The 144,179-nt window shown below is 37.2% G+C and overlaps 5 protein-coding genes and 1 non-coding gene across 9 annotated transcripts; 2 read left to right on the top strand and 4 right to left on the bottom strand.

Annotated features, from left to right (window-relative positions):
• Positions 1–4,346: 4,346 nt before the first annotated feature.
• Positions 4,347–47,063, bottom strand: LOC127811575 (peptidyl-prolyl cis-trans isomerase CYP37, chloroplastic). 3 transcript variants are annotated; one of them, XM_052351558.1, is made up of 12 exons: positions 46,839–47,063; positions 45,225–45,301; positions 45,044–45,133; positions 44,230–44,325; positions 43,421–43,528; positions 43,120–43,169; positions 40,380–40,482; positions 6,691–6,744; positions 5,448–5,606; positions 5,201–5,323; positions 5,019–5,068; positions 4,347–4,877 (listed from the first exon to the last, which is right to left on the bottom strand). In XM_052351558.1, the coding sequence occupies exons 2-12, from the start codon at positions 45,237–45,239 to the stop codon at positions 4,766–4,768; spliced, it is 960 nt and encodes a 319-aa protein (XP_052207518.1). In that variant the 5' UTR covers positions 45,240–45,301; positions 46,839–47,063; the 3' UTR covers positions 4,347–4,765. The 3 variants fall into 3 exon arrangements, with proteins under 3 accessions (XP_052207518.1, XP_052207516.1, XP_052207517.1); XM_052351556.1 differs by having other exon boundaries at positions 45,225–45,491; XM_052351557.1 differs by lacking the exons at positions 4,347–4,877; positions 5,019–5,068 and having other exon boundaries at positions 5,207–5,351; positions 45,225–45,491.
• A 6,187-nt stretch (positions 47,064–53,250) lies between these two features.
• Positions 53,251–53,322, bottom strand: TRNAQ-CUG (transfer RNA glutamine (anticodon CUG)). Its single transcript has one exon. It is a non-coding gene; the product is annotated as a tRNA-Gln (tRNA).
• Positions 53,323–54,945: 1,623 nt separating this feature from the next.
• Positions 54,946–56,827, bottom strand: LOC127812227 (uncharacterized). 2 transcript variants are annotated; one of them, XM_052352608.1, is made up of 3 exons: positions 56,493–56,827; positions 56,017–56,217; positions 54,946–55,922 (listed from the first exon to the last, which is right to left on the bottom strand). In XM_052352608.1, the coding sequence occupies exon 3, from the start codon at positions 55,864–55,866 to the stop codon at positions 54,979–54,981; it is 888 nt and encodes a 295-aa protein (XP_052208568.1). In that variant the 5' UTR covers positions 55,867–55,922; positions 56,017–56,217; positions 56,493–56,827; the 3' UTR covers positions 54,946–54,978. The 2 variants fall into 2 exon arrangements, with proteins under 2 accessions (XP_052208568.1, XP_052208569.1); XM_052352609.1 differs by having other exon boundaries at positions 54,946–55,889; positions 56,017–56,827.
• A 13,750-nt stretch (positions 56,828–70,577) lies between these two features.
• On the bottom strand, positions 70,578–91,166 carry LOC127812077 (PAP-specific phosphatase HAL2-like). The gene is made up of 3 exons (XM_052352390.1): positions 90,615–91,166; positions 72,428–73,115; positions 70,578–71,478 (listed from the first exon to the last, which is right to left on the bottom strand). The coding sequence occupies exons 1-3, from the start codon at positions 90,766–90,768 to the stop codon at positions 71,175–71,177; spliced, it is 1,146 nt and encodes a 381-aa protein (XP_052208350.1). The 5' UTR covers positions 90,769–91,166; the 3' UTR covers positions 70,578–71,174.
• Positions 91,167–96,156: 4,990 nt separating this feature from the next.
• On the top strand, positions 96,157–100,307 carry LOC127811159 (uncharacterized). Its single transcript, XM_052350867.1, has 2 exons — positions 96,157–96,207; positions 98,334–100,307. The coding sequence occupies exons 1-2, from the start codon at positions 96,157–96,159 to the stop codon at positions 100,305–100,307; spliced, it is 2,025 nt and encodes a 674-aa protein (XP_052206827.1).
• A 35,217-nt stretch (positions 100,308–135,524) lies between these two features.
• On the top strand, positions 135,525–139,356 carry LOC127810885 (receptor-like protein kinase THESEUS 1). The gene is made up of 2 exons (XM_052350470.1): positions 135,525–136,074; positions 136,437–139,356. The coding sequence occupies exon 2, from the start codon at positions 136,504–136,506 to the stop codon at positions 139,027–139,029; it is 2,526 nt and encodes an 841-aa protein (XP_052206430.1). The 5' UTR covers positions 135,525–136,074; positions 136,437–136,503; the 3' UTR covers positions 139,030–139,356.
• Positions 139,357–144,179: the final 4,823 nt, after the last annotated feature.

The raw sequence follows: 144,179 nt of genomic DNA on the forward strand, positions 1-144,179 counted from the left end.
TTGAAGGCCAAAACCTCAAATCTTAACGTAATGGCCGGCCATCACTACTATAAGCTTGCAAGTCAAAACACAACCACAAGCTTTTTGGTTAACTGAAAATCTTGTCAATGATTTGGGACTTGTAAGGTGCAGGTGAGTGAAAGCATTGTGAGGATCTTAAGCAGTGAGGGCCCATGCATTACCCCACCTCCGGTGGTGCCAGCCATAGCCATGGCCGAGAGTTGTGTGAATCTTATTCTTCTGGTGCAAGTCAAAAGAAAGACAAAATGTGTATGAAAACAACTTCTCGCAATCCATCTGGGGGCCCCACAATGATCCGAAACTGCTGTTGCTGGCCATTGCTAGTCCACAGAATATATGGGTGACCAATCAAACAGCCTCACTCATATCCTTGCCAAGTTTGAAAGTCGAAAATAATATTGCTGAAATGTCTCTTTCTGGTTATACCCATTCTACACAATCATGTGGCCTTGAACTTGTTGCATGGTTTCAAAGCCAGTGAACACCATCTACCACTCTTTCTTTGTTGGGACGAGCAATAGGCTCCGACACTTCTAACACTTAGACTGCAATAGGTTCTGACACTTCTAACACTTAGACTTAAAATAAATTTGAAAATAAATATTCAAAAGCTGAAAGCGCACGCATATACATAAAAACAGTAAGTCAAAAAAAAAATTATAGTAAGATTTTACCGTATTTCACTCTCAAAAATTGAGCTACATCCACATTGAGTTTCGACGAGAAAAGATTATTGTACTAGTCGAAAAAAAGTTTACACCCTTACTGTACACTCATTGATCCTCTAACAAACAAGCCTAAAAATCACAAACAAATTAAGAGACATATCTAAGGAACCAAAGAAAATAAATAAGAAGAACATGTATAGAGAAAAAACGAGAGGAAACCCTTAAGCAAAAAACAACCCGACTGATGCTCAAATACTGAGGAATAGAGATATAAATAGGTAGGGTATGAGGCAAAGCAATGACAAACATAAGCCTAATGATTAGATCAACAATATTCACAATAGCAAGCAACATGACAAAATGCAACGGGAGAATCAAACGTGCCACAAACTGGAACGACAAGGGAGGTTGTCATTTTGGTTGTCCAAGCACACGGGCTCCAAAACAACAGTGTTTTGGAGCAGCCAGTGTGTGGTTTCCACCTAACCTTTCATCCCTAGTTCCAAAACAACGGCATTTTTGTGTTGATGCTTTACGATACTCAACAATCTCCACCTTGAAGTTTCAACACTTCGAGGTCACGCTTTCCAACAATAGTGCAGCATGTTTTAATCCTTGCGATCATCACTCTTGTTGGTCTACCCTTCAACTAAGTTCGACATGCAGCAAGTCCAAACAATGTTTAAACTTGGTTGCAGTCATTATTTTTGTTCCCATGTTAGCTGGATTATTTTCAGTGGGCACTTTCTAAATCCTCACAGCATCATTAGCCACCTGATCTCTCACATAATGGTATATATCTCACATCCACATGCTTGATTCTTTCATGATACACTGGGTTTTTGCATAAATGGATAGCATTCTAGCTATCTAAAAACACCACAACTTTGTTTTGCAATAGATGGATCTCCTTTAGTAGGCCTTGAAGCCATATAGCCTCTTTGAATGCATCTGTCACTACTACATATTCTGCTTCAGTGGAAAACAGTGCAACCAGAGGCTACAACTATGACTTCTAATTGATCCAGTTACCACCTAAGGCGAAAAAGAAAGTAGTGGTAGATTTTCTAGAGTCCCAATCCCTTACAAAGTTAGAGTCTACAAAACCCACAAGATCAAGTGCATCACACATTTTTTTATAACTTAAGCCAACATTTACATAACCACTAATATATCTCAACAAATATTTCAAAGCATCTCAATGAGGTTTCCCAGGATTAGACATAAACCTATTGAGTAATGAAATTGAATATGCAAGGTCTGGTCTGATACTAATCATTGAGTATATGATAGTTCCAATCACATTTGCATATGGAATATTTTCCATCTTAATGAGCTCAAAATCAGATGAAGGACACTGTGACTTTGATAAAATAAAATAACAAGCCAAAGAAACATTTACAGGTTTACATTCAGACATGCCAAATTTATATATGGTTTTCAATAAACAGTCATGATAATGTATCTTTAAACAAAATCTACTTCTATCTCTCTCAATCACCATTCTCAAAATTTTCTTCGTAGGTCCTAAGTCTTTTATGTCAAAATTTGTATTTAACAAAGATTTCAATTCATAGATTTTAGATTTAGACTTACTAATCAATAAAATATCATCTACATATAAAATCAAGTAAACATGAATATCAAAGAGTATGAAGTAAAAACAACTATCATATTTACTTCTAAGAAAACCAATCCCTATAGCAAAATTATCAAATTTTGCATACCATTGTTTAGGGGATTGTTTTAAACCACACAAAGATTTTTTAAGCAGACAAACATGTTCAAGATGAAGAGAATTAATATACCCAACAGGTTGTATCATATATATTTGCTCATCAAAATCACCATGTAGAAAATGAGTTTTGACATCTAATTGTTTCAATTCTAAGTCAAAATGCACAACTATAACAAGCACCATGCGAATAGTTTTAAACTTAACTACAGGTAAGAAATTTTATTATAATCTATGCCCTCCCTTTGGGTAAATCTCTTTACTGCTAGTCTAGCTTTACATCTAATTGGGTCAGAGGGAGTCATACATTTCTAGAGCTTAAATAACCACTTACATTGAACCAACTTCTACTTCTCTGGTTTTGGAACCAATTTCTAAGTTCCATTGGCCATCAAAGAAGCCATCTCCTCATCCATAGCTTGCTGCCACTTGGTGTAGTCATGGGAGCTGACAGATTCCTCATAACTGGATGGCCCACTACTCCTTATTTTCATTTCTGCAATCAAGACACAAAAAACTAAATCTGTATATACATATCTTGCAGGAGATCTTACAGCCTTCCTACTTTTGTCTCGGGCTAATTGATAGTCCCTAAGATTTTGCTGAAGGGAGTCATGCTGCTCCACCTTAATCTCAAGATCATTATCATGCTTTTTCTAATCAATTTCATGATTAGAAGTTTGATCTAGGTTGGATACTAGTAAGGGATCATCTCCTGTACACAGGTTCTTGAGAGGCAGGAGCAACTAGCCGATCATCAACTCTTGCTAGTTGCTCCACCTTAATTTGATTACCACATGTTATGACATAATCATCTGGGGTTCTGAGTTTGGTACATGCATCCATATTTGTTAATTTGTAAGGAAAAAAGACATCACCTAAATGCCTATCCCATAGCCTATAACCCTTCATCCCTTCTTAATAGCCAACAAACACACATTTCATGGACCTAGGCTCTAGTTTTCCCTCAGATTGGTATGCATAGGCTTCACAACTAAACACTTTAAGGTAGTTTAGGTTAGGTTCAACTTCCTACCTGTCCATTTTTCTTCAAGGCATCTGAGGTTTAAGACTGTTGAAAAGTTTCTATTTACTAAGGTAACTCTAGATTTGAACAACCCAGATTCAGATTGGACCTAACCCTAAGACATGAACACCAAAATTGTGCTCTGATACCATTGTTGGGACGAGCAATAGGCTCGGCCACCTCCAACACTTAGACCCAAACAAATCTGAAAACAAATATTCAAAGGCTAGAAGTACACACATGCACATACACAAAAACAGTAAGCCAAAAAAGAAAAAAACACAGTAATATTTTATCATGGTTCACCCTAAAAAATAGGGCTAAATCCACGTTGAGCTCCGATGAAAAGAGCTCACTGCACTAGTCAAAAAATGTTTACACCCTCACTGTACAAAACTTGCACCCTTACTGTACACTCACTAGTCCTCTAACAAAAACGCTTCAAGATCACAAATAAATTAGATGGCATACCTAAGGATCCAAAGAAAATGAAGAAGAAGAACATGGATAGAGAGAAAACGAGAGGAAACCCTTAAGCAAAAAACAACCCGACTGATGCTCAAATTTCAAGGAATAGAAGGATATAAATAGGTAGAGTATAAAGCAAAGCAACGAGGGAGATGCGCCTAATGATCAGATCAACGGTATCCACAGTTGCAAGCGACACAACAAAATGCAACAGGAGAATCAAACGTGCCACAAACTGGAACGACAAGGGAGGTTGACGTTTTGGCTATCCAAGCACACAAGCTCCAAAACAGTAGCATTTTGGAGCAGCCAGTGTGTGGTTGCCACCTGGTTCCAAAACGGCAACGCTTTGTGTTGATGCTCCATGATACTCAACATTCTTGTTTGTACCTGGCAATGCAATGGGATGCACAAATTTTGATCAATATCTCTCATCCACCAAATTCATTTGCCTTTTTTTTTTTTTTTGTGTGTGTGACTAAAATGAGTTGATTTTGCCACCAAAAGTATCAAAAACTCGCGGAAAATACATAGGTCATTGAATAAATTCAAAGGCATAGAAGGTTAAATAACAATAGAGACACTAACACAATTGAGATGGTATTGTAGAAATCTAGAAAACAGTTTCAGTTTCTTATGAGAGGGGAGAAGAAAAAGATGAAACTCTTAGTTGTACACTTGGATGGGGTTCCACTCATTTTTGAAGGAAATTAGCAACCTTCTTTTGGCAAGGAAAAAATCAGCAACTTTACAGCAAAGCCTGCATGGAAGCCAGGGTGATGACATCCGAAGTTGGCAATGAACTCAAGGGAATGCGAAGAAGCTCCAGTCAGAAATGACAGCAGATTAACTTTCTTCTGGCATTATGAGACGATCTTGACCTTCTATTAGCTTTGCAGACCGAATCACATCGCCAGTTTTAATTTGAGGAAGAACTTCTCTCCCAACAGTTGTGTATCTATATACACCAGCAAATAAATATTGCGTAAACAAACAATGCAATTGGCTTGAACCAACCAAAGCAAATCAAAACTCAAAAAGAAACAGATAGGGTAAATATATAAACAGGTTACTGCTACAAAAGTTGCAAGGACATTACCCAAAGACAGAAAATTGACCCTCATCAAAAGATAATCCCCCTAAGCCAGCCTGTCATATATTTAACATAGGAAACTCAGATTTATAATCTTATTTGAAATATATTATCTTGGCTGCACTGTATTCTAGACTAAACAATTAAAGACATTCACACCCAGAAAAGGCACTAGTAATGCTACTTACACTCCTCTTATCATAAAGATAAAAGAAGAACTGATTTGGTGAAGAGTACTCCTCAGAGACATCACTGTGTGCCATAGCAACTGCACCATATACAGATAGTGGAAGCACAGGCAGCTCCCCATCCTTCATTATAGAAAATTGGGAAATGTTACTGGAAATATGGTAAGATAGATATCTGTTAAGTCTTTTAAGAATGAAAAAATGTCAACAAAGCTTCTTATCTGGAAAAGAAAAAATTGTGTACAACCTGCACACTTAATGTTGTCCTGTACAGTGGCTCAAATTGTCCAGATGGCTTTATCTCCAAGGGAACGCTGTAACCACTGTTATTTCCGAGACTGCTTTTTGATAGAATAGCTTGTTCAGTACAGCTGACTTTCACTCCATTGTATGCCCCATCAACCACCTAAACCACAGTTTTACCACTTTTTACTGAGTTGTATTGTGCAAGTAAATATTGTTTTAAGATTTAAACGTATATGATAAATGGAAAGACTTCTGCAAGTACAAGGCTTAATGAAGTTGCAAGGCATCTCATGTTGAGACTTCATTAGAACTAACATGTTGAGAAAAGAGAATGGTCCCTCACTCCATAGGGGATTTTGTATTTAATCTCAAATTTCCAAGTGTTTTCTAAAACTTAAAACACGTTGATTTGGATTATCTTCTGAACTTTTGGAGCTATTTTACAAAAACAGAACAGGAGAGAAGATGAAAATCTGGATGTTGTGTTATCTTTTGGCCTGCTGCTTTTGACGTCCATTTGAAATCAAACCTTCACTATTTTTCATCTTTTTCAATTCTTCTTGCTTTATTTCATTTGGACATGTATGTCTATAAAACAACCAATGAAATTAAACCTCAACCTGGCATAATAATACTTAGTGAAACTAAAATTTTTCTGGATTGCATAACAGGCAGCAGATGACACTTAAAAACTGCCACAAGACTGGAAGAACAAACAAACATTTGGAAAGGAACAAGAAGAAGAAAAAGGAAACCTTTGAGGAATCTCTTTAGTGCTGGCATCAGCAGTATTAGTAGGTTTTGACTCTTTCCATGAATAAGCATTTGACTGTTTGCTATGGCAGCTGCTCCAGGAAAGTCAAAGGTTGGCTTGGAAAGTTGTTTTTGTATTAATTTGGTGCTTTTGCAAGAAACAAATAGGAGATTCTTAGAGGTAGCTCAGATACTTAATTTAGAGGAAATATTTTTGTGCATTTATTGGAGGGAGTTCTATATCCTTGTACATGCATAGGTTCTTCAAATTTTTGCTTATATAAGCAGAGTTTATTTGAGCCTTTTTGCCAATAACCTAACCAATCAAAAATTATGAATCCCCTAACCTAGTCATCATGAAGAATTCTAAATCCACCAACCAAACCAATCAAAAAATGTATAAAAGGAAGATAGAGAGTAACCATGCAGTTCTCTACTGTATTTATCTTCAATAAAAATTTCAAGGGTAAAGTGAGATTCCACTACCTTACCAGTTTTGCAAAATTTCCAGCTGTTAGTGGTGCTGAATATCCATCTATAACGACCTGAACAGATGTTCAATTATCAGTGAAGTAGAAGCAAAACACACTATGGCCAGTGAATTGACAATCACAATGTCCTGAACTGTAACCTCAAAAACCTGACAATCATAAGTTAATCTGATATACCTAAGGAACCAGGCATCTACTTGATTTTTCAAATATCTTACACTGGTTGTTTTTGTATAATCACAAGATCAAATTTAAAAGATGACCCTATCTTTGCAATATCATATGCAAAATTACAACAATAAAAAGATGTCCTAACCTAATTTCAGTCCGGGGAACATTAAAACAATAAGGACCATACTTTGCAAGTAATAACAAGGCCATGAAGAATTGCGATTGCACTTTTAGAGATGCTAAAGACCATAAAACAAATGAAATGCAACAAATGGAAAATTGATATGCTCTAACTTCAAACAAACATCAAGATGATTGACATTGACATTCTATGTACAACTTTTCCCTTGGTACTTATCAGTAGTCTATAATTGGGTGTGTTACTACATTACATAGCTTGTAAACATTGCCTTTAAGTTAGTAATTTCAAACCTGGAAATTTGACTGGTAATGTCAAAAGATTATCATCTGAAGTGAGAATCAGTGGTTTTTATGTTCTTGTAAGCACCAGCAAATGGACTGAGAGTCCAGCCTGTTTTAGGTGTAATACTGAGGAATCATAGTTATTTTTAACTCACATGCATCATCATAAATCATAAGGAAAAGAACAAGAAATAAAATAACCAAAGACAATGGCAATGGTTATTGCTACCAGGATTATCAGCTTCATATTACCAAGATGAACATAGATTTAAAATTTCAAAGCATTTTTTACATTAGAAAATATCACTCATAAAAGATAACGGCAACAATCAACCAGGCTTTAATCTCACTAAGTAACATCTAGCACAAGGATTCTAGCTCACCAATCATCTTTATCTATGACCTTATATTGTATAAGGCCCTCATATCCCATGTCATGTCTAAGACCATGACATTTTTCACTCCATCCACTCTCCTCATAGAAGCAACCATTGGGTCTTATTCTCACATGACCAAATCATATTAACCGTGTCTCACACATCTTATTCTCAATAACCCTCACTCAAACCTTATTTTTAATGTCTTCTTTTTTTATTATGGCCTCATCTCATTACATTCATATTTTGCAGATCTTGAAGCTTTACTACCTAAAATTTCATGCCATACCACAAAGTTGGTCTTATAACCATATGATAAGACTCTCCTTTTAGCTTTAAAAGGATTTTTCAATCACAAATTGTGAAGTACTTATCCATTTTAACCATTTTTCCTTAATCTATTAACATTTTCAATAATATTTCCATCTCTTTGAACAATTTATCCAAAATATTCTAAGCTACCTTTTTCAGAATAACTTAATCTTCAAGTCTCACCATAATAATCATCTAGTTTTCCTAAATTTAGATTCTATATATTCAATTTTTTATCTGCTCTGGTGACACCTCCAGATTCTAATGTGCCCCTCCTACCTTGAGTTTAGGATGCCTTCTTTTGCATCATGACTCTCACCCACCAATATAATGGCATTTGCAATAGCATACATTGAGGCATCTCTTCTTGGACGTGCTTAGTAATTTCATCCATTACTAGAAGAAAGAGATAATGAAAACATAGATCCTTAATGTAATTCAATTATAATTAAAATGGTATCAGTATCTATTCCACAAATTCTAACAAATATTTCTATTTCATGACACATGTCTTTAGTAACTAGGTTGTATAAAAATGGAAACGGGAAATGGATACGATATGAAATAGAAACAGGGAAACAACATTTTCCAAAAAAGTAGGAAATAAAATCACAGGGGAACATGTAAGTAAAAAAAAATATAGGGGCCTTTTATTAAATATAATTTTTAATATAAAAATTATAAAAATAATTATTCAATCAAACATAAACATAAATTTCATTATCCATTTAAGAAAACATAAATACAAGTTGTTTCTGTCTCTAACGTAGTCGCCTGGACAGTAAAGACAGAATTGCTTCCGTCTCTAATGTGGTTGCAAAACAAAAATGCATTTCCAATATTGCAAAATAGCCCTGAAACATTTCAAGATTACAAAAACGGCTTAGAAACGTTTTTTTGGTGTTTCTTGGCATTTCAAGGTAGGAAACATTTTGAAAATACCGAAACGGCACCCTTTTGATGTTTCCATGCATTAGTGTTTGGTAACTTAGAGATGGTTCCCAGGGGAAACCTCTTTGGGCAAATATGGATCATCACATAGTCTTTGTTGAACTCCAGAAATCTCTCCAATATTTTCCTAATTTCTTTCCTTATTTTTCTGATTTGTTTCCTAATGTATATCCGTATATTTAGCTGATTTGTTTCCTTATTTTATCCTTTGTAAATCAGGATATGATCTCTATATAAGATATATCCCTTTACAGCACATATAGCTATATATACTGTAACTTCTTTATAAGGAATACCGAGAAGAATCCAAACATTCACATGGTATCAGAGCAACCTGTTCTGGACTGCTCTCTCTGGTAACAAGTCGCTGCCTTCAGCCACTGGGTCTTTGTCTTTGGTTGTTATTGGGTCTTCATTGCCCATCTCAAGGCCTTCATTGTCTAACCAAGTTGTTCCTCACTTCTGATTTCTTTTTAGCCTTCATTACTACTGTTCCTTTCTTTGTTCAAGCCTCACCGTTATTTACACCCTTTGGTCATTATGTCTGACATCTCAAATGCCACTTTCCCCAACCCGGTTGTTGTTGTTTTCAATTCATCCTCAAATGGATCTCGTGGTGAACTCCAAAGCATGAAGTCTTCTTGTCGCCTTAATGGGAAGATATGTTTGCAATGGAGTTAGATTGTTAGGACCTTAAGGGGCGAGGAAAGATAAGCCATTTGAATGACACTAGTATGAGTACAGGAGATCCAAAATTTGATGCCTGGGATGAAGAGGATTCCATGATTATGTCATGGTTATGGAATTCCATGCAACCAGAAATTTGCCAGAATGTTATGTTTCTCACTGCAGCAAAGGCTACTTAGGACACGCTTACTCCAACAGACAAGACATTGCAGTCATCTATGAATTGAAGACGAAAGCTTCATCCATGAAGCAAGGTACCATGTCCGTGACTGATTACTACAATGTCATGACTGGTCTTTGGCTGGAGATATACCACTATCAATATCTCAAGATGAAATGCAGTGATGATGTGAAGACATTGCAGGAATTTGTTAAATGTGAGTATTTGATTTTCTGGCTTTTTTGAATATGGAGTATGATCAGGTTAGAGTGCAGGTCCTTGGAAGGGATCAGTTACCATCTATAACTGAAGCTTTTGCAATCATCCAGGCAAAAGAAAGCCGAAGGAGTATTATGCTGGAACCACATTCAGCTGAAGGATCTGCACTGATTTAAAAGAGGTACAGTGAAGGAGGAAACAAGGCTGGAGAGTTCGGACAAGGTAGAATGATAGTTTGCGGCAGGATTCTATAAAACAGTCCAATAAAGACGGGTTGTGATGCACTTACTGCAAGAAACCACACCACACAAGAGAGAACTGCTTTAAGTTGCATGGTAAGCCCAAGTTCTTGTTCACAATGGTGGATTTAAGGGTCTGCAACGTGGACAAGCTAATTTAACAAATAAAGAAGGCCCTACTCATGAGAAGCCGATTACCAACAATGAGGAGTTACAAGGAATTCAATTGGGAGGAGGTTGAAAAACTGCGTAGTCTTTTGGAGACTCTCAACAAGTCTTTGGGTTCTTGCTCTCTAGCCCAAGTTGGTATGTGTCTCTTAACTGAACCTTCTAAAGTTTCAAATAGTTTACAGTCAAATCCATGGGTTATTGATTCTGGTGCAACAAATCATATGACCAATAATCTTGTCAAAGTCGAAACCTATCAGTCCTCTAGTGGGAACCCAAAGATCACTATGGCTGATGGGTCTCCTATTTCTATCTCAGGCCACGACAGTATCTGATTAAACCCTCAATTTTGTTGAATAATGTCTTACACGTGCTGAATCTATCTGCTAACCTTATTTCCATTCACAAAATCAGCAAACACCTAAACTGCAAAATCAGGGCCGGCCTTGAAATTTTATGGGCCTTAAGCGAAATTTTTCATGGGGCCCTTTACGACTATATTTAAAAATAAAATTAATATGAATACATTTTTTTTATTATATAAAATTCACAATATTTCACTTTAAATTTACTCTTTTAGCTTTTTTAGATGAAAAATCAACAATTAAACTATTACAATTAATTTGTTCCAACATATGTTTTTCAATAGACACCATCGCCAATCCATTAATGTAGATTCACTAATAATAAAGGGATCACAAATATTGAAATATATACACAAAATTAATTGATAATTTAAGGACTAATAAAAAAAATCAAAAGATATATCTGATAAGTCACACAACGGGATGATGAGAACGAAAATGGAATCGCTGAAGAGAAGGCGTAGTTGTGAAATCGGTTGGATTGAAGACCTACGCAGATTGATGGTAGATGCCAGTGACAATGGATGGATAAAAAATTAAGAAGAAAAGGAACTGAGGAAGACGATGGAGTCGCAACCACTGCCAGGCGCATGGAAATAGTTGTGATACAATCATACAATGGGGAGATTGAGATTAATTAAAAATACATGGAATAGTTGTGAGGGGATGAGTGCCACTGCCAGACACATGGGAATGGGTTGATTATTAATAAAGGAATGTGAGATATTGAGATTAATTAAAAATTGTAGTGAAGCTCATGGGATTAATTATTGATAAAAGAAAGGTGAGAGATTGAGATTAAATAAAAATTTACAATGGTTTGAAATGGGCATGGGCCCCCCTAACGTCTCTTCAATTTTTAAATTTACTATTTTTAATGAATTTTATTTTTTTAATTAATTTAAAATCTAGAAATTGAAATGGGCATGGGTCCCTTTAGTGGCTTAAAATGGGCATGGGCCCTAGGTGGCTGCCTAGACAGCCTATGCCCAAGGCCGGCCCTGTGCAAAATCACCTTTTTTATTCTCATTATGTGCAAAATCACCTTTTTTATTCTCATTATGTTTTTCAGGATCTAACGTTGGGGAGGATGATTGGATTTGCTAAAGAGCAGAATGGGCTGCACTATCTTGAAGACCAAAATGAAGATTCAGAGAACAGAACTCAACATATGTTGTCCTACTCTTCTCAATGCCCCTCCTGTTCAAACAAAACTGAGATTTGGATTCATCACCTTCTCCTTGGCCATCCTCCTTTTCCTTTGTTAAAACATATGTTTCATGTTTCCAGTTGAGAGTTTCCATTGTGATATTTGTCAATTAGACAAAACATCATCGTGCATTTTTTCTTGCAAGTAGTTTGAAAATTAATAAACCTTTCTCTTTAATCCATACGGACATCTAGGGACCTTCTCCAATTCCCAATGTGAATGGTTCTAGGTGGTTTGTTTCATTTATAAATGATTGTACCCGAACAATGCGGCTTTATCTCATGAAAGAAAAATTTGAGGTTAGCACAATTTTTCTTCATTCCCACCTAATTATTAATACTCAATTTGGGGAGAGAATATAAAGGGTCCAATCTGACAATGCAAGGGATTATTTCAATCAAACCCTTACTCCTTTCTTTCAGCAGGAGGGAATAATACATGAATCTTCTTGCTTTGACACACTTCAACAAAATGGGATTGCAGAATGCAAGAATAGGCATCTCCTAGAAGTTACTCTAACACTCTTGTCTTGTCCAATGTACCAAAATATCTATGGGGTGAGGCAGTCTTGACAGCAGCACACCTAATCAATCAGCTTCCCTCTAGAGTTTTGAACAATAAGAGTATTATCCATACCTTGTTTGATTTCTTTCCAAACTCAGTCTTCATAAAAAGTCTCCACCTAAGGTTTTTGGCTGTGCTGCATATGTTCATATTCATAGGAAACATTGGTCAAAACTAGATCCTCGAGCCCACAAATGTGTCTTCATTAGGTACTCAAACACTCAGAAAGGGTACAAATGTTACAATCCTACCAGCAGAAAAATTATTGTCACCATAGATGTGATATTTCCTGAAACCGAATCCTTTTTCTCTACTCCATACTCTCACCTTCAGGGGGAGAAATATTCTAAAGAAGGTGAGATTTGTTATAGGGGCTGTTCAGGATCCAGTCATTTCTTGAAGGTCTTGATGTTCTTCCTTCCGTGTCCCAGTCACAATTTAAATCAGCACCATCATCTGATAATTCTGAACCTGAACCTGAAACAGATTTTTTCCCTCAACCAACCAATCCAACTGAGGTAGTAATAGAGGTTCAGCCATTGGACCTACTGCCTAAACCTTCCCAACATTCTCAGCCCCATTCAGATATTCCTCAAGAACCAGAAAAACAAATGTTGTCCCAGCAGCTGAAGCAGTATTTAAGAAGAGTACAGTCCACATCCACTATGAGGTAGGCACAAGAGTCCAACCCAAGTTCAGGTATTGAACCATCTCTTTCTCCTTCTATTGTTAATCAATCTGATTCCTCTAAAGATTTGGATCCTACCCTTGATCTTCCCATAGCTAAGATAAAGGGAACTAGGAAGTGTACCTAGCACCCCATATCCAATTTTGTATCCTTCTATAGACTATCTCCACAACATAAAGCTTCCTCACTACCCTGAATTCGATTGAGATACCTAAAACTGTTCTTGAAGCTTTAAGGGACAGAAATTGGACACATGCGATGAGGGAAGAGATGAGTGCAACAACAACAACAACATATCCAGCCTTTATCCCACTATGTGGGGTCGGCTACATGAATTCTAGACTTCCATGTATTTCTGTCTTTTGTCATATCCTCATTTAGATCCATATATTTCATATCAAATTTTAATGCCTCTCCCAAAGTCTTCTTGGGTCTACCTCTACCTCTTTTTGTGACTAATTGTTCCATTTCATCAACTCTCATCACAGGAGCGTCTCTTAGTCTCCTTCTCACATGACCAAACCATCTTAGTCTAGTCTCTCTCATCTTCTCCTCGATTGGCACTACTCTTACCTTATTACGAATAACTTCATTTCTAATTTTATCCTTTCTTGTATGTCTGCACATCCATCTTAACATCCTCATCTCCGCTACACTCGTCTTTTGCTCATGCTGGTATTTGACTGCCCAACATTCTGAGCCATACAACAGGACTGGTCTTATAGCTGTCCTATAAAATTTTCCTTTCAATTTTAATGGGATTTTACCATCACATAACACCCCCGATGCATTTCTCCATTTTAGCCAACCTGCCTTAATTCTATGTGCGACATCCTCGTGGATTTCTCCATCTTTTTGAATCACTGATCCCAAATATCGAAAATGGTCTTTTCTTTGTAAGATTTGGTCTTCTAATTTTATTATAACATCATCCACTTTTGTATTTTTACTAAATTTGCATTCCATATATTCTGTTTTCTTTCTACTTAATTTAAATCCTTTAGATTCTAAATTGTTTCTCCACAACTCAAGCTTAGTGTTCACTCCGTCTTTTGTTTCATCCACCAACACTATGTCGTCTGCAAATAGCATACACCATGGCACATCTGTCTGAATATCTTTAGTGAGTTCATCCATTACTAGGGAAAATAAGTATAGGCTTAGTGCAGAACCTTGATGCAGTCCTATTGTAGTTGTAAATGGTTCAGTATCCCCTCCGCATGTTCTAACCCTTGTCTCTACACCATGATACATGTCCTTAAGGGCTTGTATATAGGCTATTTTGACTCCTTTCTTCTCTAAAACCCTCCATAATACTTCTCTAGGGACCCTATCATAGGCCTTTTCTAGATCTATAAACACCATATGTAGGTCTTTCTGATGATCTCGATACCTTTCATTAGACACCTCAGTAAATATATAGCTTCCATTGTTGACCTACCAGGCATGAAACCAAACTGATTTTCTGACACCTTTGTTTCCTTTCTGAGCCTCTGCTCTATTACTCTCTCCCAGAGTTTCATAGGTATGACTCATTAACTTAATTCCTCTATAATTTTCACAGTTTTGAACATCTCCTTTATTCTTGTATATAGGAACCAAAGTACTCTTCCTCCACTCATCTGGCATCTTTTTTGATTTAAGGATGGCGTTAAATAGTTGCGTTAGCCAGGAGATGCCCTCTTCTCCCATGCATTTCCATGCTTCTATTGGTATATTATCTAGTCCCACTGCCTTATGATTTTTCATCTTTTTTAATGCTTGCCTTATTTCATTTGAACTTATGCGTCGATAAAATGTATAGCTCACATTCCCTTCGGAGTTACTAAGATGTCCCAACCTAACTCTTGTGTCACCACCATCATTGAATAATTTTGTGAAATACTCCTTCCATCTCTCCTTAATCGCTCCCTCATTTACTAAAACATTTTGATTGTCATCTTTTATGCATTTCACTTGATTTAAATCTCGTGTTTTTCTTTCTCTTGCTTTAGCTAATTTATATATATCCCTTTCTCCATCTTTTGTATCAAGTCGTTTATATAGATTCTCATATGCTTTTGACCTTGCTTCACTAACAACTCTTTTTGCTGCCTTTTTTGCTTCTTTATAATTTTTTTGATTTTCTTCATTGTTGCATTGATATACCACCTTGTAGCAAGTTTTCTTATTTTTAATTTTCAATTGTACCTCTTCATTCCACCACCAAGACTCCTTAAGGTTAGGGGCTCTACCATTTGTCTCTCCAAGGACTACCTTTGTCGTGCTTCTCAGAGCATTAGCCATTTCTTTCCACATTTGGTTTGTTTGTCTTTCTCCATTCTATTCCCTTCTACCCCTTAATTTTTCTTTGAAGATTAGTTGTTTCTCCCCTTTTAAATTCCACCACCTGATTCTTGGATTTTGTTTTATGTGATTTTTTCTCTTCCAATTTCTTACTTGAACGTCAAGTACTAGAAGTCTATGTTGAGTAGTCAAACACTCTCCTGGTATCACCTTACAATTCCTACAACATAACCGATCCTCTTGTCTCATGAGGAAGTAATCTATTTGGGTGCTTGAGGTGATATTTTTATATGTGATTAAGTGTTCGTCCCGTTTTTTGAACCTAGTATTGGTTATAATGAGCCCATATGCCATAGCAAAATCTAGGATAGATTTACCCTCATTATTAATTTCCCCGAATCCATACCCTCCATGTACCTCTCTATATCCGTTTCCGTCTCTACCCACGTGCCCATTTAAGTCACCTCCTATAATCACTTTCTCTCCTCTTGGTATCATTTGTATGAATCCCTTTAGGTCCTCCCAGAATTTTGCTTTTATCTCATCACCTAACTCCGCTTGTGGTGCATATGTACTAAAGATATTCATAGTCATTCTTCCTAGACTAATCTTCACCATAATAATCCTATCCCCTATTCTCTTTACATCCACTACCTCATCTATTAAGCTTTTATCCATAATAATCCCCACTCCATTTTTCGCTCGATCAGTTCCTGTGTACCATATTTTATATCCAGCTTCTGATAAAGTTTTTGCTTTTTTCCCTACCCATCTCGTCAAGGCACATAATATTAATTTTTCTCCTAATCATCACATCCACCACTTCCATAGCTTTGCCTGTTAATGTTCCTATGTTCCATGACCCAATCCTTAATCTATGATTTTGTTTTTGGCCTTGACTTTGGATTTGATTTTGTTTTTGGCCTTGACTTTGAATTTGATTTTGTTTTTGATTTTGGTTTTGGTTTTGATTTTGATTTTGGTTTTGATTTTGATTTTGATTTTGGACTAGCTTCTTTACCCACATCCGTCCAAGCAAATGCGGGAACCCTTGCTCATTTATCACTACATCCGGGCGCCGATGCAGCGGCCCTAGCTCACTTGTCACTGCACGGGGGCAGTGTAGCGCGTCGCTATGAAAGGTTACGCCCACGCCCAAACGATTTTTCATAATTTGTCTAGAGTTCATGTTTTGGATCCGACTAAGTTTTACGTTGGCTGTCGGCTACCTAACACAACCCTCCTCCTTTATCCGGGCTTGGGACCGGCAGTGGATAACATCCCCAGGCGGAGTTGTTACTGACCCAAAGATAAGAAGGTAGTTGGGTGTAAATGGGTTTATCCTAAAGTTCAAAGCTGAATTGCGTCCATATAAGACGAGATTGGTTGCAAAAGGTTATACACAAACCTATAGTGTTGATTACCAGGAAACATTTGCTCCGATGGAAAAAATGAATATGGTCAGGATTCTTTTATCTCTAGCAGCATATTTTGGTTGGGATCTTCAGCAATATGATGTGAAGAATGCATTTCTTCACTAAGAGTTGGAGGAAGAAGTTCTCATGGAGCCACCACCGGGATTTGATAAAGGGTTCAAACCTAACAAGGTTTGTAAGCTGAAAAAGGCTCTATATGGATTGAAGCAATCACCAAGGGCTTGGTTTGGGAGATTTGCTAAAGGCAATGCTATGAATTGGCTATAAACAAATCCAAGGTGACCATATTGTCTTTATTAAACACTCAGGTAAGGATAAAGTTATTGCCTTACAGGCATATGTAGATGTTGATTTCCAAAGGATTCACGAAGGAAAGGATATGGAAGGTTGAATAGTTATCCACCTTAAGTTTGGAAGCTGATCTAATCTTTAGTTGTTTAGAAATTGCTAAATCAAGTTAGGATACTTTCTTAATTCTAGTTTAGGATACTTTCCTAAACCTTGTATAGACAATCTTTCCTACTTTTAGCTATTGTAATCTTTCCTATATTGCAATTCCTCCACCCTATAACTAGGGCTGTATTGTTGTGTAAATGAATGAATGAATGAAATTAATCCATTCTCACATGGTATCAGAGCCATTGTGACCTTGATTGGACACTTACACAATTGATTGAATTTTAGCTCTCATAGTAGGAACTCCTCAATTACAGTAGCTTACAGCAATGAATATTAGCAAATGCAAGGAAAGAAAACAAAAAGAAAAGAGGCCTATTCATTTGGGCCTCACTCTCCAACAATTTCTTCAACAATTTTCAGATCCCTTCTCTCTCCTCCTCCCTCCCCTTTTATACCTATCTCTCATTTTGTTTCAGCCACGTGAATGAATATTCCCCTCTAACCAACTTCTGACTCTCTTGCCCCTAACTCAATTCCCTTAGTTGCCCTTATTGTTCCTCTCCTTTTATGCCTTTGATAGGTGAGACTAATGGGAGTCCTAATAGATCTGTCCTTGTTATCCTCTCGGTTTGATCTAATCATTGTGAGCCTTTATTGCCATGGTATTGTTTTTCCTTTCCACCCTACTTGTTTAGCCATTAATCCATCCAAAAAATGTCAAAAATCTCTAAGACCACCCCTTCTATGGCAACGGGAGAGGTTGTCCTGTTTGATCAACCAACCGAGAACCCTACTACTAGTGAGCTATCGGTAATGCATCATTCCTATCACCTAGATGGAAGAAAATACTTTTAGTGGTCACAACTTGTAAGGACTTTCCTAAAAGTTCGAGGGAAGATAGCCCATTTAACTGAACCAACCCCCAAGACCTCAAATCCTCCGTTCACAACATGGGATATTAAGGATTCAATGATCATATCCTGGCTTTGGAGTTCTATGCAGCTTGAGGTAAGCAGAAATTACATGTTCTTATCTTCTGCCAAGGATATTTGGGAAATTGTTAAACATACTTATTTATTCTAAAGTACAAGATGCCTCGGTAATATTTGAGATTAAGACAATAATAAGTGGTACTAAGCAAGGGTCATTGACTATAACTAATTATTATAATAAGATGAATGGATATTGGCTTGAGTTAGATCACTACCAGGATATTAAGATGGTGTGTAGCAAGGATGCAGCCACCCTTATTGCCATACTTGAACGAGATAGAATTGTAGAATTATTGAATGGCCTTAATGCCGACTATGATCAAGTAAGAGTACAAGTTCTTGGAAGAGAGAAACTTCCATCTCTCAATGAAGTTTTTTCTATGATCCGGAGTGAGAAGTATCGAAGGATAGCTATGCTCAATGAGTCCAATTCTGAGGGCTCAGCCATGGTGACCAGTAAGGTGGATGGATCCAGATTCAAGTCTCAGTAGGGGAAGACTAACTTACACCATAGATCACAAAACTGAGAAGGATTGCAGTGCACCTATTGCAAGAAGTCAAAGAACACTCGAAAAACATGCTTTAAGTTGCATGGGAAAGGGATAGTTCTAAGTAAGATAGGAAGTTTCGAAGTTTAACATCTAGAAACCATAGACAAACCTATCTCACAAACAAGGAGCAAGAGGAAGCCACCATAGATAAGGTAGATTCCACTACAACTTCTGACCTAAGTCAATTGAATGCGGATGAAATCAGTAAACTTAAGAGCTCCTTGAAAACCATTCAGGATGGGACTTGTTCTCTAGCACAAGCAGGTAATTGCTTCCACTCTAAATCTTTTACTACCTCACAAACCAATAGGAATGATTTGTGGATTCTAGACTCAATGGCTACTGCCCATATGTCCTATTGACTTAAATGTATTTGAAACCTATAAACCAATGGGAACTTCCAAAGAATTACCATAACCAATGGAAATTCAATTCCTATAGCAGGTTAGGGAAGAGTAACCCTTAGTTCTATACTTCCTATCCAACAGGTTTTGCATGTTCCTAACCTATCTACCAATCTAATCTTTGTCCACCAACTCACTAAAGATCTTAATTACTATGTTATTTTTTCTCCTCATGCATGTGAATTTCAGGCACTGGACACTAGGAAGATGATTGGTGCTACTGAGGAGAAAAATGGGTTGTATTACTTGAAGAGCGATAGTGTGTTGACTAAAGGGGATCAACCTATGCTTGCCTATTCATCTCAGTTACTTCTACCCTCACTGACATATGGCTTCAGCATTATCGTCTAGGCCATCCTACTTTTACCTTGTTAAAAACTACGTTTCCTTCTTTATTCAGGGATTTAAGTGTTAGTAATCTTCATTGTGACGTGTGTGAAGTCTCTAAGCATCACCAAGTGTCTTATCCCATTAGTAATAATTTGTCCTCTATTCCTTTTTCATTGATACACTCTAATGTTTAGGGACTATCTAGAATTCCTAACCGTTCTAGGGCTAAATGGTTCATATCTTTCATTGATGATCGTACATGGATGACTTGGGTACACCTTTTGAAGGATAAGGCTACTATTGGTATTGTTTTACCACTCTTTCATAAGATGATTTCTACTCAATTTGGCTCTCAAATTAGAAAATTTCATACTGATAATGCAAGGGATTATTTTAATCGACACATGCATCAGTTTTTTCAGCAAGCAGGAATTATTCATGAGTCCTCCTGCATTGATACCCCTCAACAAAATGAGGCGGCCGAAAGAAAAATGAGGCATCTCCTCAATATTACTTGTTGGGAAAAAGGAACCGGTATTCCTTATGATTTTATTGATGTCAATAATCAAATTTATACAAGAGGTTTCTAAGAATTCTCCTATATTTTAGGACTAGATTACATTCCTACTTTATAGGACTGGATTACTTATCTTCTATCTAGGATTAGATTACATCAATTTAAATACAATACAAAGATAAAACATAAGAATAAATACAAAAGATAAAAGAAACAACCTATCTCTATCTTGATCTCGGCTGCAACCTATCTATATCTTCGGATATTTTAACACTCCCCCTCAAGCTGGTGAGTGGATATCTTCCATTCCTAGCTTGCTTACTAGTTCCTTAAATTTCCTAATAAGCAATCCTTTAGTGAGAAGATTTGTCACTTGTTGATTAGTTGAAACATAGGAGATTTGCAGCAGCCTGGATTCCAGTTTTTCTTTAATGAAATGCTTGTCAATCTCAATGTGCTTGGTTCGGTCGTGTTGTATCAGATTATGAGCAATATTGATTGCTGATTGATTGTCGGATAGAAGCTCAAGAGGATATTGTATTTGAATCTTCAAATCTTCTAGGATAATTTTCAGCCACAAGAGTTCACACACACCAAGAGCCATAGCTCTGAATTCAGCCTCAACACTTGACCGTGCTACTACTCCTTGTTTCTTACTCCTCCAAGACACCAAATTTCCTCCTAGGAACATGCAGTACCCAGTTGTGGAACATCTATCAACTAAAGAGCCTCCATAATCAGCATTTGTGTACCCTTGAACTTTTAGAATAGCTCCTAGTGCAAAAAGAATGCCTTTGCCTGGTGTAGCTATTAAATAATGAAGAATTTTACTTACTACTTGCATGTGTTCCTCATTGGGGCTATGCATGAATTGACTTACTAGGCTTACTCCAAATGCTATGTCCGGCCTAGTATGTGAGAGATATATCAGTTTCCTTACCAAACTTTGGAACTGCCCTTTATCTATTGCTTCTCCAAAGTAATTTTCTCGTAACTTCTTGTTTGGATCTACTGGAATTTGAGCTCCCTTTCCTCCTAGCAGTCCAGTCTCAGTCAATAAGTCAAAAGTGTACTTACGCTAAGATAAGTAGATTCCCTTTTGAGAATAGGCCACCTCAATGCCTAAGAAATACTTTAGTCTTCCAAGGTCTTTAATATCAAATTCCTTAGCAAGATTTTGTTTTAGGCCTTCTTGCTCAGCTTCATCATTTCCTGTCACAACAATGTCATCAACATAAACTAATAGAGCAGTTACCTTATCTTTTGTGTGTTTGATGAAGAGGGTGTGGTCCCCTTGGCTTTGCTGGTATCCTATTTTATGCATTATTGTAGAAAATCGCCCAAACCATGCTCGTGGAGACTATTTAAGTCCATATAATTCCTTCTTCAATCTGCACACTCGCCTTTCTTTGTTATGAGAAAATCCAGGAGGTAATTCCATGAATACTTCTTCTTCTAAATCCCCATGCAAGAATGCATTTTTAACATCTAGTTGTTGTAGTTTCCACCCCAAATTTGCTGCCAATGATATGAGAACTCGAAATGTTGTCATCTTTGCTACTGGGGCAAAGGTCTCAAGATAATCAATCCCATAGGATTGAGTGTAACCCTTGGCCACTAGCTTTGCCTTATATCTCTCAAGAGTACCATCAGCTTTGTATTTTGAATTAAAGACCCATCCACAACCCACTGGTTTAATTCCCTTGGGTTGAGTCACTTCCTCCCAAGTTTGATTCTTGTGCAAGGCCCTCATCTCTTCTAACATGGCTTCTTTCGAATTTGGATCCTTTAGTGCCTCTTCCACTGATTTTGGAATAACACTAGCATCTAGGGTTGTTAGGAAGCTTCTGTAGATAGGAGAAAGGCGATGATAGGATAGGAAATTTGCTACGGGATGTTTGGTGCATGTTTAGACCCCTTTCCAGATGGCAATAGGAATGTCCAGATCTGGGAATTCTGATTCTGTTTGGCTGGTATTTTGTTCTTCAGATATGTGTTCTTCCACTCTTGAATTAGGGGCTGCAATTGGTGTAGGTTGTAGATCATCATTAGGCTGTCGTTTCTTGTACACATAGGGTGAGCCTTTGTATCGGTTGGTAGAAATCAGCTGTTGGTTTGTTGATTCAGTGTTATTTGATGGGGAAGGCTTAGGGAAATGGTGGACAGAATCACTGGTTGAGGCAGGGGGTTCTGGAAAGAAATTATCCATAGTTTCCGGTTGAGTATGCTCCCCCTTAGGCTGAGAATCAAAAAAGGATTGGGACTCAATGAAGGTGACATCCTTAGAAATATAGACTTTCCGAGAGATAGGATCATAACACTTGTATCTTTTTTGGATTGGAGAATACCCTATGAAGACATATCTTTTTGCTCTAGGATCTAGCTTGTCTCGGTGGACCTTGGGTATGTGAACAATACATACACATCCAAAAACTTTGAGAGGCAATGGAGAATGTAGTTTCAGGTCTGGGAAGAACTTGGTTAGACTTTGGAAAGGACTTTGATTGTTAAGAATCTTGGATGGTACCCTATTAATGACATAAGTGGCTGTCAAGACTGCCTCCCCCCATAGATATTTAGGAATATTATGATAGTGAAGAAGGGTTCGAGTGACATTAAGAAGATGCCTCATCTTCCTCTCGGCCACTCCATTTTATTGTGGAGTGTCGATGCATGAAGATTCATGGACAATTCCTTCGTTTTGGAAGAAGAGATGTAAGTGAGCATTGAAATAATCCCTTGCATTATCTGTCCTAAATTTTTGAATTTGAGTTCCAAATTGTGTGCGAATCATTTTGCAAAAATAAGGGAGAACAATCCCAATACTAGCCTTATCCTTTAATAAGAAAACCCAACACATTCTAGTGCAATCATCTATGAATGAGATGAACCACTTGGCTCCCGACTGATTTGAAATTCTTGAAGGACCCCAAACATCTGAATGAATCAAAGCAAAAGGTCTAGATGATAGTTTATTGCTAATTGAATAAAAGGTTCTACGATGTTTGGCCATAACACACACATCACACTGAAAAATACTAGGATCAAGAGTTTTAAACAAAGTAGGAAACATTTCCTTCACTAAACTAAAAGGAGGATGACCTAGGCAAAGATCATAAAGCCAAATGGCAGCTCGGTCAGAGGCTGTTTTCTGGGTTGAGTAGGCTGCCTGCAGCTGATCTTTAGGCTTAGTGCTCCTCCCTTGTAAGATATACAGCCCATGTTGCTCTTTAGCCACACCAATCATCCTCCCCGTATCCATGTCCTGAAATTTACACACATATGGAGAGAAAACAGCATTGCAATTGAGGTCTTAAGTGAGTTGTTTTATGGAGATAAGGCTAAGGGTTAAATCTGGTACATAAAGTACCGGATTTATTGACAAATTTGGACCAAAGTTAACTTTGCCTTTTCCTTTAATGGGAATTGTGGTCCCATTGGCAATAGTGATTTGTTTGGATGATGTAAAAGGCTCATAAGTATCAAAAAAATGGAAATTGGGTATCGTATGGTTAGTAGCCCCGGAATCCAAGATCCATGTGTTATTCCTACTAGTTTTGGAGGCTAAAAAAGGAGTAAAACATATTTGTTTACCTTGTTGAGACATAGAGCAAGATGCTCCTCCATCTTGAATGGTCTTTAGGAACTCCTTCAGCTTATTAATCTCCTCTTTATTGAGTAGGTTGAAGTCCATTCCAGCACCAATACCAGTTCCAGCACCCGGCCTTTCTTCCTTTTCTGCTTCTCCCTCTTGTTCTTTGTTTGAAAGGTAGCTTTGAGGGTAGTTTTGTGGAGGACCTTGAGTCCTTATATTCTTGAATCCACCAAGTATGTTGAGGACTGCTTCCTTCCCATGCAACTTGAAGCATGTCTCCTTAGTGTGCCTCGGCTTATTACAGAAGGTGCACCACTGCCCTTCTCGTCCGGACTTATTCCGATTTGTTGACTGCTTCCATGATTTGTTGCTGGAAAGGAGTGCTGATCCTTCCATATTGGATCCACCAAGCATGGCTCCTCTCCTATTTTCTTCGCTTCTAACACTAGCAAACACCCCATTTAGGCTAGGTAATTTATCCTTACCGAGAATTTGAACCCATACCTAATCAAACTCGGGATTTAAGCCTGCTAGGAACTTTACTATCCGATCTCTTTCAAGAATCTGATTGAGGGTAGCAGTATCTACTTGGCACACCATCTTTATAGCTTGGTATTGACCAAGCTCTAACCATAGGCTTAGCATCAGATTATAGTATCTGAGACTGTTAATTGGCCTTGCTTTGAACCATTGATCTTTGTTTTGACATCAAAGATTACGGATGCATCCTTGGCCTTTGAGTAAGTCTGATAAATAGTCCCCCAAACTTCTCAAGCAGTACTAAGGAACATAAAGTTACTACTGATATTTGGTTGTATTGTGCTCCATAGCCATGACATGATGCGGGAGTCTTCCACATTCCATGTACTGAAGCCAGGGTCAATTTCTGGTGGAGGATTCCCAGTTAGGTGAGTGCCCTTTCCTCAGCCCTTAAGGAGGGTTTTGATCAGCTGCGACCATTGAAGAAAATTCCTACCATCTAGCCGATAGGATTGGTGAACACTTGGTAGTTCGCCGGTAAGAGGAGGTTGATCCACTGGAACTGTTTCTCCAGTGATGATAGTTGGTGAAGAAGACGGATTTGCTAATGTTTCTGACATGGTTATGAAGGAAGAATAGAAGGATGAATGGTTTAGATGGCTGGAACCCAAAAAACGGGTGCTATTAAAGCACGAGCAATGAAGGCACCAAAAAACGGATTGTGCAATGAAGGCACTGGCTACTAGAAGAGAAGGCTTCGATCAGCAAGCTCTGATACCATGTTGGGAAAAAGGAATCGGTATTCCTTATGATTTTATGATGTCAATAATCAAATTTATACAAGAGGTTACTCAGAATTCTCCTATATTTTAAGACTAGATTACATTCCTACTTTATAGGACTAGATTACTTATCTTCTATCTAGGATTAAATTACATCAATTTAAATACAATAAGAAGATAAAACATAAGAATAAATACAAAAGATAAAAGAAACAACCTATCTCTATCTTGATCTTGGCTGCAACCTATCTATATCTTCCGATATTTTAACATTACTAGAGCTCTTCTCCATTATCATCATGTTCCTAAACATTTTTGGGGAGGAGCAGTATTAACAGCAGCTTACTTAATTAATCGAGTTCCCTCTAAACTCCTCCACAATCAGAGTCCATTTTAATGTTTATCCTCCTATTTTCCTGATGTTGGTCTTCATACTCCTCTTCCTCTTAAAGTCTTTGGTTGTGTGTCATTTGTCCATATTCCAAGGCATCACACGAATAAACTTGATCCTAGGGCCCTTAAGTGTATCTTTCTTGGCTATTCTCCTACCTAGAAGGGCTATAAATGCTATCACCCTTCCTCTCGCAAATTCTATGTGTCTAAGGATGTTACCTTTGTTGAATCTCAATCCTTTTTTGGGTCCTCTAGTCTTGGTCACTAGGGGGAAAATGTCCAATATGGTGACCAAGGTGTTTTTCCCAGCTTAGATTTGGCTCCTGTGAGATCTCTTGGGACATAAATAAGTACCCAATCTGAATCACTTGCTCACTCACCTAGCTCAGGCGAGTAGGACTCATCTGAACAAGAAGAGCAACCATTGACAGTGTTGCTGTAGCATCCCAAAAATTTGGAGACAAGTAAAAATAATTAATTTGGGTGTTTGAGGATATTTTAGAATATTTGGAGATTTTTGAGAAAATACTTATTTATGATATTTTGAAGAAATGGGAAATTAAGGTGATTAATTAAATTAATTAGATGTATTTATAAAAATAATAAAATATAATATAATAAAAATAATAACAATAATAATATAAATCATAATAATAATAATAAAAAAAGAGTTAATCAAATTAAATTAAATTAAACTAATTAGTTAATATATATATATATATACTTGTTTGTGGGTGTGTGCGTGGCCGTTTCATGGCCTTTCTTTTGTATGGCTTAAAAGCCACTCAAATGTGATATAAATTGATGAGGCTTGGGCAGCAAGCATGGGGGGCCTTTAAAGGCCTCAAACGAGAGCACTCTGGGGGCCATTTTGCAAGCAAAACAGAGAGGAAAAGAGGGAGAGAAAGAGAGAAATTGATGGAGAAGAGCAGCAGGCGCACGGCGGCTAAAAAGGAAAGGAAAAAGCGAGGAAAATCAAGGGATTTTAGTGATTAATTGGTGTTTAAAATATCCAGGTAAGTGGGTAACATTAATATAAGTGTTATATGTTTAAATCATGGATTTTATACGGTTAGATTATACAGTTTACGCTTTAGAATTAACTAATTTAAGTCACAGTTGTATTATTTGATAGGAAACGTTTTACTTTGCATCAGGAGCACAAGAGAGGCTGAAATCAGCCGTTTTCAGGCAAGCTCCTAACCCTCTCCTTGCGCTATTTATTTTCTGTGAAAGTCTTTGAGATTTCTTGTACTCTAAACCCTCCCTCACCGTGACTCGGTTCTACGCATAAATAATAATAATCCACGTAGTAACCACTTTATGACTTTTATTTTATTAATGAGTTTATTGTTAATGGGATAAGCTAAGTAAGGATGTCATAGCGTCTTTTATTTCAACCGTCACGAGCTTTGTATCGCTCCGCTTTCCTTGGGAATGATGCCGAACCCACGGGGGCTAGGTTCTTAGAAAATAATATGATATTATGGAAAGATGTTAAAAGTCTATTATGTAAGTTGAGATGGTTTTCTGCGAATGAGAAGGAAATGAGAATGGTATCAAGATGCTATATGGTTATGTACATGAAAGGTTATGGAGAGATGTTGTGTGATGTTAAGTTTAGAGAATATAAAGTTAATAGTGTCAGTAAGTGTGTCTAAGGGTATGGGTACAAAGCCACTGACTGTCGACCGTGGGTCGTGGCAATTGATAGCTGGATGTATGGGCGCCAGTCATCGGTTGTTACAATAAACGCTAGACGGCCAGAAGAGCTGGTACTCCAGATTCCCGCCTTGGTTTGTGCATATCATGATGTGTGTGCTACAAGGGGCTGCGATGCATTCACGTGGGGACATGCTTTGTGTGTGATAGGATATATGAGCATTTGCATGACCCGGTTGGTCTAAGAGCCAATTTGGGTATCCTAGGTGAGCATAAGCATTTAGAGCATGCTGCATGTGTGTATTCCTATGTGAGGCGTAGCAGGGCCTGATGCTTGGTTTATGGGGGCCTTGTCATCACGTTTATGCTACAACGGCCATTACATTTCTTATGTGTTGCATTACATGTTTTATTGTTATTGTTATTCTGGACGGGAGTACCGTGCCAGGTGTCGGGAGTACCGACTCATGTCAGGATGTAACTATTATTCTGGGCGGGAGTACCGTGCCAGGTGTCGGGAGTACCGACTCATGTCAGGATGTAACAAGTATCAGGAAAAATCAAATGTTGAATGTCAGGAAAAGCCGACCATGTCAGGAAAATGCGGGTCTTTATGGATAATGAAATAGTAGCCTATGTTAGGCTACAACAGGTTTGTATGTGGGACCCGGGTGCCAATGTGTGACTTATGTGGGCCCCTGGTTCCTTATGTGCAGTTAATTGTATGTTATGCATGTAGAAGTAAGGTACGTATAGCTCATGACATGGCGTGATTGCATTGGCATGAATTGCATGGGGTGTTATGGGAAGAGTCCTATCCTAAACCCTCAGCCTTTCTTTCATGAGCTTGCTGAGTCTCGTGACTCATGTTGTTTTACATCATTCCAGGTACATTCATCGGGGTTTGGGTCCAAACCGACGTGTCATGATAGCAAGTGCAGAGCTCTCCCAAACCTAGATCCTGGGTGTCGTGTGTCTGGATGAAAGTAATGCTTTATGTTTGTGAGATGGAGGCATGTTATGTAAGCCCAGGTGGGCCCAAGTGATGAAAGGTTTGTAAAGACGATTATGAGATGTATAATTAAAGAAAAATTATGATTTCTAAAAGGGTTGTGAGTGCGTTGTAGTTGTGTCATTGTTCGATATCATTTAAATAATGACCTTCTCACGGATCCTCTATGCTAGCGGGGGATCCGGGAGGCGGGCCGTTACAGTTGCCATCCCCAGTCAAATTTAAAGACTCTCCCTATGTGTTCAAGAGAAGATCACGGCCTATCATCCATCCTCAACCTGGATCAACATATGTTTTCAGCCCAAGAACTGAAGTCACTCATCCCTTTATTCCTTCTAACCCTATTCCTAATGACTTGGATCTTCCTATTGCAGTTCTAAAAGGGGATAGGAGTTGTACTCAGCTTCCATTGACTAACTATATTTCTTATCATCATCTTTCCCAATAGCACAAAAGCTTTCTGACCTCTCTAGATACCATTGTCATTCCTAACACAGTTAACGAGTCTTTAAAAGATCAAAATTGGAAGCAAGCTATGCAGGAGGAGATGAGGGCTTTGAAGAAGAATTAGACTTGGGAAATAGTGTCTAGACCAAAGAGGGTCAAACTAGTGGGTTGTAGGTGGATTTTTAATTTGAAATACAATGCAGATGGTACATTAGAGAGATACAAGGCTCGGGTAGTGGCTAAAGAGTACACTCAAACCTATGGGATTGATTATCTAGAGACCTTTGCACCTATGACAAAGATGACAACAGCTCAGATACTCTTATCTCTAGCAGCATGTTGTGGGTGGCAGTTATAACAATTTGATGTGAAGAATGCTTTTCTTCATGGGAATTTAGAGGAAGAAGTGTTTATGGAACCACTACCAGGATTCAATAAAGAAGATTCAAGCAAAGTATGCAGGCTTAAAAAGGCAGTCTATGGCCTTAAGCAGTCACCAAGGGCAAGGTTTAGCAGATTCTCTAGGGCAATGAGACACATGGGATATCACCAAAGCCGGGGAGATCATACATTATTCATTAAGCACTCAATAAAGGAGAAGGTGACAACTTTATTGGTTTATGTAGATGATATAATTGTTACAGGTAATGATATTGAGGAACAGAAAACCTTGAAAGAAAGTCTGGCCAGAACTTTTTGAGATTAAGGATTTTGGTATACTTAAGTATTTTCTGGAAATAGAAGTGGCATATTCTAAGGCAGGTATTTTTGTGTCCCAACAAAAGTATATCCTGGATTTGTTAAAGGAAACAACCTGCTAGGAGGCAAAGGAGTTGGCACCCCTATAGAGCCTAACATTAAGTTTGGAGAAAATCCTAATTATCAGTCGGTGGACAGTCGATGGACAAGGGAAGATATTAGAGATTGGTAGGTCATTTGATCTATCTCTCGCATACCAAACCAAACATTGCATTTGCTATCAGCCTGGTAAGCCAATTCATGCATAGTCCAACCACGAAACACGTGCAAGCAGTTGAGAAGGATCCTATGCTTTCTGAAAACAACACCGAGCAAGGGAATTTTGTTCAGATCAAGGAAATGACTTGGATATTAAAGGGTATACAGATGCAGATTATGCAAGTTCCCTACTTGAAAGATGATCTACAACTAGTTATTGTGTGTTCCTATGAGGGAATTTGGTATCCTGGCAAAGTAAGAAGCAGAGTATTGTGGCTAGGCCTAGTGTTGAAGCAGAATTCAACGCCATAGCACTCAGTCTATGTGAATTGTGGTGGCTAAGGATTGTTCTAGAAGATCTAAGAGTTACTAGCAATGGACCAATCAAGTTATTTTGTGATAAAAAATCAGCCATTAATATTGCACATAATCCTATGCAACATGATAGGACAAAACATATAGAGATAAACCGGCATTTTATAAAGGAAAAGTTGGAAGCATGTCTGATTCACATACCCTATATTCCCTCTAAAAAACAATTGGCTGATCTACTGACGAAGGGATGGCTGCTAAAAGGTTTGAAGACTTGGTATGCAAGCTAGGAATGATAGATATTCATTCACCAGCTTGAGGGAAAGTGTTGATTTCCGAAGGATTCACGAAGGAAAAGATATGAAAGGTTGAATAATTATCCACCCTAAGTTTGGAAGCTGATATAATCTTTAGTTGTTTAGAAATTGCTAAATCAAGTTAGGATACTTTCTTAATTCCATTTTAGGATACTTTCCTAAACCTTGTATAGACAATCTTTCCTACTTTTAGCTATTGTAATCTTTCCTATGTTGTAATTCCCCAACCCTATAACTAGGGCCGTATTGTTTTGTGTAAATGAATGAATGAAATTATTCCATTCTCACAGTAGACAATATTATTGTTATTAGAAATGATGTAAAAGAGTAATAACAAGACTAAGAGATCATCTGGCCTGGGATTTCGAAATAAAAGTACTGAGCAAGTTAAAGTACTTCCTTGGTATTGAAGTGGCATACTCTAAATAGGGAATATTTGTGTCTCAAAGAAAATATGTTCTGAATCTTCTAAAAGAAACTGAGAAACTAGGAAGTAAGGCCTTTAGTACACCTATCGACCCAAATCACAGAATTGGTGGAAATAGAGAAAGGTGTGTGGGGTTGACAAAGGAATGCATTAGAGACTAGTTGGGAGGTTAATCTAACTCTCTCATACCAGACCAAACATTGCCTATGCAATGAGCGTTGTTAGTCAATTTATGCATGAGCCAACAAAAGAACATTTATATGCAGTTTAAAGAATTTTCCAATATTTGAAGGCTACCCCAAGGAGAGGCATTCTATTTCAGAGAGGTGGAGATTTAACCATAGAGGGTTACATTGATACTGATTATGTTGAGTCCTTAACAGATAAAAGGTCCATAATAGGTTATTGCATGTTCATAGCAGGAAATCTAGTTACATGGAGAATAAGAAGTAGAATGTGGTGGCAAGATCAAGTGTTGAAGCAGAATTTCAGGTGATGATACATGGGATTTGTGAGCTCCTATGGATAAAAATCATTTTGAATGATCTAAAGATAAAAGGAAGTGAACCGATGAAGTTGTATTGTGATAGCATGTCAACTATCAACATCACCCATAATCCCGTGAAACATGATAGGACCAAGCATATAGAAATTAACATGCATTTCAGAAAGGAGAAGTTGGAAAGTGGATACCGTATGTATCATCAAGAGATTCAGCTAGCTGATGTCCTCACCAAAGGGCTTCCTACTGCAAGATTTCAGGATATTACAAACAAGCTGGGAATGAAAGATATCCACTCACCAACTTGAGGGGACTGTTGGAGAATTCCTGAAATCTCTCCAACAATATGTCACGACTTGGCAGTGACAATTATGCAACCTTCTAATTCGATACGAATGAGAAGGGCAGAAGGGATTCTTAGGGAGAAATTCAACAACGAGAAAGAGAGATTCAAGAGGGAGAGAGAGAGAACAGAAAGGAGAATGATATTCTTCTGATTTTCATGCCTTAACAGGCGGGTACTAGAAGATATATATACATCCTCTGGTCTAGGTGCTGCCTCAGCAGATTACACCCCTCCTAACTAACTATTTTGTCTTTTCCTAGGCCCCCTTTACACGTAGGATATTCCCTTAGGACATCCCTCAGCATACAGCTGCCCTCACCCAACAAGTACGAAAGCTTTAAGTAAATGAAAACATAAAAGCATAACACAAAATGCAAAGAACGTTAAAACAAAAAAATAGCCAGTGTCACGCCATGGCCTATGTGTGTGACACAATATTTTCCTGATTTCTTTCCTTATTTTTCCTGATTTTATCCTAATGTATAACCGTATATTTAGCTGATTTGTTTCCTTATTTTATCCTCTGAAAATTGAGATATGATCTCTAAAGATCTATCCCTTTGTTGCATGTATAGCTATAAATACTGTAACTTCTTTACAAGGAATAACAAAAAGAATCCAAACATCCACAGTCTCCAATTTGGAATTCAACAGGATGTCGATGCATGTTAGCTCGAAGTTTGTATGAAGCATTACTTGCTTTGAGTTTGTTAATGATCTCTACATGTAAGTCACGAATGTGTTGAGCAAATGACTCAACAGATTGACACTAAGGTATGAGGGGACATAAGAAGCAGGTTTAAAGGCTTCCTAGGGTGGTAGCCGTGGATGACTTAAAAGGGGCTCATGCCAGTAGACCTATCAACAGAGCTACTGTAGCCAAATTGTGCGGTAGACAAAATTAAATCCCAATTGTGTGGAGTACTTTGCACCAAGTACTGAAACAAATTTCCTAGATTGTGATTGACAACCTTAGTTTGGCCATTTGTTTGGGGGTGATAGGTAGTAGAGAATTTCAACTTAATGCCAACCAAATGCCATAGGGTTTTCCAAAAGTAACTAGTGAATCTAACATCTTAATTAGAAACTATGGTCTTGGGGAGGCCATATATATAGTTTTATCATTTCACTGAAGTAGATTTTGGCAACGTTAAAGGCATCAAAAATCTTGTTGCATGAGATAAAATGTGCCATTTTTGAAAAATGATCCACAACTACAAAGATCAAGTCATGCCTTTTTGGGGGTACAAGGGAGACCAAAAACAAAATTCATACTAACATCCTACCATGGGCAATTAGGAACTAGTAGAGGAGTGTACAAACAGGTGTTTTGCTTCCTATGCTTTGCTAACTGACATGTCCGACACTGACTAACGATCTTGGCCACATCTCTTTTCAAACTAAGCTAATAAAATTGACACTCAACTTCTTCAATTGTTTTGTTACATCCAAAATGCCCATAAAGTCCACTTGCATGAGTTTCACACACTAGGAAATCCCTACAGTGGCACTTGCATGAGGGATTTCTCGGTTGAGTACCTGTCATGCCACTTTAGTTTTGAAACCTCTTTAAGCACTAAAGCAAGTGCACTAGATTGATTTGTTTATCCCATACTAGGCCGGATATAGCTTATGGTGTAAGCATAGTAAGTCAATTCATGGAAAGATACCTACAAGCTATCCACAGGATTCTACACTACCTTAAAGCCATTCCAGGAAGAGAGATCTTGTTCAAGAAGAATAAAGAGCTTAATCTAGAAGTTTATACAGATGTTGACTATGCAAGGTCGGCTTAAGGCATATGCCACTAAGGCCTATGCCTAGGGCCCCCAAAAAAATGGCCCGCCAGGAGAAGGAATAGAGACGCTAGAGAAGATGCCGAAGGGAGGAGACGTCAGAGGAAGGAGACCGCGGATGCCGACGGAAGGAGATGTCGACGAAAGGAGACCGCGGACGCCAACTGGAGCCACGAGACCAAAAGAAGTGGTTAATGGCAAGAGGAAGGAGACCAAGAGCAAGAGACGACAAACACGCAGTCGCCAGTTAAGCGGCGATAACGCGGCTCAGTCCTCGTGCAGGATGGAGAGAGAGAGTTGAGCTATTGTCGACCATGTCACTGCCGCCTACGGCGCGACTGTTGATTCCAACGAACCCAACCAAGCCTAGCTTGGAAGACGAAGGGTTGCTGATTTGCAACGTGTAGCCACTACAAATAATGTTTCCGTCCGACCTATCGCACAGGTTGTTGAAGAAGATATATATATATATTTTATTTATTTATTTAACACTATAGATGAGAATTTCATGAAGAATAAGAAAAACATTTTTCGTAGAAAACCACTCCCGCCATAATTGTTAAATCGAAAATCAAAATCCTTATTTTATAAATGGAGAATCGAATCAAATCGTAAGATTCGGTTCATATTTTTAATTTCAAATATAAATAATATATATCCATAGAAAATAAATAAAATATATTAAAATTATACCAAAAATATATTCATGTTACGTTTAAATTCAAATTGCACCAAATCAAACCACTTTCAAAATAACAAACTAGAAAAAAACAACTATTGGCTACTAATAAACTTCATTGTCTATAATCTTCACTAACTATCAATCATCTTCATCTTCAAGCTGAAGAGCATCATCATCTTCATCATTTTCATCATCTCCTTTGTCTTCAAACGTAGCCAAATCCACTTGCTCTCCATCCTCTACATCTTCCTCACCATCAACCATTTCTAAATCCAATTCTTCTTCCACTTTGTCTTCCACTTTGTCTTCAACAACATTTCCTTTTCCTTTTCCTTTTCCTTTTCCTTTTCCTTTTCCTTTTCTATCTAGCTTCAACTTCCTTGCCCTATATTATACAATATAACATATTAGAATTCAACTCAAACTTACACAAACGCATTAACTTAGTTTTAGAAAGTAGGAAACTATAAAGTATAGAATATAGATATATACCTCTTCTATTATTACTTGGCTGAATACCTCCATCATCTTCAAATCATTCATTAGCATCCATCCATGAATTATCCTCGGGTAAACAAGGGTTTTCTTGTTCGGTGATCCATTCATCATCGGACTCCATATCACTCAAACAAATAGGATCATAATTTTGATCTCTTTTCTCCTTGTTGGCTTGCCTCATTTCAAGTTGAATGTTATACTTCGCAAAGACAAGAGCATTTAATCTTTGTTGTTCCAAACGATTTCTCTTTTTGGAATGGACATGCTCAAATGTGCTCTAATTTCTTTCACATCCCATAGCACTACATGCACTACATGTGAGACTCAAGACTCATATGAAAGGTTTTGTAACTCTTTGCATTCTTCCCCATATCTTTCCCACCATAAAGCTAAGATAGAAAAATAGAAAACTAATTAGTCTAATTAGTTTGAAAGAGCTAGCAATTGAAATTTGAAAATAAAAATTTAAATCAAAATAATACCCAGTTGCTTCTTGTCTCTTGTTAAAGTAGCCATGCTCATGCCAAACAATCCTTCTCATTTTTTAAACTTTTCTAATTGCTCATCCATTTTGAGTCTTGTTTCAATATCCGGATACATCTTTTCTATTGTCTTGAACAAACCAACTTTAACTTCCATATCCGCATTAAAAGATTCATCATATTGAAACCTTGAAAAAATGCATACAAGTAAGAAACAATAAAGCATATACAAGGAATTGTTGGTTATAGGAAATTGGAAATATGATTTTAGAAACTCACTTGGGATTAAGAAAATATCCTACTACATGGAGTGGCCTATAAAGTTGCAAATCTCATCTTGTATCAATAATGTTCCAAATGCGCTCATACTTTATCTTTTGATGGTTGAAATTTTGTGCAATTTGCTCCTTTGCCCTATCCATCGCTTCATATATGTATCACATTGTCGGTTTCACATCTCCATCAACAAGTCTTAAAACTTTAACAAGTGGACTTACACACTTCAAGCAATACTTGACCGAATTCCAAAACTTGTCATCGGATAACAAGATTGCTCCCACTATAATTGATCCACCTTAGAAGCATAATGACTTTTAGCCCACTCTTCTGATGCAAACATAGCACTAAGAGGAATCTTGTTTTCCTCAAAGCTCCTCAATGTAAGAAATGATGTGGCAAACCTTGTAACTCCCGACCTCTTCAACTCTCTCTTCTTAGAGAACTTCCTAAACATGGTAAGGACCCAAGCATGTCTATAAATATATACACAGACTTTTTTGGCCTTCTTTATTGTATCTGTGAAAATAGGCAACCCACCTATATCATGCGAGATCAAATCAATGCAATGTGCTGCACAAGGAGACCAAAATAATTTTTTCCTTTTCTCCATCAACAAGTCACTCGTAGCTACATAGGCTAAAGCACTATCAGTCACCACTTGAACAACATTTTCCTCCCCAATTTCTTTCACCAATGAATCAAGCAACTCAAATAACTTTTGTGCATCTTGTATAACATCTGAAGTGTCAATAGATTTAAGAAAAACTATTCCACTTGGATGATTCACCAAAAATTTTGTAAGAGACTGTCACAGCCCTAGGGTTTGGCTAGGGTTGTGATAAGAATTTGGAGGGATTTAGGAAAGAAAAAGCAGAAAGGGAGGGAGATTTAGAACTGAAACAGAGAGAAATGGGGAGGAAAGAGAAGAAGAACCGAGAGAGAGAATTAAGAGAGAGAATAGAGTTTGAAATTCATTCTTCAATTCAAGCATACCACAAACTCCTAACAGCAGCCTTATATAGGCGTCATTGCCTTCTAATAGCCTAACCACTTGCTAACAATATATCCTAACAGTTATTATAAACCTATTACAAGATTACCCCCTTTATTATATTCTTATTACAGCATTGACCCTCCTATACTCCTAGGTACATGACAGAGACCTACTTTTCCTATCCGTTCACCCATTCGACATAAAAGTACAACCGGTCCTTTTCCACTCCTTTTTATACTTCTCTAGCATTGAGTTTACATTGTCAACTTCCTTCTTCAAAAATGTAACTCTAGCCTCATGATAACTAGGAAGTTTTAAACCCTTGCCATAGTCACCAACGGCTTCCATCATTGAAGCAAAAAGGGAACTTTTGACTAAAACAAAAGGCATTGCATGTCCATACAAAAATCTATAAATGCTATGAACAACGGGCTCCCTTTTCTTAACCACTGCATTTAAAGTTTGTTGTTTTTCTTTCCCTTTACCTTTAGTGACAAAGGCATCCATACTAGTTTTTCTTTTTCCTCCTACCATTTGAACTTCTTTCTCTTCTTCTTGGAAACATTCTTTTTCATTCACCTTTTGTCTTTCTAACTCTCCTAAGATCTGAATACAAAGTTCCCTCACATTATCCGGGCATTGTGTACAAGGAGCCACATTATCATGATCACTCGCAAAATGGTGTTTCATTCGATTTATCCTTCCCCATATTTCAAGTCCACAATAATTACACTTTAAGTTCATTCTATTTCCATTAATCCGAGAGAAATATTCCCAAATAGGATCATTACTCTCTGTTGTTGTAGATCCCTTGTTTGATCTTAACGCCATGAGAAAGAAAGCAATATTCTTCTTCTAACATTGAAAAACAACATAAGGTCAAACTTTTGAAATAGAAAATAGTAAAACACCATAAAAGAAAATAAAACTGGAGATAATATAAACTAGTTGAAAACTAAAAGTTTCACCATATAAAAAGAAATAAAATTGAAAATATATAAATTAGTTGAAAATTAAAAGAAACAGAACAAATTTGAAGATAAATTGGATTAGGAAACTGAAACAAAACATAACAGAAATAGAAAAAATCAAAGGAAACAAGAGACGTAGCACTGCAGAGCAAGGAAAAATCGAAAAAAACAAAATAAAACAATAAGAAATACAATAGGTTGCCAGAGGTTAGTCACCAAAAGTAGCTGGTAGGTAGTAAGCTTGCTTCTGCTTCACGGGTGACAACCCCACAGTCAACAAAAGCAACTACCAGCTGGTAGCTTGGTAGTAAGCTTGCTTTTAACCAGTGGCAGTGACAACCCAAAGTCAATAAAAGCAGCTGGTAGTAAGCAACACCCACACCTGAGTCTCAACTGGTTTTAAGCAAAGCAATCTTCTTCTTTAAGACTCGTATAGTCGTATGATCTTGGATAAAGAAAAGAAGAAGAAGAAAGCAATGCAGTGAATGCACCTTGAAGGCTTGAACAGAAGTTACAGAGCTTGAAGTCTCGCAGTCACGGCTCTTGCCTTTGCTTCTTCTAACGTTTCAACTAATGGCATCATGTTCGTATGCAACAACAACGTTTTATCCTTCTCTGTTTGGTTTTCAGCTCCCGACGTTTCAGGTTCTAATGTTTCATAGCTCATCTTTGTTATGCAATCAAGGAAGCCACATAGTCGGAAGGTTTGTATAATGAATTTAGCTTGGATAGTCAGGTCACTACAAGCAGTCTTGTGATTCGTCCGATTAGCCCGATTCTTTGCCAATTCTTTCAATTCATGGTCGATTCTAAGGGATTATTGATTCACCCTATAGATTCGACTCGATTTCTCATTGAATCAAGTCGAATTGTGCGATTCACATCACAAATCACACGATTCTAACAATAGTGACTCCCACATAGATAATATAGTTAAAAAATAATCATAAAACCTTTTCAAGAATTAGGTACAAGTAAGATGGTTTTGATAACAATATAAATAATGTTAGATATACATTGTGAAAATATATATTATTTACATATCTTAATAGATTCAGGATCAAGATTGTATCACACATTTTTGGACGTTCCAAAATAAAAAATCTTCAATACTCACAATATATGGTTATTAACAAAATAACCACTAACATGCATGGTGTAAATTTCACATAACGTGACTCTTGAATAGGATGTGAAGAGAGAAAATTTTGTATTTTTAAAAATATTTAAATTTATAAAAGGAGGTACTTATTTACAGTAATCAATGATATTAATAACTTACTTTCTTCTTTATTTCAGATAATAATTCTATTTTTAATTGGATGAAATAACCGTAGACATCTAATTTGAAATAAATCATAGAATATCAGATTCCATGACTTCTCTGAAATCGAATTCTGCTGGTTTCTAATTGATCTAGGGGCTCCAACAGGCAACAGTGTACATAGCCAAATATTTTAGGGCAAAGATTTTGTGAAGATTGAAGAACAAGGAGATGCAGTCGTTGGCAAGAGGAAGGAGACCAAGAGCAAGAGACGACAAACGCACGATCATTGGTCAGGCGGTGGTGACGCTACTTAGTGCTCGCGCAAGACGACGAGAGAGAGAACTACAGTCAGTTGCACTGCTACCGCCTGCCACCTAGGGCCCCACCAACCCTTAAGCCAGCTCTGAGACTATGTCGGGTCTATGGTAGATAGAAGATTCACATCAGGCTACTCTACCTTCCTTGGAGGCAATCTAGTGATATGGAGGAGTAAGAAACAGATAATGTTTACAAGATCAAGTGTTGAGGCTGAAAGAGCTATAGAACATGGAGTTTGTGAACTTCTGTGGCTGAAGATAATCCTTGATGATCTCAAAGTCAGAAAGGAATGACCTATGAACTCTATTGTGATAATAAATTTGCCATTAATATTGCACATAATCTAGTGCAACATGATCACACTAAACACATCGAAGTGATAGGCACTTCGTAAAATAAATAAATAAATAAGTAACACTAGACAGTGACTAGATCAGCACTCCTTACATGCCATCAAGTGATCAGCTAGTAGATGTTCTAACTAAGGGACTACCTACCTCAAGATTTCAAGAGATTACAAGTGTTAGAATTATTAGTATATATTATAATTATTATATGTGTGTTTTATTTGTAATTAGATTAAGCACATAAGTTTAAGACTCATTATACTTATTATAAATAACAAGCTAAGAGAGGCAGGTCTCTTAGGTTTTTTCTCTCCTAATTATTTTCTCACAATAAGCAAACAGAAAATGAAAAACATATATTCACCAGCTTGAGGAAGAGCGTTGTAGATCAGTAAATTTATTTTTTATTTATAGAATAGCTATGTAGAGTTAGGAAATTGTATATTTACTATTTATGATTCTTGATTCATAGGAATCTCAGATTTTTAGGAATTGATAGAGAGGTGGAATCTCCTTAATTAGGTAGACCTATGTGTATAAATATTGTCTATGTACACATTCAAACAATAAGAAAGATTTTGTTTTTTGCCACAAAAAGATAACACTAATCTCTCAAATATAACTGCAAATAAAATTCAAATATCTAACCAACTAAAGATAAATCAAAACAGGACAAGATAACACAAGATGAAACCTAATCTAAATCTTATTTTAAAATCAAATTCAAAATAAAATATCCCTATCACATAATCGCCTGTAACTTTGACAGCTTTGAGTATCTTCCCTATTCTTGCAAATAGGCACTAGAGTACTCTTTCTTTATTTATCAAGCATCTTCTTTGATATAAGGATCACATTGAATAGTTTTGTTAAGCATAAAATGCTTTATTCTCCTATACATTTTCATTTTTCTATCAGCATATTATCCAGTCAAACTGCTTTTATCATTTTTTATCATTGCCATGCTCTGTCGTGGTGCCTAGGTGAGCATCTTAAGAATCTTGTTAAGAAGTATTCGATAAGTATCTTAAATAAGATTATTTTGCATCATAAAAAGACAAAGGATTATTTTGAGAAAGTCTAGTTGTTTAAGGATTTTTAGCTTATGAATTTGGCTGATGGGTGTAATCCATAAAACAAGATTGAGCTTGAATAAAATTGATTTTCTTTTCCCCAATTCCTTTTCCATCCAGCTCCATTGGTCCCACATAGCATGCCTAAGTGCGCCATGTGCTGAGAAAACTAGGAAATGCCAAAATGATAGCGCTTAATGTATAAGTATCTACAAGAAAAAACTTCCTTGACAAACACCTGGACCACCTTCACAAAACGATGGAATGAGTTTGACATAAAAGAACAGAAGCTTAGCAATACCTGAATTGTGGCAATTTTTCTTGGTTCACCACCAGCTTCTGGAGAGAACATTGAACCATCACCTTTCTCAACTGCAAATTCTACCATTCCTCTCCCTGTGAGCCTAAGGAGTTTAGTAAAACATTAATATGTCCTGTATATGAAAGAGGGAGTGCCTGTGTTAAATGCAAAATGTTAATCAAAATGAGAGATATCCCATATATTATGTCTCTCCAAAAATTGAAGTATGGTTACAAAGCCAAGTATTGAAGTATTATGACTTTGTTGCTCAAAGAAGAGATAAATCTGTTTTAACTCTTATAGAAATACAAAGGAATAATTCCAAGTCCCATTAAGACATAACAAACTTTTCAATCTTCATAAACAATTAGAGACACACCATATATGAATACATATAGAACCATTAAAGGCATCCCCAGTGCACGAAAAGTGATTCTGTAGCTTATATCACCATAGTTTTTGCTCTCAGGTAACCTAGAAATAGACAAACTATATATGCAAGGATGGCAATAAAGTGCCGCCCAAATTGGGACATCTTCAATTCTTGTTGATAATTTGGGGCATATATTGGGGATTCCCAGGCCAATTTAATTGGGGATGGGCGGAATTGGTACCTGTATGCTCTGCAGTGCCCTGACTCAATCCCCACCTCACCCCAACTCATCTATATAATACTTAATTACATTAATGTCCTTCCCAAAACCGACACCCACAACCCAATTATCTGCTTAGCTCACTGTACATAGTTCATTACCCAATAGCCAAACCCAAATAATAGAAGCTGGACAACTCACTACATCTTGCTAAATCTCAAATCAATTCTCAATTCTCACTTCTCACGTGAGTTAAAGCTCAAATCAATTCTCACTTCTCACTTTCTCAGGCAATCTATAAATCAAAGGCAGCAAAATTATCCAGGGCTCAAAGTTGAAACTCATGTAGGACTTCTTGCTTCAGTAAATTAGTGCTTCCATTCTTGGCTTCTTGTGTGTGCTACAATGTCTATGTTTTCAGCCTTCCATTCCATTACAAAAACATCTATGGCTCTTATCTAAGAACTAAAATCACACTGCTGATACACCTCACACAACTCGCTGACGGTCAGTCTACTCCATCTTTCAGTTTTTTAGTTAAGCCTTTCCAATCCTTTCCCTCCATTAGAATTTAATAACATTTGAGATTGGTTTTCTCTCTTTTTCTTATTTCAGTAAATATGGCTTGCAGTTTGATACCAATCTTCCATCCCTAAAGCCTTAGAGATTGGTTTTCAACTTCAGAAAACATTAGAGTTTGGTTTTCTATTCCAATCAACATGTTTGATACAACTTATTTTTCCCTAAAGCCTTTCCGGAAACATGGCTGCAAATCTTTTTGGCAATACAATGAAGCTGATGGTCTTTACCTCTTTTTCTTATTTCACTTTATCTTTTAAAAAAAAATTAAATTGAGCTTGCTAACCAAATGTGGACTGAAATGGCTACTTGATGTGGGACAACAGGGGAAAATTGCAGAAAGTAGAGAGAAAAGAAAGAAATGGGGAAGAAGAATAAGAAGAAGAAAAGAAGAAGCTGATGAAGAGAAACAAAGAGAAAATGTAAAAGAAAAGAAGAGCCAAGAGAGAAGAGAAAGCTCGAAGAGGGGAAACCAAAACCATTTAATCATCAAAAGCTGAATTTCTCAATACATTATGTTGCCTATTTATAGGCAATGAAAAGATAAACCTACCCAAAAAGATAGCAGTCAAATAAAACTATGATTCAAATATCTAAATCAAATACAACTCTATCCTATTCCTAAATAAAATATAATTGTATTATCTAAACAACTATGATAAATTAAAATAAAACAAGATAAAACCTAATCTAAATCTAATCTCTAAAATTAAAAAAGGAAATATATCCCTATTACCACTGCTATGCGAAATATGGCAAAAATGGTTCTGGACCATCAAAAGAAAAAAGTCTAAACCAAAAAAAAAGTTCAGAAGGCAGAGAGCAACAAAAGTGATGCTGCTTTGGCTTTTTTCCACATAACTAATGAGACAAGAAATATTCCAAAATTTATTTATATTCGTTCCATATGACAACATTTTTGTTTCTAGAAATATTGTTATCATTTTTTTATGATGTGATGCTGCAAGATAGCTAAGAAAAAGCTGGTTTCTTTTAAGCAGTTACCAAGCACTCCTGTGTTTTCTTAAAGTCCAATTTTTTTCCTGTTATTTTAAGTTATGTTTTTGCAAGATTTTTTCGGCAGAAACTGGTCCCAAAAGGAACCTAATTCAAAAGTTCTTTCTACATTTACAGCCCTAATATAAAAAAAAATGATATTACCAGTAAAAAGAATACACACATATATATGAGCTGTTTCTTGAAGCATTCTTCTAGCATACAAATAAAAAGTGTTTAATAGAAAACATAATACCAATAATAATAACCATTGCCTGGCTTGCTCTCATGCATGTGCACACACACACATGTACACATTATCCTCTGTGTCATCAACCATAAATGTGTGGTCAAGGTATCAAGTCCCTTATAACTTCTTACAATCACATAAATGGGGTACTCTGTGGGCAAAACACCCATACACTATTACATTAATGCCTTGTCAATTGTCATCTAAAAGAATTTAAAAACATATAAAACAGAAGGAACCGTAGGTTTAACTATTGCAGAGAATCTAATCCCTTCATTATTTTTGAATTTAAGTATTTGTGGGAACTAATGAGAATCCTTACCTTGGATATTTTAGGTATTGTTGTGGAAGCAAAAATGACAATCCTGGGGCCTGTTGAGATAAAACCGTCAATTTCATCCTTGTCCATTTGTATCCTTGTAACTCATTTAGCCATGAAAACAAAAAAACATAAACTAAATATTCATCTATGTAAAGTTTACCACTTTGTTAATATTTTTTAGTCTTAATTAGAGAAACTGTAAGAGAAGCAGTGATTCGGTCCCCTCATGCAATTCTTTCAGTCATGTTTCACAAATCACATTGCTGCAATTATGCAATTGTCAGTGGGTAATTACAGTAACCTGTAATAGCTCCAGTTGTGCAACAGTATCAAGTGAAGATGCCAGACCTACTGATACTTTGTCTGGATCCTTATCCTTTATACAATCAAGAAGGGTTCGCAATCCACCCTGGCCAACCAAAAAAGAAATCTATTGTCACTCTGGTAGCTTCATGACCAAAGAAACTCCTCAATTAACTTCACTGAAAATGAGCAAATTGTGGAAGTGGAATTCCTATATAGAAGATGTTACCAACAGCATGATATGACATTTTATATTGCCATTTATTAGATAAAACCAATGTGTGCTAAAACTGAGCTGTATCTTATCTTTTGATGAATATTAACAGGAAAAATATGGTTTTATGCTCTAATTTAAACTTTGTCTCCATATGGTTATAAAAATAGCAAGCTATATCTTTTAAGAATTTGACTTACTTTGGAAAAATTAAGGTTGGTCTGCTTCCTAATTCCCAGGTAGTGGCTCCAAAAAGCTAAAAAGGGTATCTAAATTTAATGACCTTGATTTTGGAAATGTCACAACAGATTCTCCCAACTCTTTTTCTTTGAAACACCACTGGATGGTAAAATTCATTAGTTGATCTACTTATCCAGAAAAGCAATTGGATTTGGATAATGAAATTAGTGTCTACAAGTTCAGGAAGTCAGGCTGGATATAAAATCCAAGCTAATATCCTTTCTTTTTCTTTTCTTTTTTTTCTTTTTTTGGGGGGGGGGGGGGGGGGGGGGGGGGGGGAGGAGATGGGGGGAGGTGTAAACAAGCTACTATCCTTTTTAGCACAAAAGAGTTAAATCTCTTTTGCAAATTACCTGCCCATCTATAAGAGATGCATACAACTCTGAACCCTTTTCCTTAAAATCAGCTGGTATGCTAGCTAAGATGGATTCTTTGTCATCCATCACAATCTGAAAGGGAAACAGAGAGAGATGAAACAAATAATTCAGAACTAATATTTCAATTGATTTGTATAGCATAAGGGAAGAACAAAAAAGAATGGACAAACATGAAGACATGGTATAAAAGAATGTGGCCACTGCATTGCACAAATAATCTAGAAACTAAGGAACTGAACATAATCAGGATAACTGCTGAATATAAATTTCCTTTTCTATCCTTTCGGATCATGACTGACTAAATGATACAGTACCATGAACTTTCCACACATTCTAATCACGATATCTTCTTCCAGTAAGTCAAAAATAAAACAGCAGACTTATTGATAATATTATATTGATTAAATGAAAAACAAAAATTAACAATATATATTATAATTACCAATATCAAATTAATTAAACACATTAATTTAGCCTACTATGGTGAGTAGAACAGGATATAATATGACAGCAACTAGAAAAAATACACTGTTCACCTAACTCTACAAAAAGGACTAAGACATAAGAACCAGGGACACATTTAAACTTTAGAATTACAAATTCAGCTGCCAAGGCTTTGAAATGGAACCAATAATATACATTTGAATAAATTAAAAAAATAATGATATATATTTGACTAATTTCAAGTAATGCTAATGTCCCAAGACTCCCAGTTCAGTTAGATTAATTTGTTCATTAGTCTTCAACCAGCTTCCCCACCCTGTGCTACAAATTAGGAGTAAAGAGATACCTTTAGGGCTTTCTTCACATTACCCTCCATTGTCCCGTAGGGTTTTCTCTGTGGAATCCTCAGCAAGTATGAGATGTCCTCTAGAGAATCCTAAAACAAAGTATGCAAAATCATTACTCTCCTAACACTGGAATGAAATAAATAATATTTTCTGCTAAATAAAAATAGTTTCATCAAGGACCTGTATAGCTTTCATATTTGAGTTTGCAGGGATAGCCCGTCTCAAAGCTAGTTCCCCTGTTCTAGGAACTTTTGTATCTGGGGAATAAAGCACTGCTTCAGCGGGAGAAATAGACCAAGAACTCCAAGCAGCTAAGCCTAAAGGTAACGGAGATGCTATTTGAACAAAAACAAGAATAGCAGCAACTATGCTCTCAAGTCTTTTTGTTCCTTGATCAAAAGTGGATTTGTGTAAGTCAGTCAGAATTGCATGCTTGTTTTTTACTTCCTGCATGAGTAAAAACCCATTTCAGGAGCAGGACCACCTTAGCAAAGGCAACACAAATTCATTCACTTTTTTGGGTCAAGCGTCAGTGAAAGGCAAGGGGGGAGAGGTAGAAATTATTATCATTCTCAACTCAGCAAGCTGCAGATGATGAGCCAATGCGAAAACATTTTTTTTTTAATTGGCACCCGATAGGTAGACTAAACAATTGAGTCAAAAGCCTACCAACACATAAAAGTTCCGATTCGAGTGAGAGCCCAAACGGGGTTAAAGTTACCAAAATGATTCTCCCTGTTAAAGCCGGTAAGATTAACTCCAACAAGACATGAGGAAACCATTAGCATGGCTAAGAAAGCAGATTACTGTAGTAGAGCAACTGTACGATAAACAAACAGAAGGATTTACTTTGTCTTCATATTACATCTGTCAGTGCATATTATAATCTTTGTGTCTGTATTGCCAAATATTATCATCTAACAAGCAACTTATTCTAGGACTGGACAAAAAATGAAATCACATGTAAAAATGGAAGTAACAATGCGTTTTCACATTCCACAGTTGATATCATCTTCTTCTTCTTCTTTTTTAAGCAAGTACTATCCTTATTGGCTGTTACCATTTACTACCAAAATGACATATAGAAATCATTCTGAGTTCAAGCAACGACCAAGAAAACTGCAGACAAAAGTGCAGCAGCAGACAAAAGAGAGTCCTGAAACGGAAAAATCATAAAGCTGCTATAAACAATATATGAAAAACTAGCGAAATTCAGTTCCCAGACCACCAATGTTAAAGGGTGGACCGTCATTCCATATTAAATTGATAGAGGTACAAAGACAGCAGATAATGCTATTGCTATGCTTGGAACTAGGATGTCGAATTGTAAGAAAGCCTTGTGGAAATCAAGTTATAGCCAGTGTTCACATATATACAACCAAATAGAAAAATGATTTTCCTGACAAGCATGAATCACTTCTTAACTTCTCCCTCAAACCAGAATATAAATAAATTTACATTCAATCCCTTTATTGTATTTTCCTGTCTTTTCCCTTCCCCTTAACAAATCCCAGTTCCAGGCACAGCCTTAGGGTTTTACCGCTTTGCAATAACCTAATTTCATTATCCTTAGAACTCAACAGGCATATTAGCCAGGTTAACGACATTGTGTTTCGCAATTCACAAGCGGAAAGATCCCCTTAGCCGAATTAAACACTTAAACAAGTTGCAATTCAAAAACAGCACTGCGCATCATAATCTGTGAGCATTTCCAATTGTGTAGCGATGAGGAAGTGTTAAAGGAATGATTTTCAGAGTTCATCAGTAGTGAGAGCTAGGCATAAATCGAGTTACCGGTGAAGGAATTGTAGCGAAAATGCGGTGAAGTGTGGCCGTGGGACGAAGGGGACTCAGGGCGTACTTCCTAAAAGAAGTTTTGGAGAGAAAGAAGCCAGGCGTAGAAAGAGAATAACGGTTGGGAGTGAAGGGAGAGATGAGTGGGGAAGACAGAGAGAAAGCCATGGATGCGGATACGCTGCTGGCACGCCTCATCCAAATCCTAATCTGTGAATACATCAACTCGTGTCTAGTTGCTTTGCGGGCTTTTGTACGGTTGTGACTCGTGGGACTTTACGGTCGCACCACCCAATGCAGTCCAGAATTATGATAGATAGTACACAATTTTTGTATATTTTAGATTACATAAAAAGGTATTATGATCAAAATATCCTTCACCTCCATGCATCTCATGTGTCTCTATGCGCCTCATAAAAGACATTTTTGTTATTGATATACCTTTATGTAGCTCAAGATATACACAAAAGTGTACCAATAACATTATTCATCCCAATCAAATCGTGGTTTTTCTTGAATTAGCATTAGTTTACTTCTTGCCTTGATGCATTAATTAGAGGGGAAATTTGGAAAAATAGGACTGCAAAAATAGGACACTTTAAAAATCTTTGTAAAAGTAGGACTTTGGAATATGTATTAAACAAAAATACTCTTACTTTTCAATTTACTCTTTTCGTGTTCTTTTTTTCTTTTTCACCATGTCTTTCTTTCTCTCTCTATTACTCTATATATAAAATATATATATATATATTCATCTATCATTTTTTTTTTCTTTTATTACTCTCTGTAACCTAAATACATGTGTATATATTGTTCATGTTCAACGATTAGATTCAAGAGATATGGGTCTTTCTCATTCTCTCTCTATTGTGTATATATGTATTATACATGTATTATATGTATTTGCGTTGATAGAAGAGGAGAAGAGACAGATGGCGGCCGTGTACAGGAAAAAGAGAAAAGCGATCGCAACGGCGGCCATAACGTGGCTGATTGTGGTCGTGATCGATATTTCACCTCAATCGTTTCATTTTCTTGCCGTGACCATAACAGATATCGGTTAATCGATATCCGTAACAGATGTCTATTAAAGATATCTGCTAAAATATCAAATATTTATCAAAATATTTTATTTTTTATTAATGGTTAATCGATATCTATTAAAGATATCTATTAAACATATATCTATTAAAATATCAAAATTTTTAATTTGAATTGAATTAATATTAATTAATTTGATTCAATTTTTTTTTAATCTTTAGTTCAATTTAATTTGGATATTCTAAAAGTTTGATTTTTTAATTTGATTTGAAGACTAATATTCTATAAATGAGAATTTAAGAAAACAGTACCTGTGAATGGAGTAGTTATTAAGGTACCATTTACTTAGAACAAACTTAGTTACTTACGTTCAATTCGATTATTTTGATAAGAAATAAGACAAAGGGTTTATATACAAGAATATTTCGATAATTTATTTTATATTTTAACAAATATTTGTTACATATGTCAATTAACGTATATCTGATAAAGATATCTGTTAAGGGGGCGTTTGTTAAAATGAGCAAGATAATGTGGTATCAAGATAAGATTGTGATGCTTTTCGGATCAAAATATGGAATGATCAAGATAAGGCCAGGAAGCATTCCAAGATTTCTATCAGACTGTTTGTTAAATTTTTTAGAATCACTGATAATTGTATTTTTTCTTTCCATGTGTTTGTTAATACATATGATAAGCACCAAGATAAGGGTTTTTTTTACCAAAATATCCTTATTATCAAATTTATGATTAAAATAGTATTTTATGATTAATATGAATTGTCAAAAAAATTAAGATTAAAATTAAAAATAATATTTTATTTTTCAAATTCATGTCCAAAAATAAATTTAAAAAGAGTTGAAAAGAGTTAAATAAAAATATATATAGAGAGAGAGAAATTTAAATTTTAAAAATCAATAAAATGAATAATGTCATTTAAATTTTAAAAATTGTCAAAACATATAATAATTTAAAAATATATTAAAAAATATTAATTATAAGAGTTAAATAAATAAGACTTTTTAATAAATTTAAATCTTTAAAATGCACTAAATGGCATTAATTATCTTACAAGGGGCAGATAAGTAATTCAGCCTTATCTTGAAAGAGCAAGATAAATTTATCCGAGGGGGGAGATCGGATAAATTTATCTTGAAATGGGGAGATAAGAGGTCACGTGAGGTATTTTTCGAAAATTGTCAAATAAGATTAACAAACACGTTGCAAATATCAAACATTCGGAATACTTCCCATATCTAACATTTTCTCCCTCTTATCTTGGTTAACAAACACCCCCTAAGGATATCAATTAACATATATTGATTGTTAATAAATATCGATTAACTTATATCTGATAAAGATATCTGTTAAGAATATTAGTTAACATATATTAGTTGTTAATAGATACTGATTAACAGATATTGATTAATAACCGATATCGATTAACAGATATCCTTAAAAATGATATCCTTAAATATCGATTATCTTTTAATCGATATCCTTAAAAAATATCTGTTAATCGATATATGTTAAAAATATCTATTAAAATATCAAAATTTTGAATTTGAATTGAATTAACATTAATTAATTTGATTTTTTTTTTATCTTCAATTCATTTTAATTTGGGTATTCTAAAAGTTTGAATTTTTCATTTGGTTTGAAAACTAATATTCTATAAATGAGAATTAGAGAAAATAATAATTGTGAATGGATTGATTATTAAGGCACCATTTACTTAGAACAACTTCAGTTAATTCTGTTAAATTGGATAATTTTGATAAGAAAGAAGACAGGAGAATGGTTTATATACAAGAATATTTTGATAAATTTTTAATGCATAACTGGACTTAACCATTAATAAAAAATAAAATATTTTGATATTTTTTTTTATATTTAGCTTATATCTTTAACAGATATCTGTTACGGATATCGATTAACCGATATCTGTTAAAGATATCTACCATGGCCACAGTAAGAAAATGAAACGATCGTGGTGAAATATTGATCACGACCGCAATCAACGACGCTATGGCCGCTGTTGTGATCGCTTTTCTCATTTTCCTGTACATGGCCGCCATCTGCCTCTTCTCCTCTCCCATCAACGCAAATATACACAATACATGTATAATACATATATATATAGTGGAGAGAGATTCACATCTCTTGAGCCCAATGGTTGAACATGAACAATATCTACACATATATTTAGGTTACTGAGAGTGGTAAAAGAAAATAAATGGTAGGTAGATAAAGATCTATTGGAAAAGAAGGAAGAAGAACACGGAGACAGGAAACTAAAAAGTGAAGGCATTTTTGTCCAATGCACGTTCAAAAGTCTTACTTTTACAAAGATTTTTAAAATGTCATATTTTTGCAAAGTTTCGTACCGAGAGCCCTATTTTTCCAAATTTCCCTAATTAGAGGCTTTGTTGCTATAAATATTTAAAAAATCAATTAAATTGTATAATAATAATAATACTATTGATACGTATAACAATAGCAGACTTGGTCTAAGTCTATTTTGTTGGTCCCTTAGGGTATGACTATTCAAGAGGAGGGTGAATTGAGTGATTAAACTTTTTCTCAATTTTAATAAATATTATTGATTAATGATTTTATTGAAAAATATATATTTGATAAATATAATAAATTATATTTGAAATTAATAATAAATGTAAGCCACAAGATATAAGAAAATAAATAATATGAGGCACAACAAAATTTATAGTTGTTCGGTGTTTCCACACACACATAATTCACTCTTCCAAGGTCTAACCACCCTTGGGATTCCACTATATCAAAATCACCAAGGTTTCCACACTAACTCACATTGGAAACTAGATACCCACCTAGATTACAATGAGTTCTAGGCAACCACTACACCAAGGTTTTCTCCCTACCTTATCTTAAAAACTAGATTCACTTAGATTTTAACAGATCTAGGAAACCTATACAATATTCAATAATAATTTAAATGTTACAAATAATTTGTACACACTTGGACACAAATAAGCAATTAAAAACAAATTATACAAGACAATAATATTTAAATAAATAAATAAACAGTGACCTCAGTTTGAATTGAGAAGATTGGATTCGGCTTTGCGATATCCTTTTTCTCCTCTTACCTTATGGCTTTTTGGGAGATGAACAATGAATCTTTGAGAGTTTTGGAATGCTTGAAAATTAGCTTAAGAGCTTTTGGGAGTTTTGGATGTGTAATATGTGCAATGGGGGGGTATTTATAAGCATTTTAGCCACTAAAAAAATGGTTAATATGAAGTTTGAAATTCAAAAAATGTTTAGACTTTTTCCAATAACAAGAAAACATGTTTCACATTTAATTTAAAATAAATTTACTTTTTGCATGAGTAAGAGAAAACATGTTTAAAACCAATTATTCTTAATTCAAAATAAATTTACTTTATGTATGAGAAAGAGAAAACATATTTAAAAGTAATTCTCTTTTAATTTAAAATAAATATACTTTTTGTAGAAGTAATAAAAGTATTTATCAATAAATGAAAATTCAAACATAAACTTTTGAAACATAAATGATCAAAAGAAAAAAAACATGTTTAAAAATAATCCACCTTTAATTCAAAATAAATTTATTTATTTTATATGAAAAAGAAATACATTTATATCATAAAAATATTTTTGTTAATTATCAAAAGTTAATTAATATGAGTAAGTTGGCTCAACATATTTAATTGTTTCAATAAATGTTTAGACTGCGTTCTTTTTGTTGTTTTCAAGTAATTTTTAGTTTTTAGTTCTCTACAACAATAAAAATGCGTTTAAAAAAATTATTCTTAAATTTTAAAAATAAGATTATATATTTATTTAAATTTTAAAAATATAATATATCTATATTATAATTAAAAATATAGGACAACATATAGTATATTATTAAGTATATTACACATATTATGTATAATAATATTTAACATAAATTATCACTATAATTTATTAATTAAATTTATTATTTTATTTTAATAGTAAAATTTTATTAAAAAGAGTTAATTTTATCATTTAATAATCAAATTCATTTAATAAAATATTATAAAATATTTTTTTTTTCAAAATTCTAAAGTAAATGTGTTTTTTAATTTTCTATTTTAAGAAATAATTTTTTAAAATAATAAAAAAAACATGTTTTCAGTTTTTTAAAAACAAACTATTAAAATAGAAAATTAAAAATAAATTTAAAATTCAAAACTTAAAATTAAAAACGCAAAGAGAACGCAGCTTTAATTGTTTTAGCGAGTTAGTGTTGTGTTGATTTTCAATAGAAGTGGTAGATATTTTTTTTATTTTATAACTTTATTATTATCTTTATATGTCTATAAATATGAGCCGAAGATGAAACGAAGAATATTCAAAATTAATCCCAATATATTTTACTTGTTTTCTCTCTCAATTATGTTGTCCCTTAAAATTATACCCATCAACTATATATAATCCAAAATTTTTAAAAAGACCAATTAAATTGTACTGGTAATAGTCAAAATAATTAAATTTTATTAAGATAACAAAGGTTAAAAAAAATAGCATGAGTCTAAAACATTTGAAAAGGTGCAATTATTGTGAAACACATTCAGTGGTATTGGTAAACACTTTATAAAAGGTACCCATTTTTTTTTTTAATTTTTCCATGTGTACACATTTTTTCCCCAATAATTCTAAATTATGTTCTATTTTTTATGAATTGATTATTTTTTAAAATTTTTGTAAAAATATCAACTAATTAATTTTCTCTAGACACGTATATAAGAGATAAATCTCCCTTTTGTACATTGTCTTTTATAAATTAATACCTAATTTCTATATGCTTAGTCCTAAAATAATATCTATAATTTTTTAAAAAATTAATGACACTAGAGTTGTCACACTTAATAGGATTTTTGGAATGATACACAAGATTTTTGAATTTTTGGAAAGATTTGTCTATTTGTATATATATTTTTTAATTTTAAACATTTTGTTATTTAAGAATTTACAAATAAATAGATCGATCTCAATTTGTCATACACCTTTTAAGTTTTCAAATGAGCTGCACAATGTTGATGTGTCGATATTTTGTTATACATAAAATTATATGAAATATATTATTTATGAGTATATAATTTTTAGCGTAACATCGAACTCAATGATATTCATATTTAATTTTCTTTTGAAACATAAAAATTATTGATAATAAGAGTTATGAAAAAATTTGAATTTTAACATCATACTTGTTATATTATCAATGAGTTAGTACTTAAACTGCTCACGTTTAATTTTATTTAAATTAAAATTATTCTATTTCATGTGGAATTCAAACTAATTCGAAAAATGGATTGCAGAAAGTAAAAGGCAAAAAGATCCAAGGTCCCACCGAGATTTGAACTCGGGTTACTGGATTCAGAGTCCAATGTCCTGACCACTAGACCATGGGACCAATCACGTTCAAGTGTCTTGCGAAATAAGTCTTCAATTTACTTTACTTCATTTAGGCTTTCTTAGATTGAAGTGGCCAGGTACGAAATGGGCCAAGCCCACCCAACAAGAACGGGATTGGTCACAGTAAAGTGACAATTTTTGTAATTATGAATTGAGATTTAAAATATATACGGTTACATTATTTTTTGTATAAATTGATTGTAATGGAAGAGGGCTAACTGGCAAGATTAGGATTAAGGGATGAACTGATTTTCTTTATTAATTATTATACAAATATATTATAATTAGAATTTTTATATAAAAGTAATAAAATTCAAAATCACATGACATTATAAAATTATTAAGTAGCATTCTACTACGAACAAAAATTATAATATATATATATATATAATTGATATATTGTTTGCGTGGATGCGATCTCATATCAAGTCCCTCCTCCACCCCACACATACAAATCTTTCATCAACATATTAGATTTAATATATATATATAAATATATAAATAGGGATCATAAATGAACGGTATCCATGTTACATGGATGGGCCCTTTATGTTGAATAGAATTTAGGCTGCAAACTTATAAAAAATTAGAACGCTCTTTTTGAAGCTTTAAATTATTTGAGCTTTAATATTAAAAACTATATAAAAATAAGAAGCGACCAATTGATGAATCGCATTGATCCTTAATTCGAAAAACTAGTTTGTGTTTCCAACTGGCTGAATCCGATGCCCTTAGAACTACAATTACTACACATTATAAATCGGGCCCTCAATGGGCGATACATTTGTCAGAAAAATCATATATTCTGCCCCCAAATTGTCTCCTCCTATTGGTGCACGTTGAAAGATAAAAGCTGTAATTGGGCTTCTCTCTCTCTCTCGTATTTTCCACGATTATAAACTGAAATGACATGTAAAAGATATTTTAATCACATTTTTCTATGACATCAGTCATCGGTTGGATTTAGGATTAGAGCAAGTAGGTTTAGAATTTGAGTGATTGTGGTGATCAGCCAGTCAGCCTAGCAGTGCCAAAATTATCATTATCAACAGCCGTTTAAATCAAATGTGGTTAAAAAAGACTTATTTAATAATAATAATACAAAAAGAAAGAAAGAAATAGCCAATAGAGAGAGAGAGAGAGGGGCACAGGCAGGCTGGCAGGCACACCTTTAATTCAAACAAAGGCAAAAGGCGTGAGGCATCGCTTTCAAAGGATGCATGAGGGTGACTTCACAACAAATCCACCGTACAAATCAATCAAACACCACCACCCAAAATTGACCGCCACCATCCCCCCCCCCCATCCGCATTTCTGAAATTCTACTTCTACTGTTTTATATATTATTATTATATTTCAATATTCGATATTATTATTATTATTATCAATCATCATAATAATATATATATCTCTACAGTTTCCTATTTCTCACCACCACATTTTCATATAATATTTCATTTGATCCCCCAACACAAAAAGGCAAAGGCATTAAGATATCTGGTTCGGCTTCGTCTCACCAGACAGACAAGAAACAAAAATTAAAAAACACAACACTATTTTTCTTTTTTCTTTTTTCCTAATACTATTATTATTATTATTATTATTATTATTATAGTATGTATCTTTCTTTTCTTTTCTTTTCTTTCTTATTTTTTCAACAGATATTGTTGTATCTCCAATCAAGCCGCACCTCGCCAGAAACGGCGACGTCGTGGCTGGGCTTCCGAAATGATACCATGTGGCTGCTCACCATGAAGGCCGTCACACGCTCCGACACTCTGATTTCTTCCATCTTCAGTTCTCTCAACCGCTGCACGTATTCCGGCACGTGGACCAGGTCCCACACCACTCCCACACCCCCCGCTTTCAGCACCCGGACTACTTCCCCCAGCACCCGGATTCGCTCCGCCCCCGCCGCCGCCGTCCGCTGCCCGAACTCCTTCCCCACCGTGTGTAGAAACACCGCCGACACCACCACGTCGAAGTAGTTGTCCCCGAACGGCAGCCTCCTCACGTCACCTTCTCGGCAGGTGACGTACTCCTGGACCCCTTCCGCTCCGGCCGTCCGGAGGATGGGGACCGTGGTCTTCGGTTCGGGTCGGGTTAGCCCGACGACCCGGCCGGAGCTTCCGGCCTTCTTGAGCTGCATCGCGACGGCATTGAGCAGGATGCCGCGGCCACAGCCGACGTCCAGGGCGTGCTTGACGGAGGACCAGTCGTGGACGGTGGCCACCATGCGCTGGGCCATGTCCCAGTGGAGGGGCACGGCGGAGTAGAAGATGTTGCCGGCGGCGAAGAAGAGGCATAGGGCGGAGAGCGCCGTGACGGAGCCGGTGAAGCCGGCAGCGAAGCGGGTGGCGCCGCCGGGGAGGCCCGGGAAGAGCGACTCGAAGAAGGCGCAGATCAGGTCGAAGTAGAGGAGGAATAGTACGGAAAGCGACGAAAACACGATCGCGTGGAGGAAGAGGAACACCGGCGTTTGCCAATCGTCCATGCCGTAGATTGCATAGATCTGCGCCCAATCTCTTCCAGCTTTCCCCATTGTTGGACCCAAAAGCCCTAACTCTGAAATTGATCAATCTTTGATTCAATCAGAAGCTGTAATTACAAAACAAAGGCAAAAATAAATACTCAATGTCATGGCAAGAAAGAAGTGGATCAAAATTTTCCAGAACTTGTGAGTTTCACTTACAGTGAAGTGCGCTAGAAGCGTGTTGCTTTACGGCACAGCAAACTGAGTCATCTGAGAGGAATTAAACCGTGAGGATTGAGGAAGGTGTTCGGTTCCACGTGATTCTTCACGATAAACTGACGACAGATACGGAAAGTCCGGACCACAAGTTTTTGTTTTCTTGCGGTTTCCGAGCAACCAAACAAGAGAGCCGGCGAAAGCCTGAAGAAGCAGATTGATGAGTATCCGAACTTGAACACGTAAAAATCAAGAACAAACAAGATCGGAAAAGCGAGATAAAAAAAATCAAATCAGGTCGAGGCAGCCGGGAGCGAAAGTAGCACTGTTTCAACCAGTGTGAGAAGAAAAATATCATGCGGCAAAGGAAGGAAGACGGAGACGAAGGGTGGGTGGCATGATTGGGCGAAATCTGGGAACTGGGAAGGGAACTGAAAGAGAGGGACTGTAAAATGGCAGGAGTAGGGGCAGGGGCAGACCTTCTCGGGGACCCCCTGGGCTGGGTGGGCTTTTTGAATTCGTCTTCACGCGTTTTGCTTCGTCATATATGATTTCTTTCTTTTTTCTTCAATTGGGATTCGAGCAGCAGCAGCAGCAGCAGCGGTTTGAACTTTTCTCGTTCAGGCTTCTTCTATCCTATCGGTCATATTTGGAAGTGGAGTGTGATCGGTAGGCGGCAGCCAGCAGGAAACTATTATTTATTATTGGAGTTAGTTTAGTACTCCGAGAGAGAGAGAGAGAGAGAGAGTAGACGGATCGGGAAAGAAAGCCCAAGCGCGGGAGAGGAGAGAGGAGAGGAGTGATGGACGGGCCAAGAAATCATAAAATCTTCCAAGTACGGTTGATTCGCAGCTAAATATGACTCTGCCCCTACTTTTGAATTTTGTAGAATATATATATATATATTTTATGATCCCTCATAATATATTTATATTAATATTTCCTACGTAATTATTCATAAATACTTGTTAACATTTTATATATTGATTTGATGGACAAAATTGAGAGGACCCGACAAAGAGCTAAGGCAGTGGAACCGAAGAAGTTTGGACGACTCCCTAAATCCAAATAGAATTAATTAATTAATAATGAATATTTATTTAAGAAATTAAAAAATAAATCAAATGAAATGGAAGGGAAAGAGCAAAAAGGGCTCCGTAAATCATGGCTAAGACTGCGGAATCATCGGTCCTGCTTTGCTCCTTGATTTTGTATAAATGATTACAATTAATAAGTGATTAAGTAGATGAGTAAAGCAGCAGCACGCACTTCCTTATATTAATGCACCAATCACTGTCACCGGCTTTGCCGCTTCGCTTGTCTCTCTCTCTCTCTCTCTGCTTATATTAGGGCAGGCAGATCATCTAGGCCGTCCTCTTCTTTCCTGTTAAATGTTAAATCACACTATTGAATTAATTTTACACAACTGCCCCCCCCCGACTTTCATTTCATTACTTAACGCTCCTGCTCCTCCTTGTCCCACATGCTGTCACGTGCCTCACTCTTGTCACCCCCAATCCCCCCCCCCCTCCACGCGGTTTTTCCTTTTTTATTATATATATATTTTTTGGTTCTATACAACAACAATGATTCTTAATATATTTCAGAATAAAATTAAAAAAAAAAAAACACTTCCTTTATCTTACAGCTGTTTGAAACTCCTATAATAAAGTGATTTTCTTTTTTAAAAAAATATTACTCTTTGCCTTAAACTTGTGAATTTATCTTCATTAAGTTTAAATTATAATCACTCAGCACCGCTGCCGACAAGTCTTATTTCGATGATTAGAAAGGAGCGGAGGAGTGGATTCAACTTTTGCAGATTAATTGAAATATATATATATATATATATTTTGATGATGATTAGTAATTGATTAATTAAAATTACTTAGGTTGGGTGGGTCCACCCCCCGGCGAAAGAAAGGAGGGAGGGAGGGAGGGTGCAGACAAAAGACAAGAAAAAAAGACGCAGCAATGAGTGTGTGACTGAGGATGGCACGACCAGGCTACCTTGACTTTACCCAATTAGTATGCCATGCATACGTTTCATTATAATTAACATATACATTTAAATTAGACTTAAACTAATGATAAATAAATTAGGATTGGTCCCTTTTAGGAAATCTAAAAATCTAGCAAATGGAATAAAACTTTTAGAACGAAGAGTATATATTTAAATTATTAATTTATAGATTAATACTATATATTTCGTGGAGTTCGGTTACATAAAACTTTAATAAGTGTTTTTAAAAGTTTTGATTTTTAAGATTTTAAACTTAAAACACTATTTTAAAGAAGTCTTGAAAATAAAAGTGTTGGCATATTTTTTTGAATGGAATAACTGTCGATAATCATCGAGCTACTTCAACTCACATCATTTGTGATCATTAATTAAAGTTTCGACCATATCAAAAGAAGGGTTTTGGAATTCAAAGGTTTTGATCCAGAACTTCTTTGAAAATGAATTTAAACTTATGAATTCTAAACATTGTTAAAGTTTTTAAAAGACAAACAAGATAACTTGAAAATTTAAGAAAAATTAATTAAACATTGAATCTAGTGTTAAATTATCGACTGATTTTTGAAACTAGTTAACTGATTTAATGCATTCATTCTAGATTAATATTTTAATGTTAAAATAATCGATTAAATTCTTATTCTTCTCCAAAACTATCAACTTATTATTCAAGTATATTAACTGGTCATTGAAATTGTCCATCAACTAATATATCTATTGTTATTTGTTGTTGGCAATATATAATTTTCCTTTTTGAATTTGAACTTTTTCCAACTACAATTACTCTCAACTCCTCTTTTTTCGGATAATTTTGCACATCTACCCCTACCATAATAATAAAATTGTTTACCCACTGAGACAATCGTTAATAGTTGTTTCTAAGAATTTATTATTTGAAAATTGAGATTATTTTATCTTTTAGGGTCTTTTTGGAAAAATATAAAATGTTTTAGTACATTGACGCGTTAGATAAAACCCTAATAAATATCTCAAACAAATAATTAAATGCCCCTACAATAATGTTCATATTATTAAAGGTAACTTTTTACTAATTTTTTGTATAAGGGATAAGCTCCATAGTTAACACACACAAGGACGATGATGGGCACTCGTACAGAACTGTAGATAAATGAAGATAAGACTAGCTATGTATGATGTTAAAAGTCATTGCATTGATCGACAAACTGCTCCAATGTCAAGATGCTTTTTGTACCTTATGCGAAATTCTAAACTCCTATTTTTCTCATGTTAGCTCATATTAGTTCAAATGCCACTATGATCCATGTTAAATCAATCAAGGAACTATTCAACTTTGATTTTATTTGTAATATAATAAGTTTGAATTGAAATTAGCTTTCAAGTTTATAGATTTTTTTTTTATGACTTAAGTGTTCGGACTTCACCCGCATAGTTTTGGAGGAGACCGGTCTTACCCCCTAGTTCGATCGTGAGATAAATCGTATGTGGTTGTAAATTTATGCATTCTCAAGCGGATACGCAATCAATTTTTACTAAATGAGATATTTCTATTTTTACCAAGAGTTGATCCTTTGTCAATCCCAACAAAAATTAAAAGTTTTACCACTTAATTTATAGACTTTTTCATCAATATAGAGTTAGGTTGAGAGGATATTAGCCATATATATATATATAATATAATATATAAAGTGTCTAATTAGATTTTTGAAGTCAAAGCTTGTGGTTTTTGCTTTTTCATTGATATTGGAGTTTGAATCCTTTGATGCTCATTTGCATATGGTTTATCAGAATTTTATTTGTTCTTGAGAGCAGACGATGAGTTGGAAGAACAACTAATTCAGTTGACTTGATACATTATTATTATTATTATTAATGTCCCACATTAATTTTCTACTAATTAAACAGTTGAAAATCTTTGAAGGGTTGTCGCCCCATTATTTAAATTCAAGAATTAGTCAAACCATGCCCATTGCCGACACTAGCAGCACAATATTTTATGTACCTTAAACTAATCAAAAAACACCACTACTTAGGCAACCCATAAGCCTGCCTGTCCATCAGATAAACATAATGGCTTAATGGGTTTTACAACTTTGGTCCAACCTAGCCTTAGCACTGCAACGTACCAAAGTCCAACTTATAAAGGTTTAGACTCTTTGTTTAGAGTTTTGTCCCATCGGAGTGTGAGTTTTAAGTTTAAAATTTAAGTTTCAGTCTCTTTTATTAAAAATTTTGTTTAATTTAGGTTTATGTTCAAATTGAACTCATTTATATTAAATGAATTTAAATAAATTTTAAACACGATTCAAGCGAGCCAAAAATGAGTCTATACACAAGCCATACAAAAACTTATAGACATGTCTATAATTGGACACTTAGTCATAAAAGAGTTTGTTTACAAGCTCAAAATATTTGACTACCTCCTATTTTAAACTTTACTCATTCTGTTAGTTTTTTATACTTAATTAATTCTATTAGTTTTTTATTTCCTAATAAGGTCCGAGGCTATGGCTATTTTTTCGATGAATTTTATTTTTATAGGTTTCGGTCTGAAATTGAACAACCCAAATCTGTCACTATTTTTAAGCAGTCGATTTTAAAAGTCAGATCACAAACCCTATCCCCACTTTGGAGAAGAAATGAGACTCGACCCATTTGCTCAAGTGAGGGAAGCCCACTTATCTTAGCCCTTAAGCTTTCATATAAAAGGGCATTTCTTGGTCCTCCTTTTGGCGTTTCCTTCTCGTGGTCGAACCCTAACTTCTCTCTAGTGTTTTCTTTTCTTGGCCTATTGTTTCCTCTGTCTTTCCTTGTTCAACCGAATGTGATGGGGTCTTCTTGCCTTTTGTGGTTGATCTATCCTTCCATGTGTGCGACCACCTTTCCTTGTGTGCGAAAGATGGTCCTTTGATGTCGATTGAAACCTCTACATATCCAAGATTGAAGTCTTCTTTTCGGATAAACTTTTTCTCTTCGCTTTGTGCTTTCTACCCTCCGTCTTTGTGACCAATCTACATTTTGTGGTAACCTATTGTGTACAGTTTTAATTGTTTGGGTGAGAGAGAGAGAGAGAGAGAGTTTCGTTTGAGTTCGGCTGAGAGGTGTTGGGGCTTTCTGGGCCTACGGTTTAGAGGCTTCGTTGTGACTTGTAGTTCCTATTCTTTTGGCATTACCAAAAGTAGTGAACGGTTCTTTTAGATCAGAGCATTGAATGTTTTTAATAGAGGGTTTTCATTATGTTCTTACATTCTTTATTTTCGATCAAATCTGCTTCAATTTTATTGCACTAATTCTTTCTATTTTGTAGTTTTTTCAGCAACACATTTATTAATTAAGTTTAAAAACTAAGCCCAAACTTATTTATTTAATTAAATAAATGAGTTTAAACAAGTTCAAATCAAATCAAGTTTCGATGGCTCGTCAGTGACTTGGTACATTTGCAAACCTAACTAGCCTATTAATTTATTTTATATATTTGATATATTATAAATTAACTTTTTACAACCTTATTATGGTAAATAAGAGTGTTTATGAATCTAATTAGTTAAAGTTTTTTTTAATAAATTTAGAATTAAACCAATTATGATCAAATATACAATTTTAGACTCAGTTCCAATCTACTCGTAAAGCAAAACGAACAAACCCAACTAAATTATTAAGCTTAACCATATTAAGTTTCGAAACTTTAAATGTAACAGCCCGTTTCCCAGAGGCCCCCCTAGCATAGAAGATCCGTGAGAGGGTCATTATTTAAATGATATCAAACAACGACATATACTAAACCTCTTGCACATCTATTTTAGAAACCATATTATTATTATTATTATTTTCATCACATAACATTGCGTAACCGTCTTTACATAATCATTCACAACTTGGGCTCACCTGGGCCTACATAACTCACCTCCAAACATAAAACATTACTTTTAACACAAGCACCGTGATAGCCAGGATTTAGTTTTGGGAGGGCTCTGCACTTGCTACCATGACTCGACGGTCTGGACCCAACTTTGCTGAACGCACCTGCTATCTCAGGACTCTTACATGGAATGATGGAAAGCAAACGTGAGTCACGAGACTCAACAAGCTCATGAAAAGAAGGCTATAGGTTTAAGATAGGACTCTTCCCATGACACCCCAAATAATTCATGCCAATGCAATCACACCATGTCATGATCCATACATGTCTTACTTCTAAATGCATAACATAAAGTTAACTGCACATAAAGGAACTAGAGGCCCACATAAGCCACACATTGGCACCCAAATCCCGCATACAAACCTGTTGCAGCCTAATATAGGCTACCATATCACTATCCATAAAGACTCGCATTTTCCTTACATTAGTCGGCTTTTCCTGAATACTCGTTACATGTTCTTCCTGATACTCATCATACCCTTATATGTTTTTCCTGTCATCCATCATATTGTCATATCCTTCCATATCCTTCCGCGATCGTGGCCTCGGGCTTCCCCCGAGCTAATCTTTAAGCCGAGCTGAAACTCCCCTAAGTCCGTACTCCCGACACCTGGACTGGCACGGTACTCCTGCCCAAAATAACAGTAACAATAGAACCATGCAATGCAACACATAAGAAATGCAATGACATCTGTAGCATAAATGTGATGGCAAGGCCCCCATAAACCAAGCATCAGGCTATGCTACTCCCACATAAGAATACACACATGCGGTATGCTCTAAATGCATATGTTCACCTAGGGTACCCAAATTGACTCTTAGACCAATCGGGTCATGCAAATGCTCACACATCCCATCACACACAAAGTATGTCCCCAAGTGAATGCAACCCAGTCCCTATACAGTACACACATCATGATATGCACAAACCAAGGAGAGAATCTGACAGTACTAGCTTTCCTGGCCTGTCTAGCGCTTATCGTAACAGTTGATAACTAACGCCCATACATCCAGCCATCAACTTCCACGACCTATGGTCGATAGTTAGTGGCTTTGTACCCCATACCCTTAAGACACATTAAACTTAGTCACTTAACCCATCATTTCGCACACTTTATTCGTGACAACATAGACACCATTATGTCATTCATGCTCTCATCTCTTCTTATACACAAGAAATCATTTCCACATTCATAACAAATTATTAATATAACCCAATAATTTTAACCACATCTATTTTCTAAGAACTTAGCCTCAACGGGTTCAGCATCATTTTCAAGGAAAGCGAAGCAATATGAAGTTCCGTGACGGACGGAATGAATGACATCAAAACATCATTTACTTAACTCATTTAATCACCAATAGACCCATTATTAACATACAAGTTATGGAATAGTTGCCACGCAGATTAGCGTTATTAATGCATGAAACCGAGTCACGGTGAGGGAGGGAATTAAATACAAGAAACTACGGAGACTTTCACTGAAAATAAAGAACACGAGGAGAAGGTTAGGAGCTTGCCTTTTATTAGCAGATTCCTATTGTTGTACTTTTTGTACATTAGTTTTAATGATGAAAAACATATATTGGTTTAATCCCTAAATCATGAGTCAAGGCTATGGTTTTTAACATACATCAATTTCAAAATCATGTATCACTTTGTGAAAATGAAAACCCTATTTTGACTAACTCTGGAAGGTTAACACCTTATAAGGAGAAGTATAAGATAATATTTTCTTTTTAGAAAACTAACTCCCGGTAATTTGATATCTAACATTCATTAGTGCTAAAACGATTTTTAATGAATTTTTCATTAAATAGAAAGTATATATTTTGGAGATGGTATTTTGCTAAAACTTGAGTTTGTACTAAAACCCAAAATCTACTTTCTTATTTATTTGGATTTTGATTTTCCAAGTATTTTTATTGAATCCAAATAGGGGGTACTTTGTTATTTACATTTATGTATTAAAGTAAATGGAAGTAAAATATAAATAAAATAAAATATGGACATGTAAATAATCTGTGATGTATACATGTTGTGGATTGTGCCTTCAAGCAAATCATTCTGAATATCTATCATGTTTCCATGCATGTTTTGAAACCCATTTGAAAAGGTTTTCAATGTTTTTAGTGTATGCTATTTCGAAACATTTTTGTTATACATGTGTTTTCAAATCAGATTTTGGACTATGTTTCGAAACCTCCATATCATGTTTCGAAACCTAATTTCCAGAAAGGTATGTTTCGAAACCTGTGATAGTATGTTTCGAAACTTATGTCTCTGTCAGCAGAGATCCGGGATGCTTTTTGCTTTGCATTTTTAATATTTATCTAAAAGCTTCTCAAAACATTTTTTAATGCATTCTCTATGGTTTGCAAAATTCAAATTCAAATTTGAAGTAGAGATCATTATTATGTGTTAGTGGGGAATAGATTGTGTCTCCCACTCATTGCTGTCTCTTGGTGCATATCCAGCTGTAAAGGCTGTATGTTTCAAAACATGAGGAGTATGTTTCGAAACCTATGTATAAAATTGTGATGTTTCGAAACCTATTATGTATGTTTCGAAACCTACTTTTCTGTCTTGTCTCTAACGGCAATAAAACGACCAGATTTCTATCTTTTGGTATAAATAGCAAGTATTTGAAGACAAGAAGATTTTTGATAGAGAGACAACAAGCAAGAATAAGTGAGCACACATTAGAGACACACACTCAAGCACAAGAGGTGATTAAAATGTTTGATTGAGCTTTCAAGAAGATCTACACACATCTTATTCTCGTGCATTGCAAGTGTGAAAAGGAGAAGCAAGCTAAAATCCGAAGTCTCATCCTTCTAGCTCTTCTCACCTCAAGTTAAGAGGTTTGTACAACCATGTGGTAAGGCATCTATTGCTATACATTTGGTGGGTTGTAAAGATAAACTTCATTTATCTTGATTATTGTAAGGTTTGAGTTTAGCCTAAAAACTTATTTGTTGTAAAGGTTTGAGTTGAACCTAAAACTCACTGTGTTGAAGGTTCGAGTTTAGCCTTAAAACTCACTTGGTGTAAGGTTTGAGTTAAGCCTAAAACTCACTTGGTGCTAGATTTGAGTTGAGTCCGTAAAAACTCACATCGTAAGGTTTTGGGGTGAACCGTGGTAAAACCCTTGTTGTGGTGATTATTAGTAAAAAGTGATTGGGATTGCAAATCCTTCAAGTGGGTAAGCTTGAAGGTAGTGGAGTAGGCGGGTGTCGAACCACTATATATCTTGTGTGCAAAGTGTTCTTTAGTTTTCATGTATCATTATTGCCTATTGCACATGCTTTCTTATGCTTTGATATCTAAGTCTAAAACAAGGTTTTCATAAGCATAAGTTTATACATATACATAGAAAACATATATTTGATATACAAACATTTTTGGTATACTCTTAAATATATAAATCATCTTTTCCAAAAATCATTATTTTAAAATACAAGGTAAAGAATTTCGAATCAAGAAAAACAGTGAAGTAGATTTCGAAACATACATTTCATATTTCGAAACTTGTAAAATAGTGAGCTATATTTCGAAACATATGTAATATGTAGTAGGTTTCGAAACCTACTTAATGAAAGCTTTATTTCGAAACATATAGCCTATATTTCGAAACCTAATATTCTACCAAACATCAAAGTTTTAAATTAACAAAAATCTATACAAATCCCAATTCACCCCCTCTTGGGATATATTTGTCATCATTAGGAACCAACAATTCCCACCTCATTACTCAACTGCTGCGCAAATTAACAATTTTTACTAATTATATTAAATACTAATACAAAGCCTATACGCGAATCCCCAATAATCTGATTAAATCGGTCTAAAATTGAAACTATTATGGGTATACGAGGTCACTAAAAATTAAAAAATAAAGAGAACTTGCCTTATTTTGCAGATTTTTAGCTTTAATGCCCACGCACTGCAAAGTAATATTAACACTAAAATAAATCAAAACACAGTTTAAAAATATGATTTAATCCGTAGAAAATGTTTAAGACAAGCTGACTAACCTACCTCGCACTTCAGATCTTCAATTATACGGAAAAAAATTAGGCTGCGTTCTCTTTGTTTTTCAATTTTTAATTTTGAGTTTTGAATTCATTTTCAATTTTCTATTTTGATAGTCTGTTTTTAGAAAATTGAAAACACGTTCTCTTTATCATTTTGAAAAATTATTTCTCAAAATAGAAAATTAAAAAACGCGTTCTTTTTGAAATTTTGAAAATAATTTTTTAATAATATTTTATACCAAAAAAAATTTGATTATTCAGTAAATTAGAAATATTTAATGTTAATATATTATTAAAAATATATATACATTTTAAAATTAATGAATTTTGTAATATTTTTTCTCATTACAATAGTAAAATATGAATAAATACATAAATAAATGTGTTTTGAGTTTAGATTTTATTTTGAATGAAAACACTCAAAACAACTTTTTGTTTGTTTTGAGTTTTCTTTACAATTTTTTTTTTTCAAAAATACATTTTTAAAAATAGTAAAAAGAACGCGTTTTCATTATTTTAGAAAATTAAAAACTAAAAATGACTTGAAAACAATAAAAAAAACGCAACCTTAATTTTTCTGAATTTCTCCTCTATTTCTCCTCTCTTCGCCGTTGCCTTTGCACCTATTTCCTCCCTTAATTGCTCTCTATTCTGCTCCCAATTAATCTCAATTTTAGCTTCAATTGAAGCAATATATAGCAGCCTATTCTCACGAAAAATCGGCTAGAAAACGTGGCCAATTTAGCCTTAAAAATTGTGCAAAATAGGGGGCATGGGAGCAGTCGCGCGGACACACTAGCGTGCGCCATGTAAGCACCCCCGCCCGGATATTCCATGTAATACCCCGAGAGCCCAGAGAAGTTAGTATATATCGAGGATAGTGTAAGAAAGGAAACAACACCAGCTGGATACCTTTTGGGCTGAATGTTGGCAAAGAACTCCCAAGTTAAGCGTGCTTGACCTGGGGTAATCCAAGGATGGGTGACCCCCCTGGGAAGTTCGCGTAGGCCCATCAGGGTAAGTTGTTCCGGATCTTCCTATCGCTCGAATGGGATGTTACAGGTGGTATCAGAGCCGACCCCCGAGCCTCTGAGCGCGGTGGTGGGGCAAACCTCAGCGGGGAGGCTGAGTCCCGATGGGGTGTGTGTAGGCCCCTATGGGGGGTGCGTGTAGGCACCTTAGGCGAATCCCACATCGGCCATGCAACGGGGGGAGATCTGGGATAGGTTGTAAGGTCGCATGACGAGAACGTCATGTGCTTAAGGGGGGAGAATGTAATACCCCGAGAGCCCAGAGAAGTTAGTATATATCGAGGATAGTGTAAGAAAGGAAACAACACCAGCTGGATACCTTTTGGGCTGAATGTTGGCAAAGAACTCCCAAGTTAAGCGTGCTTGACCTGGGGTAATCCAAGGATGGGTGACCCCCCTGGGAAGTTCGCGTAGGCCCATCAGGGTAAGTTGTTCCGGATCTTCCTATCGCTCGAATGGGATGTTACATCCCAACCACCCGGTCTATCCGAACGAAAGCGCTTACGTAGAGGAGAGAGAAATAGACATAAGATAAAATACCCTGGCATGCATACATATAAAAATACAACAACGGAAGCAAAACAATATACATGCACGCTTACAAATACCCCGCTGGAACAGCGGTCACGGGGTACATAAAAATATATACAAACCCTATGCCAATAAGTAGGAAAAATGAGGGACAACCCGGCACAGTCAAAAATAAGAGTCAGGACTCCTAACAAAACATCAGAGAAGACGGGGGCAGCAAACTGTACACCCTACCGACACGGATGGCTGCTAGGCGGCGCGGTCCTTGCCCTCGACTTAGCTTTACCCTTGCCTGGAATGATGGAAAGCAAGGTGAGTCGCAAGACTCAGCAAGTTTATATGAAAAGGAAGGCTGTAAATGAAACAGAAGAGGAGATCATCCCAAATATAAACCCATATGTACACACAAGTCATGTGAGGCAACAACGCAACAGTGTCGCATAATAAAACATATACCGGTCCTTGGGGCCCACATAAAACACCTGGCACCCAAGTCCCATACCAACCTGCCGCTGCCCTGAAAGGCAACATAAATCACCACAAACCTGTGCGCACTGTCCCGGGTCGGTACTCCCGTCACCCGTATCCCTGCCGGTACTCTCGACATCCGAGCCAAAGGCTCCATCGGAACGGTACTCCCGTCCGAGAACTAATAACTACCAGTAACCATGCAATGCATATAAAATGTAAGGCGTAATGAGCATCAATGTGATACAAGGCGCCCATACATCCAGGCATCAGGCCATGCTCCGCCCACGTAGTAAATCTCACGCGATGCATATGCCCGTGCTGGATGCAACCTGACCAATCTAAAATGTCCGTGATCAAGCATAACCAAATCATGATGATCCCATCATGCAGCCCGAACCCATGTGCATACTAAACCATGCAACAAAAATAAAATAATCAGGCATGCTATAATCACATAACGGTAGAGTAGGTCAGCAGTGCCTGACACCGGTCAGCGGTTAGTGACCAGGAGAGACCATCTGACGGCCTAAAATAGAACATACAATAGTCTCACCGTCACCGAACGGCTAACCCTTGCCCTCACTGCCCAACCGCTCTAGCCAATAAATAACCGAAAATCCATAATAATACCCGACAGCTAAGAACCTAGCCCCGAGTGAGTACGACATCATTCCCATAGGATTGGGGTGATACAAACCCCCGTAGGCAACCAACGAATAATACCCTCGAAACCAGGTTAATAAATTAAATTATTAAACACACCGTTTAAATTCCATAATTTATTAACAGCCAAATCCAACGAAGGGAGGTCAAATACGAAAGAATCGACAACGGGGGTATAGAGAACTTGCCTTTCCGGAGATAGCCTTAAGTTCAATTTGACCAAACGCGGTCAAAGTTATACAAACTGTAATATTCCAATTATTGACAAAATTAATAAAATTGGATTCCAAATAAAATTTCAACCGCAGGGATTATTAATTACTAGTTTAATTACATATCTAGATAATTAAATCAGGGATTAAACGGAGTTTAATCCAATTTTTGAAGCCCCAAAATTCTCAGATTTCTCCCGCGAACACACTGCTATTTCTGTAAAAAAAATTTACTGCTTGCAGCACCAAAATCACGCCCGAAATTGGGCAAAATTCGGCCTTAAATTGGCCAAAATGAGTGGCCAGCACGCGGCCACGTGGCAGCGCTGGGGCGGCCACCGCCTTCACCCCGAAACGACGTCGTTTTGACGTCTAGAGGCTGAATTAAATCAGCCAAAATTTCCCACCTTCCAGAATTTACACCTAGGCACATAACTTCTAAAAATTAACACACACCCCCAATTTTGATTTCTACTTATTTCACTTCCACCCCAAAATTTTCAGAAATCTCTCAATTTAATTTATTTTACTATTTTCATAAATATTCCCAATTAACTTAATTAAATATCTAAACTTCCTATTTCCTCAAAATTACATAAATAAATATTTTTCTTAAATCTCTAAATACCCAAATAAATTAATATTTCCCTTTTAACTCACAAATATTCAATAATCACCACAAAGACAATAATTAACAATTATTAATCATTTTCAAATAATTTAATTAATTACCTTATTTACCCATTTTCTCAAAATAACATAAATAAATATTTTCTCATAATTTTTCAAATATTCCATAATGGCTTCAAATACCAAAATTAATAATCATTATTTATTTCTCAATTTTCGGGATGTTACATTAAATCTATACAATCATATCTATTTTATAATTTAAAGTACCAAATATCAAAATTGAGGCAAAATGTCTCATATATAAACTTGCACAGTTGTCAATTTTATATAGATAATTTTTTTTTTGTCAATTTCATACAGTACCTTATAATTTTGGTCAAATTCACAAATGTTTTGCTAATTATATATATATATATATATATAAACTTCAACTAAGAAAGAAATAGAATTCATGGGTAATTTTAAAGAGTTGCTTCACAAAACAAAACCCATTTTTGTCTTCGTCAATATCGAATTTCATTAATTATTTTATCGGTTTAATAGCTTTTTGGGTCATTTCCAATATTTTTTAGCAATTATTAATTAACTAAAAAGGAATTAATGTGCAATTAAAAAATTGATTCACAAAACCAATTTTTTCCTTTCTACATCAATCAACGTCGGTCTAAATGGTTTCTTGTTTGATATAAAAATCCATAAAAATAAAAACAAGTTTATGGATAAAAGAATTAACAAATAATTTTCCATAAATATTATAATAATTTTTCTCTAAAACAATATAATTTTTGGTAAACACAAAGAAAACATTAATTAAAAAACAATAATGGCGAGTCAAGTTGAGTGAGTAGACATGATGATGGTCTAATATAAATTCTAAAAATAAAACTTAATTAAATTAACCAAATTAGATGAGTCCATATTAATTCTAGAATTTACGCAGTGATACTGATAATAAAGCTCACGTTCTTCTATAATCTTATCATCATCATCGGTATTATCATTAATCTCACATTTAAAACCTGTAAATTAATTATAGCGCGGCGTTAAATCACTTAATAATAAGAAAAAAGGAAACCAATAATTAAAAATGGTATAAATGAGGACTAGACTTGACTTAAAATAAGTAGGGCCTATCCTATCCACGTTGAGCCATGCGATGGCCGTCGGCTAGAGATGGCATCCAAAGACAAACAGATTGTCATATCGCCAACTTATTAGTAGTTCTATTTAAGAGATTAGGCTGTTTATGTTTCAAAATAAACACTGGAATACTGGAGCACCACCCCACGGGAGGATGGGCTCACTTAGCTAGTAGTGTAAAGAAGAAGACCAAAAGGGAAAAAGGAAAAAAAAGAAAGTTTTCTGGTAATTTGGGCACAGGTTAGTAAGGTTCTTAATCTTGGGTAGGTAGTAGCAGGGGCTGCTTGACCAGCCCCAGCATTAAAAGAACAAACCCCCACAAAGCAATAAGCCCAAACAAAACTCTATCACGTTCCACTTAACCACAATCACTATCTCTCTCTCTCTCTCTCACTTCCAACACAGCAAAATGCCCAGAATCTTGATGATTATGCGAGGAGAGAGAGAGCAGGAAACAAAACATTGCATAATCAAAGCAAGCAATGTTTTTTCTGCCCCTGGCTCAACAACTAGGCCGCCTCGGTCAGTCAGAGGTTAGAGGAGTCCCAACTAGCAAAAATGGCGCCGATGATTTTATCGTGCAACGAATGGCCGCAACAAGCAACTATGCCACGGTCGAGGCCCTCCAGGTACAGGCCCTTGGAGAAGTCAAGAGGGCGCCCCCCAGCATCGGTTACAACGCCGCCAGCCTCTTGTATGATGAGGACACCCGCGGCATGGTCCCATATCTTCTCTTTGTATCCGGCCCTTGCGAACTTCATAAAGATTTCTGCGTCTCCCCGAGCTATGGCTGCATATTTCACCATGCTGTATACGCGCAAGGGCTGATTTCTGCCATTCCCATGGAAATTTTCAGTTATGAATGCAGTCCAACCCAAACCATAAAGTTGAGAACATCTTCCTAGTCATGGAAGAAAAGGCCAAATAATCATATGAAGCTACTTCTGCAATTATGTAGTGGAATATCACATTAAACACCGGCTACAGATTAGTACTGTATCACAACTGGAAAATGCCTAACCACGCCACTTTTAAGAGTAAGGCTATGGCTATGGCTATGGCTATGGCTATGAGAAAATAGGGGCATCTCAGTGAATTATTACCTTTAAGATTGGCAATAGCCCGCCTAGTGCAACTGTAAACTAAATGACTAGCAAAATTTCTAACAAATCATTGCATAGACTTCCATCCTTTTTCCAGAAAAAGTAAATGGCAGGCACAGGATAGAGGAAAACTGCAATCAATAAGGGTGCGTTTGATAGACATAGAAAATGAGGGTGAAATTTATTTTTCATCTAAATTTCAGGAAATTCTATCAAACAGCTTTTCAATTCCATGGAATTCAAATTCCATTTTAGTTCAAAAAGTGAATATTTTCCTTGAAATCAAGGAATTGGAATTCTTAGGGGTTGGGATGAGAATTGAAATTTTATGGAATTGGAATTCCATCCTTATTTTCCAACTCTATCAAACGCACTCTAATTGCATCTTTTATGTGGAAATAGCACCAGTATCCTTGTTTCATAAAAAAATTTCATATTGCAAACTTATAAATGAACTAAGGGAAAGAAGTAATGCCTTCACTTCTGTAATAAAATACATATTCATCAGTTGTTCGTTAGATTCCTTCATGTGGCGCCATTCACCGCCATAACCTAAACCTATGAAAATCTTGTTATTTGTCCATTCTTTATCAAAGTCTGTAAAATCCTAACCATCCATTGAAGTGAAAGGTTCTAGACTCTAAATGTATAGTAAGAGAGAGAGAAGGTAAACACACCTAAGCCCAACGCTGTGAGCAAGTCCTGCTGTGAAGGAGTGGTTTGAATTTGCTCTCTCTGCTGGTTCACAAAAAGTTGCTAGTGCTGGATCATCAATGGAAGAAACCTGAATCCTTTCTGCAACGTTTGGCCACTCAAGCTTCCCATCACCAGTGATTAACGGCTGCATCCATGCTTCACCACTACCTTTTCTTGTGTACATCACACATCCTTCTTCCCAGGAAAGAGGAGGGGACAATGATTCTTTTGACATAGTCCGGTAGTGTTGGTGATGGTAATTTAGCCATTCCTTCCTCATCGGATAATTAGGGCACCCAAGAACTCCAACTACAACTTGTCCATCTTCAATCATGGCTAAAGCAACAGCATATTGATCCCCACGCACAAAACCCAATGTCCCATCAACAGGGTCAAGAACCCAATGCCTTCCAACAGGGCCCCCATTTGAATTGCATCGTTTGATGGCCTCTAGAACTTGTGAACTCCCAAGAGTTCTATCTGGTTTTTTAAGACCAAACTTAGGAGCTTCAGCTAAGCATTCGTTCACAGTGCTTACCACCACGTCCAACAGACCAGCTGACTCAGCATTGGAGAGTGTTCTCACATCTTCTTCAGCAATGATGGATACATTTTGGCTACCAAAGATTTCTGACAGGATCCAGCTAACTGTCGCCTGCACACTCCAATCTGTTCATGCCGAAGCATTTAATAAATTAAACAGCCATAAGGATGGAACGCCACCTACACAGATCAAAATTAAAAGAGGACATTTATCTCAAAGAGAAGCAGCCCTTTTTGGAGACATCACAGCCTGAAATTCTGCTCAGAACAGATACGATGATTTACCTTCCAGAAATAATGATCAATTAAAAACTATTTGTCACCAAACAAGTACATAAAGTGCTTAATGCCATACTAAACTGGCCCATGATCTTCCCATTTCACATTGTCTATAGGTATCTATGGTTACACTGCTAATCATATACAACTAAACTTTGAAAGGACTTCCAACAGAGAACTTGTTCAGTCATAGCATAACTTGTATGAGCATCTGAAACAACTACCTGAAGAAAAACTAACAAAATGAATACTATGACCCTAAATACAACCTTCCTGCAATCCTAACGCACTTACAATGACCAAAGAACATATAATTAGAACACTTTAAAATTATAATGTGATTGATTCTTTGCATATTCACAGAGATGAATATAACTAGAGAAAGGAAGATGTTGACCGCAGAAACAGGAAGAAGGGGGCATTTGCAAATCAAAAAGGGTGAAACAGCAACCTTAAAGGCAAACGGCAGAGGTGAAATATTTTGACACCCACAGGAAAAGACATTAACATTGAATATAAAGCTTGTCAGATGCCAGTAGAAACTATATGAAACATGTACGGGGAAATAGGATATAACATAATCCATATTACCATCACGTGAAATCAAAACATTTGTCAGTTAGCAAAAAAACAGAAGAAAGCAAGAGAATTTGTGCAGTTTAAAGAAAAGTCCTAGCAGTAAACTTCTTATGATTACATCATTTTTCTTCCTATTCTCACACATGATCTAAGTTTGAAAAATAACTTTTGGCTCAGGCTATTACCAAAATAGTTATATCATTTGCAAAACTGTAATGCATACAAGTCTGTGATAGGCCACCGGTGTACCGGACCTACCAAAGACGTCACAAACAGCAGCATGCATGAAGGTTAGAATAGGGAATCAACACATGCAGGTGTAACAACCAGCATGTGCGCATGGGGGGTAAATTTGTAATCCACATGCTAAGGGAATAATCTGCATGTGCAGGGAAATTTAGTTAGAGAGGAGTAGAGGAGAGGTATAAATAGCTGAGAAGAAGAGTGAGAGGGTGGCTGGTTTTTGGGTAGAAAATTCTGGAGAGTAACGGCCTCTCGAATGCCCTGGATTGTTCTTGTTTTCTTGCTGGTAATTACTGAAAACTATTGAGATTTGGTTACAAACCTGGTTAACTATTAGGGATCTCACCAGTCTGATTTAGCAAATAAACTACTACTTTGGATTCAATTAAAAGCCATTAATACCTTAGCACTGGAAGTTTGATTAAATTTTTGACAAAGAATTCTCATTTGTTAAGGCCATAAAGCACTAATAACTTCCATTTGCCAAACCAATCCTTGCACTTGACACAGTGAAGTAAGGGCAAATAAAAATGGATTGTAAAAACAAAATAAGCCAGAAATATTATCATTCAGTGGAACCCTCAGCTCTCTTTGCTAGTGAGAAAAACAAATAACAAAAATTTTAACTCAGGGGAGGACAAAAAGTAATTATGTAACGTATGGTTATTTGAGGCTCACAACATGAGCACACTTAAGGAGTCTTTATGGAAAAAGATCTCGGCAATTGAGAACATATATGAGACCAAATAGATGCTCTTAAAATTAGTTTTAAGTAAATTAGCCCCTAACAGAGAACCTAGGCACCCAAAAAATATAAGTCCAGCATGATTAGCCTCTACCTTACTAGTGAGGAGCTGTTTGTCAAAACTCAATTCTGACAAAGGAAATTTGTCATGATCCTAGGGCTTAACCTAGGATCAGTTTGGAAATCGGAAGGATCCGATATCGTTGAAGTTAAGAACATAATGTATAGAAGGGAAATTGAAGAAGAATGGGGGAGAAAATTAGAGAGAATTGGGGGAGAATGGCAGAAAAACAAGGGAGAGAGACTAGAGAGAAACTGGAATTTCAATTATCATTCAACATGCTTTTTCCCTTCCCCTACCAACAGCCTTTTATAGGCTTCCTCTAACAAAAATAACAGCATCCATGTGCTGTAACAGCATTACAAAATATCTTCTAACAACTTGCTAAGTCTATTACTATAATACCCTTCTATGGAATCTTGGGTCATGACAAAATTCTCTCGCAATTCAGTGGGAATTACGCGGGAATGGAGGAATCGAATGAGAGAATGGAAGAATAGAGGAAGAGAATTAAGAGAGAGAGAGAGAGAGAGAGAGAGATTGAGAGAAGTTTAGAGGGAAAACAAAATCAACGTTTTTCCATTCATGCCTCATTTTGGTCGTGAGACTTGGTTTATGTACCAAGCCTTGGCGCCACATTTGAATTACAATCACAATTTGAATTATTCTCTAACTACCTTTTAATCTTATTACAATAATACCCTTCTCTAACTATCTCCTGAATCTTCCTAACTACGGAACCATGACAATTGCCCCCCTGCTTGAACTGCTACTTGTCCTCAAGTAGGTCAAAGTAGCCCGGCTACCTAGGGAAACTGCTTTAGGAAATCAGGCAAGTACTCCCATATATTGTTCTTCGGATGGAGGTTGAACCAGCGCACTAACACTTCTGTGATTGGCGCCTTCTGTTTGTAGATGACACTTCTTCCGATAATAGTTATTGGTTCTGTCACCTATTGGCTATTCTGGGCTGTTGGAGGTAGGGTAGAGCTCACCGGGTCGGTGCCAGGATATGGTTTAAGGAGGGACACATGGAATATAGGATGGATGGAGGATCCCTTTGGAAGCTGTAACCTGTAGGCAACCTTTCCCACCTACTCAATCACCTCATAAGGACCATAGAACTTTGGGCTGAACTTGTTTACCTTGTGGGGCGATATGGTCTTCAGCTGTGCTTGCCTCAACTTCAAGTACACCTTGTCCCCAACAAAGAAAATCCTCTCACTCCTCTTTTTATCAGTGAACTGTTTCATCCGGTTCTGTGCACTAGCTAACTCCTTTAGAGTGTGCACCATCTGCTTTCGCTGGACCAAATAGTCATCCACTGTGGCCACTAGGTTGTGGCCCTCGCTTACTGAAAATATAGGGGGTTGGCACCCAAAGAGTGCTTCGAATGGTGTCATTTTCAAGGAGGAGTGATAACTGGTGCTGTACCACCATTGTGCTAGAGGGAGCCATTTATGCCAACCAGTCGAGTACATTAAGCACACACACACCTGAGATAGGTTTCTAAGCATTGGTTTACTTGTTCCGTTTGCCTGTCAGTCTCCGGGTGATAGGAGGAAGACATATGCAGTTGAGTTCCCAAGGACTTCATGAGCTCCTTCCATAGCAAGCTTGTGAATACCTTATCCCGATTTGAGACAATAACCTAAGGCAGCCCATGTAGCTTACCCATTTGATCTAGAAACACCCTAGCCACTTCTTGTGTAGTAAAAGGGTGAGTTAGGCTTAAGAAATGAGCGTACTTCGTGAATCTGTCAACCACAACCAGCACACAATCCCTACCCTTTGACTTTGGCAGCTCTTCCACAAAGTCCATGCTAATGTTGGTCCACGCTTGATCTGGTATAGGTAGGGGTTGTAGTAGCCTGGGAGGGTGGATGTTTTCATGTTTGCATCTGCTGCAAATATCAAATGCCCTCTCACAGCGCCTCACCCACCACCTGGGATTATGGCCATCGAATAGAGGGATCTCCATCTTAGGCATCAACGAACTGACCGGATTCGATCTGGTTACCTTGCCTCCTTACGCTCATATTCTCCTCCATCATCGGCTGCTCCGTCTCCAATTCCGCTGATCCCTCTGATCTAATATTTCCTCCCTGGCCATTTAGAATTGGCTCAGATTGCTCCCTAGGTACTCAGGTGAGATTCTTACTGGAGTTTGGTGCAAAAGCATTAGCATGAACTGATGCATGTGATCCTTGAGAGCCTAACCCCTCTCTCTCATCTGGTCCTCCAATAGAGTGGCATGCGCTCTACTCTCCTAGCGCCACACTCACTGCCCCGTTAATCCTCCTTTCAACCGAATTCTCAAACATCTCCATGCAATTTTGCATCTCAAACACCGTGGACGTAACTTGCTGGAGCCGCGCCTCCGTTTGCTTCATTCTTGTTCCGTTAGCCATAGCCCAATCCAATCGCCCAGAACAATGCTCTGATACCAAATTGTCAGAACTCAATTATGACAAAGAAAATTCTCTCACAATTCAGTGGGAATTGCACGAGAATGGAGGACTTGAATGAGAGAATGGAAGAATAGAGCAAGAGAATTAAGAGAGAGAGAAGTTTAGAGGGAAAACAAAATCAACGTTTTTCCATTCATGCCTCATTTTGGTCGTGAGACTTGGTTTATATACCAAGCCTTGGTGCCACATTTGAATTACAATCACAATTTGAATTATTCTCTAACAACCTTCTGATCTTATTACAATAATACCCTTTTCTAACTACCTCCTGAATGTTCCTAACTATGGCACCATGACACTGTTTGCCCCTATGTACAAGATTGGACAAAATATACATTTATATAAAAAACAATATTGGCACCCAAAGTATTGTAATAGGTCCCCCATTTGTTGAAAATGAAGGGAGGGTCATATTTGAACATAACCTTTCCCTTGCCTTTTTTTGCATAGTGGTTGCTTCAACAACTTGAACCCATAACATTTTTGTCAAGAGCAACCTTACCATTGCCACCAAAGCACACCCCTCATGAGTATGAGTTCAAATAAAATATAAAATTGGCACCAAAGTAAGGTAACAGGTCCCCCCACCCCCCTGGTTGGGGGGGGGGGGCACTTGCAGCCTATATGTAAATGAAGATAACATATCACACAATCACTATCTTCAACATACATGACTAAAATAAATGCTCTTAAAAATTGGTTTTAACTAAATTTACCAAGCCATGTACCCCATCAAAGTAAGAAATCCCAATGTGATTACTTGTTGCTATTGAGAACTGTTTACACCTATACAAGGTTGGACAACCATGAATTTATATAAATACAAATGTCATGTACCTAGGTTACCAGATTGTAATAAAGAAAAGATTGTAAGGGTAAGATAGCGAAATGGCAAGAGTATAAGTGCTGGCATGTGCGCTATTGCTATAACAGAATTTGGCGCCAATACATTTTGATGAGAACTCCTTAAAAATAGAGTTCCGGTTCATTGGTTTGCATTTAATGAAATTTGAATTACTGATTCTTCAAATTTCCCTCTTAATTTCTCTCTCTCGCTCTCTTCTTCTCATCCCTCCATTTTCCCTTCTTCACCTAAAACTCCTTCTATCAGATCGGTGATCTGACAAAGTGGTATCAGAGCACTTTCCTGGCATTCGCCCATTACTATTACGATGGCCGATGGTACTCGCATGAAGCAAATGGAACTACAGCTACAACAAGTATCAGCGATGGTGATGGAGGTACAGCAGCGGATGGGATCCATGGAGGATACCATTGGAACCATTGTAGATAAGAGATTGGAGGTGGTGGCGGATCGGTTGCAAGGAGATATGCGCAACCAGATTTGGACGAAAATGTGAGAACAGAGTAATATGGTTCGAGAACAAATGCAACAATTCATGCTGATGTTTTCGAATCAGGCTCAGGTACGAATTTCTCCCGATTTTCCTCCTCGGGAACACTCAGATCCAATACTACCGGGTATTGGAGTGGGACAGAGAGTGGTCGAGCCTTCGGAATTGGGAGGCGATCCGATCGGTGCAGGAGAAATGGGAATGGAAATGAGACCGGAAGCTTCAGCCAATTCCGGACTTACACATTTCCTAGTGCCAAAGCTAGAATTGCCGGTTTTCGATGAATCAAAGCCACGATGGTGGATTAGAAGGTGTGAGAAATTGTTTAACATTCACCGAGTAGCTGACGACCAGCGAGTCACTCTGGCCGTTGCATTTTTGAATGATGTGGGAGATATTTGGTTCCAAGGATGGTCAGGTGTGAGAGGTGATCACAATTGGGAAGAATTTGTGAGAGGATTATGCGAAAGGTTTGGCGAAAGAAGAACAGTGGATATAGTAGAAAAATTTAATAAGCTAAAGCAGAGAGGTACAGTGCAAGAATATCAACTCCGATTTGAGGAGTTGAAGTCGTTAATGATCAGTAGGAATCCGTACATGACGGAGGAATATTTCGTATCTAGTTTCATAAGCGGCCTGAATGATGATATTAGATCTATGGTGAAGATGATGCAGCCTCGAACTGTGGAAGAGGCTATGGAAGATGCATTGCTGCAGGAATTAACAGTTGAGACATTGCTGAGAAAACAAAGAACTCAAGGTAGAGGGAATGTCTATGGAGCAAATTACTCAGGAAGAAGGGTGCTGGGAGAGGAAATGGTTATATCGGAGGAGAGAGCTAAGTTTCCAACAAGTTCTTCCTCAGGACAGCAAAGTGTTAAGCAATGGGAACACCAGAGGCCGACAGGGCTTTGCTATCAGTGTGGAGACAAATACACTCAGGGCATTAGTGCAAGAGACAGCTCCTCTTGTTGGAATGAGGGGATGTGGATGATGAGGATGAAGGAGACACACTTACTTTAGTCGAGGAGTTGGGAGAAGAAGATAATGGGGCTATTTCATTGCACGCAATTAAAGGGATGATAGGCAATAAGATCATTAAGGTGGAGGGAAGATCTCAAGATAGCACTCTCATGGTATTGATTGATAGTGGGAGTACCCACAGTTTTATTGATGAGGGAATTGCAAGGAAGCTAAAATGTGAACTCTCCAACACTCAAGTACTCTCGGTAACAGTTGCTAATGGAAGTAAGGTCCTAAGCAGATCAGCTTGCTTGGGATTTTGCTGGATGATGCAGGGTGAAACCTTTAAAGCTGATTTGAGATTGTTGAAACTTGGAGGGGTGTCACATAGTGCTGGGGGTCAATTGGATGAAAGGCGTGAGCTCGATCAATTTTGATTTCAACAAAATGAAGGTAACAATGGAGAAGGATGGTTAGAGAGTGACATTACAGGGAAATGTGGAGAATGAAATTTGCAAGATGATCAAGGGTAAGAAGCTACAAAAGTTGTTCAAGTATAAAATAGCCTAAGTAGCCCAACTATTCTTGATCGAGACCTACAACGAAGAAGAGAACCACGAGGAGGTGAGTGGACAATGCAAGATGTTCCACGGCAGCGAGAATCCATTACCATGGCAGGTATGTGAATTGGAATCCCTAGATTTATTGCTGATTGAATTCCAGGACTTATTTGCAGAACCTAAGAAATTACCCCCTACCCGAACCTTTGACCATTCTATAAATCTCCAACCCAACTCAGCACTTGTCAATATTAGATCCTACCGATATCCACCGAAACTCAAATCTGAAATTGAGAAAATGGTGAAAGAAATGCTAGCCAATTCTATCATTAGACCCAACAAGAGCCATTTTGCTTATCCCGCCCTTCTAGTTAAAAAGAAAGACGGCACATGGCGCTTTTGCATTGATTATCGGCAACTCAACACTATCACTATCAAAGACAAATTTCCCATCCCTATTATTGAAGATTTATTAGACGAACTTAGATATGCCACAGTTTTCTCCAAGCTGGATCTAAGATCCGGTTACTACCAGATTCGGATGGACCTAAATGACATCTACAAAACAGCCTTTCAAACCCACCACGACCACTATGAATTTACAGTTATGCCTTTTGGCCTAACCAACGCCCCAGCCACATTTCAAGCCTTGATGAACCACATATTTGAGCCTTATCTCAGAAAATTTGTGTTGGTATTCTTTGACGACATCCTAATCTATAGCCCAACATTTTCTAAACACTTAAACCATCTTAGGGTTGCATTTCAAGTCCTTCAATTCAATCAGTTATATATCAAAGGATCCAAATGTGCTTTTGCCCAACAGCAGATAGAGTACTTGGGGCATATTATTTCAGCAGCTGGGGTTAGTACCAACCCAAAGAAAATAGAGGCAATGATTGCTTGGCCGAAACTTGCTAGAGTCAAGGCCTTGCGAGGCTTCCTCGGTTTAACAGGATATTATCAATGTTTTGTACGAAACTATGGAGTCATAAGCAAGCCTCTCACATAACTATTGAAGAAAGATGGATTCCAGTGGGACGACAAGGCTGACAGAGCTTTTGAACAAATAAAGAAGGCCGTCAGTGAGGTACCTACACTAGGATTTCCTGATTTTAACAAACCATTTATTTTGGAAACAGATGCTAGCAACTCAGGGGTGGGAGCAGTTCTAGTTCAAGATGGCAGGCCACTCGCATTCCTAAGTCAAGCATTATCCCCAAGACACCAAGGCCTCAGTGTTTACGACAAGGAATTACTAGCAGTGCTTATGGCAATTGAGAAGTAGAGACATTACTTAGAGGGAGGAGAATTTATTATTAAAACAGATCATGAAAGCCTTAAATTTCTTCTTGAGCAACGGTTGCATACACACCTTCAAAAAAAGGGAATGGCCAATCTGATGGGCCTCGATTATGTGATACAATTTAGAAAGGGAAAGGAAAACGTGGCAGCGGATGCTCTCTCACGATGTTTTGAAGAAGGATCGGCTACAACTATCACAGCAATAGTGCCAGATTGGTATCAGGAAGTTGCTGCTGGTTATGAAATGGGAAACTAGATTCAGCAATTAGTGGAACAATTGAGCATAGGGGGAAGTGGTAGACCAGGATATACTATGACTAATGGGTTACTACGGTATCAAGGCCGACTGGTGATTGGGGACTGTGATTCCCTAAGGAAGAGAATACTCCAAACATTACATGAATCGGCCATTGGGGGACATTTGGGCATTCAAAATACTTACAAGAAGGTGAAACAGGTATTCTATTGGCCTAACTTGAAGAAGTATGTCATGGAATTTGTACTTAATTATGATGTATGCAAACGGTGTAAACATGAAACAATTGTGCAACCTGGACTCCTACAGCCCCTTGGAGTACCCACTTAGGCATGGACAGACATTACCATGGATTTTGTAGAAGGTTTACCACAATCGAAAGGTAAGGACTATATTTTGGTGGTGGTGGATCGACTCACAAAGTTCAGCCATTTCTTAGACCTCTCCCATCCATTTTCTGCCCAAGAAGTAGCCAGAGTTTTTGTGGACAGAGTGGTTAATTTACATGGCGTCCCCCAGTCTATTATTTCTGACAGAGACAAAGTGTTTACTAGTCTTTTTTGGCAAACACTGATGAAATTTCTGGGGTCCAAGCTTCACATGTCGACGGCCTACCATCTTGAAACGGATGGCCAATCGAAAAGAGTCGATCAATGCCTTGAAACATATCTGAGATGCTTCTGCTTCCTCCGACCCAAGGAATGGCACAAATGGCTGGGTTTAGCCCAATGGTGGTATAACTCCAACCACCTGTCACGGGACCAAGGCCAAATTTTGCTGTGGATTTATTTTCCTGCTATGTTCCTTTATTATTTCATAGTAATTTCCTTTTGTTTCAGCTGTTAGTTAGTTAGAGGGAATGTCTAGTTGTAAAGGTGTTTGGGATAAGACAAAATAGTTGGTTATGAGGGCTGCAATCTGCTGTGGCAGCCCCTAGGATAGCTATATAAGCCCAAACGGCTCCTGTAAGTTGGTATCGAGAATCAATCAACCAATTCCAAATTTCTACCCTCTGCATTCTCTCTACCTCCCAACTATTCCTTCTCTCTTTCTTCTTCCTCTTCTCTAAACCTTCTCTTCTCCTACAATTTTCTAACTGATTCTAATTACTCGGAACGGAAGTTGTCAGCGGTCACAGTGCAACTGTGACATTTGGTATCAGAGCATCGATTCTGGCAGCAGAGAATCACGCGGAGCAATGGCCGAAGGCACTCGCATGAAGAATATGGAGTCACAACTCTAGCAAGTCACCTCGAACGTGGGGGAGTTCCAACATCGCGTGGATCGTTTGGAGCTGGGTTCTGAGAAGAACTACGAGGCTATCGGAGGACTGGAGCGTAGGCTCGAAAATGGTTTGAATCAGGTGAGGGAAGATCTCAACCAGATGAGAGAGGAGATGAGAAATCAACTTCAGCGATTCATGCTGATGTTCACCCAACAAAACCAGGTAAGAATAGCCCCTGACTTCCCTCGTAGAACTAGAACAAAACCTATTTTACATAATGAAAGGATGAGCCGAGGTAATGGTACCTCAGAGGTTGAGGTTGAGTAGGACGATGAGATCGAAACTGAAACAAGGAGAGGAAGAGAGGACAGACTTACTCCACCTCAACCAGGATTTCCAATGCCTAGAATGGAGATACCGGTATTTGAAGGAACTAATCCTAGGTGGTGGATTAAGAGGTGTGAACGGATGTTCGAATGGTATAATATACTAGCAGAAAGAAGGGTGGCCCTGGCTGTAGCCTACTTTGACAATACGATGGATGCATGGTTCCAAGGATGGACCCGAACAAGGGAGAATTACACCTGGAGGGAGTTTTCAGAGAAGCTATGTGAAAGGTTTGGGGAGAGGACTATGTCGGACACTATAGAGGAATTCAATAAGTTGAGACAAGCGGGAAATGTTGGTTCATACTTGAGGCGTTTTGAGGAGCTGAGGTCATTGATGAGTAACAATGACCCCCGCCTATCTGAAACTTATTTTGTTTCTAGCTTCCTTAGCGGCCTCAATGAGGATTTGCGACCGATGGTGAAAATGATAAGGCCTCGGACGGTGGAACAAGTGGCGAAGAGTGCCAAACTACAGGAGCTAGTGGTTGAAGCCCTTATGAAAAAGCAGAGATAGCAACAGAAAGTGATAACCAATGGAAATTGGCAACAAGGGGTGAGCAGTAAAGGGACTTACAGAGATTCGGCTAAAGGAAACACATGAGGGAGAAATGTAGGTGGTCCGTATCAAGGGGGACGAATGGAGGAGACCAAGAAGATTCCCGGCGCTTGTTATAGGTGCGGGGATAGGTACTATCTTGGGCACCAATGCAAACGCCAGCTATTACTGCTGGAAGGAGATAAGGATGGTGAACTAGATGCGAAAGAAGTAGAGGAAGTAGAAGAATTCAGAGAAATTAGAGGGGAGAGTGATGGAGAAATATCCCTCCATGCCCTCAAAGGGATCACCAACAACAAGATAATTAAGGTTGAAGGGAAGGTGAAGGAAGACAACTTGTCAATTCTGATTGAGAGTGGGAGCACCCATAGTTTTCTTGACAATAGCACCGCTAGGAAGCTAAAGTGCCAACTCACTGGGACACCGCCCTTGAGTGTGGTCGTTGCTAATGGAAACCGAGTTAGTTCACATAGCTATTCTCCATTGTGGAAGTGGAAGAGGAAGAGAATCCTAATGGGAGAAGGCAGGGGGAGCTACAACTCACTATTAGCCACCAGTGTAAAGGTGTCGACCAGGTATGCGCATCACCCTTTATTGATGAATTGTTGGCGGACTTTAAGGACCTCTTTGTGGAACCAAAAATCCTTCCTCCTAACCGAACTTTGGACCATACCATTAACCTAAAACCGAATGTAGAGCCAATCAATGTCAGGTCATACCGCTATGCCCCATCTAAAAAACTGAAATCAAAAGGATGGTAAAAGAGATGTTGAGCCAATCCTTCATTAAACCAAGCCAGAGCCCATTTGCTTCCCCCGTCCTATTGGTAAAGAAAAAAGATGGCACTTGGCGTTTTTGTGTAGATTATTGCCAACTTAACTCTCTAACCATCGAAGACAAGTTTCCCATACCCCTTGTTGAAGACCTTATGGATGAATTACACCAAGCCAAGTTCTTTTCCAAGCTAGATTTGCGCTCGGGCTATCACCAAATAAGGATGAAGCCCTAAGACATCCACAAAACGGCCTTCCAAACACACCATGGTCATTTTGAGTTCTTGGTGATGTGCTTTGAACTCACCAACGCCCCAGCCACTTTCTAATCTTTAATGAACCAGATATTTGAACTCTATTTAAGGAAGTTCATCCTTGTATACAGCCCCAACTTGGACCAACACCTCATCCACCTAAGAGCCACTCTTGAGGTCCTTAGAAAAAACCAGCTATTTATCAAAAAATCTAAATGTGCATTTGGCCAGAACCAAGTGGAATACTTGGAACACTTAATTTCAAAAGAAGGAATCAACATCGATCCCAGCAAGGTGGAGGCCATGCTCAGCTAGCCAAAACCCACTACAATAAGGGCTCTTAGGGGATTTTTGGGGCTGACTGGTTACTACCGCAGGTTTGTTAAGGGGTATGGGGTTATGAGCAAACCACTTACAAATCTGTTAAAGAAGGGAAACTTCTAGTGGGGGACGGAGGCAGATTCTGCTTTCGAAGGGCTGAAGTTGGCAATGAGCAGGGTACCCACACTAGGACTGCCGGACTTCAACAAGCCCTTCGTGCTAGAGACGGATGCTTGTGGAGTCGGAATAGGCGCGGTGCTAATGCAAGATGGAAGACCATTGGCTTTTCTAAGCCAGGCCCCCAGTCCTAGACATCTGGGGCTTAGTGTTTATGAGAAAGAGTTCTTGGCTATCCTAATGGCGGTTGAAAAGTGGCGCCATTATTTGGAGGCGGGAAGATTTATTATCAAAATGGATCACGAGTCCTTGAAGTTTTTGCTCCAACAAAAGCTTCAATCTCAACTCCAAAGGAAAGGGATGACCAAACTAATGGGCTTGGACTACTCAATCCAATACAAGAAAGGGAAGGAGAACCTAGCAGCGGATGCATTGTCCAGGTGCCAAGAAGAAGCAAGATCTGCCGCCATGACCGTGGTAATTCCCGAATGGTGTAAAGAGGTGGTAGACAGCTACGAGGGAGATGACCGAATTAAAGGTCTGCTGGAAAAATTGGCTCTAGGAAGTAGAGAGGCAGAAGGCTACACAATTACGGATGAGCTGCTGAGGTATAAAGGCCGGATAGTAATAGGCCACAAGGAGGAGCTTAAGAGGAAAATTTTGCAGTCACTTCATGAGTCTCCTTTAGGGGGACATTCGGGCATCCAAAACACCTACTTGAGGGTGCGACAGCTATTCCATTGGCCCGGGCTGAGGGTAACGGTCAAGGGTTTTGTCTTGGGGTGTGATACATGTAAGAGGTGCAAGCATGAGAACGTGGCATACCTCGGACTCCTGCAACCACTGCCCATTCCAGAACAGTCATGGACAAATGTGTCCATGGACTTCATCGAAGGACTGCCACGTTCTGAGGGTAAGGATTGCGTGATGGTGATTGTCGACAGGCTCACTAAGTTTGCGCACTTTGTTGGGCTAGCACACCCTTACACAGCCTAAGAAGTGGCCAGGGCGTTCACTGACCGGGTAGTAGCCATGCATGGGGTTCCTAAGACTATCATATCCGACCGGGATAAGATTTTTACCAACCACTTTTGGAGGGAGTTGATGAAAAACATGGGCACGAAACTCAACCTATCGACTGCATATCACCCTCAATCGGATGGGCAGACCGAAAGGGTGAACCAAAGTCTCGAAACCTACCTTCGCTACGTGTGTTTGTTACAACCTAAGAGTTGGCATAGGTGGCTAGCTCTAGCTCAGTGGTGGTACAATTCCAGCTACCACGCATCAATAAAAATGTCACCCTTTGAAGCTGTATTCGGGTTTAAACCTCCAATTCTACTAGCCATCAAATAGTGCACCTCAGCTGCTGTAGTTGTAGAGTATTTCCAGCAAAGGAGAGGGGTGATACAACAACTCAAACAGGAGTTGGCATCAACCCAAAACTAGATGAAGCAGCAGGCCGATAGGAGGAGGATTGACCGAGAATTTGGAGTAGGAGAGAATGTTTATCTGCGGCTAAGGTACCCTCATCTCAAATCCATTTCTCAAGGACCAGTCTCTAAACTCACCCCTAAATACTTCGGGCCTTTCCCCACAACGACTAAGGTAGGCAAGGTGGCTTATCGTTTACAACTTCCCGAAGGCTCCCACATTCACCCGGTTTTCCATGTTTCACTACTAAAGAAATCAACAGGGCAGGAACGAGTGAACCCAAAGTTGCCTGTTTTGCCTAGGGAGAAGGAAGTCACAAAGGAGCCAGAGGCTATATTGGACAGAAGAGTCATCTACCAGCAAGGGGCTCCTCTTATTCAGGTGCTAGTTAGGTGGCAAGGAGGATTCGTGAGGGAGGACACTTGGGAGTACCTACCCCAACTACTATGACAATTTCCCCGAACTGCCAGCCTCCTAAACATTTCTTGAGGACAAGAAATCGCTGAAAGGAAGGGCATTATCACGAGACCAAGGCCAAATTTTGCTGCGGATTTATTTTTCTGCTATGTTCCTTTATTATTTCATAGTAATTTCCTTTTGTTTCAGCTGTTAGTTAGTTAGAGGGAATGTCTAGCTGTAAAGGTGTTTGGGATAAGACAAAATAGTTGGTTATGAGGGCTGCAATCTGCTATGGCAGCCCCTAGGACAGCTATATAAGCCCAAACGGCTCCTGTAAGTTGGTATCGAGAATCAATCAACCAATTCCAAATTTCTACCCTCTGCATTCTCTCTACCTCCCAACTATTCCTTCTCTCTTTCTTCTTCCTCTTCTCTAAACCTTCTCTTCTCCTACAATTTTCTAACCGATTCTAATTACCCGGAACGGAAGTTGTCAGCGGTCACAGCGCAACTGTGACACCACCATAGCTCCATTAACATGACTCCTTTTGAAGCCTTGTATGGGTACAAACCTAATCTACTTCCAGGAGTCAATGGCCCCATTACAGTAGCAGCCGTGGATGATTACTTACACAACCGCCAGCACAACCTGCAAGTTCTCAAAATCGAGCTTGCCAAAGCTCAGAATATAATGAAACAAATGGCCAATCGGAGGAGAATGGATAGGGAGTTTGAACAAGGAGACCAAGTGTATCTGAAACTCAATTCGGCTTACCTAAAGTCTCTGTCTAAACAGCCACTCTCGAAGCTAAGTCCGAAGTTTTATGGGCCCTATCCCATCGTCTCCAAAATTGGAAAGGTTGCCTACAAACTACAACTATCGGCAGGAACACATATACATCTAGTATTTCATGTCTCATTACTGAAGAAATCAGCTGGGAATAATGTAACCAATCAAGAGTTACCCTCTATGACAGAAGAGGAAGCCCCTGCGGTGGCACCAATAGCCATCTTGGATAAGAGAGTCATCTACCATCAAGGAATGCCTTTGACCCAAGTGTTGGTGCAATGGTCGTCTCTCCACCTGGATAACAATACCTGGGAGTATCTTCCAAACCTCCTCAGGCAATTTCCCAGCTCAGCTAATCTATTACCTATTTCTTGAGGACAAGAAATCACTCAAAGGGGGGAATAAATGTCATGTACCTAGGTTACCAGATTGTAATAAAGAAGAGATTGTAAGGGTAAGATAGGGAAATGGCGGGAGTATAAGCGCTGGCATGTGCGTTGTTGCTGTAACAGAATTTGGCGCTAATACATTTTGCTAAGAACTCCTTAAAAACAGAGTTCCGGTTCATTGGTTTGCATCTAATGAAATTCGAATTACTGATTCTTCAAATTTCCCTCTTAATTTATCTCTCTCGCTCTCTTCTCTCTCTCGTCTTCTTCTCATCCCTCCATTTTCCCTTCTTCACCTAAAACTCCTTCTATCAGATCGGTGATCTGACAACAAAATTGGGGCATGAAGTACTATAACAGCTCGCCTTGTACCCCCTGTTTTATATTTGACAAGGATAATATATCACATCATCACTAATTTAAACATATATGACACTGAAATAAATTCTCTTAAAATAACCCCCCCAACACAAAACCCAGGCACCCAATAAAAGAGACCCCAATGTGATTAGCCTCTACTAGCGAGAAGCTGTTTCCACATATGTGCAAGTCTGGACAAAATATGCATTTATACCTTAAGTATTGTAACAGTTCCAACACTCAACCCCCCCCCCCCCCCCCCCCAAAAAAAAAAAAAAATACAAAATCAATAATTTAAAAGTTCAATTTGGCCCATACTAATTGGTAAATTCACTTAAAGTTGCTCATTGAAGCGAGAGGCTCGGACACACCCATGATGAGCCTCCTTCACACTTCCCAATAACAGAATCATTACTTCACTTACCTCCCTTTTTTGTGTGTATAGGGAAAATCAGTATTATTAAAGATGCGCCTAGGCTCAAGGCGCACCTAGGGTGCCTAGGCATAAGGCGTGCCTGAACTTTTTTTAACTATTTTTTTAGGGTTTTTATTTGACTATTTATTACTTTATTTAATTTTTTTACTGTTTAGGGTTTATATTTATTGTTTCAACTACAAATTTGACAATGAGTAAAAGGGCTACTACTTCAAATGCTCCAATTAAATTTGAACTTGATGAAGATGGAGAGAGAGATAATGTGGAAGAAGAGGATATTAGAAATGATGCTTCTAATGATGAAAATATGGAAATGTTTGATCTTGATAATGAGGATGATTTTTAGATTATTTAAAATGCATAATTAGTTAATCTTAATTAAGATTTAAGATCTATAAATTATTTAAAATTTAATTTAAGTTGACTTAAAGACTTTTAAATTGCATCTTTTGACATTTTTTATTGTTCTTTTCATTGATATATGTTGAATTTTTTAATTTTCTTAATAACATACTTGTGAATATGCTATTAGGAGTTAATACCTATTCTATACTTTATTCTTCAACTAGAATATATATTTTCCCTTTTTTTTTAGTTAGCATGAGCCTAGTTTCATCAGACGCGTTTCTCACTTTGCGCCTTGTGCTTTAGGCACCAATACCTTTTTGCGTCTTAGTGTACCTTGAGCCTTTGGTAACATAGGGGAAAATAAGGCTAGAATATTCATCAATTGTTTTCCTATTTATTAAATAGACACCAATTTTTAAATGAGGCATGTTAGGTGGTTAAAATGAAAAAGAATTCCACCTAATCTGAATGTGCACATATAAGATAACCTTCATCAAATATCATCACACTCACAATGCACCAAATCTCCGAAAGGAGGGAAATAGAATAGAGACAATAATGCACCAAATCCAGAATGAGGCAAAGATCTCAATCTCACTATTCTTTTACACCGGCGGATCATTGGTTCACCTCATCGGCAAAAGATGCCAAAAGCACCACTGTTCTAATTATGCAGGCCACAGAAATGAATTGAAAACAAATCAAGTTCCTAAAAGATTCCACATGAAATTAGACACAGCAAACAAAAATGGCATTCAACATTTAGCCTATGTTTAGTGACCACCTGAAGTAGGCAAAGAAAAGGCAGGGTAAAGCAATAACATTCAAAAAATTTCGCAACCACAAACAAGAAAGGACAAAAACAATAAATAAATAATCAAACATCGACAATGCAGACAAACTGAAACCCAAGATTAAAAAGACAAAGCAAAGCAAACCCCAAAATTTAAATCAAAGAAAAGAAAAGAACCCAGTTATAGAACAAGAAAACAGAAAGAACAAACTGAAGATTGGTACCCGCAACAGTAACAAGCGAATCATCATCCTTCGACTTAACCTGATCAGTGTTGGTAGAAACCAAACCGTCCTGTACTTTTCGACAAAGAGAACACGCCAAGTGTACCACTCTGACGGCCACATCCAGTTCGTTGTAGTATTTCTCGTCCCCCATTCGATCTAATTGGGCAGACCCAGATGGAGAATCAGCCTTATCCGACAAACCCACCTCGGGATTTGTATTCTGCGGAGAAATCGACACTTCTTCAGTTACATGGCGGAAAGGGGCATTAGAGAGATTGCGATATTTGGGAAAGAGAAGCAGCGTGAGAATAGTATGCAGAGTTGGGTGTAATTTGGGATGGAAGATTTTGCGGCTATCATTTGCGGCTGCTTCTTCTTCTTCTTCTTCTTCTTCTCAGGCAGAACCGTAACGTGAAGAACATTTGTCATCAACCTCAATCTTTAGGGATTTGTAGTCACAGTAATATCGTGTTTGCATTGCAGCCGCACATCGACGCTACGTCCGGGGGAAGTAAAATCGTCGTCACGACAACAACGTAAGTTGTTTCAATTTAAAATCTTCGAATAGAAACACGTGGATGTTGCCAAGTATGGAGTTGAGTTAGCTGGAGGAGAAAATATTCATAATATACGAATATTATAATGAATCTAGATCGTTCGTACATATATACATACATGATAACTTACTCTTAATATTTGATCTAAATATTTTTTTTGTTAAGATATAATAATATATTTATAAGATTAAAAAAATTAATATTAACATTGTTTAGATCTTTTTTGTTTAGATATAATAATATATTTGTAAGATTAAAAAAATTAATATTAACATTGTTCACCTAAAATGATGAGGAGATCTCATGACAAATGATCAAGAGATCTTGTGACAAATAATCACGAGACCAAAAATAATTAGGAGATTTTGAGAGATGATGATTTGTTAATACTAATAAGTGGTTGTTTGCTGATAAACGAAATGTCTAAAATAACCAAGAGATCTTAAAAAACTAAGTGACCCAAAGAATCGAGAGATTTAAAAGAATTGAAAAGTCTTAAAGAATCGAGTGATCTCCAACAATAGAGAGATATGCCAAAATAAACAAACAGTGAGAGGCGTGAGAGACTGTTCTTGCATAAATCTTCCGATACTTAAATCAATATTTAAGTGTTTGAGTGCAAAAATAGAGTTTGAGTATTAAAGTAAGCGTACCTGAATGAGTAGATCGGCCTACTATTTATAGAAGAGTATAAAGTAATCCTAATTAAATTGAGATTAAAATTCTTTATAGATAGCGCTTATCTCGATTATTCTTAGTTTGTCTGGGACTATGATTGCTATGAAAGGCATCTATCTCTTACGAATGATGCTTATCGTAAAATTTTTCATGAAGGGTATTTCTCTCAATTATTTCAAAGTCCTTGTAGAATTATAATCCTTTTACAGACAATCGACTATTTTCTTATAATGCTCGGCTCAAGGAATGCCTCGGGAGAGTCCAATGGCTTCGTGGGAGGCTCTCAGGATTGGAAAAATATTTTGTAGGAGTATAGTGAGAACCAGAGGCCACTTGGTTCAACCATTCTTTTTCTTCTCGATAGAGTCCGTTGATTTCGAGAGAGACTCCCAAGATTCAAGGGACGTTTCAATGGTCGCATGATCAGAACAAGAATCAAGTGGCCTCTCGGTTCACTCTTGGCCCCTTTGCCGTGCCTTGTAATTTCGTCTCGACTCACGAGAGGGCCTGTTGGCTTTGCGGAAGACTCCATGAGATTGAGGAAATTGCGGTGGCAGTGTGGTGGGCCGTGAACCGAGGGGCCTCTCAGCCACCTCTTGATAATTTTCTCCCCTAGTGGTGGCCATAATTTTCTCATGCGTTTACTTGCGCCTCGTGCTTCCTCAAATTCAATATTCATTTCAATCTCCAATTTCTTCGATTGGTGCTTCAAATTCAATATTCACTTCAACCTCCAATTTCTCCTGTTGGCGCTTCATGCTCCACCAATTATTTAATTGATTTAATCCTCAATTGTCAAGATTCAATTGCTGCTTCATGCTCCACCAATTGTTTCATTGATTTAATCCTCAGTTGTCAAGCTTCACACGTTATTTAATTATTTCAACTCCAATTGCCAAACTTCACACTGATTTCCAAAGCTTGAATTGTTTATGAATTGCACGTAAATTCCATTCCCGCTTGCCGAGTGGCCACTCGATTTCTTGTGGCCATTCGACCACAACTGAGTTGGGCACTCGGTTTTCCTTAGGTTTATTGCTTTACGTTGATCACTTGATGATGCATTTGGATACTCGTTTAAGTTGGATCTCGCCCATGCCTCTCATGACCAATTGATTGGTGGTCACTCAATATTCGGCCACTATTTTATTTTTCTTACAATTCTCTTAATTAATTTAATTTTTTACTCTTGATTTGTGGATCTTAACCCATCTAGATATGCACTTGATCTGTTACTTGGATTCCTTCTATATTCGAATTGTCTATTATTCCGTATTTTCATTCTAATAATACTATAGATGCTGGGATGAATTTGGTGTTTTCCTTCTCATTCCATTCAATGTTCCTAAATAGTAGTGGCTCCAGCAAATTAACCATACCATGCCAAGAAGACGCAAAGCCTGCCCATGTTCAACAAAATGATTACCATTAATATTCAATGCAATATTTTTATTCTTTATAATAATTAAAAAAAAGAACCTAAACAGTTCGATTCAATCGAATCGATGCAACTCAATGATGGGCAAGTGTCACCATCATTGCTTCTAAAGCTAAGGTTGGATGGGTAAATGGCTTGGATTCGGTACAATTGAATTAGAGGTTGTTACGTATAAGCTATCAATGTTTCGCGTAATTGCTCATAATACTAGAGAAATATTCTATCTATTTTATCAGAAGTTTAGGCACATTTTCAATGCCACGTTGGCAACAAGAAATATACATTCATGCCTCTTGGGGTATTAATAGATCAATTTTAGTCGTGAACATTGGGTTGAGTTGTGATTTAAAAATGACAAATGTTAGGATTTGTGATTTAAAATGTATTTTACTGTATTTACATGTCATTTTATATTATGTAAAATTGACCAATTTTATAGAGAGATATACAAAAGTTGGGTTGGGCTATTGGTGTCTATAGCCCAACAAGGCCAAGTCCAAGTCTGTTGCTCTTTTATGTTAATTTCAACTATATCTCTTGGCCCGTGTATAAAAAGCAATGAATTGGAGGAAATCAGTGTGCAACACACACAAATTGGGAAGCCCTAATCGGGCAGCCCTAAGCGCTCAAGAACATAATGCCAAGAATCGAAGGCTCTCAACGATCAAAAAGGAGAAGAAGACGGTAAGGCATTTTTCGATCTTGTCTCACGGTATGTGTATATCTCTTGGGGTTTTCTTTTGAGTGAGAGATTGGTGCGATTGAGTGCTGGGATGCTCGGGTATGCTGGAGCTTTGTACTCTGTTTGTTTTGTCTTCTTGTTTTGGTTTGATTTTTGATTTGGGAGTGGTCGTGAGGATCTTGTGCGTATATTGTGTAAATCCCTTGTTCATATTCATATAGTGGATTGACTAAAGGTGTAAGCCTCTGTCGTGAGTAGGATTCGTTTGGATCCGAACACGTATATATTGTGTTCTTGCGTGTGTGCGTTGTGTGGTTTATTTATATTTCAATTTTTATTTCTTGAATTGGTACTGCTCTTGGCTTTGTGGTGGTGTGGTCGATTACAGGAAAATACAACAAGCAATAATTGATACAAATTCTTTGGAGACTTCTATTATCTTCAATTATGGAGCTTGAGGATGTTCAGAACAAAATTTCTTACTTATTTTTCTAATCCTTTAAGGAGGAATGTGTTACTGATATATCTTAATATTAGATTTGGATGATATCTATTAGACAATATACTTTCTTTGTACATAATTAGGCTAAAAGACATAAAAATGCTCTCAAACTTTACCCAAAGAGCCATTTAGTCCCCTCAACTTTGGACTGAACCTATCATACCCCTCAATTTTTGAATTTGAAACAAAACAAATACACACCTCACTTTGCAATTTCGTTCCAAGCATGCATTTCAAATTCCTGTGAGATTGGCTCGTGAAACCACGTACGTATGAGGAGAGTGATGGGTGAATAACTGTGTTTCCTTATTGTCGGCAACGAATGAGGAAGACGATCACCCACGCCACTGGACCGTTGCTGCCCTCCCATACCCACGCCCATGTTGTTGCTATCGTCGACCCCAATCGACACCATCACTGGCCACCAGCATGAGAAAGGCGGCCGACCAACTAACCACTCATCTCCCATGTTGTCGGTGACCAGATTTGAACGTCCATGCTGCTGCAATCGTCGGCCTGCTGCTGCAAGCCCACATTTGTAGCCAGGGATTGCTTGTCTCCCACGCTGTCGATAAAGAGTGAGAGAGAAGTAGCGACCATTAACAGACGAGAGCGAGAGCGATTTGCAAAGAGGTAGCTACCACCAGCGAGGATCCAAAGTTCCAGTAAGAGAATTCAATGCTTAAGGTATGGAAGACAATTTGACGTTGTTGCCGGCTATCACAAGAAAGATAGCGACCATTCGCCATCGGCCACTAGCGTTGTCATTGTTTGGAAAAGAAATGTTTAAGCGTGTGTATCTCACGTGTGCCCAATTGCAAAATTAGGTGTGTATTTGTTTCAAATTCAAGAATTGAGAGGCATGATATGTTCAGTCAAAAGTTGAAAGGGCCAAATGACTCTTTGGGCAAAGTTTGAGGACATTTTTATACCTTTTGCCTATAATTAATGGCAAGTTATCTTCATTCATTACTGTTTAATTTTTGTATGAATGAGTCTCTATATTTTATGTTAGAAATTTTATTTTTAAGTTGTTATGAATATGTTAATGAAATTATCTGACAACATGTTTTCTTAAATATTCCTAGTTGTTAGATTTTTCAAATGGAGATTTTGATTAATCAAATACAGATTAACATGTAAGTTTACTATTTTGATTAATATGTGATACTAATTGTTCATTCCTTACCAAAGGAGGACGATCGGATGCGGGGCGTAGGCTCCGACGATAGGTCTGTCTGGGGGCGGTTGCACCTACAAACACTCCGACGGTCGAGTGAGTAAGAGAGTAAATATAGACAGTGTATCAGTAGGTCAAAAATTAGAACATATCTTAGCTTTGAAGAGAGCTGGTTGATATAGAAGGAGATGTCCTCCTACATGTATGAGTCGGCAATTTACAGGTGATGGGACTGGCTATCTAGCGTCGATGGAGATTTTCAAGTGGTAGCATGACAAGACCCTCATTAATGTGGATGGAATTTGTCATTAATGAGTACAAAATCTAGAGCTCTCGTGCGAATATCCAGTAAAATTATAATGATCCTATGGCAGGTTGGAATTGACCTTGATTGGTGTGAATTCTTAAGCCATCACACGTTATCAAGTGGCGCCATGTGACGTCTCGATCTTGTCGCGGGGCACCACGGGTGAATGTCAACCGGACTATCCACCCCATGACAATGGATTGCAAAGTGAAAAACTATAATCTCTGGGAAAATTACCTTAAGCAGGTATTAGGAACCTATTCTAAGTTAGTTGAAGACATGGCAATAAAGAGGAACCCGAAACCATGAGTAGGTCTCACAATTCCTTGGCCCATCTGGTAAGCCAGCCAAAGGTGAGCTAGGCATGTCGAGAATAGTTAACTTTTAGGGATTTATAGGAATTCTTTTTTGAAAATATTCTTGGGAAATAAAACTGGGTTTTTTTTTTATCAAGCTCGGTAAGGTCAAGATAACATTTTAACCCTATTTTTTGATCTAAAATCTAATTCACATATTTTCTTGGAAAAACACCACTTAGGCTCAATTTTAAAAACAAATAAAAATAAGAATAGTAGTAGTTAACTAATTGAAGAGAACTAGTCAACTAAAGCTTGGTAGTGCATTGTGAGTCTTTCTAAAGGTACCCACTAGCTGAATAGAAACACTCATTTACTCGGCTAAAATTTGGGAGAATACTTTGCTCTGGTCCTGAGAGTTGTAACTAGCCAACTAATATGAAGTTCAACATAAACTTATTTTACATTCTTTTAAGTTAATTATTTGACCTTGTTTAACAATGAAAAATGTACCAATTATCATTCATATGAATTTATCCCATATGTATGCTCTTTATTCTTTTATCTGAGCTGTGGTGATGAAACCATTAAATTGAGATCAAACAAAGACATTTTTCAATATGGTTGGACAATTAGACCTAAAGGCTTTCTAAATTATTGCACATTTTTCATAAAATTATCTTTGTGTATAATTTCTGTTGTGTTAAAACTTTTTTCAGATATGATGACACCTTATTTTGTGAAAGTTTTAATTATTTTTGGACCATTATATTGGACATCTAAAATCTTAAAAAACTAGAGATCTACAAAGACTTGATTAACTTTAGGATTTACATGCTAACCACCTGTGAAACTCTATGCCTACATTTTCCTTGCAAAATTGAAAAAAATTCAATTCGAAAGGGACATGATCTAACCTCTGAAATTCAAATTATGCTGAAAGATTCTCTTTCCAATGGCCTTTAGCTTGTAAATAGTTTTTATAAGTAGTAAGAAATTAGAAAATAAACTTACAAAGCTATTAAGATTTGTCTGCAGAGAAGGGATTGTTCTTGCTGAAGCTTGAAGCATTTAATAAGGTATGGTCTCCTAGCATTTTCTTATTTGTATTTACTGATCAAGCCTTTGTAAGTTAGTATTTATTTTTACTCACTTGTAAATGAGGGGATTCTCACTTGTGTGTGAGGGAGTTGTTTGCTTCCCACAAGAAGTGTTTTTGTTATTAAACTCTTGTGTTGTTTTGTTAATGGATCTTTTATTGCACATCTTGAGTAGTTCATACATAAGATGTTAAATTTTGTGAAGAACTTAAATTTTATAATCTTGACAAAATCTTTTAAAAACCAATTCATCCTCTTTCTTTGGGTATTTTTATGGAAAACAAGTTATATTAGAGCAGGCATGTAATCTTGATGAGGGAATATTTTACTAAGGGCAAAATTACTATACTACTCTCGGAGTGTACCAACCCGATGCCGCCACGTGGCACTCTCAAGAAGCGCCGCGTGTCATCTAGATTTTCAGCTCATATTTGATTTTGAACGAGGCTGACTCGGTCAATCGAGATTATCTCCAACACCTTATTCAGAGGTTATTTTATTTCTTCAGAGTATGCTCTACGCCATCTTCAAATAGCGGTCAACTTCTACAGGTATAGATCATCTAACTACTGGGTGACTTTCCATTTCGGGCATTCTTCTTCTACTAACTTGAGCGTCGGAGTTCTCCCGGGGGATTAAAGGCCCCGCCCTTGCAGGTACTTACTTCGAGGTAGAGCTCGGTGATCGGTCTAGTATCATCATTTGGCGCCCACCGTGGGGCCGATTGCTCTATCTGCTCTTGTTCGTTGAGTACCTTAGACGAGCTCAAGTTTCCCCCCGTTATGGCAATAAGAAGAATTCACCGCGAGCTGCTAGTACCCAACTAGTCCCAAATCAAAGTCAACACCAACCACCATAGAGTGGACCCGTAGGGGGTCATCCCCCAGATCCCTCGCCATCACAAGATCGTGTCACCCAGTTAGAGGGACAGGTCCAATGCTTGACAGAGTTACTCAACACCTTTTTGACCCAACAGCAGCCTCCAGAGGTAAGGCAAGAGGAGCACTCCAACCACGATAGTCGGCACCAGGGAGACCGCCACTCTAGATTCCAAGGTGGCGAATCCCCTTGTGCTGGGAGGGAGTCCCATCGAGACGAGAGACGGAGCGGACCCTCCAAGCGTGACGAGTATGGGAGACCGAGCTCAAAGGAGGAGGAGTCCTCTGGTCCCGATTACGCTCGAGCCGGAGGGGCTCAGCAAGAAAGGCGTTTGCGGTATTTGGAGAGGGAGGTTGCAGAGTTGAGACGGAGGGAGGAAAAGCCACATGACATTGTTTCCAATCAACCATTAAGTTGGGAGATCATGGCTATTATTCCATCTGAGCGCCTCCGAATCCCTGCCATCAAGCCATATAGAGGCACAACCAACCCTGCTGACCAGTTGAATCTCTTCGCCTCTCACATGATGGTCCAGGCGGCACCTGATGCTATGTGGTGTAGAGTCTTCCTGGCCACTTTGGAAGGACATGCACGGGCCTGGTATTCAAGCCTGGCACACCAGTCGATTGCTAACTTCGGACAGCTTCGGAACAAGTTCTTGGCGCATTTCGCTCCCATTCGAAGGCACCGAAGGTCAACAATGACCCTTGTGAATCTCAAGCAGAACCAAGGGGAGTCATTAACAGATTTTGTGGCTAGATTTAATATGGAGGCATTGAGCATTGAGAATATTGATCAGAGTATTGCCATGGTGGCCTTTCAAAATGCCTTGAGGGTTGGTCCTTTTACCCAGTCACTAGCTAAGAGGCCTCCCCAGACGTTCACGAAGATCCTGAGCCGAGCCACCAAGTACATTAATGCCGAGGAGGTAATGCGGGCCAAGAGAATTGAATACTCGGATAAGAAAGAGAAGAAAAGTCAGAATATGGAGCAGAAGCCGGAAGATAAACCAGGTCGTCGGGGGGAAAGGTCGGGCCCCCGATGGAGTCCGGTCAGGTTCACCCTGCTTAATACTCCTCGGGCAGAGATCCTAGCTACAATTGAGAATAAGGATTACTTGAAAAAATCAAGACCTATGAAGGCCCTGGCTAACAAAAGAAGTAAAGACAAGTATTGTCGATTCCATCGAGATCATGGACATGACACGGAGGAGTGCCATCAACTGAAAAAAGAGATTCAGGAGCTCATCAATCGGGGTTTCCTAAGGAGGTTCGTGGCTAAGGATACTGAGCCACAAAGGGGCGAACGTCGGAGATCAAGGAGCCCTCCCCGTAGACGTGGTAGATCCCAGGAAAGGCGCAGGACCAGAACTCCGCTTAGGAGAGAGAGTCGCCAGAGGGAAGGAAGTCCTCCACAATATTTAATTTTTCACACTTTAGTCGCTGGGATGGTGCTAGGCAAGGATTCGGGAGAAAGTTCTGATCTGCATCAACATGTTGGAGTTAAGAGGGCTCGGTCAGGGGACGTTATCTCTTTTACGGATAACGACTTGCCAGGGTATCCGGTTTCTAATGATCCACTGGTCATCAAAGCGAAGTTGGGAAAATGGGAGCTTCGGCGGATCCTTGTGGACCCGGGGAGCTCCTCCGAGGTTTTATATCGACAGGCCTTCTTGGGCATGGGATATCAGATGGAACAGTTGAAGCTAGCTTGGGTCCCTTTGATTGGATTCGACGGGGAAGTGGTGTATGCAGACGGTATGTTTCAGCTCTTGTTGACTCTTGGAAAAGGTCCTCGATCCGCCCAGGTCATGTTAGACATTTTGGTAGCAGAGGTCCCATCGGCCTACAATATGATCTTGGGGAGATCGGGGTTAAATACTCTATGGGCCGTGCCGAGCACTTACCACATGGTGCTTAAGTTCCCTACTGTTGCGGGGATTGGCGAAGTTAGAGGAGACCTAAAGTCCGCTCGGGAGTGCTACATGGCATCTATCAACACTGCTAGGGGTATCATGCATGAGCGGTCAGGGGTTTACCCCAAGGAATTTGGAGCTACGTATTTTTCCTAAATAAAATCTCATTATATTTTCTTCTTACATGTGAAGATTTTTTATCCTACAAAGTACAAAAAAAAAAAAAGAGGTGAAGGGGAAGGAACCGTTTTCCCCTGACCTCAGAAACCTCCAAAGAGACTTTTTGAGTCCTTTCGTCATCAAAGATAGCGAGGACGAAGAAAGAGCAATGGACTAGATATGGTCCTAGGGGACCACCCCTAAGATAAAAAAAGGAAGAGCAAGGGACCAGATATGGCCCTAAGGGACCACCCCTAAAATAAAAAGGAAAGAAAGGCTAAGGGGGGTGGAAACGACCCCCAAAGAAGCCGACCTAAGGGGTCCCGGAGGAGACTCCTAAGTCCTCACCTCCATACCGGAGTGAAAGAGGGCTAAAAATAAAAGGGGCAGATGTGACCAAGGGGACCACCCTTAATAAAAAGGAACCAAGGAGAACGACATCCATCATCACGTCAACATGAGAATTACAAGAAATCAGATAACAGAGACCACCCAACTCGGACTATTGCAAAGAAGCATAACTTCGAGGCATTTTATTTAGCAAAGGATTAAAGGTCTAGTATAACTCATGATCATAGCAAAAAGGTACATACGAACCTAGAACTAATAACTAGTTTTCTTCTTCGGACTCCTCAGATTCAATCGCAGAGGCTTTGGAGGATGACGCCCGGGTGAGCTTAGCGATCACATCCTTCATAGGTCCGACAGAGGAGAAATCAAGGTCGGGGTAGGCTTGTTGCACTTCCTCCTTGCTCCGAATGAAGCCTTTCTTCCAAACACCTTGCAACTCCTGTCGGATAAACCCTTTCACCTTGGGGAGTTGGGTGGGGTCTGCATATCTCTCCTCTAGCTCCCGAACACACTGTTTAAACTGCCCCAACTCTCCCTCCGTTGCATGGCGGCTAATCTCAAGGCTTTGTAGGCGTTCCTCCAGCTCCATGTATCGTTGATGCTGAGCCCTCAGATCCTCGTCCCGCTACTCGACGATCCTATGGCACCCAACATGGGCATTATCCAACTTGAGCATTTTTCGGGAGTTCCTCGCCATTTGCCTCTGGAGCTCATTCTGAGTGATAATACTCTGCATGCAAATAGCAAAGATTAGAATATGGAGGAACCAAAAGTTCTCCATGATAAAGGACCAAGAGACTAACCTGAACCAAGCCCTGGCAGTAGCATGACTCCAAGGTCTCTGAAGTCAAATCCGCGGCCCCTTCCAGGTCCGCCTGAGTTGGTAGACCTTGAATAAGCTAAGTCACCACCCAGGCTTCGCTGTTGTGGTCTGACTCATGAACATTCTAGTCTGGTCAGTGAAGAGCCCGGGCGGGAATGGATGCCTCCCCCCCGACCATGTCAGAAAGAGGCTCAGTGCCTTGGGAGCCCCCTATCTCGGCTCGGGGCAAAGAAGAGCGAGACCCAGAGGCCTTCGATTTTTTGTGCCAAGGTGGAGCCGAGAGTCTTTAGTATGCTGTTTGGCATTCTTCCGGGCCTATTTGGCCTCTTCAGCGGCCTGCTTATCGGTCCCCCACAACTCCGCGTCGTCAATCATCTTGGCTACAAAGCATGACAAAATAAGATCAAGGGTCAGGATAAAGAAGTACGCATAAATGAGAGACATAAAGCAAAACGAGATGATTGAAAAAATCAACCTAAGGGAATGTCGGCCGCTGGACAGGGGTATCGACACACACCCCCGAGAGACAGAGTTTGCTCGTTAATCAATCTGGCAGTACTGACGTGCTCCAAACCCATCAACAGCTCAGCATCCCTTCTCTCTAAAGGGGACATTTCACGTGAAAAATTTGTACAGGGAGGCCAACGCCAGGCGATGGGCACACCCATAGTAGCGAATGAAGATCCCATGAAAAAATATCGATTTTTCTAACCTTTTAAAGAGGACGGGGTGTCTACGAGAAACTTGTAGCCGGGGTATGCCATGAACGAGTAGCGAAATTTGGATTTATCAACACATACAAGGCAAAAAAAAAATTAAGAAGAGCTCGACTTTAGGGACGATACCTCTCCCCCGACAGCATATAATGAAAGAGACTAAATTCCTCCACCCGTTGGGCACTAGCTGAGAAGGAGATAACCCTATAAGGCGAAAGATCTCAGTTAGGGTGCCTTCGAAAGGGATCCGACACCCGGCTTCAAGAGAGGCTTCATAGATAGTTAAACCCCTATGAGGGGATTGATGGGCTCTAAGGTTGGAGGGTGCAGAGAACCAGTAGCCCTTGGTGGGGAAATGATATTTTTTAGCAAACCCGGAGATCTCATTCTTGGATAAGGAAGAATAAGCAGGGGTTAGGTCATCAGGGAGACCACTATGATGAATTTCTAATTCTAGGTCAGTATCGTTATCAAAAGAGGATGCATCAAGATGGGACCGAGAGGTCCCAGCGTCTCCTATTTGCATACCAGATTGGGAAGAGGAGCTAGAAGAGTCTGAGCTATTCCTATCCGAGTTCCTAGAGGAGGTTATGGGGATCGACTTACTAAAACAGCATGATATGGGGAATAGAGACAACGGAAAATCACAAAAAATAAGAGAAGAGAGGCAAATGAATACCGACGGATGAGAAGAATTCCAAAGATGAAAGGGAATGCACGAGATAACCCTTATGAGGGAGCCGGTCTGTCCCCTGTTGAGCTTGAAAGCGCCGCTCGGAGTCTCTCGTGCTTTGTGGGAAACCTGCAAAAAAAAAAAAAATTAGAGAGGCAAGCAAAAAAAAAAATAATAAAAATAAAAATAAAAAAGGCAGCAGGACCCGCGCGCGGCCGAGGCCCGCATTCTCGGCCAGCACGCACGGCAAGCCGCGGGGCCTCGGCCAGCGCGTGCCGGCGAGCCGCGCGGCCTTAGCCAGCACAGCCCTGAGGCCGCGGCCTCCACCAGCGTGGCCAAGACCGTTGGTCTCGGCCACACCAAAAAAAAAAAAAAATGCATACAAATAAATAAAAAAACAAAAAAATAGAATAAAATAAAAAAAAAAGGAAGAAGAGAGGGAAGACCTCTTACTTTTTTACTCCACCCCAAGCATGCTCTCACTCTAATAAGTTTTAGGAGGAGGGGACCATGCCCACATCCCTTTTTATAAAGTCCTTGGAGGGCCATGTGAAGGGTGATAGGACTTTGAGTTGGGAAGCGAGTCAATAATGGAGATCATTAATCTTATTTATTTATTTATTTATTTTTTTGCAGAACTCCTTTTTACAGGAAAGTAGAAAAACTTAGAGGATTACTCCTTCAGCTGCCCGAGCTCCTCACCCTCACAACTCAAGGAGTTAGGGGGACAAGTGATGAGGGGATATTTTACTAAGGACAAAATTACTATACTACCCTCGGAGTATACCAACCCGGTGCCGCCACGTGGCACTCTCAAGAAGCGTCACGTGTCATCTAGATTTTCAGCCCATATTTGATTTTGAACGAGGCTGACTCGGTCAACCGAGATTATCTCCAACGCCTTATTCAAAGGTTATCTTATCTCTTCAGAGTATGCTCTACGCCATCTTTAAATAGTAGTCAAATTCTACAGGTATGGATCATCTGACTACTGGGTGACTTTCCATTTCGGGCATTCTTCTTCTACTAACTTGAGCGTCGGAGTTCTCTCGAGGGATTAAAGGCCCTGCCCTTGCAGGTACTTACTTCGAGGCAGACCTCAGTGATAGGTCCAGTATCATTAAATCAATTCATAAGTTTTATTTTGTATACACAAATTAAAAATGAGAACCATTGTTGGAAATGGTACCACTGAAGGTCAATTCACAAATAGATTTCCTTTGTTTATTGAAACCAACTATATCTATTAGAAAACTACGATAAAGATATATATGTTCAATCAAATAATTATGAAGTTTGAAAAATTATCACTAAAAGTATAGAACTACCCACTAAAACAAAGAAAGCTAAAGTAGTTGTTAAACCTAAACATTAGTATATATGATGATAATGATATGCATTAAGTAATACTAAAGCTATGAATATATTATAATGTGCATTTTCATCCAATGAATACAATATAGAATCCCTTATTGTGAAATGACTAGAGAGATTTGGGACATATTATAAGTCATACATGAAGGGACTAATCAAGTTCAACAAACTAAAATAAGAAAGTTTATAATTATGAGTTGTCTAAAATGAAAACTAAAGAGTCTATATTTGAAATGTTTATTAGATTTACTAGTATTATTAACAATTTTAAATCTCTTAGTAAAGCTTATCCTAACCATGTGTTTGTGAGATAGATTTTGAAGTGTTTATCCAAGGATTGGAAGTCAAAGGTTATTATTATATAAGAATCAAAGTGTAATATCTCAGTATTTTATAAAAAAAAAAAATTTATTAATTTAAAGTGATTTATGATTTATTGAGGTTTTGTAGATCTGAGAAATTTTGTAAAAAATATTAAACTTATTAAATTTTTGAATGGGAATTAGATTGCGATTAAGATTAAGGATTTGTAGTTAATAAAGAAAAATATTAATATAATAGTTGAGGTGTAGTATGTGATATATTAAAAATAATAATAATAATAATAATAACATATATTAACTTAAGTTAAAGTATCATCATTGCGTTATTAAGCAAGGATGTGAGAAGGTTACGGAACGGGTGTCGTGCCTAGCCACATGCGTTATGTTGGATTAGTAATATTATATTAATTCCTTAAATCATTCAATATTTTATATGTATGCGTATCATTAGTTTGAAGTCAACGATTGCCCTGAATTAGGTTCAGAGGAGGAGACCAAAAGGACAAGGTGGAATTTTGCTGGATTTTTCCAGCACCTAGGTTGACAATGATTCAATTTGATTTTATTTTTTAAAAAAATTATAATTAAATTAAATTTAAATTATTAAAATTAAAATTAAATCATTATCTATTGATTTTAAAAATTAAAAACTATAACCAAATTATTCAATTTTGATTTTATGAATTTTTTAATTTGATCCATACCAATAAATAAAGACAAATTCTTACAAATAGACTTCATAAAACTTTTTAATAACTCCATAAACTCTAAAAATAACTCAAAGGAATACATTATTTTTTTTTTATTTTATTTTCAATTTACCCCTCTTTGTATAATTTCAAAACAAGCTATTCCCTTTATATCCTTTATTACTTTTATTATATTTGTATATTTTAATTAATAATTAAAAATATAAATTAAATTGTTATAAAAAATATATACCGATGTAAATATTTTATTAAGATCTATAAAATGAGTACAATATTGAATATATTTTAAAATATTTAATATATTTTATAAATACCAATTAATATAAAATGAACTATTCTTGTTTATGTACATGAAAGTTTTTTATTTTAATAATTACTTAATAAAAAGAAAATATTCTTAATACAAAAATTCAATAATATAATAAACAAAATATTTCTATTAACTTAAATTAAAAATACATAATGAAAATAGAAAAAAAAATTTAAAATAAAAATAACAACAACATGGCTTAAAAATACAATACTTTCTATTCTTATAAGGCAAAAATCAAAAAACACCCTCGAGGTTTTAAGAAACTACAAGGACACCCTTGCATTATTGAAAATCCATATTTTTTTCCTTGTAAATTAATCAATGTAGTATAAATGATCTTGTAAATTAACAGATGTTAATTTTGGAATCTGGTGACTATGGAATGTACCAAAATACCCCTATGAGCCCCACATGAATGACTAAAACAATAAATAGTTAGAATAAACAAAATCAATGAAATAAAAAAATAAAAATAATTAATTAATAAAATTTTAGAATAATATATACATAACATCCAAATATCAATGCACATGCAGATTTAGAATGAAAAAACGAAAAATAAAAAAGAAATCAAGTAAATAAATTTATAATTATATAAAAATATTTTGACAAGAAATAATTAAATTTAGTATTCATACTAAATCAAATAACGAAGAAATAATTCAATGATATATTAGTAACAAGTGTAGTAAAGTAAATATTTTAGAAAGAAAATACAAGTATTTAAACCTAAAACAAAAACTAATTAAATACGCACAATAATTCTATATATTTTATTTTATTTATATTTTATCTTATCAATAATTAAATATATAAAATAATCATATACTCGCATAAATAAAATTAATAATTAAATACACACAATAATCAAATACACACATATACAAAATTAATAATTACACTCACAAATTAATAATCAAATACACAATATCAATCATTTAATACAAAAATAAATTAAAAAAATCTCCAAAATTATAAGAAAATTGTGTTCCATTTGTTTCTCCTTCCAAAATGACAATTTTGCTATCACACCGTTGCATTTAACGCCAACAGTTTTTCAATAGGGTGAAAAACATATATTTTCAATAGTACAAGGGTGTCTTTGTAGTTTCTTAAAACTTTGGGGGTGATTTTTGATTTTTGTCCATTCTTATATTATGCTAAGTTAAATAAATTAATTAATATTTATTTATAGAATATTGATTAAAGATTATCTTTTTCACCAATTTGGTGTTACACATTGGAAACAACACTAATTTGGTGTTAAAAATTTTGGTGTAAAATACTGCTGGACACCAAATTAGCGCTGAATTTGGTGTCCAACGTTGGAGTTGCTTTAATAAAATTATCTTCTTTTTGCATAAAATTACAAATTAACTTCAAACTTCTTGAATATAATTATTTGATTGATAAAATAAAATAATTTAAGATTATTTTTTATTTTTATTTGTTAATTACTTTATAAATGTTAAATATTTTATATATTTGTAATGTATTAGTTAAAATACTTGTAAAAAAATGCATTAGTCAATATATATATTATGTGTATATATAATATATTAAATAAACAAATATCTATTATATATATGTATATTCGGTTCGGTTTGGTTTCGTTACCCACACATTCGGTTCGATTTCGGTTCAGGTTTTTGTTTGGATTTAATAAAAATCATAACCAAACCATACTCATTGAAACAATGTTCGTTTTTTCTCCAAACCAAACTATTACCCAATCAAACGATTTTTAACCGTGTTAACCGGTTCGGTTTCAGTTCGGTTCCCCATGGTTTCGGTTGCAATTGCCATCCTTAACCTTCAAGGCTCTAGAAATGGCGCTGTTTAGGCACCAAATTAAACAGCTAAGAGTCCAGCCTTCCTGTATCCTTTTGCCTCTCTAATTTCAACTTTATTTAGGCCAAGTAATTGGGGCCATGTGAAGCTAATAATGATAGTTTAAGAGAGTTGAAAATTTATTAACTTGAGAAATAGGGAAGTTTAGAGTTAGTGGCCAAGGCACATTAGAAGCATAAATAGGAAACAAGAATTGGGTTGCAAACAGAGGGGATAAGGGGGAGCTGGAGCAGAAGCTGTGAGAAGAGGAGGAAATTAAGAAGGAATTGGAGGAAAATTTTATGCAATTGGAAGTTAAGATAGCAAAGTAAGTGGGAAAAAATTACTAGAAGCTCGGTACGGTTATATTATGAATTTTACACGGTTAGATTTAATCATTTTAGGCTATGATTTTTTTATTTTCTATAAAAATATTACTTTACAGGAAAAGTGCGAAGAAGATTGAAATCGACTATTTAAAGGCAAGTTCCTAACCTTCTTTCCATATTCTTTAATCCCTACGCAAATCCCTGTCGTTTACATATTTTATTCCTTCCCTTACCCTAACTTGGTTCCATATACTAAACTTGTGAGTTGTTGGCTCGATGTTGTCGATAGTTTAAGTTAAGTGATCCTTTGTGATATTTATTTCTATTCGTCACGAGGCTTTGTATTGCCCCTCTTTCTTGGGAATGATGTCGCACCCGGTTGGGTTAGGTTAGGTTCCAGATGGGTGAGTGTGTGACAGGTGTGGATGTGAACTTAATATTTCTTTAATTACAGTCTCATGTTGATAATGTGTGTTGGGATCTAGGAATTGCATTAATGGGGGCTATATTCCATGAATGCTTGGACACGTGCATTTTAGAGTGTCTAGGTGCACGAACACTGCATTGAATGTGTATTACTATGTGGGTGAAGCATGTCCTGATACCTGGCTTATGGGGGGCTTGTATTATGTTTATGCTTACAACACCGTGCATTTTTATGTGTTGCATTGCATGGTTCTATGTGGGCGGTGACTCTGATTTCTTGAAGTGCATCTTTCGGATGGGAGTATCGATCCGAGGTTATTATCACGGATGAGAGGACCATACTGTTTCAGGCGAGAGTACCGACCTGAGGTTATCTTTGGCTCGTGGGGTCATGCTTGCCAGTTCATGGCAGCGACTACAACAATATACCTGACGAGAGGACCATACTGTTTCAGGTGCCTGTCCTTTGTGTGGGCCCTAGAGACTACTACATGCATATTTAATTATGTGATTTGTTCATGACTGGTGTTTCATGGTCTTGGTATATTGTTGCTTGTTATGCACGTGGTGTGTGGATGGTTTGGGGTTATATCTTAAGTTATACTAGACTTGTTTCTCGTTATACTTGCTGAGTTTTGTGACTCACATTTGTTTTACCATCATTCCAAGCAAAGGTGAAGCTAGGGCAGCAAGCGAGGGTGGCAGTGCGTAAGCTGGCTGGGTAGTACTGTGTACAGGGTAGTCCCAGCTGTTCGAGTCCTGTGGCATCTAGAGTCTTTGGGAGTGCCAAAAAATTGTTTTGTCTTTTCTTTTGTGATGTACCAGTATGGACTTTGTATATATAAATCATGTAACCACGGTGGTGGTGGTTGGCTGTGTAAGCACACGTGTGTTTTATAGTTTTGCTTCTGCTGAGCTAGCCTTTATTTATGCGTATGATATGGATGCTTTATTTAGGTCTATTTCTGTGCCACTACATAATGACCTTCTCATGGATCTCCTATGCTAGTAGGAGTTTCGGGAGGTAGGCCGTTACATAAAGAATCTCAACACTCTTTGGGATTGATGAACTCATGATCTCTAATGACTTATGAATTGAATCTTCAAGAAAAAAATGAAGAAATCAAGAAGAAGAACAACATAGTTTGCAAATCAACTGAAGAAGATGAACAACAAAATTATGAACGTGATGATAGTGATAACAAGATGGTATTAATCACAAGTAGGTATAATATGTTGATGAAAGAGAAGTTCAACAAAAGGTGAACTCAAAAGAAGGTTATGATTCTCAATGAAAGAAATTGATTATCTGCTTTGAATGTTAGAAATCAGGGAACATCAAATTTGAATGTCCACTTTTGAGAAAATCAAAGAAATTTAAGAAAAAAATCCATAGTTTCTAAGTGGAGAGATAGTGAGGGGAGTGAGCAAGAAGATGACACGAAAGAGGAAGTTGCCAACATGACCTTTATGGTTCTAAAGGATGAGGTAATCCTACCTTTTAAACTTTCTTATAATAAGTTACTTGAAGTTTTTTTTATGATATTTATGAGAAACTTCAAAAAATTACCATGAAAAACAAAATTTGTAATCCAAGGTGGTACCTCTAAAACAAGAAAAGAAATTATGAAATTAAGGATTGAAAATTTCAAAATCAAGAATGTCTCTCTTATTGTGAAAAATGAAGAGCTTGAAAAAAAGATTAATGTTTTGAAAGAATAAAATATAAATCATTTTGAACATCAAGGAAAAAATGACTCATGGTAATGGTTATAAACATAAGTCCAATAAAAGACAATATCACTATTTTTATGACATACCTCCTTTTAATGGTCAATGTTTTTTTTGGTCATAAAATGGGACATAAAGCCTATAATTGCTCACACAAAAAGAAAAAAAAAATGAAGCAAGTGTGTCTGCCAAAGAATTCCATTGATTGTGTTAATATTATTGGACACAAGGAAATTTGGATATCAAAAACAACATATGAATTGTGTGTGGGGTCAAATCAAGCCTCAATGAAAATGAAAGTAGTTATTGTATAGTGAATACTCAAGACATATGGCTAGCGATGTATTAAACTTTTAGAGCTAAACTCAAAAGATGAAGGCTACATTACATCTCACTACAAGAAGATGGGGTATTGCCGGCGAACTTTTTCCAGCGGTTTTAACAATTGTCAGGAATATACCACAATCCCCGGCAGTTTTATAAAACCGCCGGGGCTGTAACACAATCCCAGGCGGTTTATAAAACCGCCAGATATGGCATACATATCCCCGACGGTTATTTTAACTGCCGGCTATAGCATGCACATCCCTGGCAGTTTTTGTAACCACCGGGGATATGATTTAATAAAATTACCCACCAGAATTCCCCCCCCCCACTTGCGCCCCTGCCCAAATCTTTCTCTCATCCCCTTCTTTTCCAAAATCCTCCCCTTGCAAACCCTAGAACCCTCTCTCGCTCGCGCCTCGCTATGTCTTTCTCGCTTGCTTACTCGCCCTCACTCACGTCGCTGAGTCGCGGCCTCCCTCGCCCTCGCCCTTGCTCTCGCTCGCTCACTCTCAGTCGCCCTCGCCCTCGCTGCTCGCTTAGTCGCGCTCGCCCTCAATCGCTCTCGCCCTCACTCTCACCACATCTTGTCTTCCTCTTGCTTGAGGTATTTATCGATCTATGTATTTGTTATGTAATTAGGACTTTGAGTGAGGTTCAAATCCTATTGATCCTGTAGAATGCATTGGTTATTATTGTATGATTAGGAAACTCTTGACAGAAACCCAAAGACATTGTCTTGAATTCAGTCATGACAAATCATATTTGCCGCAGGTGCGAACCATTTGACACTTACCCGAGGACATATGACCTACTGAATGCTGCCGGTCCCTTCTCTGTAGAGCGAAAGAGGTATGTCTTTTGGTTTTTGCTCAAGTTCATTCATACATTACATTTTTATGGCAAGAAAATTACTACACGTAGGTACATTTATCCCCACGTAACGGGACAAAAGTTTGATCTTGTAATTCAAACAGATGTAATTTGTCGACAATTATGCTTGAGATGGATTGTATTTTGAGGCCAAATGTTGGAGATGGAAATTAATAAAAAGAATTCATTGCATCTTGGATTATTACTCCACTTGTCTATTCCAGACTAGGCTTCTAGATACCTAGGACCGAAGGCCTATCACAATGGGACAGAGAGCCGAAAACATCATCATCCTGTGAGTTTAGGACATGTTCGCTTGTTTTTTAAGTGATAGTTTTGGGTGGTTTTACGTTGTAAAGTTGACAAATTTAAGCAGAGAAGGTAATTATGTTGTGTTAATTTAATCCTAGCAAAGTATGAGACCAGTTGAGTACATACATAGGAAGCAAACATGATATTTATCAAAATTGAATCTCTATGTGCATCGCTCTGTGTATTACAATAATGTATCAATATACAACTTAATATTTATAATTCCAAGAAATATACAAAAGAGGAAATAAAATCAGTTGACCTATATGATTTAGCCTAAACTATATCTAATATACTCTAATTTAGTTAACACAGATATAGTATAGCTAGTATTGTAACATCCTCCCTCAAACTCAAAAAAGGTGTATTAAAACAAGCTTGGGTTTGGATACCAATTTTCAAAAGCTACCAGGTGGATGAGCTTTGGCCAAAATATCAACAACTTGATTGAAGGAGGGACCAAACTGAAGTGTCAGAGACTCAGAGTACATTGTCAAATATGAAACCAACATGAACAACACCCATATCTTCTAACAACCATCTAAGCCAAAAAATCTCATCTATAGTATTAGCAACAGCTCTATAATCTGCTTTGGTGTTAGAGTGAGAAACTACTGTTTGTTTCTTGCTTCGTCAAGAAATTAGAGAATCATCCAAAATAAAGCGAAATCCAGTAATAGAGCGTCTAGTGGATCCCCAACCCAATCAACATCTATTAAGTAAGGAAGAATAATTTAAAAATGTAAACCATTAAAGGTAGTTTCTTTGACATAGTAAAGGATGTGAAGAACAGATGCATAATGAGAAAAGCAAGGGGCAGACATAAATCGATTCACTATATGAATCACATAGGCAATGTCAGGATAAGTGACAGAAAGATAGACTAAACTGCCAACCAACAATTTATAGTAAGAAATATGTCATGGTCAGAATTTGTGGCCGTTAAACCAAGGACCTACTTGCTCATGAAATGATGTTTATAAGAACTTTGGTTTTTATTTTATGTTACATAGTTCTTTAGCCTATGTGAGGGACAATAGTGGGGCAGAGGATGGAAAGGTACGCAATAGAATAGAATGTAAAGGTTAGAGAAGTAATATAAGGTTTGTTATCCTCCCATTGCTTGGGAAGAATGGAATGTAAGTTAATGTAATATACTTTATTACTTTGTTTGGATGGAGAATGGAATGGGACTGAACAATAAACATGAGAAAATAAAGTTACAATTATGCCCCTTCTCTTTCAAAATACAAAAACTAAATTCTGATGGGCTTCACCTCTCTTTCTGATTCTTTGTTTCTATATTATTATCAAATAGTAAACCCTCTTTTAGTTTTTAGAAAACCCTACCAATGTGGGTGTGTGCAAGCAAGTGCACCTTGTTAATTCCTTTTCTATTTAGAATTGGAAAAGATAATATGTTTACCTTTTTTACATTAGATGCTAGAGCAGTCTCATTGTGTTATATATATATATATATACATATTATTTTTGGTATTTCTGGCAGATATAATTACCGCCGGTAAAAATTTTACCGACAATGTTTTTACTTTTTCCGGTAGTTTTTTAACCGTCGGAAAAAATTGAACCTCTTGTAGTGCAATAGTTGTGGAACTTATAGAGCAGGCTTCTTTTGTTCATTACAATTGAAACAACATACTCTCTCCATAACCTTTTTTGAGTTTATTCAGATGTTGCTTTGTTTTGTATTTCCTGTATGTTAATAGGCATTTTCTTCTTTTTGTTTTGTGTATCTACTAGAGCATTAGTGGTTCCTGCATGTTAGTTCGTGGATAATCCACAATGCTAGGAATGTAAGGCAAATATGGCGGTTGCAGTCTAGCTTGACTCAGTTTTGTGTTTAGCTTGTGTTTGTTTTATCTATCAAGTACTTGTATTAGTTTAGTGCAGTTAGTTAAGGCATGATTAGTTAGTTAACACTTGCATGTTACAAATCAGTTAGCTGCTTTGTAACATGTAAGTGTTAAGGCAGTTTTTAGGGCCAGTGGCTCACATTTTTCGGCAGTTTTAGAAACCGCTGGCAAAGTTTTATATTTGCCAGCGGTTTTCTAAATCACCGGAAATTGCCGGCAGTTTACAAAAATTGCCGGTAAATTTTATTTTTCGATGGTTTTCAACCGCCGGAAATATTTTTTGACGGAGGTATTTCCGGCGGACATAATTACTGTTGGTAAAAGTTTTACTGGTGATTTTTTTACTTTTTTCGGTGATTTTTTCACCGCCGAGAAAAATCAAACCTCTTGTAGTGTCTGGTGACAATGCTAAAGGAAAAATTATTGGTATTCACAAAGTTGATAATCCCTCAATCCACTATAATTGAAAATGTTGTTACTTGTTGGTGGATTGAAACACAATTTATTTAACATTAGTCAATTTTGTGATAAAAGGTATAATGTGTTATTTGAATTCTTTAAATGCATCATAAAAGATAACATATACATAATAGACTTAAAATTATCTAATATCTATAAATATTAATTACTTATATGCTACAAATGGAGATAGATGGTTATTGCATAAAAGATTATGACATGCTAGTGTGGATTAATTGTCAAAATTAGTTAAACTTGGTCTTGTAAGAGGATTTCTCAAGATAAAATTTGAAAAGGATAGGATGTGTGATCCATGTTAATAAGAGAAACATGATAATATTACTTTTAAATCCAAACATGTGGGTTACAACTTTTACACTCGTATTGCTTCACATGGATCTCTTTGAAACTAGAACACTTAACTTAAGTGGAAAGATACGTGACCTAGTTATTGTAGATGACTATTCTAGATACACTTAGGTTATGTTTTTGGCATTTAAAGATGAAACACATGATTATTTCACAAAATTTTGTAGGAAAAATTCAAAATAAGAGTAAATAAAAAATCATAAGCATAAGAAATGATAGAGGAAAATAATTTGATAATCAAGAAGTTAAATTATTTTGTAACAAATATGAAATCAAGCACAACTTTTTATCTCTAAGAACACCTCAATAAAAAAAGGTAGTTGAAAAGAAAAATAGATCTTTGAAGACATGGTTTGGACTATGTTCTATGGTAGCAATTTATCTAAATACTTTAGGATTGAGTTTGTAAACATTGCATGCTATATTCTAAATCGAGCCCTAGTATAGTGAGACAATCTTGAGAAATACTCTATATCAATTACTTAGAAGTAAGAACTAAATATGAGTCATTTTCATATCTTTCGGTACAAATAATATGTTCTAAATAACAATAATGGTGTATTGGGTAAATTTGATGTTAAATTTGATTAGCCTATCTTCCTAGGATATTCCTTATGTAGTAATATTTATAAGATCTTTAGCAAGAGAAAAAAATTATAGATGAATCAATTCATATTGTTTTTGAATGATTCAACACCCTCAACATCCAAAATAATTATTGATGATGATGAATTAAATCAAAATCCAAAACCATAGGAAAAAGAGAAAAAAAATGATGAAATTGTTAGTGTTGTATGCCTTAATATTAGGTTTGGATGACATTTAACGGGTTTGTAATAAATACATTCATTGTATCTTTGTATACATCAATAAAAAGCAAGGTTATCATCATTCTTGAACTCTTTAGTTGTCATATGAATGAATCCTTAGATCTTCTATTTGAGATTCTTATTAGTGTTGAGACTATGTGACAAGATTATCTAGTAACAAGACTTCTTAAAAGATTCCTAATCCTTAGATTCTTTGAATAGGGAGTTCGAATAGTCGAGTATGGACTAGCACGTAGTTCACTACCATTGATTAGTATGAGTAACTGATGGCAATAGATGGTGTGTCACATATCATATGACATAGGGATATTTTTAGTAAACTAGTGGATGATTGTTGGAGAATAACGCTATAACGGCCCGCCTCCCGGAGCCCCTATCGCGGATAAAGGATCCGTGAGAGGGTCATTATTTAAATGATATTGAACAATAACATAAACTAATCCTCTCACACAACTCTTTCAGAAACCATATATTTTTTTTTTACGTCACATAACATCTCATAATCATCTTTACATAACCATTCACCACTTGGGCCCACCTGGGCTTACATAACATAAGACAATCTCAAAAACATAAACATTAATCTTAACATAGGCACAGCGACCCCCATGACCTAGTCTCGGGAGAACTTTGAACTTGCTATCCTGACTCGGCGATAGGGACTCAACTCTGTCGGACGCACTTGTGATCTCAGGATATTCTTACCTGGAATGATGGAAAACAAACGTGAGTTGCGAGACTCGGCAAACTCTAGAAAGAAAGGCTGAAGGGTACAAACAAGACTCTTCTCATAACACCCCATGCAATTCATGCCAATGCAACATCATGTCATGCCATGCCCAATACATGCCTTATTTTTAGATGCATAAACATATAATAAACTTCATATAAATGGTTCTTGGGGCCCACATTAAACACACATTGGCACCCAAGTTCCACATACATACCTGTTGGTAGTCTTCTATAGGCTATCATTCCATTTCCCTTACACGTCCATTTACCTGTCACTATCATCTTATCCTGCCGTTGCCGTAGAACTCTAACCCTCGGTCTTACCGTGGTTATATCGTGGGTCACACCGCCGTGGGTCTCACTCCTAAGGTCTTACCGTGGGTATGCTGCCACCCATACTCATTACTTAAAATCGCACATTCTCACCATGCAGTGCAACAATTAGGAAATGTAACGGCTTTTGTAGCATAAACGTGATGACAAGGCTCCCATAAACCAAACATCAGGCCATGCTACGCCCACATAGGAATTCACACATGCGATATGCTCTAAATGCACCGGTTCACCTAAAGAACCCAAGTTAGCTCTTAGACCAACCGAGTCATGCAAATGCCCACACATCCCATCACACACAAAGCATGTCCTAGTAGTGAATGCAGCCCAAGCCCTATGCAGCACGTACATTATAATATGCACAAACCAAGGCGGGAATCTGGCAGTACTAGCTTTTCTGGCCCGTCTAGCGCTCATCGTAACAACCGATGACTGGCGCCTATACATCCAGCCATCAGCTGCCACGACCAACGGTCGACAGTCAGTGGCTTTGTACCTCATACCCTTAAGACACACATAAACACTATTAACTTTATATCTTCCCAGCTTAACTTTACACAACATTCTCCATAACTCTTCATGTACATAACCACATAACATTGTTATACCATTCTCATTCCTTCTCATTCACATAAAACCATCTCAACATACATAATAAATTATTAATATAACCTTATTAAACCATAATCAACTTTTCTAAGAACCTAACCTAATAGGTACGGCATCATTCCCAAGGGAAGCGGAGCGATACGAAGCTTTGTGACGATCGAAATGAAAGACACCAAGATGACATTGTTTAGCTCATTCCATTAACAATAAACTGATTAATAAAATATAAGTCATAAGGTGGTTACCACGCAGAGTATTATTATTAATACGTGGAACCGAGTTACGGTGAGGGAGGGAATAAAATACGAAAAACTATGAAGACTTTCACGAAAATTAAAGAACATGAGGAGAGGGTTAGGAGCTTGTCTGAAAATAATTGATCCTAACTTCTCTCGCACTCCCGCTGCGAAGTAAAAAGTTCTATAGAAAATAACAAGATTACGGGTTAAATTAATTAAATCTAACGGCATAATACACATAATCTAGCTGTGAAAAATACATAATTTAAATATATAATATTTATACTAATTTTACACACTTACCTGATCACTTTAAACGCTAAATATCCCAAAATTTTCCCTCATTTCCCTAACTTTTCTTTCCATTTCCATCTACCGTGTGCTCTTCTTTCTTCCCCAATTTCTTCCTCTGCTGACGGCTCCAGAACGCCCTCGTTTAAGGCCTTTAAAGGCCTCTTACTTGCTGCCCAAGCCTTCCCCAATTTATATCAAATTAAGTGGCTTGGAAGACACAAAAGGGAAGGGCCGAGAGGTAGCCACGCCTGCTGCCCACTTCCCATAAGTTTATTATAATATAATATTAATCTTTTTTAATATAATATAACCTATTTTCCCTTATTATATAATATATATATTTATACACCATATTATATATATATATGTGCGTGCAGCCCCTTAAAATTTTCAAATATCTTCACTTCACTTGGCTTATTATTTTATTATTTTATTATATATATAAACATATTAATATTTTATTTATTTTAAACATTTAATAGTAATCTAAGTTCTAAAAAATTTCCCAAACTTCCAATTACTTTCCCATTCGAGAATACAATAAATTTAATATTTTTTTTAAATTTCTCTAAGTCACATATATTTCATAAATCACCAATCAATCTAAAATGTCAAAATTAATAATTATTATTTATCTCCAAAATTTCGAATGTTACAGTTCTCCCTTCCTTAATAGAATTTCGTCCTCGAAATTCGCGCTTGATCTATTTCCTTAAGACACGCTCGCAACTCTCATGATATTACTCAACATCTCCTCTGAAACATTCCATATCATCATTTTCCAGTATCTCACTGAGCGTCTTGCGTCACCGAATCATCCTCGAGGTCTCGCCTACACTGGTCTCGACTTATTATTATTATTTTTCCATGTACTGAGTCAACTACCAACCTCAATTTTCTTGTACCATTTATGATTTCCGAATCACTCTAACACTCACCATTATATATCTTGCCTACTGAATTCCTATTTGGGTGTCCTTATTGATCGTAGATCCCCTTGGATAGGTTCAGGTATTTACATTTCACTCATTGGCTCGTATAACATTTCCTGTTGTGACTCTTTACCGGTAGTCACACCTGCTACCTCAAGACCATCAAGAACATATTCTTAACTACCCATGATCACCTATCTAATACATAACCTCTACCATTGTTATCATACCTTTCATCAGGGCCGCAAGCTAACACCAATAGAAACACAAACCCCAAGATTAACCTAAGCGGCAAATGCGTACCTTGGGTGGGGTCTACCCCCGCTTCTTTCCCATGGCTAACCTCAACACCCACGGATCTCCAAACCCGCGAAGGTGCCAACTGGAAGTCTATTCTTGGCATTCCTAACACCTCTAGCTCTCAAGCTGGTAATTTTCTTTCCTTAACATTCACTTCCTTACATTAGCAACCATACTTAGAAGTCTAGATTCTGACTCAGCTCGTCTCGCACTAAGAATACAATCCTAGCCTCACAACCGAGAACACACTTATAACTCTACTCGACTGTCCTATGCGTGCAGAGTCACCTCCCTTAAACCTAACTTGCTCTGATACCAAACTATAACGGTCTGCCTCCCGGAGCCCCTACCGCGGATAGAGAATCCGTGACAGGGTCATTATTTAAATGATATCGAACAATAACATAAACTAAACCTCTCACACAACTTTTTCAGAAAACCATATATATATATTTTTTTTACATCATATAACATCTCATAATCATCTTTACATAACCATTTACCACTTGGCCCACTTGGGCTTACATAACATACGACAATCTCAAAAACAAAAACATAAACATTAATCTTAACATAGACATAGTGACACCCAAGACCTAGTCTCGGGAGAACTCTGCACTTGCTATCCTGACTCGATGATCGGGACTCAACTCTGTCGGACGCACCTATGATCTCAGGATATATTTACCTGGAATGATGGAAAGCAAATGTGAGTCGCGAGACTCAGCAAGCTCTAGAAAGAAAGGCTGAAAGGTACAAACAAGACTCTTCCCATAACACCCCATGCAATTCATGCCAATGCAACATCATGTCATGCCATCCCCAATACCCGCCTTATTTTTAGATGCATAAACATATAATAAACTTCACATAAATGGTCATTGGGGCCCATATTAAACACACATTGGCACCCAAGTTCCACATACATACCTCTTGGCAGCCTTCTATAGGCTACCATTCCATTTCCCTCACACGTCCATTTCCCTGTCACTATCGTCTTATCCTGCCGTTGCCGTGAGACTCTAACCCCCAGTCTTGCTGTTGCCGTGGGACTCTAACCCCCGGTCTTACCGTGGTCATACCGTGGGCCACGCTGCCATGGGTCTCACTCCTAAGGTCTTACCGTGAACCACGCTGCCACCCATACTCATTACTTAAAACCGCACATTCTCACTATGTAGTGCAACAATTAGGAAATGCAATGGCTTTTATAGCATAAACGTGATGACAAGGCCCCCATAAACCAAGCATCAGGCCATGCTACACCCACATAGGAATTCATACATGCGATATGCTCTAAATGCACCGGTTCACCTAAAGAACCCAAGTTAGCTCTTAGACCAACTGGGTCATGCAAATGCCCACACATCCCATCACACACAAAGCATGTCCCAACAGTGAATGCAGCCCAAGTCCTATGCAGCACGCACATCATTATATGCACAAACCAAGGTGGGAATCTGGTAGTATTAGCTCTTCTGGCCCGTCTAACGCTTATCGTAACAACCGATGACTGACGGCCATACATCCAGCCATCAGCTGCCATGACCAACGGTCGACAGTCAGTGGCTTTGTACCCCATACCCTTAAGATACACATAGACACTATTAACTTTATACCTTCTCAGTTTAACTTTACATAGCATTCTCCATAACTCTTCATGTACATAACCGCATAACATTGTGATACCATTCTCATTCCATCTCATTCACATAAAACCATCTCAACATACATAATAAATTATTAATATAACCCCATTAAACCATAATCAACTTTTCTATGAACCTAGCCCAATAGGCACGGCATCATTCCCAAGGGAAGCAAAGCGATACAAAGCTCCATGACGGTCGAAATAAAAGACGACGAGATGACATTGCTTAGCTCATTCCATTAACAATAAACTCATTAATAAAATATAAGTCATAGGGTGGTTACCACGCGAAGTATTATTATTAATACGTGGAACCGAGTTATGGTGAGGAAGGGAATAAAATACGAAAAACTATGAAGACTTTCACGAAAATTAAAGAACATGAGGAGAGGGTTAGGAGCTTGCCTGAAAATAATTGATCCTAGCTTCTCTCGCACTCCCGCTGCGAAGTAAAACGTTCTATAGGAAATAACAAGATTATGGCTCAAATTAATTAAATCTAACAGCATAATACACATAATCTAACTGTGAAAAATACATAATTTAAATATATAATATTTATACTAATTTTACCCACTTATCTGATCACTTTAAATGCTGAATAGCCCAAAATTTTCCCTCATTTCCCTCACTTTTCTTTCTATTTCCAGCTGTCGTGTGCTCCTCTTTCTTCCCCAATTTCTTCGTCTGCCAAAGGCTCCAGAACGCCCTCATTTAAGGCCTTTAAAGGCCCCTGTTTGCTGCCCAAGCCTCCCTCAATTTATATCAAATTAAGTGGCTTGAAAGCCACAAGAGGGAAGGGCCGAGAGGTAGCCACGCCTGTTGCCCATTTCCCATAAGTTTATTATAATATAATATTAATCTTTTTTAATATAATATAACATATTTTCCCTTATTATATAATATATATTTATACACCATATTATATATATATATGTACGTGCAACCCCTTAAATTTCCCAAATATCTTCACTTCACTAGGCTTATTATTTTATTTTATATATAAATATATTAATATTTTATTTATTTTAAACACTTAATAGTAATCTAAGTTCTAAACAATTCCCCAAACTTCCAATTACTTTCCTATTCGAGAATACAATAAATTTAATATTTTTCTTTAAATTTCTCTAAGTCACAAATATTCCATAAATCACCAATCAATCTAAAATGTCAAAATTAATAATTATTATTTATCTCCAAAATTCTGGATGTTACAAACGCACTGAATGTGACGCTGATAACTGACTCATATGGCATAGTGGATAATGGTCATGTCATCAAGTTGCGATAATGTAGCTGATCCTTAGATTGAACTAACAAAGTTGTCTTGTGTATTGGTGTGTGAGATTTGTTAATGGGCTAAATCATCCAGTTGCGAGGTAGAGAGGTTCGTCTATGTGGTTCCGTATTGTTGGTATATGGAGACAGGTGTTGGAGATAAGATTTGTTTGTCTTTGATGGGATGAACATCTTATGTGGTCTATTGTTAATGTGACAAGATAGTCTAGGGTAGATTGACTATCAAGAAAGGTGTTTCCTGAGGTGTCATCTAGTCACTCTAATAAGATCAGACACATAGTTATTGAGTTTATAAGTTTATTACTCCATGACTCTCGCTCAGTCAGGACGTTAAGTGATGGAAGGATTATAATACACGATAATTGTTAACTATAATAGAATATTTATTTATTAAGCTAAGTATATAAAAGATCTATTAAAAAGATCGTGAACATGATGAGAGAACTAAACTTCTTTTAGGACTATAAATAAACAATTATGTGATAGCATATTTATTTCTTAAGCTAAGTATATAAAAGATCTATTAAAAAGATTTGAAATTTTTGAATAAGTCAAACACTACTCTTATGAGTACTTCAATGAAATTATTTGAAGATGAGAGTGTAAAAGATGTTGATCAAAAGAAATACAAAAGAACGATATGATCATTACTGTACTTAACCTCTAGTAGACTTGACATTATATTTGTGTGTTTATGTGTTATATTTCAATCAAATCCTAAAAAGTAGCATCTCCTGATAGTCAAATGTATTTTCAAGTGTCTGTTACGGACACAAGAATTAAGCCTATGGTATCTTAAAGACACGTCTTTTAAGATGATTGGATATATAGATGATGTTTTACACTTGTGATTAGTTTTGATGATGAAAAATAATATTTGGTTTTAATCCCCAAGTCATGAGTCAAGTTTATGGTTTTCAACAAAAATCAATTTCAAATACTTTGTTAAAATGAAAACCAAATGATTTATATTCTTATACATGGATATTTTCACAAACATGTATTATGATGAAATCTCCTAAAATAATTTTTCAACTATTAGCTTTGAAGTTGTTAGTCAACATAGGGTTAAAATTGTTCTAAGGCAAAAGACCAACTAGAACATATTTTTAAAAATATTTTCATTTTAAAAAACTATCTCTCGATATTTCGATATCTAATATCCATTGTTGTTAAAATGATTTTTAATGATTTTTTCAAAAAATAAAAGGTATGTATTTTGGAGGTGGTAAAATTACCAAATACCGAGTTTGTACTAAAACCAAAATTCTATTTTCTTATTGTTATGGATTTTGATTTTTTGAATATTTTTATTGAATTCAAATGGAGAGTACTTTCGTATTTACATTTATGTATTAAAGTAAATGTAAATATGTTGTAATGTATACATGCTATAAATTGAATCATCAAACAAACTAATTTTTTTTATTAGCAAATCTGTCGACCGTTTGTTACAACCTATTGACTAGTTATATGGACCTATCAACCGGTTCTAATCTTGCTGTCGACCAGTTAGATGAAGCTGTCGACTGGTTAGTCGTAGACAACATGTAACGACTAGTTTTTCCACTTTTTCAAAGTGGCTTTTCCACTACCAACGGAAACATTCATGAATGGGCTCTTAAGGCACTTTAAATACAAGTCAAATGAGTGATTCAAACCAACCAAGATATAATACCCCATATTTTTGTGAAGATGCCACGTATTTTAAGTGAGTTTAAAAAATCGAAAATATGTTTGAATTGGCAACGAATGACCAAATCAGTCGTAGGGAGTACCCTAGAGCTTAGATACCTAAGGTTAAAGGTATATTTTTGATGAGCGTCTCGAGGCGAGATTTATGACGCTGAAAGAAATCAAATTAGAAATGGTTTTCGGTTAAGCTAAGTTGTAGCCTAAAAAGACCAAATGATGGTAAGGGGCTTCCGAAAAATTGTATATATTGAGTAATTTTGAGTTATTAATTTTGAGATTTTAAGTATCTTGATAAATTTGATGTTTGAGGGTGTAATTGTAATTAGAAAATTATCCAAACGAAATAAGGATGAAATTAAGAACTTATGTGGTAAAAGATTGAAGTTAAGGACTTAAAATAAGGGCCAAAGTGTTATTTGAAAGAAGTTTGGGGTTTTAGTTTGGATTCCAAAAGTTCAATTCATTCTAGTTTTGGATTTCAAAAGCCACTCAATTATGGCTTTGAGTCTTTGGAGTCCATGGCTAAGATTTTGACAAGTGGCATAATGTGATTGGTTGGAGAAATCTATAAAAAGGCACCATGGGTTCTTCACAAATCATTCTAACCAAGTTTGAAGAGTGAAGCACTCTAAGAGGAGGAGCTTGCTCTAGAGAGAGAGAAAGGAATTCGGCAAGAAGGTGGGAAGAAAGCGGCGAAGAAGCGGCGGAGAACGAGCCTCGTCGGAGTTGCGGGTCTTCGTCGGAATTTGCCAAACTCAGTCAGCAAAAAAGCGAGGTAAGTCCGATTTTTTTTTGATAATCCTGTAGAGGGGGAAGAGAGGGTCGCGTAGGTTCAAACGGGGGTCGAATCGGAGTTAAAACGAGGGAGATATGGCCGAAATACCAAACCGAGGCGTTACTGTCCGAAATCTGTTGCCTGCGCGTGAGTTACACGCGTCGGAAAATGCCTGCGCGTGAGGGCGCGTGGCCCGCCTTTCCAGGGCACATGAGGGGCTTATTTTTCTCCAAATTTTCTAGTTATACCCCTAATTTAATACCCTTCAACCTTATGTAAAAATATTTGAGTTTAGGTTTACCAAAACGTGTGTTTTTTGCAGAAATCTAGGCCATTTGTAGTGAAACTGTACCGTTTAAGAGATAAACCAACAAGGTGAGACTCCTATACTCCAAATCCTATTTTTTATTCTCTTATGAGAGACTTCTATTACATGAGACGTGTTTCGTGAAGTTCTTACACATAAACGCTTGTTATTCTCTTATGTGAAATCATGTTGCATATATGAACTGTACTTTTTTGAAAAATATATGTTATTGGCTTTTTTTAACTGTTGCATTTATAAAATTCATGTGGCCATACTGTTGTACCTATTTGCCGAGGGAAAAAGTTGGATATCCCCCGAGAGGCGCTATGCGTGTGCCATCGAGAAAGCTCTCGTGGGGAAGACCGTGAGCCTAAGGGACAACGGATGTGGTGCTTGCATGAGTGCTATGAGGTCGGGCCGAAGTGACATGGTTAGGGACCTCCCGAGAGGCGCTATGCGTGCGCCATTGAGAAAGCTCTCGTTGGAGGAGGCTAACGTGTTCACGAGGCACTTCGGAGTAGTTCTCCTTGTCTTCTCATACATTTTATACCTGATCATGCATCGATATATACTATTTTTTTTTGGAGTTTCTCACTAGATGATTCATCTTCTAATTGGACTATGTCCCTGGAATATTCAAATGTTCCAGGTTCGACGAGCGGCTCTAAGGGAAAGGAGGTAGCTGAAGAATAAGTTTAATTTGCTGTCTATAGCATGTTTAGAATATTTTCGTTTATATGCGAACCTATGTATGTCTTGGATATGTTTAAGACGTTTAGTTATATCTTGCAAGAGATGATGTCCATGTAATTCATTTTGTAAACGTCTTTAACAATTTTATGATAAATAAAGTATTATGGTTGTGAACCATATCAGGTTCGATCTAGCTTCCGCATTAGAGATTTTAACGCATGTCTTAGGTATTCGATTATTGAGTTTGTTAAGCTGAGAAGGTGTAAATTTAGATTTTTGGGATATTGTGTGATGTATGACAGCTATTGTGATATGAAAACTTTTTATATTCCCGAAATCCTAAGTCATAACACGCTCAAGAAATTTGGGGTGTTACACAAGAGATTACATTACAAGCTCCCAAGTGCCAAACTCATTATTGTGCTTCATTGGTATATTTAGTTTCTCTCTAAGGCTTTGTATTTTTTGTGTCATAGATTTCCTGAGCGTCCACTTAAGTGTGTTTCGGTCTTTTTGGCGCCTAGGGGTATTTCTATCATTAGCTGCCTAAAGGTATTTTGGTCATTTGGCCAAGGCGGGCCAACCCCAAAAGTGGTCCCAAGCCTGGGTTTCAATCCCTAGAAAAAGTTGTGGTCGAATGGTGAAGAAATTATCTAAGTCGGAGTTCAAATGAGCAATATAGAATTTAAAGGGCCAAAATGTAATTAGGCCAAACTTAGGGGAAGGGTGAAAATGTAATAAGGGAAAAGTCCAAGGGGTATAAAGAGGGAAGAAGACAAGAGAGAAAGGGGACTGTTCATCAGCTATTTCTCTCTCCCGCGCTCTTTTTCCTTCTCATGCTCTCTGCCTTCTTCCCTCTCCAAGAGAAGCGATTCTCTCTCGGAGACGTTGCAACTCCTTCGCAGGAAGCTTCTAGAATTCTCGACCCTCTCGGAGAGGGTTTTCCTTCTCGACAATGAGCGCTCGATAAGTCCTTTGCCTCGGTTGTGCTCTCTCGCTCTTTTGCGGCAGTCTTTCAGAAAGCCCCAGCCTCGCAGCATGCACCTACAATGGCGTATCTCGGCGCTGCTCATGGCAAGCTCTCGCCATGGAGCCCTCAGTCAAAGCCTCTCCATAGCCTTTTAGTGAGCCTAAGCTATATCGGAGAGCGCAACACCATTTTCCTCCGTAGCTCATTCGACAACACTTAGCAGTAACAGCAACAGTGTTATCTCAGAAAGGCTCGAAGCCTCTCCGAAGGCTTCCTCTCGGGAAGGCTTCTTCTCGAGAGATCCCTCTCCGATTTTTCTCAGAGAGGTCGGTCTCCCCGAAAGCTCTCTGCCTCCCAATCTCTATTTCTTCTCTCTTTGTAGCCAATATGCAGCATATGTATATGTATGTATATTTGATATATGTATAATTACACTGGAGGCAGCCAGCAATTGGACTCATGAACTGGGATAGGACGTAATGTCATCCCACACTCTTATGATACACCCTCTTGTCCTCGCATTACACTTTGCATGCAACATAATATATATATATATAATAATATAGGATGTTCGTATAATGCTTGGATGGCTCCATATGTGATGTGTCTATAGAATGTGATTCAATATGTTTATATCCGTGGAATGAGATATATCCTCGAGCAGTGGTCAAGTAAGTATTGCCTCCAAACACCTCTCACCAATCTCGAGGTTGGGCTCGGGTAGGTCCCTTAGAGGCCAAGACCCTTCTTTGGCAGCTGACCGTGAGACCCACCTTTCTCCCGGAGGGCCCCCTAGGTAGTCTGACTCTCCGAGGGATTCCTCTTAAACCCGTCCGAAGGCCACTAACATGCAGATGCATCCCCGATTCCTTGTAACTGCACTGAGATTAACCCTCTCTCGCAGAGAAAGGTATAATTGTTCCATATTCAATTATATCATGTTGTACTTGCATATTACTCTTCTCTCTTATTGGTACTGACTTAAGCATCGGAGGGCATACGCGAGTGAGGAATCCTCGCGTGCCTTCTAACTTGTACTTGTGAGCGCAGCTATCAACCTCGCTCTGCCTCGGCTCCAGCTTTCCCTCTCTACAAATTCTATTGTCATGGTTTTTTTTTTGGCCACTACAGTATTCATTTTGTTAAATTTATTATCAAGTTTTGTCTTTATTTTTGAGAGAATTTGTAACTAAGAATATTGTTTCTCAGATCCTCTCTTATCTTGTATCTCTTTGTATTTTTCCTATCTTGTTTTCTAGAAGGCCTACATTGCTTATAGGAGGATTTTGATTCCTAACTTGTTGTGCTAGAGGAGTTGCTTATTGAAGTAAGGGGTTAGAATACCTAGCTTGTGTTGGGATTACATAGATCTTATCATATGCGCAGCGGAATTAAAAATTTTATTTTACAGGTATCCCGTTTTTCAGAAATTATGGTTTAATAAATTAGAAACAAAAACCAAAGGTTACCTTTTCGATGAAATCGGATTTCACCATTAGATTTCTCGCCGTTTAATCCTCCAAGTGTAGGATGCCGAGTCGGTCCACCCGAAACCACTTCTATCCAAGAATATCAAAGAGAGAGATAAGTGAAAGAAATTTTTCACAAAAATTTCCAACTTACCTTTTGGATTTAAGAACATTTCTCCAAAAACTCTCTCAACATTCAAGTGAATCAAGAAGACTCAAATATATTGAATGAAGAGATTGAGAGCTTTTATATAAACATTAAATGGGTTGGGCTTCTCAAGCCTATTCCATTTAATGTAATTGGGTCAAGCCCAATCCAATGTTATAAAATTAAATCCCAGGGCCAAGCTTAATGTGCTAGCAAAAGGTCCAACCCAATTAATGATTAAATAATTATATTCATAATATAATTATTTAATTATTCTTATTTATCCAATAAATAAATGCACTATAATTAGTAATTATAAAATTACTAATTTATCTATTTTCTCTTTAAAAGTGATTTCTTTTGGGTGGAACTTTCTAGGTTCACAAATAAATTGGCAACAAGAATAATCAACAATTAATTCTCGTAAATCACGAGTGACTTTTAGCAATATGTCATGATTACCCAATTTATTGTGAAGCGGACATTTTGAACCTTTTGCTACGTTACCATGCAATACGGCCCTTCTATCAACCTATATCCCGATAAGATATGAGATCATGGTCAGTAGGTCGAATCTCTTAATCTCCTCATATGACCAAATTTAAAATCAATCTTAGACTAATTATAACACAACCCTTATGGAATAAATTCCATCGTCATATTACCTTGGCCAAGGATTTATCGTCAAGTGATTACTGGATCGCATAGGATATCTTCCTCATAAATCTCGAGCTGATAGATTCCATGTCTGATGCACACATACCTCATGTATCATTGAATCAAGCACATAGATACGTATGATTATCCTTGATTAGAACAACCACATAATATCGCTGATATCCTAATCCACCAATACATAGATATCCATGTCATCTCAGGTTTAAGGATTAGCTACACAATCGCAGCTAACATTAAATCATTGACCCGTGAGAAATAACTCATGTGATTTAATGTTAACAATTCCGTTCAGTGAACTCATTCTTGTAACGAGCACCCACTCATCTTCTTTCTATATCTCATACAGAATGACACGGGACTCACCAACCTTATCTTTCAGTATCTCATACTGAATAAGGAAGAAGACGATGTGCCGGCCTTTACGAGTTGCTATTATCCAGGAATTCTATGGCCAGGAACATGTTTATAGTATAACGAATTGTGGATTATCCGTAACTCGTATTCTTAACGCTTAAGAATGGTATCCACTCCTTATTATACTAATGGATGTATGTTTTATAATTTAAACCATATTGTAATTTAAATAAAACATAAACTTGCCATTTAAATAATATTTAAAGAATTATAAGATTGAGTCCCTTTGTGTCACTAGAATTGGTCTCTAGGGCTCATATCTAATAGTTTGTTACTAGAGGGCTTGCTTGTCTAAACAAGAGGTTGTAATTTTCTACTTGTTGCTAGAGGGTCTATCTGAAGAGATAAGAGGTTTTTAGTGGATTGATTGAAAAATCCTTAGTGTGGAGTTAAGGTAGTGGATCATGTTTGGTTTAAAATGAACCACTATATATCATTGTGTATCTTTTTTACTTGTGTTCTTTCTTTCATTTATTATTCCAAGCATTTCAATAATCCCCACTCGCTCTAAAATCTCGTTTTTCATCAAAAGGATTTTCAAGTTCAATCGAATTTTTAAAACAACCCAATTCACCTTCCTCTTGGTGTTAGTGCCATTGCTATTTAAACCTAACAATAGATACTAATTTTGTTGGATTTAAAATAGATAGGAAAAGCACAAGTGGTTGATATTTTATTCTTATGATCATAGTTTTAACAATGACATAATAATAAAAAAAAAAGATCTTGATTTCGAAATTCAAATCTTATCTATGTATCTAAAACAAAAATCAATTTCAAGGAATAATTTTCAAGTAAATTATTTTGATAAAAATACATTGTGGATCTCAAAGTTTCAAGAGGGTTAGTCAAAGTATTTTTCAATATATATGTGTTGCTCATGATTTAAGAGATTGGAAAAACAAAAAAATTAATTTCAAAATAATCTCCAAACATTGGCTTGAAGCAAAAAGCAAGCATTTGTCGACTATCTCAAATCACTCTGTCGACAGACAAAATACATGTTTTGGAAAAACATGAATCTGTCAATAGATGAGTAAAAAATTGTCGACATACAGTAAGCTTGTTTCTCTATCTTTTTTCAATTTTGCTTCAATCTGTTGACTATCTCAAGGATTATGTCAATAGACAGAATGCAGTTCATGCATATGTTGACAAATGTCTAGCAATCTGTCAACTACTCTTTGTATATTAACATGGATTTGTCTACTAACTCAATATTTATGTTGACAGTTTGTTTTGCAGAAACTTGTAACTGCTAATTTTTAGAGCATTAAATGCACTTCCAACCACCACCAACGATCTGATTTTTTTCTCTACTCACCATCAACTATAAATAGGAGGCTGGTGGCTCATTTAAATAGTTTAGAAGAATTTTGTGTTCATCTACCAAGTGCTCGAAAGCTTTTATTGTGCTTAATTTGTATTCTCTCATTTTCATTAGTAAGGCTTTTATTGTATTCAATTGATATATCATTCTAAAGTCTTGTATTTCATCGAGAGAACTTGTAACTAAGAGGCAAAACTCTTAGAATCTTTCTTTCACATTTGTATTGAATTTCGTAGCAAGAGATAGAGGGCCTACATTGTGTGTAAAAGGTTGTAATTCCTAGTTTTTGAACTAGAGAACCTACTTGGTTCAAGTAGGGGGTTTTTAGTGGATTCATTTTAAAATATTTAGTGAGGAGCTAAGGTAAATGAACTAGGCTTGGTTAGACCGAATCACTATAAATCTTGGTGTTCTTGTATGCTTGTGCCTTTTAATTTCTTTTTATTGTCAAGCATCTATCAATTCCTCACTTATTTCATATATCAATCTTTCAATGAAAAACATTTTATATTTCTCAAGTTTTGCAAGTTAATTTTAAAAATCACCAATTCACCCCCTTATTGGTGTTGGTGCATGCCAATTTTTAGGATATCTCTTAATCTCATGGTTTATCAAAAAGCAAATGTTAGTAGCTTTATCTACAACTAAAGTTAAGTTTATGGCAACGTCAAATACTATGGATAAAATATAAAATAGACTATTTTGGGCTTTATTATAATCACATTCCCATAAGGTGTGATAATAATGGTGATATTTAGCTAACTAAAAATCCTATTCTCCATTGTAGGACTAAGCATATTGAAATTAGATATCATTTTATAAGAAAATGTGCTAACTTGAATATGTTAACACTAATGATCAACTAGGTAACATATTCATAGAACCATTAAATGAAGACCAATTTCGCAAAATTAAGAGAGAAATTGGAATAACAAACCATTTAAAATAATGAAAAATGAAATCTATGTATCAGCTAGTTGATTGGAAAGGATTTACCAATCGACTAGTTCCAAATACATTTAGGTTTTGTATTTATGAACATCTTTAGTCAACTAGTGTGCATCACCTAGTTGACTAAAGTTAGATTTTTCCCAAAACTTTAGGGTTACTAATAATCTTTAGTCAACCAGTTTAGATTACTGGTCGATTAGAATTCCTTGGCTTCTCTAACAGGTTCAAATTGTCTATAGTTGACCGAGTTCTATCCACTAATCGACTATTTTCATGAAATAATCATGATTCACCTATATAAATAGTCAATTAAAATCATAATCCTTCCTATCTCCATTTTCTCATTCCATATCTCATACAACATTATATATATATTTTTTCACAAAAGGGTTATTTAATCATTTCTTATACACTAATTGTGCTATCTTGTTGTGTACCACTCAACATATCCCAAATAAATCAACCTAAAAGCCACGTCATTGTCAATCTTTGTCTTATTGATCATATGAGGATTGGTACCCTCAAGAGAATGGGTTATGTTAAGGTCAATGGTCAATGGCAAAAGCAAAACCATCTCCAACTATCATCCTCTAATTTTGACGAGGAATCCAACAATAATCTTGGATCTTCTCCAAATTGGTCTCGAACTCACCAACCCATGCCTTCTTCATTAGTTCCACTTGCATTAATTCATGGGGAGCCTACAATGAGTGATCTTCTAACAACCATTTAGACACTTTCCACCAAAGTAATTGTTATAGAAGAAACACATCAAACTTTAAACACCAAAGTTATAGATTTGGGAAAGATAGTGAGAGTGGGGTTTCAAAATGTTACCGGTAAGATTTCAACCTCTCATGATCGATCCTTCTCCTAAACTTTCTTTTCATGGATGACAAAGAGGGGGCATGTAGTATTCAACTATTCACCCTTTGGAAAACTTTTAGTTTAAACTTGGTTGGAGCTATCAAATTCTATTTATGTCCTAGATTATTGTGGTGATCAAACTCTATTTATGTTGCACAAGGCATTGTGGTGATCATATATTATGTTTTCCCTTTATTATTGGGCATTTTTTATATAATTGTTGACCCTTAGCATTATATCTTCTATGGTTGTTTTTTTTTTTTTTTAATAATTTTGAGACCTATGAGTTATTAGTTATTTTCTTAAAAAATAAATTGAATGACTACATTGACCTCTATTTTTTCTTGACATTGTTTTTATATGTAGGCACCATATAAGCTATAGAAAGCCAACATGATTTTGAAACTGATGCACATTTTCAAGGGAATAACATATTAATATACTAGGTTTTTGCCATCATAAAAAAGGGAGACCTTGTTGAACTTAATGGTAGAACTTTATTTATGTTTTTGATGGTAATAAAACATTTTTAAAGTATGTTTAAAAGAATAATTTACAGTTTTAAGAACTTTTTTAGTGCTCAAAGAAATAAAATCATTAAGTTGAAGTATTTTAAGTAGTCGACTAGTACCTATAATTAATTGATCAATTGAATTTGACCAATAAAGATTAAAATAAGGTTACAAGTAGTCCACTAATAGCCATTAGTTGACTAGAGTCAAAAGCAAATAAAATAAGAATTGGAGTAGGTAACTACTTGAGTAAAGTTTAGAGAGTTATAATTAGTTAACTAAAGTTTTATAAAAACTTATTTTACATTTTTTGAGTAAACTTTTTTAACCTTGTTTGACAATAAAAAAAAATGTACCAATTATATTTCATATGAATTTATCTTGTATGCATACTCTTTAAATGGTTGTTTTTTTATCTAGTTGTGGTGATGGAGCTATTAACTTGGTCAAATAAAGATATTTTTCAATATTGTTAGACAATTAGACATGAAGGCTTTATGAATCATTGCACCTTTTGATATGGAAGATAACATCTGTTATGGAAGACATATCTTAGATTTGAAGATGCCTTACTTTATGAAAGTTTTAATTATCTTTGGACTATTATCTTGGTCATTTGAGGCCACAAAAACTAGATATCTATAAAATGAACCTCTATGCTTACCTTTTCTCTGCATAACTAAAACACTTTCAATTCTAAAGCTACATGACCTCTGAAATTCAATTTGTGCTAAAAGCTTATCCCTTTAACAATCAAAAGCATGCAAAGAGTCTTTATAGGTGAAGAGAAAGATAATTCAAAGGCATACTTGCTAATGATGTAGAGATGATCACCATTTTCTGTCACGGACAAGTACCTGCAAACAGAGTCGGGGACCCACTTCCCCGTGATCATTCTGACGCTCAAGTCAGTTCTTAGAGTTATGAAAATTGAAGTATTTAGTAGAAGTAGAAGAAAAATGATCCCCTTTACTTATGTGGATTCCCCGATATTACGAAGAGATTTATTGCTAAGTTTGTTTTCACGAGTAGGGGATAAGTTATTCTCTGAGCATTTTGTGATAATGGTTCCCTTAGTTTAGAAACCACGATCTTGGGAGAAATGGATATGCCCATCATTTTCGATAATCTTGAGATAACAATCGCCTTTAGAGGTTTCAGAGGAACCGCGGTGTAACATCCCGTATCGAGCGATAAGAAAGACCGGAACAACTTACCCTGATGGCTTTACGCGAACTTCCCAGAGGGGTCACCCATCATTGGATTACCCCAGGTCAAGCACGCTTAATTTGGGAGTTCTTTGCCAACATTTAGCTCAAAAGGTATCCAGCTGGTGTTATTTCCTTTCTTACACTATCCTCGATATATACTAACTTCTCTGGGCTTTCGGGGTATTACATTCTCCCCCCCTTGAGCACATGACGTCCTCGTCATGCGACCTTACAACCGGTCCCAAATCTCCCCCCGATGCATGGCCGATGTAGGATTCGCCTAAGGTGCCTACACGCACTCCCCCTCAGGGACTTAGCTTCCTCTTTGAGGTTTGCCCCACCACCACGCTCAGAGGCTCAGGGGTCGGCTCTGATACTATTTGTAACATCCTGTATCGAGCGATAAGAAGGACTGGAATAACTTACCTTGATGGGCCTATGCGAACTTCCTAGGGGGGTCACCCATCATTGGATTACCCCAGGTCAAGCACGCTTAACTTGAGAGTTCTTTGCCAACATTCAGCCCAAAAGGTATCCAGCTAGTATTATTTTCTTTCTTACACTATTTTCGATATATACTAACTTCTCTGGGCTCTCGGGATATTACACGCGGAGTCCGAAGATACCGAGATATGCTTGCTGGACTTGGATTTGGCCTTCCGGGTATTCTTTGGAACAATCTAAACACGTGCACTTCCCAACTTAAGCTAGGTGGTAATTCTCAATTGTCCCTCGACGAATATATGTTCTTCACCATTGACTAATTTGTAGTGGCATCAAGGTAATTATGATCTTTAAAATTTTTCCTTCATCACTTGCAAAACTATTAAGATTTGTCGTAGAGAAATACATTGTTCTTGCTAAAGCTTAAAGCATTAAATAATTTGTTGTATTTATAGATTAAGCCTTGGTATTTATAAGTGAAGGATGGATTCTCGTTGTTCTTTAGCCATAAGAAGTGTTTTTCTTAAAGCAATAGATTGCACGAGGTTTCTAGCTCTTATTAAGAGCTAGGGATTTCCTTTTAACGGATACTTCAATATTTATTTTGAAAAGAAAGGGTGCAACTTTCTAAAAATCAAATCTTTGTACAACTGTTGTGTTATACAATTTGCTTATTTTATAATAATTTAATTTAATTATGATGTAAAAATAAATAAATCATCAATGATAATTTAGTTTTAATTTTTTTTTCTAAAAAAGTCCAAAATGAGGTAATTACCCAATATTTTGAAAAAGAGAGTCAATTTTGAGAAGGTGTGAAAAAATAGTAAAATCTCAAATATTTTAGGATCACATTCATTGCATCCATTATTAATAAAAAGATGGAATCGCCCGTATGGGCAGTTCAGTTGGTTAAGAAGAGGGACACAAAGTGTCTTCGTGGTAAATCTTAGACCAAAACTAAGGATCGAGTCTCGCAAGCAGTGTAGGGTACCTTTCTTCAAAGTAAAGGGGGCTCCTTGTGTGTGGTGAGCTCGATTCTAGTCACTGCATTCGGCTGGGTCATCATGATTTATCTCCTTCCACATTTTGTTGGGCCAAGTGTGAGGGGCTTAGAACGAGCGATTTCACCTTTTAGACTAATAAAAAAAATAGAATTTGTCTGAAAATATGTCATCAATCAACACGTCTATTAAATCGACCCCCCAGGAGTCAGGAGTCAGGACAATGTACTGTATGGAACGTGGATGGGTCAAAAGCACCGGTCATTCGAAGTTGGGACGCGCCTCTCGGCTGCATTCGCGGCCTAATTGCCGCAATCTCCTCCAGCAACAGTACTGAAAATGACGTTTAATCTGCTCTCGTGGTTTAGCTGCTTTAATGTATACCAAATAGAAATAGAAATAGAAATAGAGTTGGCACAAACAATTAAGAGTTACATTAATAAAAAATTAAGAAAATAAAGTAAGGGCATAAAATATGTAGAGATAATAATTAAAAAAATTGCACGTGACGGGGCCGTTACTGCTGGAGGCCATGTGCTTGAATTGCCCTTCTCTCTCTCCAATCCAATACAATTTCGTTAAGTCAGTCAAACCTCAGAATTTTTGACGTCGTTAACTCCCAGCTTGTCTACTAGTGTCGATGCCAATCATCCGATAAAAAGCAACGACAAGACAACTCTGTCTGTCTGTCTATAAGTAGGTAGGAGACGATCACAAAACAAAATGGAGTCTCCTCACTCCTCACGGCGACAACAAGCACCGCCCTTAAGTAACGCCGTTAAGTCTCTGCACCTCAAACTCAAAGCAGCCGCGTACCAGCAGAGCAACCATCCCTCCTCACGACAACGACAAGCTTCAATCACCTACCTTGCATACACAGAGAAGCATGGAATATAAAAGCATATAACCTCACTTGCAGAAGTTTCATGGCGTTTTCTGTTACACCGTTTCAATCTTTTCGGAGATACTGAGCATCAATTTCAACCTACAATATATCCACTCAAACCAGCTGTTCTTTTCAGTTGCGGCTTCAGTTTGACAATGCAATTTTGTACGTGTCCCTTGTGGGGCCGCCTTTCACCCTCTCAGAATTGACAGCCTCATCAACAGCTTGAAAATCGCCATTGAAGCTGCAGTTAAAAAGCCCCAGGCGATGAGTCTTCAACTTCTAATGCTGGCATTGCCTCCGCTTCATGTGGATTGTGAAAAGGATTGCCCATTGTATTCTGCTGATTTCGCAAGCATTTAGCTCCACCTTCTCGAGGTGAGATTACTGAATCACTCTGATCTTTCTCTCTCTTGTGTACTCCAGAAGCTTCGAATAGATCAACCTGTGGTCCGTGTTGCAGCGAGTTCTCATTTTCTTGTTTATGTAGGCAGTGTTTTAGAATTTAGACAGATCTGGTTGTTTCAATTTTGGGGTTTTTAGCTTATAGGATGAGTTTTGACCTGTTGCTTCTGCTACATTTAAAAATCAGGTGCTGTGTGGTCTACCGGTTTTTGTAATTTGTGTCTCACTAGAATAGTTCATGTTTCGTTGTGCTTAGGATTTGAGAAAATCTAGGATGATGTCTGGTCCTAAATTGGGGATTTACTAAACCTGTTTGTGATTTTGTTGTACTCAAGAGTTGAAGGCATTGGGCACATTGGCGGTCCGTGGTGTCTGTCTTTCTGAGGATTTTGATAGCTGAAAATGGTGAAGATGAGGTCAATGAAGGGGGAATCTCTGGTTCTAGCTATTTTTCTCTTTGGTTTTGTATTTCGTCAATCCTCTGCCTCATTCACCCCCGTTGATAACTACTTGATTGCTTGTGGCTCTTCGGAAAATTTTACCTTTCAAGGACAGAGTTACGTTCCTGATTCAGCTGAATCGTCAATGGCAATGAAAATTCAAGGCAATTCCGTTGTCGTTACCTCCCGTTCCAGTGTCCCTTTTCCAGTCTATCAATCTGCTCGAATATTCCCTAGTACAGGATCCTACAAATTTGATATCAAGCAAGAAGGAAGGCATTGGATTCGCCTCTATTTTTACCCACTTCCTAACTTGGGGCACGACTTAAAGTCTGCCTCAATAACAGTATTGACAGAAAATTTTGTGCTCTTGAACAACTTTACTTTCAAGAATTACGACGGTTCTTATCTATTTAAGGAGTATGCAGTCAATGTGACTGCAGACAACTTGATCCTCACTTTCATTCCTTCCAACAGTTCATCTGTGTTTGTTAATGCAATTGAAGTTGTCTCTATCCCAGATGAGTTGTTTCCTGATCAGGCATTGGCTTTATCCCCATCTGCCCCTTTCAGTGGACTTTCTGAGCATGCCCTTGAAACTGTTTACCGATTGAACATGGGTGGCCCATTGGTCACAGCTCAGAATGGTACGCTGGGTAGAACATGGGAAAATGATGTGAAATATCTGCATGTAAACAGCTCTGCAGTGAATGTTTCAGTTAACCCAGAAAACATAAGGTACAAAGGTGCTGTCACACCCGAAACAGCACCTAATTGGGTTTATGCTACCGCTGAAACCATGGGAGATGCTAACGTACCTGATATGAACTTCAACATTACTTGGGTCCTCCCAGTTGAACCAAACTTCACCTATTTCATCAGGGTGCATTTCTGCAACATAGTGAGCGAGTCTAATCTTGTATTCAGTCTATACATAAACTCTAATCTGGCTTCCCCAAGTCGGGATCTATCAACATTAGCAGGTGACTTGGAGGTACCTCTCTATAAAGATTTTGTTTCCAATTCTTTAGCTGATTCAGATACTTTGACCATTAGTGTGGGTCCAGATACAGCATCTGATATCACTAATGCAATCCTGAATGGTTTGGAAGTCATGAAGGTTAGTAATGAAGCCAGAAGTTTGGATGGGCTCTCCCCTGTTGAGCATCTGGTCCCTGTGTCGCCATCAGAAAACAACAAGGTGGGCATTGTAGTTGGCTCCATTGTGGGAGCTGTAGCTGCCATGGCTTTTATTGGTTTCTGTTACTGCTGCTTCGTATCCCGTAGGTCAAAGACTACTCAGCAGGGCCATACATGGCGTCCCCTGCCTTTATACGGAAACTCTCAAACAATGACAAAAATGTCCACTGCTTCTCGGAAGAGTGGAACTGCCAGCTGCATCTCATTAACTTCCACTGACCTTGGTCGGTTTTTCACATTCCAAGAAATTATGGATGCAACAAACAAATTTGACGAGGGCATGCTTCTTGGGGTTGGAGGTTTTGGTAGAGTCTACAATGGGATGCTGGAAGATGGGACTAAAGTGGCTGTGAAGAGAGGAAACCCAAGATCAGAACAAGGTCTTGCAGAATTCCGAACAGAGATTGAAATGTTGTCCAAGCTCCGTCACAGTCACCTGGTGTCTCTGATTGGTTATTGCGACGAACGGTCAGAAATGATACTGATATATGAGTACATGGCAAACGGGCCTCTAAGGAGCCATCTTTATGGAACAGATCGCACACCTCTCTCATGGAGGCAACGGCTTGAGATTTGCATTGGGGCTGCTAAGGGGCTTCATTATCTGCACACTGGTGCATCTCAAAGTATAATTCACCGTGATGTAAAGACAACGAACATACTCTTGGATGATAATTTTGTAGCCAAAGTTGCAGATTTTGGTCTCTCTAAAGCAGGACCATCTCTGGATCAGACCCATGTAAGCACTGCTGTGAAGGGTAGTTTCGGCTACCTTGATCCCGAGTACTTCAGAAGGCAGCAGCTTACTGAAAAGTCAGATGTGTATTCCTTTGGTGTTGTTCTAGTGGAAGTTCTCTGTGCCAGACCGGCTTTAAATCCCGTCCTCCCAAGAGACCAAGTTAACATTGCTGAATGGGCAATGTGTTGGCAAAAGAAAGGGATGTTGGATCAAATCATGGACCAAACATTGGTGGGAAAGGTTAGTCCAGCTTCTCTTAAGAAGTTTGGAGAGACAGCAGAGAAGTGCCTGGCTGAGCATGGAGTGGATAGGCCATCAATGGGGGATGTCTTGTGGAATCTCGAGTATGCTCTCCAGCTTGAGGAGACATCATCAGCTCTCATGGAGCCCGAAGATAACAGCACAAACCATATCACGGGCATTTCATTGACGACACTTGACAACAGTGTTAGCGTGGTAGATGGGGCGACTTCTGGCACTGATGATGATGCAGAAGATGGCACCACTAGTGCAGTTTTCTCCCAGCTGGTTAATCCTCGTGGAAGATGAGAAAAATAATTTCCATTCCTTCTTGATCTCAGCCTCTGGATGTCCTCAAAGAAGTGTGCTCTGTCCTGGGCTTGATGGTGATTCAATCTCTCCCTTGCGAGGGAAGGTATTCTTACAATTGTTGCTTCTCAGCTCTGGGTTTATACATCATTCTTTTACACAATATGATCAGATATGTCTTATAAATATAGTTGACTGCTGTAAGCCAATCGTTCCGACGAGGACCAAGTAAATCACCATTGAATCACTGAATTGTAATTTGTCTCAATTTCAATAAATATCAAGTGTTATCACTCCATATTGCATGTTATCTTCATGTGAGTAGAACAGACGACACACCATTCTCTACAAAGTAACTTTCATTTATTTGTGAAGAAAGGTTTTTAGATATTCCTTGAGATTTGAGAAATAACTTCTGAAGAATGATCCGTAATTACTTGTTGCGTAGGATGCTCATCACTATTCACTTTTTGATATTTGGTATGGTGCATAGGGGTGACTTCCACTTGGCACCTTCATTTAATACAAATCTGTCACTTCTCATAACAGGGGCAGATTGTTACTCCACCATCATTTATGACCTGTTTGTGGATATCAATCAAATAACAATAGAAGATACATAAATATCGAGATCTTAACGTTACAACTTACACATAATGTGGTATGTTTCGATTTCTAGTACATATTTGTGTAGGAGGTACTCTATATAGCTAGATATGCATTCATGGAGGGTAGGATTAGTTGGTATGTTAGTTTGGTTTCTGGTTTGCTTTGAATATGCATTGGTACGCTTATTAAAATTCAAAGGAAAAAAATTGTTATATTCATGAGATATTACAATGAAAATAAGGTTTAACTTAACAAAAAGCAATTCTAAAATAGCATAAAATCATGACAGCAGGACCAGAAACAGGGAAACAAAAAAAACTGAATGCTAACATAACAAATTTAAAGCTAGCAGTCATCTCAAAAGCTTAATGATAAGAGCAACTAAATCCCAAGAGTATGAAATATGGAAGAAATCAAAGGAAACTTAAGTTGTTTGCCTCAGCAGCAAAATGAGGTTGAGCTTGCTTTTCTCTCTTTTCTTACTCATTTTCATCTTCATATTAGATTTTTTGTGACTCCTTGCATGCCTCCTGTAAAACAGAATTATGCTGCTGTAATTTTTTTTTTTTATATTATATGTATTTAGATGTCTATTTATACATAAGCTAGGCTATGGATTACTCCTAAAATACAGGGATTGGATAAAATGCAAATTCAAATATGCTATGAACAGATAGGGAAGGATTTAAAACTCAAGTGGTAGTTTTTGTAACCACTTATCTCTTTTTCTTATCTTCATCTTTATCTTCTCATCTTTCTTATCTCAAATAATCTTTATCATCTCATCTTCTATTCAAGCTTGGTTTCTCCAACACTCCTCCTCAAGCTAGCGAGTAAATGTTGGCCATTCCCAGCTTGCATGTGATCTCTTGAAATCTTGCCAGTGGAAGACCTTTGGTTAGGATGTCAGCTAATTGATTTTCTGTTGGCATATAAGGAGTAGTGATTATGCCACTGTCCAGTTTTTCCTTGATAAAATGTCTATCGTCCTCTATGTGTTTGGTATGATCATGTTGGACTAGATTGTGAGTAATACTGATAGCAGATTTATTATCACTGTATACTTTCATCGTTCCTTCTAGTTTGATCACGAGGTTATTTAGGATAATCCTCAGCCACAGAAGTTTGCATACTCCATGAGCCATAACTTTGAATTTTGCCTCTGCATTTGATCTTGCAACTACATTTTGCTTTTTACTCCTCTATGTGATCAAGTTTCCTCCTAGAAACGTACAGTAGCCAGATGTGGATAGTCTATCCATAAGTGACCCTACACAGTCAGCATCAAAATAAGCTTCTAGAGTCATACTACTGTTGTTCCGAAACATGATTCCTTTCCCTGGAGTTGCCTTTAAGTAATGTAGGATACGGTTGATAGCCTGTTGATGTTTTTCCCTTGGGTCATGCATAAATTGGCTGACTATTCTAATGGAGTAAGCAATATCAGGGCTGGTATGAGATAGATATATTAGCTTACCAACTAACTTTTGGTACTTGTCTTTATTAATTGTGCCACCTTCATTTTTTGACCCTATTATGTGATTCGGATCAATGGGAGAGCTTGTTGCCTTGCTATTAAGTTTCTTTGTTTCCTTTAGTAAGTCCAAAATATACTTCTTTTGTGATAGGAATATGTTGGTTTTTAATAAGTTACTTCAATTCTAAGAAAGTACCTTAGCTTATCAAGGTCTTTAATTTCAAATTTTCGTGCTAGATGTTCTCTTAGAGCAAGTCTTTCAGTGACATCATTCCCTGTAATAATAATATCATCAACATAAACTAATAGGGTTGTGATCTTACCTTCTCCATTGTGCTTGATGAACAAGGTATGATCTCCCTAACTTTGTTTATATTTTAGTTCCCTCATTTCCTTTGTAAACCTTCCAAACCATGCCTTCGGAGACTGTTTTAGCCCATACAAGGCCTTTTTCAACTGACACACCTTGTTACCCCCAAATAATCCTTCGAACCCAGGAGGAGGCTCCATGTAAACTTCTTCTTCTAAATCACCATGTAAGAAGGCATTCTTAACATCAAATTGTAGCAATGGCCAATTAAAATAAGCAGCAAGGGAAATGAGTATTCTAACCGTATGCATCTTGCCTATTGGAGAAAATGTTTCTTGATAGTTGATGCCATATGTTTTTGTGTATCCTTTTGCTACCAATCTTGTTTTGTATCTTTCAAGTGTCTCATCAGATTTGTATTTTACTGAAGACACCTATTTACATCCCACTAGTTTCTTTTCCTTTGGGCTAGATATTACCTCCCAAGTTCTGTTCTTTTCAAGTGCTTTCATTTCCTCCTCTATAGCAAGTGTCCACTTCTTATCCTTTAATGCTTCATGAATGGATCTTGGGATTTCTATAGTGTCTAGTGAGGTAAGAAAGGCTTGATATTGTGAGGATAGTCTATGGTTAGATATAAATTGGGATATGGGGTAGATAGGACATTTGGTGCATTCTCGGGTGCCTTTTCTTAATGCAATAGGCAAATCAAGGTCACGAGACTCAGATTCTTCCACAAAGGTTGGAAAAGGGATAGTGGTATTACCTTCATCCGGGCATGAATCTTGAACTTGTGTGGGTCTAGGATGAGTTTCCTTCCTTCTTGTGTAGACTAGAGGTTCTCTTGGATTCAAGGTTGGTTGTTGCAATTCGGCTATGTGCTCATCACAATTAGTGTCTAACGGAATTGTAGAAGGTGGGAATGGAAGGGAACTAGTTGAAAGAGAAGGCTGGCTTAGTGGTTGAGACGATAAAGGAGGAGATAAACAGGTTTCACTCGAGTGCTCCCCAAAAAAATGAGGTGGGGAAAAGAAGAAAAAGGGAGTGGTTTCATGAAAGGTAACATATATGGAAATAAAGAATTTATGAGTAGATGGATGATAGCATTTATACCCTTTCTGAGTGTTTGAGTTCCCGAGAAATATACACTTGAGAGCTCAAGGGTCAAGCTTGTCACGGCTATGTGGATGAAGGTGGACATAGACTATGCACCTGAAAACTTTAGGAGATAAAGTGGAGGTAAAGGAGACAGACGGGAAGTGATGCATTAGAAGCCAAATAGGACTCTTGTTGTCAAGAGAGCGAGAGGGGACACGGTTAATTAAATGAGTGGCAGTGAGCACAGCTTCCCCCCCGAATTGTTTAAGTACACAAGACTAAAATAACAAGGGCTAAGTAACATTTAAGAGGTGGCGATTTTTCCTCTTAGCTACCCCGTTTTGTTGAGGGGTATCGACACAAGAAGGCTCGTGAAGAATGTCTTCTTTAAGAAAGAAGTTGTTTAAATAGTGGTTAAAGTAGTCCTTGGCATCATCCGAACGAAATCGTTTTATACACACCTCGAATTGGGTTTTGATCATGTGACAAAAATTGGAAGAATAGTGGCAACATCAGATTTGTCTCGCATGAAGTAAACCCAATTGACCTGAGTACAATCATCAATAAAGGAAACAAACCATTGAGCCCCAGTGCAATTACGAACTTGTGAAGGACCCCATACATCACTTTAATTAATGAAAAAGGAGAAACAACTCTTTTATTTACCAAGGGAAAAGAAGTCTTGTGATGTTTGGTAAGTTCACAAACTTCACAACGAAGATTGTCAAGAGATACATTGTGAAATAAGATAGGAACATAGTTTTTAAGAGACTAAAAGAAGGATGGTCAAACCGATAGTGTTGTAACAAGATCTTGGAAGTAGTAGAAGAGGGTTGACATTGTGATGAGAGAGCCAATTGGTGCACCAATCCATTCAAAGTACTTGTTTCAAGATGGTAAAGTTTGTCCTTAACCTTAGCAAGTCCAATTGTCCTCCCTAAAATCTTATCTTGAAAAATACAGTGTGTGTCAAAAAAGGTAATACTATTGTAGTTCAAAGACTTGGTAAGTTGGTTTATGGAAAAAAGGTTGGTAGATAGCTTGGGAACATGAAGAACATTAGTTAATGGGAGATGGGGAATGAGATTGATGTTGCCTTGACCAGCAATAGGAATATGAGAGCCATTTGCAACAACAATCCCTTTGTGGCCTGAAAGGGGTTTGTAGGTTGTAAAAAAAGTAGGACACGGTGTCATGTGATTAGTTGCACTTGAGTCTAGAAACCATGAAGAATGATGTGGGCTTGCATGAGCATTAAAGAAACAAGGAGAGAGACACTTACTAGAGGCGGCTAGAGAGTATGCGGAACTAGAGCCAAAAAGAGATTAGATGAAATCTCTCAACTTGTCACTTTCCTCTTTACTTAGTCCACCAAGTTCATCACTGCTAGCAGAAGCATCTTGAGACTGATATGTCATTTTGGCAGTGTTTACTGACTGTTGTGCACCAGTCTGACTTAGAACCTAAGCCTTTCCATGAAGCTTGAAACAATTTTCTCTCGTGTATTGTGGCTTCTTACAAAATGTGCACCAAAGACCATCCTTATTGGAGGGCTTAAGGCTGTCAATTTGACTCCCCATGGTTGTCCTTCCTCCATTAGGTTTCCTTGATACCATGGCAGACCTTTCAGTTTGCTGAGATTCAAGCATAACCAGG

Source organism: Diospyros lotus, chromosome 10 (genome assembly GCF_014633365.1).
Source record: "Diospyros lotus cultivar Yz01 chromosome 10, ASM1463336v1, whole genome shotgun sequence".
Classification (NCBI taxonomy): Eukaryota; Viridiplantae; Streptophyta; class Magnoliopsida; order Ericales; family Ebenaceae; genus Diospyros; species Diospyros lotus.

Excerpts from the sequence above, each read along its gene's own strand:
- LOC127811575 (XM_052351556.1), bottom strand. The coding sequence starts at position 47,060 with ATGTATTCACAGATTAGGATTTGGATGAGGCGTGCCAGCAGCGTATCC. Across the intron at positions 5,324-5,447 it reads GGACAACATTAAGTGTGCAG|GATGGGGAGCTGCCTGTGCT; the intron begins GTTGTACACAAT and ends TCTATAATGAAG. Across the intron at positions 5,069-5,200 it reads ATCTTTATGATAAGAGGAGT|GCTGGCTTAGGGGGATTATC; the intron begins GTAAGTAGCATT and ends AATATATGACAG.
- LOC127812227 (XM_052352608.1), bottom strand. The coding sequence starts at position 55,866 with ATGGGGAAAGCTGGAAGAGATTGGGCGCAGATCTATGCAATCTACGGC.
- LOC127812077 (XM_052352390.1), bottom strand. The coding sequence starts at position 90,768 with ATGGGGGACGAGAAATACTACAACGAACTGGATGTGGCCGTCAGAGTG. Across the intron at positions 73,116-90,614 it reads TTCGCTTGTTACTGTTGCGG|ATTGGAGTGTGCAGGCGACA; the intron begins GTACCAATCTTC and ends CGGCATGAACAG. Across the intron at positions 71,479-72,427 it reads GCTCACAGCGTTGGGCTTAG|AAATCAGCCCTTGCGCGTAT; the intron begins GTGTGTTTACCT and ends TGGGAATGGCAG.
- LOC127811159 (XM_052350867.1), top strand. The coding sequence starts at position 96,157 with ATGGATTGCAAAGTGAAAAACTATAATCTCTGGGAAAATTACCTTAAG. Across the intron at positions 96,208-98,333 it reads GGGAAAATTACCTTAAGCAG|CAGCCTCCAGAGGTAAGGCA; the intron begins GTATTAGGAACC and ends TTGACCCAACAG.
- LOC127810885 (XM_052350470.1), top strand. The coding sequence starts at position 136,504 with ATGGTGAAGATGAGGTCAATGAAGGGGGAATCTCTGGTTCTAGCTATT.